Raw genomic sequence first — 144,179 nt, forward strand, 5'->3', positions numbered from 1 at the left:
ATTTGTTCTCATTTACCTTGGTCCTTAGGTCCCTAATACAGTGGCAGGCAGATGCTTTATGCTAATTTATTCAACTATTTAAGTAAATATAGTAGTTTAAGACTTTCTCATTTTGAAAAAAAATCGACAATAAACCAACAGTTTTCCTTTCACAGTCACTTATTCACAGTGATTCATCTAGAAGGTAACAGCTCCAGCCAATATGGATATTAAATTCTGTTCTAACAATGCTCCTCTTGCCTCCAATTAGAGCCAGGAAGCTATAAGAACAGAAAGAGGAAAATCGCAGGGGGTGCCCGGGAGACGAGGCAGAGCTTTGACAGCCAGCCTCTAGGTGTCTGCTTGCTATAGACTCTATTGTTTATCATCTGAAGGGGCTGACCTGTAAGTCAATTGGAAGGTGGTTTCCCCCCAATCTGGTTCAATGTTCGCAATTCAACTAATAGATGTCTTAGAAAATGGGAAGAAAGCAGGAAGACAATTACCTCACATATTATGCAGTTGATTGGGCAATTTTGCTCTCCTTGAGGAATGACCCCTCTTATTTCAGCATCGCTCTTTGAACAGGTAGTCAGTGCCTTGTGCTTGTTAGTGCATTCTCTGGAGGTGTTGGGAGTAAAGTTGTGACATTTCAAAATGAATTAATAAAGGATGTTCTTGTGTTGCATAGGTTTTTGAATTTCACTTAAATATTACTCACTAACGAATACAAGTTGGAATCAGGCTGGAATGCCCTGGACCCTGTCATTAAGTAGATTGTTCCAGAAGTTCAAAATGAGTCTGCATTGAGAAGGATTTATGATGATATTTCAGGGTAGTTGCCATTTGACAAGTTTTTTTTTTTTAACCTGTCAAAGAGAAACATGAGCTGTGACCCCAGAAATCTTCACCTTTGTGCATAAAATTGTATTGGTGTGTAGATGTACCACCTGGGTCATTTCAGCAGAGGCCAGGTGCCCCTCCTTCCTTTTGCATCAGGGCCCTGAATCTTGGAATATCTACGAAGGGGCAGAGGGAGGCCTGTTCTCCTTGTTTGGCAGGTGTTTGGAACAAAGGTGATCGCAGGGTCCTGCCTGGGTTGCTTCCTCCTCAAGCAGAGGTTATAAGAATGAAAGGACTGAACATGCTTTGAGTTCCTTCTGAGACGAGGTTAGGAGAATATAAACTATTAATGTAATTTATGGGCAGAAACACTTAGAATCTAAATGAAGCAACTGAAGTTATTTTGATTGGCATTTATATCTCCTTTTATAGAGATCACATATAGTAATGTTATAATTCTTGACATTTTGATTGTAAAATACATGGGACTTTAAGCTTTCTGGAATAAAGCAAAGATGATTAATATTAATAATGACAACTAAGTACACAACAGATATGAGTAGTATGTTTTGTATTTATATGGCTATATTTAACTCATTGGAAAACAGTGTATACTTTATTATTGGGAATGCAATAGTAATCAGATATTTTATTATCTAGGTCATACAAAAAAGACATTGAAGCTAATCCTACAATCCTATTAATATCTTTACTCATATTATGGAAAAAACAATAGCCATTTGAGTCTACTGTTCAAACAAATGCATTCAAAGCAATGTGTTTGATTATAGACATAGGTCAAAATTCAAATAAATTGACTTAAATGCATTCACTCCTAGAGTCACTTGGGACTGATGAGGAAGACTGGATTTCTAAAAAAATAAATAAGAAACCAGGCAAATCTAAGCATGTTTATATCACAGTGATAAGCTTGTTTTTTTATTATTATTATTTCCTTTTCTTTTCTTCTATATGCAGGATGCTGAGTGAAGCAACTCTGGGCTCTGTCAGCAAAAATACAGTTGCAATAAGAGTGTGGATCTTTATGGGGGAAACAATTTCAATAAAGAATGCCCATCTTTTAGATTATTATCTAACACATGGAAAATTGCAAAATATTTTACCACCTTTATTTCCTAGTTCCTCCTACCACCCCATGACTCTATCCTGTCCATATAGGAAAAGGTAGAGGAGAAAACAAAAAAGAATTGACATTGTGATCAGTTTAACTTAAGGTTTGCTTCTAAGGCAAAATAGAGCAAATCAATAAGATAAATGTTTCATATATCAAGTCTTAATTCAAAGGCATTTGGAATGCTTTAAGGACAACTGTAATAAGATATAAATATGTGGTGAGGTAGAAGAAAAACTGTGTATCTGTGGAATATGTGTCCCCCTCCAAATAAATAAGTGACCCATACAATGAATTTTTGAAAGTTCTAGTCATTTGTTAGAGTGGGACTTAAATTTGGATCTGACTCTTTAAAAAAACTATAAAAAAAAGCCACATAGCTACACACTTTGCATAAATATAGCTACTCAGAAAAAATACACCTGCTTCATCTTCTAAGATCTGAGAGAAGCTTTTGTTTTGATTTTATTTAGTATTTTTTGTTGTTTGTTTTGTCTACTTTCCCCTGTGGGCTTTTTACATAAGATTCAGATGATAGAGACAAAATAAATCACTTATCCTACTTCCTTTGCAGTTTGCTGTGGTTTACAAAGTCCATCTTATATGCGGAGATATGATTCCCCACCAGAGCGTTCACCTCTGATCTTCTATACTTTATTTTTAGTGATGCATGCATTAGCCTATGCTGCATAAACAAACTACTCCCAAATATGGTGATTTACACCAGCAGTCATCAGTTTGCTCATGATTTTGTGAGTTGGTAATCTGGGCTGGGCTGGACTGTGCCATCTTTCAGCTTATCTTGCCCAAGTTATGAATGCAGCAGTTGAACCTGGCAGCTTAGCTGGAACTGAATGGACAAGGATGACCTCACTCACATATCTGATGGTTGGTAGGTTGATGACTGGGGTGTCTAGATTGGGCTCCTTCAAACTGCTATGTCAGACTTGCCAGCAGAAAATGGACAAGCCTCAATGTGCAAGTATTTTTCAACCCTCTCTCTACTTTGCATTTGCTTATATTCCATTGTCCTAATCAAGTCAAGTGGACAAGTCAAGATTTGAGGGGTGGTGAGATAGACTTCACTGTTAAAGGCAGGTCCTGTAATCACGCTGTGGCTTCTTTGTTGTTGTTTTCTAGGACAAGTTCAGTTCTTACTATGCTCCTGTAGGGGAGAGATCACCTTCCCCTTACATGACAGTTGAAAGAAAAGAGCTGTAGCTTCTACTCCTGGAATTCAATCCTATAGGGCACCTGTGAGATGCTCTTTCAGAAAGAGAGGATTTCACCTTTCCAGTTGAGAAACCAGATGGTCTAAGAGGTGTGGGGAGAGTAAGGAGGTGATTGAAATGATGCAGGTGGAGATTTTGTGTGTGAATTTGAGGGCAACTGTACATTTGAGGGATGAATGAGCTTATATATAGTGTTAACCAGTTTTATTTATTTTTTTGAGGGTAAAAGAGAATTATTGAATAATTTTAGACTTTAATAAATCATTTCCCCTCGTCCACAACAGATTGCGGGCTAAGATAGAGCCCAGGGCCTTCTTTTCTCTGGCAGGATCTTTCAAGGTGCCTTTTATTTCAGGCAGCCCCCTGGAGTTCTCTCAATGTTTTCACAGTCACAGTCCCCTTAGCTACCATGTGGTGTCTACCATTTTTCTGGCTTCAGTTCCCTGCAGGGATGTCAGCTGCCTTGGCCGCTGATGCTGGCAAATGCCCTTTGAAGATTCTGGAGACACATAAGTGCTGACATAGGCTTTGTCTTCCACTGAAGATGAAAATGCTTGCACCAGTATAGTTGGTGCAGGCACTCCCTGTGATCCTAAAACCTTTTTAAAGGTTTTTCTATAATTGTCCCCTGTACTGGCTGTTCTATTGGGTTTCTTGATTCAATTGGATGAGTTCTCCTATAGAAATTTCTTATTTTTTCATGCTGTGATAACCCTGCTTCATATAAACCTTGCATCAATTACCTATAACCATGAGATGCTGTGAAGCAAACAATTGCAAAACCTCCCAAGTCTATGGGCCACTTGAAAGACTCTCAGATCTAACTGTGGTCAACTGTGGGAGTCAGGTGGCTTTGCAGATGCTGGCTGCACTCTCCAACATGTCTGGGAAGCTTGGCTTGAGAAATGTGGCTCCACTTCATGTAACCTCTAATACCCAGCAGCAAGCCCAGGTTTATAATCACAGCAATGACAGGGTTCTGAGAGAGTGAGAGATACAACAAATACTCAAAGCCGCTTGAGGCCAACACTCAGAATCTCCGCAAAGTCACTGTTCAAAGCAAGTCCCCAGGCCAGTCCAGAATCAGGAGGGAAATAGTCTTTATATCTTGATGGAAGGAGTTGCAAAATCACATCCCAAGGGACATGGAGACAGGGAATGGCAGAAAATTAGAGACATCTTTGCAATCTATTTAACTATCTCACCACGAAACACCTGTGAGTCCTGAGGCAAACACAGGTTGGCAACCCATACAATGTTAAATGCATTTAAAAAGATTAATTTTTTAATCCTTCTAAAAAGGTAGAAGATAAATTGATTTGGGTAGTGGAAGAGAAGGTTGGTGTAACTAGCAAAATGGCTTTTGCCTTAATACAAGTGATAAATCAGGAGGGTCTAGAACAGGGATAGCAAATAGGTTGTGCACTATGTGATTGATTTGGAGTAAGTGCCTTGAGTGGGGTGTTGAGGAGAATTATGTGGCCACTTGCCTGGGTGAGCTGAATACAGAGCCTTGATGGATTGACTGCATTTGCCATGGTCATTGAAGAGAGGAGCGATAGCACAGTGCCAGGTATTTGCCATTTTTGTTCTCTCATGGCAGTGGCAGTAGGTTAACGAGTCCTTTGGAATTAATTAGGAGGTAGAATTACAAAGTACTGTGGTAAGTGCAAATGAAGGAAAATTGTCATTGTAATCCTTGATTCTGGATTTGGGTACCAGGTGGATGATCATGTCTTTTTCTGAAGTGGGTCGTGTTATATAAGGAGTAGATCTGAGTCAGTGTTATATAGGTCAGTTTTGTATTATATTATATACAGGTTACTTTTCCTCTATCCTCTTTTGAAGCCTAACAAGCCACCCATAAGCTTGGAAGCTGTAACGGTTAATTTATCTGTAAATTTGACTGGGCCACATGGAGCCCTGATATGAGCTAAACACTATTCTGTGTATTTCTGAGGTGGTTTTCAGATGAGATTAATATCTGTGTCTTAGACTGAGTGATGCAGTGTGAGTGGACCTCATCCAGTTAGAGGACAGCCTGAGTAGGGCAGAAAGGATGATCGTCCCAGAGCCAAAGAGAATCCCTTCTGTTTGGTAGCCTTTAAACGAGGACATCAACTTTTTCCTGCTTTCAGATTTGAACTGTAACATCAGTTCCTTCTGGGTCTTGAATTTCCTGGCCTTTTGACTAGAACTACACTATCGGTTTTTCTGATTTTCAAGCTTTTGAACTCAGATTAGAACTATACAATCAGTTCTCCTGGGTCTCCACTTGCAAACCTTGGGACTCATCAGTCTGCATAATTTCAAATAAGTAAATAAATAAATCCACAAGCAGGTTATTATTGTTATTTATTGTAAGTATGGTATATTGGCTTCTCCAGAGAATAGTCACTAATATGAAGGTTAAAATAAAAACGATTCAGTCCTTAATGTTTTGTAGGTCAGACACTAGAAAAGGATAGCATGACATCCTCTGTGACATCTTGGTCCTCAAACCACCTTTTTTTGTCCCCTCATAACATGGTCCCAGATATAGGCTTCTTTAGAGTCTGGCAGATGCCCCGAGGAGCAAACTTTCTCAGAGATCAGCACTTCTGAAGCCTCTGCTTCCATCTGTTTGACACAGGCCCCCTGGCCAAACTAAGTGTAATGACTCAGCCCAGAGTTTGCATCAGAGGCAGCTACCCAAGGGCAAGGGTGCCTGGGAATCTAGTTCATTGGGGCCACTAAAGATAAAATCTGTCACGATGGGCAGTTTTAATGTTCCATCTTGGACATGTTGATTTTGAAGTGTCCATTTAAGGTCAAAGTAGGAAGAGTTAAGGGGCAATATCGATCTGAAGCAAAGAAAAGGGGATTTAGCTGGATAAAAGATTGGAAATCACCAGTATATAGACAGGGGTATATAAATATCTGTGCAAATAGATGCCAACCAATGAGAACAGATGTTGGTGATAACCAAGAAACAGGGTCTCAGAGGTTCTACCTGCTATGTCAGGCATTTTCCAGTTAGTTATTGGATTATTGAGTGTGGGGGGTGGGCATTAGAGCTCCAGGGAAGGACACAGGGCAGTCAGGGTAGTGGGAGGATACGTGAGGAGAGGATAATTTGCCAATTGGTAGGAAATACACAGCATTTTCACAAATGATCTGTCTGTTAGTCTCCTCTATACAGACAACAGCTGAAGCCCTAGGTAGTATGATTAGCATTGTACTGGGGTAAGGTGTAGGTTAAAGCATATGATCTGACAAATATTTACCCAAATTTTGGTCTACAAAGAGCATAATTTTGTATATTTCAACCTAATCCACAGTGAAACAGAAATAGGTCTAAAATGGATACCACAATTTAATTAACAGGCATGTGAATAAGAGGAGCTTCCAAAGGAAATTTCAAGGAATGACTTCATGGAAGGCAAAGGAGTAGTAGGAGAGCAAGGGAAACACAAGGTCATGAATACTATTAGTATTCAAGTTCAAGTAAGGTGAAGAGTGGACTTGTAGTTGGCAATTAGGAAGCCATCGGTGACCTTGGTGAATTCAGGTGCAGGGAAATGATCAGGAAAGGTCATGTTTTGACTCTTAAGAAGCACTGGGGAAGTGAGAACTCGACAAAAATTAGTTTAGAGTAATATATCCATAAATTTTAACTGATAGTGAGGGGAGATAGGGAAACTAGGGAAGTGGGGTAAGGGGATGAGAAACACTTTTTAAGATGAGAAACACTTGCCCATGTTTATTAGCAGAATGGGAAGATCATATTTAAGTCTTAACCCTCAGGATCTTTGAAAGTGACCTTATTTGGAAGTATCATCTTTTTTTTTTTAAAGATTTATTTTAGTATGCATACAAGAACTGGGGTGCAGGCCAGAGGTGTAGGCAGGGTGAGAGGATTTACCAGAGACAGAGTGGGGAACAGAACAGGCAGACTGACTGAAATACACCTCTGAGGGGAGCAGCGGGTGAGACAGGAGAGGTCTGCTGCACCATGTGGGTAGCTCCATGGCCAGGGATCAAACTTTGCTGCAGTGGCTGTGGATAGCTTCATATGTTGCGCTTTAACCTCTTGCACCACCAGGGAAGCCCTGGAAGTATCATCTTTAAAGAGGTAATCAAATTAAATTGAAGTCATTAAGGAGGCCCCTAATCTAAAATGGATATTGTCCTTATGAAGAGGGGGAATTTGAATATAAAAAAGACATACACAGAGGACAGATTATGTGAGGAGACATAAAGAGAATGTCCTTTTAAGATTCCATTGTTTTCTTGCTGTTAAAAGACAAGGAGTGTCTGGGGCTACTAGAACATGGAAGAGGCAAAGAGGAACATGGCTGTCACCTAATTTTTAGACTTCTAGTCTTTGCAGTTATGAAACAATACATTTCTGTTGTTTTAAGCCAATGTAGTCTTATAGCAACCCTAGAATATTAACAGACATGGATTTGGATATTGGTAGTTTTAAAAATAGCTCAGGTGAGACTAATGTGCCCAGATTGATTTTCATAACTATTAAGGGAAATAAATGTATAGCAGATGTAACCTTAGTAGAAAATAATGTCAAAATCAGTCTAGGAGTCATGCAAATATAATTATCATAATATGATATTTAAAATTTAGTAACATGCTGAGTAATTTTAATACTTGTTACATATTTCTTCTTAACTTGGGGCTTTGCATTGTAAAAGAGGCATTTGCTATCTTGCTCTTCTGCAATTTCTTGCCTGGTTGTTCATTTTTAGTATAATTTCTCACCTTGAGCGATGAGATTCTGGATTTTCACATCGTGTGTGCTTTACAGGTCTCCTCATGTTGTTTCCTTTATTTTTCATGCCTAAGGGCACTGTCTTGCACCTATCCCTGTTGGACTTTGTCCTGTTCATTTATAATGTAACATTTCTCCAATTTGTCAAAGTTACTTAGAATTCTGATCCTGCAGTCCAACATTCTAATTCCTATTACTCAAGGAGAGTCCCCAGGACAATTGAATTAAGAATTATATGAACTCCAGGAGGAATCAATTTGAAGAAGATCAGATAATGGAAGGTTTATTATATTATGTACTGCATTAAAGTGTAAAGATGTATAAAAGATAAATGATCAATGCAGGAATTATAGAAAGAGTTCTTTTAACTAGACTATGGCATCAGTACTCACTCAAGCATAGTGTGAGATGTGAATCTTGAAACTGTCACTCAAATTGTGGTCCATAGAGGAAATCTGGACACCGATATGTATGTGCAGAGAGGAGATCATCTGAAGACAGTGGGAGAAGACAGCCATCTACACATCAAGGTGAAAGGTCTCAGAAGAAATCAGTGCCCTTTTGACAACTTCGTCTTGCACCTTAAGCCTCTAGAACTATGAAACAATTAGACTCCAGTCGGCGGTGCTTTGCTGCAGCCACCCTAGCAGATTAATATACCTATGAAGTTAGAATATTCATTTTAAACAACATCCATAAGTAATCTTGTATATAGGGAACATTTGAGAAGAACAAGTCTAGTGGTTCTTAATCTTTGGGGTTCATCAGAATTATCTTGAGAACTTGTAAAAATACAGATACCTGGACCCTACTCAGAGATTCTGATTCAGTATGCCTGGGTAGCACCAGAAAAATATGCATTTCTAACAGATTCCAGGTGATGCCAATGCTGTTGGTCTCCAAGTTAAGAATGGGACTAGCAGCATCAGCTTCATCTGGTAATTATCAGAAAACCAAATTTAGAGTCCCATCCCAGACTTACTAAGCTAGAGGTATGAAGGGCCGAGGCCAGCAAGGTGATTCTGAAGGTTGAGAACTGGTCATTGGGAGCTCAACTAAATCTGAGCAAAGGGGCCATGAGTAGTTTGAAAGATCTCTCCCCCAGATGATCATTTTGATATTTTTTTTCCAGAGGTATGCTCTCATTCTTCCACCTGGGGCAATAGGCAAGGTGGTTTCTTAACTTGAATGAGTGTCAATCACCTGATTATTAGACCCCACCCCCAGTTTATGATTAGTTTAGGGAAGTGTCCCAGAACTTGCATTTCTTACAATCCAAGTTGATGCTTATGGTGCTTGTTCAGGGACTACTTTTTAACAACCTTTGAAATAAGTAAGGACTTGAAAATATTATGATGTGGTTGATTTAATGAACATAGCAGGCACTACTAGTTGGACAAAATACTCATTTGTATCCATTTTCGCCATGTGTTTATTTAATACAGAACTGAAGAAAAGGCTACTATGCAGCTAGGAGTGAACATGGGATACTCTGAGACAATTCTAGTCCAGGAGAGCTAAGTATAAATCTGTACTGGTGAGAGACAGTTCTAGGGTTATTGCTTAGTCTAGTAGAACACTTGCATATTTTCCTCTTTTGTGGCTTGGAACACAGAGATGATGTCTGGAACTGAAGTAGTCTTGTTGGGATCACAAGCACATACATAAAGGCAAAGAACAAACAAAATTTAAGTAACAAACACTAACCAATTGCACTGCTGGAGTTCCTGAAAACATCAAAATAAAGACCGTGGAGTAGCCTGTTAGATCACAGAACCAAGCCAAGAACCCTCTACCTCCAGATGCTGTATAGTGTGGTACAGTAATTCTTATTGCTTAGACCCCAGTGGATTGAGATTTTGGTTAATTATAGCTAAGCTATTCCTAAATGATGAAAAACCATCTGTGTAATTTTAAAAACAACTACCAACCTAAGCTTAGTAGACTTCATTCTCTTAAGTTAGAACAGAAAAAAATCAAACCAAACCCCAATAACATAATAAACTGTAAAGCTATCATCAATCATCATTATGGCATATAATAAAGCCATTTTAACCTACACATAAAAAAGAAGCAAACAATTTCATTAAGGAAATGCAGTTTTTGAAAACAATATTAATTCTGATGGCTATAAGTTGAAATTTGTCAGAGAGCTAAAGAACAATATTTGGAAGAGCTAGGAGACCCTTGACCATTTATATTATCCTCTTAATGAGTTATAGTAGAGGCAAACAAAGATACTCATTTACTGAATAGTTTATTTAGTTTTTTTCAGTAATCATTAATAAATGAAGCTCATTTGGCATTTTATAAGTATGTTAGAACTTGACTATATCTTTCTGGCTCACATTAGGCCTCTGCATTTAATCAACACCTTCCTATAGAAGTTCCTTTGATCAGTTCATAAATTGTTCTAGCCTGCTGTGTCCTGACACATGTGTCTACATGAGCACACATATGCAGTGAAATCATTAAGCAAAGGTAAAATCACAGAAAGACTCAAAAAGTGGTATGCTATCTTGCAATATCTTTTGCAGATGTGCTCATTGTTGAAAAGCTGCTTTGCTCAAACCCAAATCCAGTCTGGTTATTATTATTATTTTTTTGGTTACAAAATAATTAGTCTCTGAGTCAGCTTTTAATCTTATGTTAATGAGGACCCCCTACAGTCTTGGCTCATACCTCCAAATTAGAGATTGATCTATAATTAATAAGGTTTATAATGCCAGTACCTGAGACAAAAGAGATCTTTGGGCGGCTGGAAGAGAGAGCAGGGAAGTGCAGCCTCTGCATTACAATTGCATTGCTACCACATGCCAACTTGGCTCCTGGTGACAGAGGCAGGTGTCACTGGGTATCAAGTCCGTGGGCTCAAGCTCCTCTGACAAGGAAAGCAGCTGAACTGCCACTTGGAAGTCTTAGAAGGGTAGGTGGGTCTTGCAACCAGTTTCCATCGTTAGCAAAAAGCATTCCTGCTACTGCCACCCAAGTCAGCCCTGCATAAGGTTCATATCCTACCTTGAGAATTTTGCTTTGAACTGCCTTGAAATTGTAAAAAAAAAAAAAATCACTAGACGTAGAAATCATTTTTTCCCCCCAGTTATTTTTGAAGTCATGTGATTTTTCTACACTGTCGTTTAACTGCCTCAAGATTCCCAGTGATTGGAGCAGAGGAGCACTTGCTGATTAATTAAAATCTAATTTTCTATTCTATCATAATTGCAGCAGTAGAGAAAAAAATAGTAAGTCTTATTATTCCAAAAATGAAAATGATCCCTGGACTGTTTGGGCTTATTATGAGCTCTGTGTTACAATTTGCTTTAAATTGAATCAATAGAATAAACATGGAAATGAGTTCTGTGAAATCATTTATTTTTAAAGGATCTAAATGAAAGCCTGCATCACTGTGTTTAAAATTTTTTAGATTCTTCCTGGACAGACTTCTTGATAAAGACAAAGGGAAAAATAAGGGCTCTATATTTTGTGTTATATCAGGGAAATACTATGGGCCTGCCTGTGTGTGATATTTTATAACCTTGATTTCTAGCTCTGTTTAGGGCACCATAGTAGATCCCCTGTTAATTCAAGAGATGATAAAAAAAGAAAAGCAAAGCAAAATTTTAAGACAAAATTCATTTCAATGCATTTTGAATTTTTTAGACTAAATAGTACTGGAGAGTTGGGATGACAGAACTAAAACACACAGGAAAATATTAGAGAGACTGGCTGGGCAGACTGTGTCCAGATTTGGTTCTGAGCATGTGGGCTGGGGTGTGAAGGGCGTCTACATGAGAGTAGGTGACCTGGCACTTTGGGATTAGAGCTGGCTCTCCCGATGCAATTACCTGGTTCACTGGTTCTAATGGGAAGGAAGAGTTGATTTTACTTCTTCCCTTTGCGCTGAGTCTTCATGAAATCTGCAAAGGTTTATAGCCTCTAATTGGAGGACGGGAGCACAGGATGTGGTCAGTGGCAGACACCTGGAGAATTTTGATTTTGCACTTTGTGAGTGGCCTGTTTAAGTGGATGAACTATATAGCAGTGCTAAGTGTAAAACAGTAAGTTCCAAAATTTTATGTTTATACTTAAAGAATATTTTTGTGTTTATTTTTCATATATATTCATACATCAATATATTTGTTATGTATTTATATATATTATATGTGCATATTTTATGTAAACATATAATTTATATACAATAGATGGACATAGCTTTATAAGCAATGTTATATGTATAATATATACATATATTTATATTTTAAGTCTTTTATTTATTTTAAAGATTTATTTATTTATACAAGAGCTGGGGTACAGGCCAGAGGTGTGGGAGGGTGAGAGGATTCACCAGAGACAGAGTAGGAAGCAGAAAAGGCAGACAGGTCGAAAGCACTGCTGAGGGGAGCAGCGGACGAGACAGGAGAGGCCTACTGTGCCATGTGGGAATCTCCCTGGCCGGCGGGAATCGAACCCACACTGCAGAGGCTGCAGACAGCTTCACAGCACTGCGCTCAACCCGCTGTGCCACCGGAGAGGCCCTATTTTAAGTCTTTTAATATATGTAAAATTACGGGCATAAGCATATATAGTATCTATATATAGTCATTTTTTAAATTATTTTTTACATCATTGTTCATTTTTAAAACAATATTTGCTTCCCCCCACCCCCTCAGGTGTAGTCCCCATAGAGTTTCCTTCACCAATGCACCTGTGCACCATCACCTCAGTCACCTGTGCTCCTCCCTCCCTCCCTCTGATCCCTCTCCCTCCTCCTCCCCTGCAGGATGTCTCTGGTTTATAATTGTCTGTTTTTGCTTTGTTGTGTTTTGTACTGTTATTTTTTTACACTGATATACATGCATATTTTATAAAATAAATGTGAATATATCTTTACATTTTATATATAGCTTGTAAAAATACATGTGTGCGTATATATTTACAAAAGTGTTCATCTATATATATCAATAGTTGCGTGTTTGGATGTGTGTGTGTGTATGTATCTGATATAGAATATAGGATATACACCAACATATCAAATGGCTAAACTGATCATATCTGGGAAGTGACATTGTAGATAATTTATTTTATTGTGTCTTGCTAATTTTCTAAACTTTCTGTGAATGAAAAGTATCCCTTTGGTAACCATAGAGAAGTCATTGAAGCCAGGGGCCTTCCTGGCCTGCATGTCCTGCACATCTTTCCTCAGGACAACTTTTGCTACCGTGATGAGTGAGGTCTCTTGCTTGCCCCCAAACCCCCCTCATCAGCCTAGACATGGTCTGTGTCTTCTCCATCCTGGATCATAGTCCTGACTGAGTTTGGATGCTCTGGGCTTGGGTCTCACCCTGACTTGCATAAACTCACACTGATAGGATGACAGAGAATCCCCTGGTCCCTTCATGTGTTCCCGCTGTTTGTGTTCACTGATATTTTCTCCCTTCTGTCAACCTTTCATGCAGAGAAGGAGGACATGAAACTGATTCTAATGTACATACAAATTCTAGACCAGGATTTTCATGGGCCTGAGAACTGGGAGTGTGGTGGTTAAAACATACATTCTGGGGTCCCACTGCGGGATTCTGATTCATGACGGGAGCCTGAGAAACTGCTTTTTTTTTTACAAGCACCTGGGTGATGCTCCTGTTTCCTGTTCCTAGAGTACCCTCTAAGGATCTAGGTCTAATGGTTCTCAAAGTGTGCCCCCACACCAGCAGCATCAGCCACACCAGTGAATTTGTTAGAACCAAGGACTTTAAGTCACCTTTTCAGAGGCGTTGGGTCAGAATTTGCATTGTAGTAAGATTCCCAGGATATTCACATGCACATGAAGGACATAGAAGCCCTGCCCCTGGAGAGGCTCTACCAAGAAAGGCAACAGAGGTTCCCAGAGCTGCCAGCCTGCTGCCCTCCTCCCCAGGGCACTTGGCCCGAACCACAGCGTCCTAAGTCTGACGTAGACTGGAAAGGAAGGCTGCATTTCTCAGGGGTGGAGAAGCAAGTTGGAAGGTCTAAGGCAGTATATTAATTCACAGGAAAACAAAAAACACTAAACCAAAACAGCCAAGGATTATGCAGCAGCCTGAGTGGTCTCCCTGAGGAGGCAGGTCAGGGAAAGTCAGACTCAGCAAGTGCCCAGGTGAGCTGAAAGCAAGCCCAGCAGCTAGGGGCTGGGCAAGGGCTTCAGGCTCCAGCAGTGAGGGCCTTTTGCAGCTGCTCTGGGCATTCTTGCCTGCAGCCTACTGGGATGGGAACAGGCAGGGTTTGCTCTGTAACTCTGCTCCTCTTGTTTCCAGGACTGAACAAATTAACTTCCAATCAAAGGGTTCTTTAGAGAGGGGAAGATGCCAATCAGGTCATGCATTATGCCTTTAAAATAATGATTTGGGGGCCTCCCTGGTGGCATAGGGGTTTAGTCTCAGTGCTATCAAGCTGTTGGCAGCCACTGTGGTTTGAGTTTGATCCCTGGTCAGGGCACTAACCCACATGGCACAGCAGACCGCTCCTGTCTCGCCCACTGCTCCCCTCAGTGGTGTACTTCACTCAGTCTGCCTATTCTGCTCCCACTCTGTCTCTGGTGAATCCTCTTACCTTGGCCCCTGCACCTCTGGCTTGTATCCCAGTTCTTGCATGCATAAATAAATAAAAACAAATCTTAAAAAAATCATTTTGTATATTTCTGCTCTGAGTCTTTGTTTCAAAGTTTAACTTTCAGGGGCCAATGCTGTTTCTCTTATTTCAAGCTCATTGGCTTTAGCACAGAGCAGGTCTCCATGATTCTTTCAGATTGCACAGTGATGCTTTATGTGATCCAGATTTTCTTGTCCCTCACTTAAAACAAACCTATAGGCTATAAATTATTGGGCTTGAAGCAATTTATGTTCCCTAAAATGGTAATATTGACATTTAACATCCCAAGTATCTATGAATGTGAGCTTGTATGGGAATAAGTTCTTTGAGACTGTGAATAAAATAGGATTAAGGTGTAAGCCCTTAATCTAGTATGACTTGTGTCCTCATAAGAAAAGGAAAATGTCATGTGAAGTCAGGGACACATGGGGGAACCCCAGGTGAAGGACAGAGGCAGATCTGGAGAGATGCAGCTGCAAGTCAGGGAAGCCAATGACTGGTGACCACAGCCAGAGTAGGATGAGCCAAGGAAGGACCTACCAGAAGCTCAAGAGAAACCATGGCTCTGCTGATACCTTGATTGGAACACCTGACCCCATAACTATGAAACAATAAATTTCTGTTGTTTTAAGCCATCTGGTTTGTGGTGCTTAGTTAGGGCAGCACTGGGAAGCTAATACAGAGTTTTTTTGTTTTTTTTTGTTTTGTTTTGTTTTTTTTGTATAGAAAGTTATCCAGGTTGATGATGGAGGCAGACACATGGGGCCCCCCTCCTGATCCCCCTCAGCTCTCACGATTTCCACATGTGCCAGTGATGTCAGCCTGCAGACACCTGCTCCTCTCCACCTGAGTACCTTTTCATGGCCATCAAGTGAGCACATTGAAGTCTGAGGGATTAACACCTCCTGGAACTTCCTTCAGACGGATGGATGAGAACTGGAGGCTGAGTTCACAGCTTTGGCTCCAAGTGGAACCACACGAGGTGTGCCCCACACTGTCCTCCAGACACCCTACAGTGGTGACCTGTTCAACAATTCACCATGGGTGGACTTCCTCCCCTTGCCAGTCTCTCCCATTCCTGATGGCACTTCCTAGAGCTACCTGCAAGTAAACACCCATGGTCTTGCCTCTGGGAACCCTCCAGGGAAACCGAAAACAGACCTTAGACCAGCTCCTTCCTAAGTCTGTTTTCTTTCCACTCGATAACTTTTAGGGACTAGGGAATACCATTTTCCTTCTTTGGTTTTCCCTTAACTTGAGCATGTAATTTGCAACATACTTAGATCAAAGAATGCATTAGTTTGTGCTTTCTTAGATTTTCTTACAGATCCTGAAAAGGGTGAGAGATATGAGTTGGGGGATGCTTTGAAGTAAGGGTGAAGTTATATTGTGATGTCTCATGCATGTCAGGCCCGCACTGGGTGCCCTTTGTACTTCATATTATTAAATCTCCTGAATGGCTTTGTGTCAAGGTTATTCTTGCCCAGGTTGGTCTTTGACACAGAGCAAAACTGCTTTGATGTGAAGCATCATGTTAACTCACTCAAAAAGACTGAAAAATTCCCACTTACATGGTACTCTTCAGGGAAGAAATGAGGCAGGGCAGTGGCATTACTGCCAAGACGCTCTCCATTTCCCTTGCACTCTTGATGCTTTGGCTTTCTGAAACCCTCAGTGATCATGTGTTAGTAGTATTGAATAACCGGCACATGGAAAAGTCTAATCTTATAGTGTCTGAAGATGATAAATTTGGGAGACCCTTTTGTAAATTATAAAATATGCTAGTTTTATCCAGTTTTATTTTTTTTAAGTTTTTTTTATTGAAGTAAAATAACATTATAATATATACATTTCAGGTGTGTATCATGAAAAATTGATTTTTTAACCATTTATTGTGTAGGATTCATTGAATTGAATACATTGCCAATATTGTGTTAATATAACTATCTACCCTGACTCATTTTACATGTCAGCTTGACTAGCCTAAGGGATGTCCAGATAGGTGGTCACACATTAGATGGATCTGTATTGTTGTTTCTGAAAGAGATTATCATTTGATTGAGTACACTGAGTAATGAGATCCTCCCTCACCAATGTGGGAGCCATCATTCAATCCATTTAGGAAACTGAATGAAACAAAAAGGAAGAGGAAGGATAAGCTCTTTCTTTTTTGAGCTGAAACATAGGTCTTCTGCCTTTGAATGCCATAACTCCTGGCCTTTAGGCTCTGGCATGTTCTCAGACCTTTTCTTTCATCTGGGAGTTACACTATCTGCTCCCCTTGTTCTCAAGATTTTAGACTCAGACCAAAATATCCCACCTGCCTTCCTGGTTCTTCAGCTTGCAGACAGCAAATTGAGGGACTTTTTGGCCTCTATATCTCCATGAAGCAATTCTTATAATCTCCATATATATATATATATATATATATATATATATATATATATATATATTCACACATCCTATTTGTTCTGTTTCTCTGGAGAACTCTGACTAATGTGCTGTCTATTTCCAGAACTTTTCATCATCCCAGACAAAATTTCTGCAATCATTAAGTAATAACTCCTGCTTCCTGCCACTCCCAGCCGTTGATAGCCTCTACTCTAATTTCTGTCTCTATGAATTTACCTATTCTAGGTACCTCATAGAATTGTAATAACATATTTTTCCTTTTGTGTTTGACTTACTTAACTTAGTATAATGTTTTCAAAGTATTCCCACGTCATAGCAGGAACCAGGATTTCACTCTTTATAAAGGCAGAATAGCATTCCATTGTATTTGTATACCACATTTTGTTTATTCACTTGTCTATCAACAGACACTTGAGATGCTTCTGCCTTTTTGCTGTTGTGAATAATGCTGCTATGAATAATGATGTACAACTATATTTGAGCTCTTATTCTCAACTTTCTTGGGTATATATCTAAGAGTAGAGTTGCTGGATCACATAGTAATGCTATGTTCAAACTCTGGGAGCCTTTTTAAAGTTAAGGAATTTAAGAGTGAAAAAGCAATCCTAACTTTACACATTCTCATAGGAGAAACATTTTGCTGTTTTCAGTTTGTGGTTATATCTGTTCTCTTGTTCATAAGACGGTGGCATAGGTATCCTATGAACATCTTGCAGAAATTTCCTTAGAACCTGCATAAACTTCTAAAGCAGAAGTTTCATTAGCCTCATGATCAATCTTTCTCTGTGGATTCACATCTAATGGCAATTTGTTATTTACTAAAAATTGGCAGAGCTCTGATCTAACAAATAAAATGAAGTGAAAAATGGAAGGGTAATTTTTGGTGCTTCTGGAGATCAAATGTACTGACTGGGCCTTTGCATCTCAGTCCATGTCCTTGTGATGTTGGGGTTAACATCAACATGAATAGGTTCTTCTTTAGTACCAGCTTAGAACCAGCCAGGAGACGTCCCTGCTTTGAGCCACATGCTTTGAAGAGTCCATACTTGCTATGGTCTGAAGACTAAGACTTTTTATCTAGATGATTATTTAAGTACCCAGGAACCTAAAATTTCTTTCTAAATGGTCATGATTTGCTTTCAGGTTCCACATGATTTGCTTTTTTTTTTTTTTTAAGATTTATTTATTTTTATACAAGAGCTGGGGTACAGGCCAGAGGCATTGCAGGGTGAGAGGATGCACCAGAGACAGAGCAGGGAACAGAACAGGCAGACGACAGAAATACACTGCTGAGGGGAGCAGCGGGCGGGACAGGAGAGGTCTGCCGCACTATGTAGGATTCTCCCCAGCCAGCTGGGATAGAACCCGCACTGCCGAGGCTTGCAGACAGCTTCACAGCATGGCGCTCAACGCCCTGCGCCACCGGGAAGGCCCTCTACATGATTTGCTTTTCAGGGCCCTTTTGTTGACTTCTATTTTCCAAATATGTGCATACCCTGGGATGCAAGAGTGGCCAAAGTGGCTGTTTGGAATATGGGAGAATGCATCTAAAACTTGAAGTTGCAAGTTATATAAGACCTTTTCCTAAGACATCTTATAGGCAGGACAGAATTGGGGCATGGGAAGAAAAGAGGGTCAGCACTCTTCTGGGTCTAATGTAGGCTTTCCCTGTACCCCAATAGGATTCCTTGATGTTCCACAGGAGTCCAAACATTCAAATTTCAAATTGGTTTTTCAGATCATTATGATGGTGCAGTATTTTCAAAAGCATGTGGACAGAACATGCTTTATTTAGCAGTGTGAAGCTTGATTTTTAAGTTTTAAGTTTTTAGGCATATAGTATATGAGCTATTGTTACTATCCTGCTCTGGGTCCCACAGAATTAATAATGGTCCTCTTCTCTCTTCTCTCATCCAGTTTGCCAAAAACAGCCACATTACCTGAATAAATATGGGTTGAACTCATGAGGAGAGCTATTTATTAATATGAACCCTGTTACAAGGTAGTGTCAGTGTCATGTAAGTGGATACAGCATCAGAGCCCAGGCTCTGATGTGTCATCTCCAGAGTGAGGGTTGACTGTCCTCATGCTCACAAGATGGCTGCCTCAGAACCAAACACCACTCTATCTCATGATAGTGCCTAAGCACAAAGCAAGGGGGCTCCAAAGAGTTTTCTTTTCCTATTGTTCCCTATTCAGAGTGGAAAGTTTTACCCAAATGCCCCAGCAGAATCTTCTGATGATCGTATTGGACTGAACGTGTTATATTATCTATTTCTAGGCCAATTACAGGTAAAATGGAGAGGGTTCTTTGATTGGCTTAGGCCAATTAGGTTTTGTCCTCTGGGAGTTGGGTACACTCTGCCTGAAAAAAAAAAAAAAATAGAAAAAAGAAAAAAATGAGCCAAAAGAAAGGGAGATCTTGCTTTAGGCTGGGAAGCCATAGCAACAGATAGTGCAGTTACTTTCCTTAGAATTGTAAAGGAGGATTAGTAATTAGGAAGTAAAGAAGGAAAGGGGATTTGTCACAGGGTAAAAAAGGCCCTCACAGCTGAGCTTGTAATAAGCACATTGTGAGAAGAGAATGTTCCAATGAAGTTCTATGGGCCTTCATTATAAATGGCATATGATTAATGACATTGCATTTCATTAAATTTGTGACTTGTATTTGTTGCATAACACATCACTAATAAATAACATCTGACGGATTAATATTGCTGTTCTCCATCAATATTTTCATGATGTCGTTTCACCAGAATTAACTGTTGCCAGGAGAAAAATCAACCTTAAACCCTTCATTGCTCATGAAGTAAAATGGCTTAATCAGCTCATCCTAGAACAGATAAAAAGGAATCTGGAGTCACCATTTAAAATCCTGACGAAACATTCAACTTTTGACATTCTGAGAAGAAGAGGCAGCTGAGTTTGACTTCTTTTTGTCTTATTACAGGGATGGGTATAGAAGTATCGTAGGAAAAGACGCATGCCAACCAGGTATCCTCTGTATGAAGGCTGCTCTGACCTCAAGACATTTCTTACCCGACCGGTCTCTTGCCTGCCATTCAATGTTTATATCCCAGTGGTTTCAGGGTTATATGCTGTGAAGTATAATATACAAATACATAAATATTTATGGGCCATAAATATTTCGACCTATAGTACCATGTATATAACAAATGACCTGGAGGTAATAATTACATCTCAGTAGCTACATTTCTACTCTGTCCCAGCAAATGTCATTTCTGGTTAGGAAAGGGTTATAGTCCAATGATAGAAGTGATCTTTATTTTTGGAAGTGACATGTGGCAGAAGACTAGAGTGTGAACTGACCTCTATCAGGTCAAACATTGTGGGCTTCCTGGAATTTCACACAGCTTGGTGGCCCATTTCCAAGAACAAGCTTCCCCCCAGAGAAAGGAAATGGAAACAGCCAGTTTTTTAAGTCATAGACCTAGGCATTAGCACGGAGTCATTTCTGTTTCTTTCTTTCTTTATTTCTTTTTTAAATTTTATTTTATATATATTTTACACATTGTTCTTCCTTTTTGTACAATGCATGTTTTCTCCTTTCAAGTGTAGTCCTACAAAATTCCTATCACCAATTCACCCATGCACCATCGCCATAGTCCCTTGTATAAGAACACATTCTCTCCCCTGATTTGATCCCTCTCCCTCCCCCTCCCTTGCAGAGGGTCTCTGATTTATAGTTGCCTGTTAATTTTGTTTTTTGATTTATTATAATTATTTTTTTTCCTGGTCCCTTATTTGATTCCCCTACATTCCTCCTATAAGTGAAACCATCCAATATTTTTCTTTTTCCTTCTGGCTTATTTCACTGAGCATAATCCCTTCCAACTCCATCCATGTTGCTGCAAATGGTGTGAGTTTATCTTTTTTGATTGCTGAATAGTATTCCATTGTGTATATATATATATACCACTTTTGATCCAGTCATCTACTTTTGGGCATTTGGGTTTTTTCCATATCTTACTAGTGCTGCAATGAACATAGGGTGCAGGTATCCTTTTGAATTAATGTTTTTGTGTCTTTTGGGCAGATTCCTAGGAGTGGAATTGCTGGGTCTTAGGGTAGCTCCATTTTTAGTAGTTTGAGGACCCTCCAGACAGCTTTCCATAGTGGTTGGACCAGTTTGTATTCCCACAAACAGTATAGGAGAGTTCCTTTTCACCACATCCTCATTGACATTTGTTGTTTCCTGTTTTTTAAATATGTGCCATTCTCAGTGTTGTAAGGTGGTATCTCATTGTGGTTTTGGTTTTCATTTCCCTGATAAGTGATGTTGAAAATTTTTTCATATACCTCTGGCCATTTGCATTTCCTCTTTGAAGAAGTGTCTATTTAGTACTTCTGACCATTTTTGACTGGATTGTTTACTTTGCTTTTGTTGAGTTGTGGGAGCTCTTTGTAAATCTTTGCGATCAGTCCCTTATCAGTTGATTTGTGTGCAAAAATGTTTTCCCATTTGGTAGGTTGTCTCTTTGTTTTGGTTAATGTCTCCTTTGCTGTACAGAAACTTTTTAATTTGATGTAGTCCCAGCTGTTCATCTTTTCCTTCACTTTCTTTGCTTTGGGGGATGGTCTTTAAAGATGTTACTGAGATGTATGTCATATAGTGTTTTGCCTGTATTTTCTTCTATATATTTTATGGTTTTAGGTCTGTGTCCAAGTCTTTTATCCATTTTGAGTTGGTTTTTTGCATGGTGTCAGGTAGTAGTCTAGCTTCATATTTTTTTGCATTCAGCAGCCCAGTTTTCCCCCCAACACCATTTGTTGAACAAACTGTCCTTGTTCCATTGCATATTCTTTGCACCCTTGTCAAAGATTAGAAGATTAGTTGTCCGTAAATATTTGGGTCTGTTTCTGGGTTTTCTATTCAATTCCATTGGTGTGCGTGTCTGTTTTTGTTCTAGTACCACACAGTTTTAATTATTATGGCTTTGTAGTATTCCATTTATTTTGTTAAGCAATCAGAGAGCATACATTCAAAGGACCAGGGTCTGGGACATAGACTCTACTTCTTGATCTGTGGAATATCAGATAATTTAGAGGCCACATTTTAAAACCATCATGTCATCTTGAATGTCATCTCCGCAGAGAGGCTTGGCCTGGCAATGTCCTCTTAAGCAGTCCTGTCTGCACCCCAGAATCACTGTCTAGCACCAATACCTCTTTGATTTTCTTCAGAAAACCATTACCTATACTTTCTCTGTGGAAGCATATATTGAATCACATAATTTTAATCTCACTGACTGCCTAGTATGTCATTTCTAGCAGAGCAGGAATATTAGGGATCAAGTTCACAGCTCTATGCCAAAATAGCATGAGAGTTACTCACTAAACACAGGGTTGGTACACAATATGCATTTGTTGAATGGGTGATATTTTTGTTCATAACTCCTCTAATATCTCAAAACAGATGTATCTAATACTCACCACTAATACTTGTCCCTCAGCCTTATTTTATCGTCTGGGATTGTCATTAATAGGACCACTCCCAGACCTGAAAATCCAGCTAATTATCACAGACATGCCCCATGAAGCCGTTATTTATAACTACCTAGAATTAACAAGAATGTGGCTGATCTTTATGAAAATGCATCCAATACTCTGTCACACAAATTCCCAGTTCTGACAAGAAAAAATTGGATTAGGAAATAGCTAAAGAACAGATATTCATGAAGGCACAGTGTGCTGAGGTGCCGAGAAGAAAATGCCTCCATGTATTTGTTACTGTCCATGGTTATAGAGTTATTGGGAAGCAAACAGTAGCAGTGCAATGGTAATTTTGAGAAAATGGGCTGAGTGACTTATTGCCTGTTGGTTCAGAGCCTGCAAATCTGTTTTCCAAAGTGTAGCCAGGATAAAGCAACAGAATAATGTGCAGCTTTTTACCGGCTCCCAAGTCTTTTATTGGGTCCCAAGAGGGAGAAGCTGAGTGAGGAGAGGAAGAAGAGAAACCACACATCAGATTCTGTCTGGGTTGCAGGCTAGGATGCTGCAAGGTAGATATTTATTAGTCTTCAATTTTCATCTTAAATTAGTGATGCCTCGCCATTAATGAGGGCAGACCTCACTATGATTGTGCATCTCTATTTCTTTTTGGAGGAAAATAAAGTCAATTAAAATCGGTGCATTTCGGAGGGGAAGCAATTCACACAGTCTTTTATTAGCAACACAATGGTGTTGTTTTCCTTTGTTACCAAGACAGCAATTAACAGGTTTCTAATGGCATAAAGGTGGGTGACAAGTAAAACAGGCTATTAGGAAGGTGGCTGCTTTCAGGCCTCTAAACAGAGTAGGAGGCTTGAAGGATTTAAAAATAAAGTAAAATATATGCTCTGTGCCAGGGGTCTACTCACAGGAAGTTGTAGACCTGCTTTTAGTCACCAGTCTTATGTCGTTTGGTTGAAATATTTAAAGAATATTGTTTTCCTGGTGCATCTCAAGTATTAAAATGATATAAAACAAATCTTCGGTTCATTTCTAGAAAATAAGGACTGGTTATAGAAGATCAGATTGCTGTCAGATTTCAGTTGGGAGTTTTAGTGGTTATTTTTGTATGTTGCATATTTTAGTATTTAGAATTGATTCTATTTATGTATTATACACAATTGTTTTGTGTTTTGTTTCCAAGAGTAACACGTTTGGCTTCAGGAGAAAATGAAAAGACATGCTTGCTGACATTTTCCTCAAGAAGTCCCTGTGAAACTGAAGAAAGGGGAAATCAAAGAGATAACATTTGACCAAGATCAGTGAGAAAAGTAGGAAAGGACCCCAGGTCTTCCAATACACAGAAGTTGAGCAGGGAAAATGCCTAGTACAGAAACCTAATGATATCAAAACAGAACTCTTCATCTTTCCTTTCATCCTAAAATTGTTTTTTTCTTAACTCCACTAACCCTCTCCAAAAAATGTTACTTATCTGGTTTACCAGACTAGAATATTCTACTTCAGATTCTTTTTCCTTGTCTTTTGATTTCCTGTCTTCCCCTAAGATTAGACCTTTAAATATCATTTATTTCTATTTTTAATTCTTATACCCATCCTTTTTTATTGTTGCTCTTAATTTTTGCATTTCCGGCTAGTAGTTCAATTTTGGTTTAGTTCTGGATTTCCTGAATTCATATAGAAATCCAGAATGGAATTTACAGCAGATTGGCAGTAATGGGTTGAAATTCAGGAGAAATGTCAAGGTTTTCCGAAAATCCAAATTTGAAACCCACTTGTAAAAATTCACAGTAGTTTCATGACTGTGAACTGAATGGAGGTGATCAGAGGCACTAGGTTCAAGAGCCCTCCCTCCCCCTTTTTTTAAAGATCTGTAAGGTTTTTTTTTAAAGATTTATTTATTTATGCATACAAGAGCTGGGGTACAGGCCAGAGATGAGGGGGTGAGAAGATTCACCAGAGACAGTGGGAAACAGAACAGGCAGATTGACCAAAGTACACTGCTGCAGGGAGCAACGGGTGAGACAGGAGAGTCTGCTGCACCATGTGGGTAGCTCCCTGGCTGGGGATCAAACTCGTGCTGCAGTGGCTGCAGATAGATTCATAGGTTGCATCTTAACCCCATGTGCCACCACGGAGGCCCCTCAAGAGCCCTTTTTTGAAGCTAATTGGAGCAGGAAAAGAGCCTTGAGAGTTCTCGAAAGGGAGGGGAATAACACAGTAAGTGCCGCAAACTGGAAAGCAAGGAAGACCTGACCTTCAAGGTCTTGAAATGATCTCGATGAAGTCATCACTGTCAAATACTATAAAGATGTTCAAGAAGGATATAAAGTGACAGCATCTGATTGAATTTGACATCGACGTGGGGACTTTCCAGATTTAGTAGAGTCTTAGGAAACTCACTGGAATAGGTACAAAGAGTGAGCTGTGGGGAAGAAATTGGAAATTAAACAAATAGGAGATAATGTCTTTAAAGTGTACCCCAAAGCTTCTCAGATCACATGTACTTATTTTTTAAAGATATTTATTTATTTATTTATTTATTTATTTATTTATTTATTTATTTATTTATTTTTGTATAGAAGAATGGGGTGTAGGCCAGAGGTGCCAGGGGTAAGAGGATTCACCAGAGACAGAGTGGGGAGCAGAACAGGCAGATCTACTGAAATACTCTGCTGAGGGGAGCAGCAGGGGCAACTGGAGAGGTCTGCTGTGCCATGTGGGTTAGCTCCCTGGCTGGGGATCAAACTCAGGTCTTTGCAGAGATAGCACTGATACTTAACCCCTAGGCTATCAGGGAGCCCCCCAGATCATATGTACTTCTACTATTGTCTTAGTCTGGGTTTCTTCCCTCCCCTGACAAACAGAGCCCGAGGAAAGGACTTGAGTGTGTGTAGTTTATTGTGGAAAATGATCCCAAGGAATAGGAATAGGATCCAGGAGAAGTGAAATAGGGAAGATGAGAACACAGTAAAAGGGTGCATTATAGAGTCCATCAAGCTGAAGCTGTTTATGCTTCAGGGCCATAAGGTGGAGTAAATGTTAGCCTAGTTCCCCACTCTTGCTCCCTAAACCAACTTTTTCTGAAGCTCTTGCATCAGTGCTGTTGTGTCAATGTGACTCCATCAATGCTGTGGGCTAGAATACCCGCCTTACCCTCATAACCTTAGCTCCTCAATATTCCTGGAGCTGTTTGTCTCTCCACCCCCATTCTCCCCAAAGTTTAACGGATATTTTCACTTTGCTCATCAGGAAAGGAAACCTCTTTGCTTCTTCAGAACACTCTGTTATTTCTTCTAATCCCATCCCTGTCATTGCATTTAGATCTTTGGTAAACATAACCAGGATGTCGTTTAGGCCACATCTGCATATTTTTCATCTAAGCCAGGCAGCCACCCACACACACATACATGCGTGTAGAAAGTCAATGAGTTTGGATAAATACTCCCCTCTCTCTTTCTCCTGGGCCAGTCAGAGATGCTTCTACCCTGTTCTTCATGAGGTGGTGGCAGGATGGAGTCTGTCAACCTGATAGCATGCAATGGGCTTGCCTTTTCTCCCCATCTTACTCTGTGGGTAAGAGTGAGAGAAGGTATGGAGGTAAATAAACTGGAGAAGACCATAAGTGAATATGATCACATATTATATTCAACTCTTAATTTCTTCAAACGAATACTTGAATGGGAGAAAGGAAAAAGGAGGAAAAAACCCAATATTTCCAAATACCATCTAGCCCCCCAATTTTTATTTTTTTCCTCCTTAGTTTGACTGTAATGAACTATACATTCACTGACATAAGGCACTATATACTCCCAATATGTTATCCCCTTAGATTGCCTGATAAGATGCTGGGCATATGGTCATCACTGTAATATTTATACTGCTGTATCATTGACTCTGAAATATTGTTAAACCAGGGGCATAGAGAATCTGTCTCAGTTTTAAATATCTACTAGAGCCAGTGAGCACCTTAATGCCGAATATGTAAGGATTTGTTAGGTAATCTCCAGCCACAAAAACAAGTAGCAAATTGCCTGTGTGTGAGAAAATTGTCTGCTCTGCCACTGGGCTTAAACACTGTTCTCTTTTGGAACTCAGAGGAGAAAGTAAGAGTCACACATCAGTGTTGTGTTGTGTACTTGCCTTAGTTTTCCAGTCCCTCAAAGGGGTCTACCAACTTTAATGACTCCAACTTCTCAGCTCAGTCCAATCTACCTACTAACCCACTGATGGAAAACCTTGGCCTTGCTTTCCTTCGCAGGTTTTCCTTGGTAGGTTTTATTATCAGTTCTAGCAGTTCATACTATAAGTACTTTCTCACTGTCTTTATCAAAAAACTCCTGATTCATTTAGATACTAGGACACACTCATGCACACACACGCACCATTCTGGATGCCTTCTTTTTATTCTCCCAAAGTTATGATTGCTTGGAATGTCTTTCTCATTTAAACTGTGTTGTCCATCACTTCATAGATTTGTGTGAACAATATTGTTACATTATAACTGGGTCAGACTGAATGCTGTTGATTATTTCTACTTTGTCTTTATTTCCAGAGATCAATGTCACTGGCATGGGGACATTGAGTGATGATTTAGTCCAACTCTGTTTCCATTTGGACAATAAGGAAATCACTCAACAGTATATATTTTTAGTAATAAGGAAATATATTAGTGATTTTATTAATAAGTAGTGCATTTAAAAATATTTCCAACCAACCAAACTCTAGGTAGACATTTAGAAAGAATTCTATATGAAAGGGATCTTTCATACCATTTTTTTTGATAGAATCTCATAGTCCTAAATAAAGTTTCTATAGGCTCTTATAGGGAACCGATGAGGAGGAAAAGAAGGCAGTCAGTTTCCCTCTGTGTGATGTAGGAGACAAATAGGAGCAAAAATTAGATATTTTATTTCCTAAGGGCACTCTTATTTCCCTCTACATTATCTAGGGGCTTTGTATTAGGTTGTGATAATAAAATAAAGTTATAAAGCTAATGTTTCCTTGGTTCTTCTTTTACACATCCCCTGGGGCAAGGTAGTAGACCTACCTTTTTGGTATTTTTTCACCAAGGCCAAGGAGGTCTTGTTCTGGCTTCACTTCTGGGTATCTTATCAGGAAAGAGTTTCTGGTAAGGTGATACTCCAACTCTTTGAGGTGATAGGAATGGACTAGGCAAAAAGGACCTTTCCTTTGGGAATCTTATATTATCTAATATTATCATGTAATACATATAAGACATGTATCTTCTAATATAGCTTTGGATGTGGTCTCCTGCTAGTACCCCCAATTCTGTAGTCATGTTTGTAGGGTTTGTTTTGGTTTAGCTTTGTCAGTTCCTTTATCCTATTTCTTTATATTACACACATGAGTGAAATCATCTGGTATGTGTCTTTCTCCTGACTTATTTAACTTAGCATAATCCTCCAGTTCTATCCTGTTGTCACAAATGGCAAGAGTTCATCTTTTTTTTAAAAAATATTTATTTATTTATACAAGCACTGGGGTACAGCCCAGAGGTGCGGGAGGGTGAGAATTCACCAGAGACAGAGCAGGGAGCAGAACAGGCAGAAAGACCGAAGTACACTGCTGAGGAGAGCAGCGGATGAGACAGGAGAGGTCTGCCATGCAATGTGGGAATCTCCCTGGCCAGCCATGTGGGAATCTCCCTGGCCGGGGCAGCAGAGGCTGTGGACAGCTTCACAGTGCTGCACTCAACCTGCTGCACCACCGGGGAGGCCCCAAGAGTTCATCTTTTTAAAAAAATAAATGAATAGTATTCTACTCTCTGTGTATATACCCTAACTTAATCCACTCTTGATACCATATCTTCATCTACTCTTGAGACCTCTCTTTTCAAGTAATTTTAGTTTCTCATATCTTTCAACCCTCTGGAAGAACAGTACCTATATTCTGCATAGTTTAATTGTAAGACATGAGTCAATACCTAAAGTACTATTTAATTTTGTTTTGTTCCTCATGGGGTCCCTAAGGGAGGCATCAAGACTGCAGCAGCAAGAAGGAACATTTATCCACTGTGGTGGGAGTGCAGACTGGGCCAGCCCTGATGGAAAATAGCACAGATGTTCCTCAAAATATTAAAAAAAAACCTACCACATGATAATTCCACTTCTAGGCATCTACCTGAAGAATGCAAAAACCTACCAATATATGCCCTCCTATATTCATTGTAGCGATATTTCCAATAACCAACTTATGCAAACATAAAATTCCAAGGACAAAGGAGGGGACTGAGGGAGAATGAAGGGGTTAGTGGGTGGGCTGGGCTTGTCCTGAATATTAAATTGGAACTTGCTGCGGGGCCTTTGTATCCTGTTGGCATCCATTTCCTGCAGGCTGTCCCTAGATGGGCATCTTGACCTTGGTGATGATATTCTCAGGGAGGGACTCAGCTGTGCATCATTATCAGTTACAGGTCCCAAAGCATAGGAGAATGAGTGCTTTGTTCCTGGTGGTTTTTTGTGATGCACTTGGCACCCATTAAAACCTATGTTGCTGCAGACACAAAGTGCTCTTCCCTGACCCCCTTCCATAGGAAATCTACCCAAACAAAGTATGTGGTGAATATATTGAATAATTTAAGTGGGTTTTGGAGGTGGAAGAGGTCTAGCTGAGTTCCCTTTTACTGCACTTGCCCAGTTCTGTTCTTTACTTCCTCTCTCAGAGTATTGCGTCCTCACGCCTCCTATCTTGCAAAGCAGAATCTGGCTGTTTTTCACCCAGAAGCCAAACACCAAGCCTGAAGAGGGGCAGAGTTTGAAAGTTTGTCCTTTTTCCACAAACCAGTCTGCCAAATCCCTCCAACTTGCTGGGCACAACTGGGCTTTCCCTTCATCACAGTCCAACAAGACTCTTCTTTCAGGTACACTGAGGTGGTCTCTCCTCCTTTAGACCCGGCACGCAGACCCTTGAACTGCAACAGATGCTTCCCCTGGGACAAGGAGTCTGCAGGTCAAGGGCTGCATTACCCAGAACCCCCACACCCATTGTATTTGTTTGTTTGTTCCCAGTGCTCCTGTGACAGATTACCGAAAACATAGGGGCTTACAAGATACAGATTTTTATCTCACAGCTGTGGAGGTCTGAAATGGGTCTCTCTGGGCTAAACCAAGATGTCGGGGCTGTTTTCCTTTCTGGAGGATCTAGTGGTGTCCCGACCCGCGGGGTTCAGAGGCACGGGAAGAGAAGGGCTGAGGATTGAAATGAGGGGCTTGACGACTTGACGCTAGCGTTTGCTTCTTTATTTTTCCTTTATTTATCTTTTACATATCTTTCTTTTCCCTGACTTTCTTACTTCCCTGCTTTCTCTCTGCTCCTCTCACAATAATCCTCTCGCAAATGACCTCTCTCTCAATCACCCCTGACCTTCTCGTGGTTCTCTTCTTATATCCTGGTAGCTCCTCCCATCGTACCTCCCAGTCTCATTTGATTAATAGGAAACACCTGTGGTTTCTCAGCAGGCAAAACGGTAAAGCGAAAACTAATTAATGGCACGTGTGTTGCGCAACACGGCGCATGCTCCAGGCGGCTCCGGACATAGTGGAAGATCTGTTTTCTTGTTTTTCCAGCGTGGAGAGAGTGCTGCATGGACTGGCCCCTGGCTCTTACTTTTTTCCCCTTTCTTCCACATTTACAGTACCTATATCGGCCCAATTTGGATAATCCAGGCTAATCACTTTAGCTTAAGGTAGGTTGATTAGCAAACTTCATTTCATCTTCAACTTTAATTCCCCAGTTTTTCAAATAACATAACCTATTCACAGGAGGGGGGGCACTAGGGTCCTGTCATCTTTGAAAAGCCTTTCTTCCTTCCTGCTACACCAGGACTTAAGGATCTTCTTCCTTAACAGAGCCAAGTCTATTGGGTCCAGTGAGAACACTCTAGACCCGTGGAGAGGCTAAAGAACAGGTGCTGGGGGTGCTAAGTATCTGTTTGCACATGCAAGATAGGGTGTCTGCATGTTTGCACCAAAAATTCCAGATAGTGTGGGAGGGAAAACATAGACAGGAAGTGAGGGGGCAAGCTACTAGTCCCAGCTGGGAATCCACTGTCTGTACTGTTGCTCTGATGCTCACTTTAGGGACTGGTCTACACCCTAAAGGCAAAAGGGGATATTGTGTCTTAATTTTTTGGCTAAAAGAATGCTAATTGATATTTAAATCCGAATTCTATTAGTTCTTTGTGGAGATTAAATCTACAGATGTTTCTGATATTGCTGCATTTTATATTGTTTTATAAGGTTGAATTTATTTCTGGACAAGATTGGGAATAAATAAAATGAATAAACTCATCACTTTACTGGACCTTTTCTTTATACTTCAAGCTTAGATATCAAATAGAGTATTAATTTATAATTTTATTTATTCATATACAGGATGACCTATGTTGTTGAAAAAAGAGGAGTACATTGTGAATATCTAGTTATCCTGAAAATTTGAGTCCTAATGAAAAACAAAACCTACTAGACTCAGATTGATTCTGGTAGAATATTTCCAATGAGGACATGTCCATAGCAAGCCAGGGTATTTATTCTTTTGAGCTACAAATCCTGGCAACCTACGATTACCAAGATTTGTAGTGATTTCTAATCAGCGATTTCTAATCTTGCCAGCCTAAAAAGCCATGAAATGAATCTCTCAAAAGTAACAAGTATTCTGGTAGCCAAAGTGTAAACTACAGAGATTTTGGTGCTAAATGACCAGAAGAATCGGGGATGCCAGGTTTAAGCTTCTGTATCTCATGCCTCCAAGAATTAGATGTCTGTATTATTCTGAAAGTTAGAAGTTTGTTTCTCGGCACTTTCATGCTTTTGTTTTGTTTTGTTTTGTCTTTTCCCCTAGAGGCTGTATTGCTGTGCTCTTTGTAACTGCAGAGTCAAATGAGGTAGTTTGCAGTCGCCTCGAATGTTCACCTTCCTAAATCTTTGCTTCATTTCATTATCTTATTTGTCCTTATTGTTTTTGAGGAGGCTAAACCATTCTCAGAGTGAAATCTTAACCTTTTGGACCCTCATTCCTAATTTATGAACTGGTAAGGAAGTGCTTGTTTCTTCAGTTTTCCTGGGACACTTAAAATAAAACACTCCTGGCAACTGACTTTGTATGACGAATTGAGCTGTAGCGTTGGAGCATTTTCCTGGGAGTGGCCTTAAAGCAGGTCTCGGGCAACATCCAAGAGGCTAGCAGTTGGTTGATTAATTGAAAAAAAATCATTGAAAGCAGGGGGTCATAAAAAATGATTCATAGACACCTTACACATTTTTATTTTAACTTAAAACATATAAATTGACATTCATTTGCCAATCTGTGATGTAAAACTAAAGTCTTTTCTCTTAATTGGTATTATGTGTTGTCTCTCTTCATAAATCATACACTTAATGAATCCCCTAAGATTTCCAACTTCATTTTCTTTACATTCAAGCAGGAATTAAAGTGACTTTGTAAAGCAATCTGATTGAATAATCTTCCCCGATTTTTATATATAATTTCTCCCCAAGCCCTTCACAGTTTTTTCAACCACACCTACTTCAACAGTTTGTATAAATTTTTATTGGCTTCCTTTTATCAATTCATTCAGAAGAATTCAATTTATTTGTCCACGCACCTCTCATTAAACATTCATTTTTTATCAGTTGCCTACGTTGTATTTACATAAGATTATTTTGTTTACACAAATACAATATAATGATAACTTTAGCATATTCGGTAATAAGCTCATGGTCAGCACTGGTAAGGTATCCAGTCAAAGTAAATGTGCACTGGTTTATTAGAGAGAAGCCTTTGAATGAGAGACAAGGCAGATGTTTTCTGACCCCCACCTTAGGTTCCTTGGCTTACTGAGACATTGCTCATATCTTTGGTCTCTTCCTCCCTCTAGTGCCATGTCTCTTCATCTGAGGTGAGTCTGGAAGTGTCAGGGAGCTAACTTCCCTGGAGCCACCCTCAATGAATGAGATTCCTCAGGGATGGGAGCTGATGGATAAAAGTTCCTAGTTCTTATGCTAGCTAGTTCATTTATAGACTGTTCATTGCCTCCCTCTTTTTCTGGCTGCCCTTCTCCATTCCTTCCAGGGTCTTTCTGTTCATCTCCTTCCCAATCAACAACTTGCACCCAAATTATTGACTTTTGGTTCTCTTTTGAGGGAATCTAAAAACAAGGCAAGCCCGACTCAGAATGTGGTAAGGAGAGAAGTGAGGGAATTGATCTAATGAGTGGATTGAATGGAAGCTACATAAGAACCTTCCACTATTTTTTTGAAATCTAATTTGGTCTGTCCCTCCTTCAACTATTAAGCAATTTCCACCCTTATTTATTTATTGCTCATGTGGTGCTTCATTGCAACTAGCACTTGCCTCCCTTGTTGTAAGTTCCAGGAAGATATAACTTAGGGAATATATTACAAGCTTCTGGGTGGGGCAGGAGTTTAATTCATATTTTCTTTCTATCCTGTTCCTAGTTCACCTCTTTAATTCTCCATTTGCGTTGAACTGTATGCCAGATGGCATCCTGGGCATCTGGCATCATCTGCACCCCAATTTCTGTTTCCCATGATGAGTCCTACCTCTGCTTCAATTTACCTGTGTTTTTTTGCTCCTGATAGAACACCCCTTAGCTGAAATACTGCTTTGAACATATACCCTGAAACTTTTGGCCCCAATTCTAGCCCCTTTTTTACTGCCTCCTCTGTTCTTCCCTGTCCGATGGCCATGGCCTTACCCCTTCTCCCAACTCTGTGTTTCTAATGCATGTCTTCGTGGATGCTTTTCTGTAACACTTACCTTCCTACCACTTACAATCATCTAAATGTTTTTCTTCAAAGATACACAATATTGAATTAATGCTGTTTCAGAAACGGAACAAAACTATTGTACTCTCTCTCCCCCGTTCTTAAGAACAAGTGTTTGGATTGTAAAGTGATTGAACTACACTCCATTCTCTCTTATTAATGGAAAATTGGCCATAAATTGCCGAGGCGTGACTAGCTCATTTCCCAACACAGCTGCAAATGCTTTATGCTGGGATCACTTTCTATTTCTCAGAATGAAAAGAGAGAACTCTATAGAACTGACACCTCTCTGAGCAGTGCTGGGTGTCACTCCCTACAGAGAAGGACTGTTCTGAAGAGACAACTGATTGAAGGTAGCGCCGCCTTCCGCCAAGGCTGTTTCCTTGGAGTGCTTGTCTTTATTTTCCTATAACTACGTGAATTCAGCTTTAAACTTTGGAGAGGCAGGCATTAAGGATTTTTTTTCCTTTTTAAAAACAAATCTAAAATACATCTATACCTGGGAAATGCTCTGTATTTAATGCAAAATAATTCATAATAACAACTTATTTTAATTTTTGAAAGCACATTACATTTTACCAAGCATCTTCAACCATAGATTATCTATTTTAATGCTCAAATATTCTGGTAAAATGTTTATTAGTATTCCTATTTTGTAGATGAAGTTAAATCTGTTCCAAAAGATTTAACATAGTGTGTTCAAGGATACACTCTGTGAAAGAGGAAACTTGAGCTCTATCTTCTCACACCACTTCTGGCATCTCAGGGGATCACCATCTTTTCTTTCTCCTGAGACCAGCTCTCTTTTGGGGAAGCCATGTCTTCCCTGATTTCAAGTGAGGATCACAGAGTGATTGCTAAATAATGTGCTCTGTTGAGATCTCTGTCACAGGGTTGTCAATCCATGCTACAGAAGAGAGGCCTAGTCAGTTCTCAGGTGGTAAACTTCATAGTTCTCAATATCATGTTTCCAATCTCATGAGAAAGCCAGTCTGGTCCATGGGAATGAAGCTGATTTTGGAAGGGAGGAGAGTTGAGTCAAATTTGCCAGTGGCTGGTGTCAGCACATGGCCAATGGGTTCTGTGCTCCACACAGATTTCTTGTGGAGTTACTGTAGTCACTCCCCTAGGCCTATGGACATGACTGTCACTTGTATTCAAAAGACACAGATTTTCTTCCAATGTGTTAGCTCATTGGAGCCTCACAAAAACCCATGAGTTAGGCATTACAGTTATTACCATTGACATGTTGGAGTTGAATGGATTGAGATCCTTTTTTCTTGAGAACTACCTGCAGAAATACAAATTAGTAGGTTACCAAGCTTAGATTAGAATTCCCCTCACAGATTTACACAGTCCAATACTTTTCTTCTTTACCATAGAGTATATCTACTGCCAATGGACACAGAAAATAAAACAAGAGTCCTAGCACTTGGTTAAGTTAATTTTCCATTTCTCTTGAAATTAAAAAACTCAGATGTCCACCCTCTGAGATTAATAGCTATTTCTTCTTTCAGTTCACTTTACCCCAAATAGATTGCTTTTTAATTTAATCATTGATTACCTATCATTGAGTATCTGTTTTACCTCAGGACTGATTAATGTTGGAGATTTTAATCATATGTAAGATATAGTCCCTGGAGGACTCTGTAGCTTTTAAAAATTTCTGTGATGTTTCTTTTCATTTCAGCAGCAGGATGAGTGCCCATCCTGTATTTGGGAGTGGCCTGTTTGCTCCAGCAGCTGTGAGTGCTGCCCCTTTTCCTGAAAGATTTGCCTTAGGCTTTCAAAAATGCACCATCTAGAAGTGTCTGTAGGTTGTGCTCTTCCCTTAAAGCAACTCTCAGTCAGTGACAGACTGATCCTGGTGTCATTCACGTTAGACCTTCCTGTGAGGTCAAGCTGAAACTAGACCTCACATGAAACTATGTATTTACTTATCATCTTTCCCTGTTCTTGCCTGCATTTCTCACTTGCTGACAGGCTCCTCCTGAGAACACTCCATCACTTGCTGAGACTCCATCTCATGCTCTCCTAGGAAGCCCAACTCAAGACACTATGTTCCTGGGTTTTTTATTCCCTCATTTTCATTTTCACATCTATCTCAGATTTGTCTGTTCAGCTGGTTCCTGCACCTACCTACTCATGTATTTGCTCACTATGTTGCTAAACTGGTAGAGAAAGAAGAGTATGAGGACTTCTGGGTTTGGTATCAAATCTATATGCTTGGTATTCCATAGACCTACTCAGCTGGCTAAGCAATAGGTCTGAAGAGCGAGGGTGTCCAGCATTTCCCAAAGTAGCAGTGCAACAACTGTACTAATTTCAAATTAGGACACAAAATGCCTGAGGATGTAAAGTTTATTTTTTCCCTTACACAATCGAATTCTATGGAAGAGCAGTTTTCAGGATGTGTAGAATAAGGTTAAAAGCCATGATTTTAGTTTGCTGTGAAGTGAAGACAGGGGCTGGGGACTCGTAAGTGGACCCCTCCGATGCCCGTATGCCTGACTGACGGAGGGGTCTTGCACGAAGCAGTGGCAGAGGGTGGGGTTGCTCACACACACAGCCACCATGTGTGGAGTTAGAAGTGCATCCCAGAATCTATGTTCTGTGGAAAAGTACAGAGTAAATGGGACAAACATATCAAAAGTGGTAGCTTATTTAAGAGGTAAGGGTCACCAAGTGAGGACAGAGCCAGCCAGCCATAGGATAAGACGAGAGAAGGCATTGTAGGCCTGGGGAGAGCTCAGTAAGTGCCAAATGGGATGCTTACTGACATCTTTTATGTATTCCAGAAAGAGTTTAGTTGGCAAATGTGACCAAAGGGGACAGATATTTATTGAGAGCATATCTTTTTTTTCATAAGATTTATTTACTTATACAAGAACCGGGGTACAGGCCAGATGTGCGGGAGGGTGAGAGGATTCACCAGAAACAGAACGGGGAACAGAACAGGCAGACTGACAAAATACACTGCTGAGGGGAGCAGCGGGCGAGACAGGAGAGATCTGCTGCATCTTGTGGGATTCTCGCTGACCGGCCGGGATCGAACCCGCGCTGCAGAGGCTGCGGACAGCTTCACAGTGGGGTGCTCAACCACCTGCGCCACCAGGGAGGCCTGAGAGCATCTTTTTATGAGACAAGCACAAGTGACTAACATTCAACAATCCTATAGAGTATATACAAGTATTGTCTCCTGTTACAGTTGAGGAAAACAAAATCACTCAGGTGGCCTGTCTGAGTTCACACATCTAGCAAGGGTAGAGAGTTAGGGCTCAAACCCATTAGTCTGATTCTGAATCACTCATTATGTGTCTCCTTTTCCTGCTCTAAAACTTCACTATCCTCTGACAAGCAGATGTTTTCTCCACTTAACAGAACTGGAAACCTAAGACTCAATAATGTCACTGATATCATGAAGATAATTTTAGATCTATTTTTTCCCTCCAAATATAATGGTTGTTAAGGTAATGTCAGAAGTTCTGAACACCTGTTACATAAAGAGTTATTTCCTTAGCAGAGTGCAAAGCTGAGCTTCTTTTTGCTGGTTCTCCATTTCTCCCTTTTCTAGTATTTGAAAGATACTTTCTAGTGATTGTGTAGCAGGAACCAGTAACCATGCCCTTATTCATAGCTGAAATATAATTACCACATCAGCACCCCAACCGTTATGACTCCCAGCAAACCTCCCTTGACCATTGTCCTTGAAGATATATTCTTCATTACTACTCACAGCAGAAGATCAAGTAAAGATAACTTACTGGAAAAGCCACTTGCCAATCCATCCATATTTCACTGGGTATAATATTCTATCTCTTTGTGCATGCAGTGTATGCCAATGCATGTCAATATATCATCCACCCATACATACATGTAGGACATTATTTTGTCCTAGGAAAAGTTCCTTAGAAATCACTATGGGTTCATTCTTCTCATGTTATAGATGACGAAGTCACAACAAAGAGTTGTGACTTTGTCAAGTGGTAGAAAAATACAATTACATGGTAGAAAAATGGACCCGGAGCCCATTATCATCATCAATAGTTCTTCTCACAATGCTGCTGTCACTCAAAAATACCAGGACGAATCACAATATCTACCATGACATATTTTCAATTATTCAGGTTAGTGTGGAGGATGTGTTAGGGCTGCTTCCCTGGAGGCAGATTCTACAATAAGATGTGAGTGAAGGTGATTCCTTTAAAATAACCTCACAGGAGAAAACAGTGAGGGTATAAAAGGAGAAAGTCAAGGTAGAGGGAACCAAGCAAAGATGTGATTCCAGACAAAGTTTCCAGCCTAAGGCTGATCCCAAGGGGACCTCAGGAAATAAAATTGCACTGCTGAGACCATCCTTCCCGTCCCTCACCTCACCCGGCTTTTTGTGACCCTCTGTTCGTCAGTCACTAGTTTTGGCTCTCCTCAGGAAATAACCTATTTGCTTTTTGCCTAAGGTCTCTCCCATATCCTAAGAGAAGACCTCTGAAGGAAGCTGCAAGTACCAGATGCTAGAAGAAAAGAATGCAGGATGCTGGTGCTAAGCATCTGGCTGATCACCAAACAGTGCACACAACAGAGAATAAGTTCATGGGAACAGTAGAGTTTCTAGAGTCTGCTGCAGCCACCTGGGTCTTCTGTATCCTGTATGGCACTCCTTGCCCATATCGCCATGTGGTGCCTCATTCTCCCTTCATGTATTAGTACCACTTTCCATCTCCACCTGTCATTTTCTACCCCATTGCCTCATTTTATTTTCTTTGGTGTGCTTATTTCTACCTGAATTTATTTGTTTACAAGTTTAATATCTCTCTGCTCATCATAAACTCTACAAAGTCTGAGGTTTCATCTTTCTTTTTGCCATTTTATCTTCAACCCTAGAAGAGCAGCAGAGAGTAGGTATTTAGTGCCTATTTGTTGAATAGTAATGAACAGATAAATAAAAATAAATAACCATGAAGCGTCTGTAAACGCCTGTAGAGAAATGTGGAACCATTATAAAGTTCTGGCAGTGTGTGCTATGGCACACAAAATTTGTTGTCAGTCTTGTCTTATCAGTATGCAAGGGGAAATATATGACGTATTGAATTAAAGTTCAATCTATAGTCTTCCAAATTATTGTAGATAATATTAGTCTAAATGGGTATATTTTACAGTGGTGAAATGCTTCCAGAAAATTTTTGAAGAAAATTATGGCATTGAAAGGAGCCTTTTAGTTCTTTGATACATTATGTCTCTCAATGGAATATAATAGCTTCTCTTTTTCCCCCAGAAGACGTGTGCATTTCATTATATGTCATTATCTGATATATGTTTGGCATAAAAGGCACTTTTCCCTTTTTATTATTTTTTTCAAGGGACACGTATAGTAGAAAATTTCCGTGAGCTGATGGCATATTCTGCTCTACAATATATCTCATTGGGATTAGTCCCAACCTCTTTTGTTTTCTGTCAAGGTATGGGGAATATATTGATTTATTCCATAATTTGTGTTCTATTCTTCAGGTCACAAATTGACCTAGGCACTCGGATTGTACAAATCTCTCTCCCCCTGCACCAATATTTTTTTTTCCCGTTAGCCAAACACCATTTCCCTGAGCAGCAATTTAGTCATTATCCCATGATATAAAAGAAATGTGAAATCTGTCACAAGGAAGATGATGTTGTGACACAGAGGGATCCTCTGGGAGGTTTAACCAGGTTTTTCTCAAGATTGAAATGAATGTGACACTATCTTCAGATTCCTAATTAAATTTATTCTTTTTTTATGTATGTGTTCTTCTTTACTATGGAGAAAATGAGAATGAGAAAATGTATCTCTGAGTATAGATGAAGAATGAGCATCAGCAGCTTAAACATATGTATTTTAATTTCTAAGGTCTTCAGTATAAAGCATCAAAACATAGATGTGACCCAGGCTTGGCCTAATAGATGGCTAATCCCCAGGAGAATCTTAATTTCCTGTTAAATGTAATGTCCTTCTTCTGTATCAGACAAGACAGCAGCAGGCTTAGCTACTCTTTTCACTGCAGTGCGGGCATTTGTAGACACCTGGTAAATATTTGTTACAATTGATAATAGAAATAGATATGGCTCCAGGAGAGAAGATAGGGAAAAAAGGTAAAGGGGAGTGAGCTGGGAGGAGAGGGGAAGATGAGACGTGTGAAACATGCTTCAAGACTCGGTGCTATGAGGGCAATCCTACATTTAGTACCTAATGAGGAAGTGCAGAAAACAAAGCAAACTAAAGAGGCAAAAGTCTAAAGATGCTGTGTAATCAGGAAGAAATCAAATAGACTGGGAATGTGGAAGATGTGGAAGATTGTATAACCATATCCATGTTCATCTTTCCATATGTCCATCCCTTTTGTCATATGACTTTTCAGTGTTGTCTAGATCTTGGTGAGTGACAGGTTCCACCCTTGGACCTAGGCTCAAGGATGTGCTTTTCTTTGGCTAATGAAGTCGTGGTTCTGAGTTTTGTGCAGGGTGTAGGGGACCCTTGTCCATGTAGTCAATTTGGTTTTAAGATATGTTACAAAATTCATGAGTCCATGTGATATGTGTATAGAGATATATCGTAAAAAAAGAAAAAGAAATGCTGTTATTACTCAGGGTGTTATGGTTCTTTGGAATCTGTATAATAATTTGGAAACAATATAGACCCTTTGGAATATAGACCCTTCTTTGGAATCTGTATAATAATTTGGAAACAATATAGACCCTTGTTGACCCTGCAGTTCTTTAATATCACTGATTTACTAGCGGTTACTTCATTACTCATGATGTTTCATCATCAATTGTGTCATCTTAAATACAGGCTTCCAATAATTCTGTCAAAGGTTGTTGCCATGCTTCATTGAAGACAACCACAATTGTAAGTCTGACACATGATTTTTTCTAGTGAAGTTAATTTTATGATTTGGAATTTTATAGAATAAAAAAAGAACAACATGTCTTGCAAATATTTTTTCTCTTGAACTCTTTTGGCTATGATCACTGTTTTCCTAGAATGTGGTCTCCTACTTTCCACTCATTGATATCAGCAGGAAAGAAGTGATGAGCTCCTCAGGGGAACAAGTAGAGTGGCTGCATAGGAGTAAGGCATGTCTGTACCTTATGAGGCTGGGCTTAACATTTATTCTGGAAAGTATTATTCTCCCTATCACATGGATAAAAGGGTCCACTGATATTGGAGACAACTGTCAGCAAATTTTTTGGAGAAGATAGCCATGACCAACTGTAGAGAGCTAACTCACATGGAGGGGCAAGGAGTTTGAGGACAAGAGTGGTATGACTATCCTGGGGACCAGCTGCAGGGAGTTCATGGAGTGAAAGATGGCTCTGCCAAACCCATTGACATCAGATGCTGTAAATCAACTCAGGCTCCATAATCAGAATGCAAATGGTGCAGCACAGACAATGTTCAACAGTGGACTGTCGATTGTTGGTAGCCAGGAGCTTTGATCTTATCCTATATCTGATGTGAATGAGCTTCAGCCCAATGTAGCAAGTCAACTGCTCTGGTGACCCAATTTTAAATACTTTCCCGAAAGAAATGCTCTGCATCCAGTCAGATGTCTCCAAGACACCCGCTGGAGCCTCTTGGGCCCCATGACAAGAGTCTTAGTTATCTGAGGGCCATGTGGTCTAACTCAGTGCATGGAGTGGAGAATTAGTAAGCTCTCTGAAGGACTGAACAGTGACTGTGGCTCACATGGATCCTGCTCTGGGCCTTCCATGCCCTGCCTAGAAGGCACAGGCAGGTCTATCTGTTCCCAGCCACCAGAGAGGGAGTAAGAAAAGTCAAGGTAATAAGTCAGAAAGAAAAAGAAAAATACCAGATGGTCTCACTCATAGCAGGAATTTAGAAACCCTAATTAAGAGACCAGGAAAAATACTAAGCAATACAAAGTAAAAATCAAAATCAACAAGCAACTATAAACCAGAGACACACTAATGGGGGGGGGTGAGGGGTAGGGAAAGGAAGGAAGAACTAGAGTCAAAATAAGGTGGGGTGCACTTGTAAGGGGAATATAACCAAAATGAAAATGCATACATTGTGCAAAGATGAAAAAGATGTAAGAATTACATAAAATAAAATATTAAAAAAAAGAAAAAAAAAAAAAGAAAAGTCAAGGTATATACTTTGAAAACTCAGGGCCCACATACAAACAATTTCAGTTTTAAATGTGTGTCCTGTCATGAGTTTCATGATGACCAACTACTGACCCTAGTTGGTCTTAGGTACTGGAGAGATCTTGAAAAAATTTGATAAAGATATGTCAAAGCATGACCAAGTCTTTGGGAAGTACATTGTGATTATGTGCCAATTCTGAGTGTCGACCTCAAGGACTTCAATGTCTCAGCTTATTCTATTATTTCTGCCATTTTTACAACTACATGGTGGACTAGCCTGTTGTTGGAAGAGACACATAAAACAAGCCATGTCATCTCAGCCTCCAGGCATGTGAGTAATCACAGCAAAGGTCCACAGCCATTTTGATTTCACATATGAAGGCACTGAATATATTACTGTATGCCATTAAAGTTTTCTTTAATTTACAAGAAAGTGTATTGTAACACTAGATAACTAATCCACCTGACTAGCTGAGGGTTTAGTAGCTAAGTAGAAAATCACTTCTTCACAGCATACTTCAGAAATCCTAGCTAGGCTTTTGCATTTTCAAAAGTAGCTGAAATAATATGTTTATATGTGGACACAGATATGTTTGATTATTCAGATAAAAAAATGACCAAGAACATGGAAGTGCTGCAGATTGAAGGTTTTTTTTTCTGGTTCAGTGCCATAGTCATTTGTTTTCTCAGTGATCTTTTAGGTATAGTCTCTGAGTGTACAGTTTGTAGCTATATTCAAGGAATAATACTAGAGCAACACAGGATGGTATGGGCCAGAAAGTAAGTTCTGTTACTATGCAGGATGGGAAAAAATCCTCTTAGTCCATTTTGGAATCCTTAGGTATCCTTGAGGACAGAAAAGGATCTGAGGTGGGTAGGCTTTGTGTAAATTGGATAAGAGAAGAGTTGTGGTGGCAAATTATATTTGGCAAAAAGAAAGCTCCTAATAAAACGAATGTAATGGTAATTGGTGCCAAGCCTTCTGAACTTTAGAAAAGATCCTAGTTTAAAGTAGAAATGGGGCCTCCCTGGTGGCGCAGTGGGTTGAGTGCTGCGCTATGAAGCTGTCCGCAGCCTCTGCAGTGCGGGGTTTGATTCCCGGCTGTCCAAGGAGAAACCGACATGGAGCAGCAGACCTCTCCTGTTTCACCTGCTGCTACCCTCAACAGTGTATTTTGGTCGTCTGCCTGTTCTGCTCCCCACCCTGTCTCTGGTGAATCCTCTCACTGCCCCCAATTCTGGCCTGTACCCCAGCTCTTGTATAAAAAAAAATAAGTAAATCTAAAAAAAAAAAAGTAGAAATGAACATCCAGATTACAGATAGATTTACAAGGTAGATTCTCTGCATCTAAAATAATGATTCAGGGCCTCCCCGGTGGCGCAGCAGTTGAGCGCTGGGTTGTGAAGCTGCCCTCAGCCTCTGCAGTTCCGGTTCGATGATCCCCAGCCACCTGCGAGGGTCCCACATGGTGTGCAGATGTCTCCTGCCTCCCGTTGCTCCCCTCAGCAGTGTATTTCGTCAGTGTGCCTGTTCTGTTCCCTGCTCTGGTCTGGTGAATTTTCTCACCCTCCCGCGCTTCTGACTGTACCCAGTGCTTGTATAAATAAATAAATAAATCATTTAAAAAAAATAAATAAAATAATGATTCAGGGCCTCCCCTATGGCGCAGTGGGTTGAGCACAGTGCTGTGAAGCTGTCCGCAGCCTCTGCAGCACCGGTTCGATTCCCAGCTGGCCAGGGAGAATCCCACATGGTGAGGCAGACCTCTCCTGTCTCACCTGCTATTCCCCTCAGCAGTGGTTTCAGTCCGTCTGCCTGTTCTGCTCCCCACTCTGTCTCTGGTGAATCCTCTTACCCTCCTGCACCTCTGGCCTGTACGCCAGCTCTTGTAAAAATAAAAAATAAATCTTAAAAAAAAATAAAATATTCATTTTTTTTATTTTTAAAGATTTATTTATTTATGCATACAAGAGCTGGGGTGTAGTCCAGAGGTGCAAGGATTCGCCAGAGACAGAGTGGGGAGCAAAACAGGTGGATTGACTGAAATACCCTGCTGAAGGGAGCAGTGGGCTAGACAGGAGAGGTCTCCTGTGCCATGTGGCCCTAGCTGGAGATTGAACTCATGCTGCAGTGGCTGCCGATAGCTTCATAGTACTGAGACTTAGCCCCTTGCACCATCTGGGAGGCCCAAATAATGATTCATTTATTAAAGATCAAGAGGGTTGATAACAGATCTTAAGTGATCTTAGAGTGGGTTCTCGTCCTTGCTTGTTTCCATCTTCATCATAATTAATTTATTACTTCCACAGACATAGCATTGTTGATTATTTATGGGCTGCATGCTGGATATGAGTAGCGCTGACCTCAAGGGGCTCACAGATATGTAAAGGGAACAAAGATGTCAACGTGATTATTGTATCGTGTGACAAGCAGTATAATAGAGCTGCGCACAAGGTCTGAGTTGTGGAGAGAAGACATGTTCAGTTTGGCCTTGCTGTGATCGAAGAGCTTATTGTTGATTCTGGTCTTTAGGGATAAGTTGGAGGTCAGCCGGTAGGCAGAGGGAATAGCAATTATTTCTCCTGCTGGACCTAACATGATGTTTTAAGGCTTAAGCCAATCCTTATCAGTTTATTTCATGTGCTTTCTGATGACTTCAGCATTTTCTTACTGTCTGATTTGTTCAGTTAGTCTCAAGAAGGCAGTCTCTGCAACTTTTATTAGTGCTCTTATAATATTTGGCTGAATTTGATGCTCTTGTTTTGGACCATTAAGTGTTCATCTATTTGAAGGGTTATATGCACTCCTATGTTCATTGCAGCAATATTTACAATAGTCAAACTACAGAACAATTTAAGTTTCCAATAACAGATGATTAGATAAAAAAGATGAGCTATATGCATACATACATACAATACGATTTGGTTATAAAATATTATGAAATCTTGTCATTTGCTACACTTGTATATAACTGGAGGGGATTTTGCTAGGTGAATAAGTCAGAAGGAGAAAGAAAAATACAGGATGATTTTAGTAACATATGGAATATAAAACAAAACTAACCTAAACTAAACAAACCCTTGAAATCTGACTGCAAAAATGAGACTATTAGAATTGGGGGTGAGAGCAAAGGGGGTGTGGTCCCCAGTGGACTATTGGTAGAGGATTATTGATGCTTTAGTGGTAGATGTGATATGATAACATACTTTTGTAAAGGTGTGGCTCTATATATTTAAAATATATACAGTATTGTAAATCATTGTTACCATAATAAACTTAATTTTGATAAAAAGTTTTCATCTAATTCTTGCAGCGAGAGGTATAAATGCAGGTACCACATTCTGATGCCTTGACTTGTTCAGGTGAGATGTCTTAAGTTAGAGCTAAAGGAAGTAAAGCCAAAGGGACATTGAGCATAAGTTAAGCAAGTAAAAGGTGAAGCTGTATGTGATGATGGGCATAAATACTGAAAGAGAAAAGGTCAAAGTAAAGTTCCTTAGAAGCAGAGTCAAGACTGGGTTTGTATGCAAGAATTTGATTAGGAAATGCTCTCAGGAGAAGGAGACTGAGAGAAACAAGATGTATAGAGGAGGGAGTCAAGCAAAGTTTGAGTTTCACAAAATCCAGCCTCAGTCTGATTCAACAGAGAGCTCTGAAGCATAAACCGTACCAAGCACCAGTCAAGTGACAGGCCTTTGTACTTCTCTTTCTATCTGTCTTGAGCTACACACTCTTGTTAAATCATGCTTGGGTAAAAAACAAACAAACAGTGCAAATGGATGGATGCCCAAAACATCGTGAAAATATGCTCATATTCACTAGTAACTATGGAGATAAAATTAAAACTACAGTAAATTATGGTTTTGCAACCATCTTACTAAGAAAGCCATTTAAGTCTGTCAATATCAAGTGTTAGGAGGATGTGGGAAACCATTGTGGTGGGAGTGTAAATTGGTTAAACTGCTTTGGGAAAATACTTAGCAGTTTCAAGTATATCAGCTATGTTTTACTACAATTATTCCATGTAAAAAACCACTCAGAACTTAATGTCCTAAAACAAGGATCTTTTAGACTGATTACAAAAATCTACAAAGAGCTGATGAGACTCAACAAAAACAAAGAAAATAATCCAGTTGAAAAATGGGCAGAAGAGCTAAAAAGAAACTTCTCTGAAGAAGAAATGCAAATGGCCAACAGGCATATGAAAAAATGTTCAACATCACTTGTAATCAAGGAAATGCAAATCAAAACTACAAAGAGATACCATCTTGCACCAGTGAGAATGGCACATATTAAAAAAACTAGCAACAACAAATGTTGGCGAGGTTGTGGAGAAAAAGGAACTCTTCTGCACTGTTGGTGGGAGTGCAAACTGGTCCAATCACTATGGAGAGCTGTGTGGAGATTTCTGGACCTACTAAACATAGAGATTCCATATGATCCAGCAATTCTACTCCTAGGTATTTACCCAAAGGACACAGAAACATCAATTCCAAAGGGCACCTGCACCCCTATGTTTATAGCAGCACTATTTACAATAGGTAAGCTCTGGAAACAACCCAAATGCCCAAAAATAGATGACTGGATCAAGAAGATGTGGTACATATACACCATGGAATATTACTCAACATTCAAAAAAGATAAACACATGCGATATGCAGCAACATGGAAAGAGCTGGAAGGGATCATGCTCAGCGAAATAAGCCAGAAAGAAAAAGAAAAATACCAGATGGTCTCACTCATAACAGGAATCTAGAAAACTTAAATAAAGGACCAGGAAAAAGAATAACTATAAGAAAGAAAATACCAAAATCGACAAACAACTATGAACCAGAGACACACTATGGGGAATGAGGGGCGGGGAAAGGAGGGCTTGGGGTCAAAATAAGGGGGTTGTAATTGTATGGGGAATATAAAAATAAAATTTAAATTAAAAAAAGTGAAAAAAAAAGGGCCTTTTATTGCTGCTGCTGAGTTTGTGCATGCATCTGTGATCACCTTTAGGTCAGCTAGACAAGTCTATGTCTAAACAAGTCACGTTGTTAATTTTGGGCTCATTGAAGGTCTACAATGCCCACAGACAGAGATGACTAGGCTCTCATCCACCTGTCCCCTATATGTGTCTGTTATACCCTCTAGCAGGCTGAGCACATACTCTTGACAATCTCAGAAAATTAAGAGTGAGCAAGTTTATAGTGCTAGGGAGCAAACAGAAATCTTTCAAATCTCTGCATTACATTTGCTACCATGCTTTTGGCCAAAGCAAATCACATAACCAAGCTTAGAAGCAGAGGGGGTGGGTTACACTTTTATAGGAAATGATGTGGATATTCAGAGGTCATTAATCAGAGCCATTCATTCAATCTATGACTCATCAAGAAGCATGGAAGATTCACAGACCCTATAAGCCCACAGATCCATCCATAAAATTTCTGACTCATTTGTACAAGGAGATATGCATTTGTGTATAGATTGTGATGTTATCTGTAATTATGGAAAGAAAACTGGAAAATCCTCAAATGTCCAACAAGAGTTAAAAATGTGATGCTATGAAAGTGGGTAAATTAGAGTTTAAGCTACCATAAGAAATGAATCTTTGAAACCAAGTGTTTAGTAAAAGAAAGCAAGTTGAGGAAAGTAAATGAAGAATGACATAATGAAAACTAAAGAAAAACACACATATAAAGAATTACATGGTGACAGGCAGTAAAATGTTAACTGTGGTTAACTGTGGGAAGGTGGGAGAAGAAGAAGGGATGAGGAATGAGGGAGGAAAGGGAATAGAAGAAGGCTGGATTCATTTGTGTCTGCATTATGACTATAAGGAATTACAAGTAGGAATACAGTTCTGGTAGAATTTGCTCTATTTTTAAATAATTCCCAATATTAACAATTTTTAAAGAGAAGTATTCTGTACACATGAAACACCCAGAGTTCTTCTTGGAAAGTTTGGAGAAAGAACTCTTTCAAGCATCTGAGAAAGAAGTGTACATGTGTGAGTTACTAAGTTAACTAATGCAAATAAACTGGCTTTTTCTTGGAATGACACCAGAAAAGAGTTGGTAATGTAAACAAGTTTCTTAATGAATTGAACGGTTCAGCATTCAAACAAATTGTCAAAGTAGACCAGTGTCTATTAATCAAAACTCAGAGAGGGCCCACTGATAGTGAGCAAAAGAAAATATCCCTATGGAAGTGTTATCACCCCCACAACAGTGGCAATACGTACTGTTACATGCATAGCCTGCAACATACTGTTATATGCATAGCCTTCACTCAGTCTTACTTTGGATTTCCTGAGAATTGGGAGTATTTCTAATCAAATAGTCAAGGAGACTCTGATGAGGTGACTCTGAAGGAGGTGAGGTAGTGAACATGGGGAAATAGGAAAAAATGGTGAGAATTGAATGTGCAAAGGCCCTGTGGCAGGTAGGAGCATGCTGGTATTTAGAGAAATAGCAATTAGACCAGTTTGCAGCAGTGGAGTGGTTCTGAAACGGACTGGGGGTAGAAGAAATAAGTGGCACTCTTAGAGCCCAACTGACTAGTGTTACTCCAAGGATGGTCCATGAACCAGGAGCATTGGCATCACCTGGGATCTTGAAAGAAATGTAAATCTGTAGCCTCTGCCTCAGACATTCTGAATTAAGAAACCTGGGTGTGGAGCACAGCAATCTGATTAGCCACACTCTAACTGATTCCAGTGCACACCCAATTTTGAGAAACACTACCATGAATTCTTTTCAAATAATTAACTGTGAATTTTATCTAAGCAATCCCCACATCCACAGAACAGCAGTGTCTTGTGATTACTCTGTTCTCACTGAGAAATGCTTGTAGGAGGCTTCTTTGGGATTGTGATAAGGAACTGGGCATCTAAAGCAGAGGGCATCCAAAGAATCACAGTTCTTAATATAATATCAAAGTTGGGAAGTGATGAAGTGAAAATGGAACTGAAAACTATTCACCCTTTTTATTTTCTACATTTTGAATCTTTTATATCTTATATTCTGCTTTTTGATATTTCAAAAAATATGGCTTTTTTGATATATAATATACACATCACTATTTCAGAGACATTTCTAACAGAAGGACGAGGAATTGTTTAACTTCAAAACATTTTTGACTTGCCTTAATGAAATGAAATGTTTGTGGAATTTAATGGAATGCTGCACAAAGCTAATTTAACTTTTATTCTAGTAGCCACATTTATAAAAGAGCAATTTTTTAATGAAGTTTGAAATTCAGTAAATTTTGATCACTGTCCAGAAAGGTCTATGTTATATGAAAACATAGTTTTCATTTTTGTGCCCATTTGTATCTTAGTCCTTTAGCTTTTTCAGATATGTGTATTATTTGTTGAAACACTTTTCGTTCTCTTAAGTTGCTGTTGATGTTCATCTATTCTTTTTAAAGTACATATTGAGCTCTAGGTATGTGCAGTCACATTCTAGGTTTTAAGGATCAATTAGCAACCAAATCAGATATAACTGCTGATCTCATTTTGCTTACAACCTGGATTGGAGTTGGGGTACAGGCAAAAAGTAAACAAACAATTTGATAATAAGTTACAGGGTGACAAATGCTGTAAATAAAATTGAAACAAGGTAAGAGTATAGGGAATTGGGAGGATCTTTTTCTAAATTTTTTTAAATTTTATTTTTATATTCCCCATACAATTGCAACCCCCTTCTTTTGACCCCAAACCTTCCTTTCCCCGCCTCCACCCCCCATAGTGTGTCTCTGGTTCATAGTTGTTTGTTGATTTTGATTTTTACTTTCTTAGGGTTATTCTTTTTCCTGGTCCCTATTTAGGTTTTCGAGATTCCTGCTATGAGTGAGACCATCTGGTATTTTTCTTTTTCTTTCTGGCTTATTTTGCTGAGCATGATCCCTTCCAGCGCCATCCATGTTGCTGCAAATTGCATGTGTTTATCTTTTTTGAATGCTGAGTAATATTCCATGGTGTATATGTACCACATCTTCTTGATCCAGTCATCTACTTTTGGGCATTTGGGTTGTTTCCAAAGCTTACCTATTGTAAATAGTGCTGCTATAAACATAGAGGTGCAGGTGCTCTTTGGAATTGATGTTTCTGTGTCCTTTGGGTAAATACTTAGGAGTGGAATTGCTGGATCATATGGAATCTCTATGTTTAGTAGGTCCAGAAATCTCCACACAGCTCTCCATAGTGGTTGGACCAGTTTGCATTCCCACCAACAGTGCAGGAGAGTTCCTTTTTCTCCACAACCTCGCCAACATTTGTTGTTGCTAGTTTTTTTAATATGTGCCATTCTCACTGGTGTAAGATGGTATCTTATTGTAGTTTTGATTTGCATTTCATTGGGAGGATCTTTTAAAAACTATTTTTTTTTAGTTGCATAGGAGAACTGTTGTAGGCTAGAGGTGCTGGGGGTTTGAGGGGTAGGAAGGGGAGAGGATTCAGACAGAGTAAGGGGCAGAACAGGTGGATTTACTGAAATACACTGCTAAGGGAAGAAATAGGCAAGACAGGAGAGGACTACTGTGCCATATGTGGGTTAGCTTCCTGGCTAGGGATTGAACTCAGGGCGTAGCAGTGATTGCACTGAGACTTAACCCCTAGGCCACCAGTGAGTTTCCCAAGACATGGGAGTATTTTTAATCAAATAGTCAAGGAGACTCTGATGAGGTGACTCTGAAGAAGGTGAGGAAGTGAACATGGGGAAATAGGGGAAAAATGGCAACAATGGAATGTGCAAAAGCCCTGAGGCAGGTAGGAGCATGCTGGCATTTAGAGAAATAGCAATTAGGCCATTTGCAGCAGCTGAGTAAAAGAGGAGAGTGGCTGAAATAAGTTGCATGGACCTATATAATTTGGTAATTTGAGAACATTCAGCACTTTTCATGACAAAAGAGATTTTAGAGCTTTCTCACAAATCAACCAATGTCATTTACTATGCTATGTACATATGCAATTGATACCAAAATGCCATTGAGAGGACAATTTGCACTCCTGTCAGTATCAGCGAACTCTATATAATGTCTGGAATAATGTAGACTACACAGTTGGCAAATCTAAAAAAAAAAGTAAAGATAATACAAGTGTGGTTAAATGGTGCCCTCTTCTTCTCTTTTAGAAGAGTTCTCTTGGCTCTGTCCCATCTTGGAATTTAGAAACATGTTTCTCTCTGGGCCAAGGCTCAGGACAGGACAGGGAGAGAGTTACAAAAATGAATTATAAGCTCCTTTATTTTTTAGCCTTAGATGATCCTTCAAATTTTGATGAAATCTCTCTTACTTCACACGTTGAATTCCCAGAGAGTACTTTTCAACACAAGGCAAAATGTTTAGAAATACTTTGGATAATAATGTCTCAGAGAGGGCAAGATGTTGTGACAATATAGTGGTAATATGTAGCTATTGAAAGTGTTAAGAGGGTCATGACTTCTTTCTGTCCAGCCTCCTTTTTTCAGTTCCCAGACTGTCAAATTCCCTCCCACCACTAGATCTTTGCATATGCTATTTTTTCTGATGTAATGTGAAAACTGGGAGATGCCCACCCATATCACACTGGAAACATTAAATTGGGGTTTCAGAGGTGGCATACAGGTTCCAGGCTTGAGTACTTTCAAAAGCCCACCAGGGGTTTCAAATTTGCAACTGAGCCTGTTTAATAAGCATTCTGTTTCACAGTCCACCTCCAGCCCCTCTTCAAGCCTCTTTGGCTTCCTTGCTGAGTGATATTTCCTGAGACACACTCCCTGACACACCTCCAACCCCAGGTCAGATCTTTCTGTACCACACACCCTTTCCCTCAAAAACTCTAGTCACAGTAGTTGTTTTACATTTCTTTGTGACACTGTTTGTTTAATGTCTATCCTTTCAAACTCATTTTAAAGGGGCCTTTAAAAACCTTATTTAATGTGACATCCAACACTTACAATCTCTGTGCCAAGACTGATGACTGAGTGTGTGCTGAATTCTTATCCTTTTTTTTTTGTTTGTTTCCTGAATTAGTGGATTGACCTCTGTAAGCATACCAAAATACTGCTGATTAGGGTTATTTCAGGCAAATTTATCTTCTCTAACAGGGCTTTGTAGTTCAAATGAAAGTAATTGATAGGACACCCTGAAATATGTGATGGAATGCAAGGCTCTAAGTATTAAAAAAGTCTTTTTCTGCCAGACAATTTTTGTGAAATTGAACCTTGGCTTATATGTAGAAAAACATATGGTGTTTAAAAAAAAAAGTGTTATCTCCCCATCTTGACTATCAGCTCCATGATGGAAGTAGCTCTGTCTGATTTTGTTTAGCATTAAATAAATCCCCAGGGCCTCACAGCCAGTAAACATTCAATAACTATTTGTTGAATGGGTGAAATGGAAAAAAGAAAACTGCTATTCTAGGGGTTTATTTTATTTTCAGCTTATTAAAATTCTGTTAAGGAGAAAAAGCAGTGATTCTCATTTCTAACTGAAAATTAGCATCACCTGGGAGGTATTGAAACCTACCAATGTTTGAATACCAACTCAGACTAACCAAAAAAAAAAAAATCTAGAATCTTGGAGATTGGAGCCTTGATGTATTAGCTTTCTATTATGGCTTAATAAATGACCCGCTTATTTATGAGATTAGTTTAGCAGCTTAAAACAACACAGATTTATTATCCCACAGTTTCTGTAGGTCAGAAATTTGGCCTGTAGTGACTAGACTCTCTGCTCACATTGAGAACTGCTGGATTAAATGCATTAAATATTTCAAAGGGCAACAAATTAAGTGACTTTTAAACAATAATTTAAAAAACAAATACATCGTGTAGTCATCAAAACATTTCACCAGGGAACATCAGTACTATTTGTTAATATGGAATAGCAGAGATTTAGAAATCCCATCTGAGAGAAGCACTGTCAATGGAATGGAAACTGTATTATCTGAAATATGGCGATCTGCCAGGGTTCCAACAGGAAAGAGCTCACCCAGATAGCCTGACAGAAGAGACACTGGTGGAAAGACTAATTACAGAGACTTGGGCAGTGCCAAGGGCCCAATCCAGGGATGAAGATGCACATGGAGACCAGCAGGAGTGAGAGGAACTGGTGTCACTGGAGGCCGGATATGGTCGGAGGTCTGGTGTGGTTGGAGGCCTGGTAGAGTTGGAGGCCGGGTATGGAAGCCAGAAGGAAGGGGATATCTATGACACTTTCCCTCTCCCATTCTCTGATCTCCTGTCAGTACTTGCTAGTGGTCAGACAAGGTGGAAACCATCTGGCAAGGGGATCTAGGAGGAGCTGTCCAGAGGGCAGAGAACTCCTGGGGTATAAATCAGGGCAGAGAATGGGAGAAGGAAAGTGGAGTAGGCAAAATGAGAATAACTCACATTGTTACAGAGCAAGGTGAGGGGCCACCCCAGGAATCCCTAAACCTGCACCCTCTAAATGAGTTGTCATCTGCCACACCAAAACAAAACATACTCTAGTGTGTAAGACCTCAATAGAAAATAACTTTAATACATTTAGTGTGAAATAAGAGAGGGAATATAGTTAAAATAGTTTTCAATTAAACACCCAAAGCAACCCATCCCCTTGTGGGTAATACTCAGCCAAACAGTGTTGACCTGAAGCAGGGGTATTGAGGCCCACAAATTTGACACAAGTCTAAGGCACCTTCTGGTGGGGACCCATAGGAAAGGGACAGAAGGGCAAGTCTGAGACAAAAGGAGCAAAATCAAAGTACAAGTCAAGATAAATTTGTCATTGTCAGCCTACCCATTGGTCTCTCACCCATATCTCTGTTGTTTTCCATGTCCTGCAAGCCCATGGTACAAGTCCAAGGCTGAAAAGCAAGCACAGCTTCTTCACATCTCTCTGCTCCATGTGCCTCCTCCTGCTTCTTGATCCCCTTCCACCCTTCTCCCAGTCTTCTCCAGCTTCTTCCTGCTCAGTCCCACCCTCCCTCGGATGGGGTAGGGGACCTGAAAACTTGCTTTTCCCCTGGGGATTATCCTGTTACAACATTTTCAAAGTCTATCTATCTGTCTATCTATCTGTCTGTCTGTCTGTCTGTCTATCTCTCTCTCTAGCCATCTATCTATCTATCATGTCTATTCATATTAAAGAAATATATTTAAAAACTTAAAAATTGATGTAATAGAGAATTCTTTGTACCCTTTAACATAATTTGCCATAATGGTTTCCTACATTGATGGGCATTGCCAATTACTCACTCACTTAGGGGCTTAAGATTGCCATTGATTGGCAATATATAGATTCACTGGGCAATAAGGTTGGTATTTGGATAGGAGACAGGGAAAAGGAAGTTAAAAATGTATGTTTTTTATTTTCAAGATCAAAAATCTACAAGCCTTTAAAATACTATCAGCACATAGTTATGTTAATAGGGTGAGTAATTTTATTGAAAAATTGCAGCATTCCTAGGGGATATATTTCATGCAAAAATATGCATAATCTATTTGCTATGTTTAAGTAAAATGAAGATGAAATAGTGTTTTTAGCAGACATGGATCTTTAAAATGTTTGTTAATTTCTAATTTATGCAAAGATTTATAGTATAGGCATATTTTAAATCTTCCTGTGTATTTCTAATTCTTCTTTACTAAAAAACAAAACAAAAAACAAAAAAAAAAAAAACTACCTATGCAGTTGCTGAGGTATTTTCCTAAATTTCATACTGTTTCTCTTCTTTTTTTTTTGTCGTTTTAAGTCAATTTTTAAAATTTTGTTTTATATAATTCTTACATCATTTTTCATTTTTGCACAATGTATGCATTTTCATTTTGGTTATATTCCCCGTACAATTCCCACCTCTCTTATTTTGACACTAATCCCTTTCCCCACCAAGTAGTGTGTCTCTGGTTTACAGTTGCTTGTTGATTTTGAATTTTTCTTTATTATAATTAGTCTTCTGTTTCTCTTCTTTGTCTCTACCTAACATGTGTGTTTGTATCTCTCAGGTGTCACAAAAATAACCTTAAACTTATACTCTAGCACCACCTTACATTGTCTAGTTGCACATTATTGATGTAACATTAATAGGTAATAAAAACATGCTAATTATTGAAATATTTAAATTCAAGAACCTGCTTGAGTAAGCATTACTCCTATGTATTTCTTAAAAAAATCTTATGTAAAAATTTAAAAAAACAAGCAAAACAAAAATAGAACACTGAAATGACAAAGAATTATACCAGTTGAAGGGAACATCAGCAGAATGAAGATGCTGACAAATTTCTAGAAAGAAAAGGTAGTTGTAATCTTGCCAATGAGCTCAGGAGAAGCTGATAATTGAGTGTGGAGTTCTTCATGCTGTGGCTGGTGATGTGGGCTGATAGGGACAGCGGAGCTCAGAGAAGGGACAGAAACTTGGGGCTGGCTGATTTCTTTGCAAAATGGCTTATAGAACAGCCCTTCCAGCCTGCCTTCATCATCCCTTGAATGAAACCATACAACTCATTCCCAGAATCAAGTCAGGAATACTCTCTGAAGGGACAGGAATTCTAGGCAGGCTTTGAACATCCAGATAGGAGTTAGGGCCCATCTTTTCCTTTCTTTCTTTTTTTTTTTTTTTTAAGATTTATTTATTTATACAAGAACGGGGTACAGGCCAAATGTGTGGTAGGGTGAGAGCATTCACCAGAGACAGAGCAGGGAACAGAACAGGCAGACTGGCTGAAATACACTGCTGAGGGGAGCAGCGGGTGAGACAGGAAAAGTCTGCCGTGTTGTGTGGGAATCTACCTGGCCGGCGGGGAATTGAACCCACACTGCAGAGGCTGCGGACAGCTTCACAGCGCTACACTCAACCCGCTGCACCACCAGGGAGGCCCAGGACCCATCTTCTTAAGGCATTTAGTGGAAGACCAGCTTTCTGGGTGCTCTGTTATCAGGAGTGAAAGAGAAGCCTGCGTTCACATTCTCTCACACTCAGAATTCAATGTGCATTCCTTCCATTCATATAGAAATTGGTAAAAACAACAACAAAACACTGGTAAGGACAGAGCAACACCAAGCCAGCTGTGATGTGACAGACCTCGTCCTTCAATAATAAATTACTGGATAACCAAGCATTTCCAAGTATTTGAAGAAAACTGACAATGTAAAATAAAAAGAGTAATAGACTCAAGGGGATACTTAAAAAAGTTAGAGGAAGAGATGCAGACTTAAGCTTAAGCTCCTCAGGGGTATATGACATGCTATTGCACCTAAAGAAATATCCTTGGGCCTCCTTGGTGGCGCAAGGGGTTAAGATGCAACCTATGAAGCTATCTGCAGCCTCTGCAGCATGAGCTTGATCCCATGCCAGGGAGCTACACACATGGTGCAGCAGATCTCTCCTGTCTTACCCACTGCTCCCCTCAGCAGTGTATTTTAGTCAATCTGCCAGTTCTGTTTCTCCACTCTGTCTCTGGTGAATCCTCTTACCCCCACCTCTGGCCTATACCCCAGTTATTGTATGCATAAATAAATAAATCTTTAAAAAAAAAAGAAAGGGCCTCCCCGGTGGCACAGCAGTTGAGTGCCGGGTTGCCAAGCTGCCCGTAGCCTCTGCAGTGCCAGTTTGATCCCCGGCCACAGGGGTGAGGGCCCCACATGGCGCGCAGACCTCTCCTGCTGTGCCCGCTGCTCCCCTCAGCAGTGTACTTCCTCAGTCTGCCTGCTCTGCTCTCCGCTCTGGCTCTGGTGAATTTTCTCACCCTCCTCGCTTCTGACTGTACCCAGTGCTTGTATAAATAAATAAATCTTAAAAAAATAAAAAAAGAAAGAAATATCCTTAAATTGAATCCATAATTGAATATAGCAAATATGTTAGTAAACTATTTATAGACTGGAAAAAAACCTTTAGAATACTCTTTAGTATACACACACACACACACACACACACATACATACATATAAAAGAAAGAATGCATAATTTCACACAGATACTTTTTTTTTTTAAAGATTTATTTATTTATTTATATAAGAACCGGGTACAGGCCAGATGCGCGGGAGGGTGAGAGGATTCACCAGAAACAGAGCAGGGAGCAGAACAGGCAGACTGATGAAATACACCGAGGGGAGCAGCGGGGAGAGACAGGAGGGGTCTGCTGCACCATGTGGGACCTGCCACCGGGCTGGGATGGAACCGGTGCTGCAGAGGCTGGGGAGAGCTTCACAGCGTGGCTCTCAACAGCCTGTGCCACCAGGGGAGGCCCCACAGAGTCTTTCAAGTCTAAGGAAATTCTGCAACTCCTTAGACCATCATGAGTTTGAAAACAAAACCTGGCAGTCATAGACTAAGCAAAGAAAAATGCCACATCAATATCTCACACATAAATCGATGAAAAAAATCAGCAAATTATGTGTATCAGTATATAAAAAAGATCATGATCAAGTTTATTCCAGAATAAAGTTGTTTAAACACTAAAAAAATATTTTATTAACAGAATATAGGATAACAATTAAATAATCACATTCTAGATGCATAAAAGCAGTTTATAAAATTCATCTCATCATTTATGGTAAGGAAAATCCCTAGTTAACTTGGAATGAATGGAAACTTTCTTACTCTCAACCTTGTGTGTCTTTATGTTTTTAATTTATTTTATTACTGAGATACCATTGTTTTATTTTTTTTTAAATAATAAATTTTATTTTTATATTCCCCATACAATTGCAGCCCCCCCCACTCTGACCCCAATCCCTCCCCTCCCGCCCCCGCCCCCCTAAAAGTGTCTCTGGTTCATAGTTTTTTGTTGATTTTGATTTTTACTTTCTTATAGTTATTCATTTTCCTGGTCCCTTATTTAAGTTTTCTAGATTCCTGCTATGAGTGAGACCATCCGGTATTTTTCTTTTTCTTTTTGGCTTATTTCGCTGAGCATGATCCCTTCCAGCGCCATCCATGTTGCTGCAAATTGCATGTGTTTATCTTTTTTGAATGCTGAGTAATATTCCATGGTATATGTGGACCACATCTTCTTGATCCAGTCATCTATTTTTGGGCATTTGGGTTGTTTCCAAAGCTTAGCTATTGTAAACAGTGCTGCTATAAACATAGGGGTGCAGGTGCTCTTTGGAATTGATGTTTCTGTGTCCTTTGGGTAAATACCTAGGAGTGGAATTGCTGGATCATATGGAAGCTCTATGTTTAGTAGGTCCAGAAATCTCCACACAGCTCTCCATAGTGGTTGGACCAGTTTGCACTCCCACAAACAGTGCAGAAGAGTTCCTTTTTCTCCACACCCTCGCCAACATTTGTTGTTGCTAGTTTTTTTAATATGTGCCATTCTCACTGGTGTAAGATGGGAGATACCATTGTTTTATACCCTTGTTAATATATTGACTATAGGATTTCTCCCCTCAGATGTGGTCAACATATCTCTCTCATCACCAAGCACCCATAATCCTCCACCATAGTCCATTGTGTCTTTTAAAAAACAAAAAAACAAAAACAAGAACAGGAGTGAGACAAAATTATCCGTGATCATAAAATGTGTTTGGCAGTTTATCCTCTTCCTCGTTTTTGAAAGAACACAAGAAGGTTATGTATCAGTTCATTTTCAAAAGTTTGGTAAAATTCAATAGTAAAATCATCTGTTCCTGGGGTTTTGATTTTGGGGGAACTTTGATTATTATTTCAATGTCCTTGCCTGTATACTTAGTCTGTTCAGCTTTTTTATTTCTTTGCGATTCAGTCTTGGAAGGTTGTATACTTCTAAAAATTTGTCCAATTCTTCTTGGTTGTTCAATTTCAGTTTATTTGCATGAAGTTGTTTACAGTCATTTCTCAATGATCCTCTGTTTTTATGACATGTCTGCTGTAACTTCTCTTTCATTTCTGATTCTATTTCTCCCTTTTTTCTCTAGGTGAGTCTAGCTAGAGATTAGTTTAACTTTGCGAAGAACCAGGTTTTGTTTTCTTTGCTCTTTTGCATTGACTGTTAGATTCTATTTTGTTTATTTCCATTCTAATCTTTATTATTTCCTTCCTTATAGTGGTTTTTCATTTCACTTGTTCTTTTTTAGCTCCTTAAGACGTAGTATCATAAGTGTCAAATTCCTACACTAAGTCTGACAAATACATAGGACCTCTACATAGAAAATAAGGTATTATTGCTAGAAAATAAGAAAATCAAAGTATGTAATACTATATATAATTTTCACAAACAAGAAGAACATCAATTTTCCTTAGATGTGTCTATATATGCAATAAGATTTCGATCAAAATCATAGCAGGTTATTTTGTAGAAATTGGCAAATTGATTTTAAAGTTTGAAGATATGAAGGGTCAATAATAGTAAAATCTCTAAAAATATTGATTTGGGGACATATAATACCAAATATGACTAGTCTTCTTTAAAGTTACCATAAATCAAAGATAGGTGTTCTGGTGCCAGGATTCACTGACAAGCCCATGCAACAATACAGTCTTGAAATAGACCCAAGTGATAATAATTACCTGATTGATGACAAAGGTGTCATTGTAACCCAAAGGCAAAAGACGATTTTCCCTTTAATAATTACTATTGAGTCAACTGGAAGTTGATATAGAAAATGTGAATCATGATCCCTATTTCTCACCATACACAAAAATCAATTCCAGGTGATTTTAGATCAGCATGTGAAGGAACAAAAGTTTTAGAAAACAACAAAATTGAATGTCTTCAGGGTCTAAGTGTAAGGAACTTAGAGAATCAAAAAAACATAAACCATGAAGGAAAACATTGATAAAATCAAATATTTGTGTTTTAAAATAAATCATTAAACAAGTAGAAAAAGAAAATTAAAACTGGGAGAAGATAAATGTGACACATGTAACCCGATGTCTCCTATCTAGAGTATGTAAATGTAACAAGTAAATTAAAAATATGTAATCAATCCAATGGAAAAATGGCAAATGACTTGATCAGCCATATAACAAATGGCCAGCACTCACATCAAAAAGACACTCAAAAATCTGAAAAACAAATGTCATCACACACCAGTCAAAATAGCTACGATGAAATAGACTGACAATACCAAGTGGTAGTGAAGTTTTAGAGGAAGTAGAACTCTCATACATTGTGGTAATTGTGATATTGTTACAAATGCTTTGGAAAATTTGTTGGATAAAATCTTCTAAAATTTAAAGTAACCATAATATATGATGGTAGATAAAGTAAAATAAGACATATTAGAAATGTGAATATATATATACTCTAAACAAAATGTTGTTAACTTTATAATAGCCAAAGATTGGGGGGAAAAAAACCCACAAATGGTTATAAACATTAGAAAGGAAAATTGTTTATATATTCATAAAAAAAATGGGCTGTTGGAAAATCAAGGTGCATTTTTTTGTGGCAAAAACATAAAAAAACAGAAAAAAAGTGTTGTTTCTTTTCCAACAACCCAATAAAATGCTAATGAGAAATTGCAATGAATAGATAATTTCTATAGGCAACAATATGGATAAATCTCACACACCTAATTTTGAGAGACAGGAGACAGTCATAAATGAATATATCATATTTAGTTTCTATTTATGTGAATTTCAAAACCAGGCAAAACTATTAGGGTACTAGAAATCCAGGATAATGATGCCTTATGGGACAAAGGAGAAAGTAATTGAGAATGGGGACAAAAGGGGCTTCTGAGGCAAGGATAGTGTTTTATTTCTTGACTAATGTGGTGATTATACTTATGTGATCATTTTAAGATAATTCACCAAGCTATAATTTGTCCACTTTTCTGTATGCATATTACACCTAATTTAAAAATTTTAAATAAACACAACTGCATTGCATACTAAAAATTCTCACATCAGCAACCTTGTATCCTAAGAGATGGATAATTATACCTTCAAAATTCTGAGGAGAAAAAAAATAGGACCTAGAATTCTAGGAAATAAAAAGATATATTCATTCATGTAAGGACTCATTAAATTCACCTCTTTACACCATTTTAAAAAGAATATAGAAGAAATTCAGAGGCCTTAGGTAACAATAGAACTAACCCAGGAGAACAATAAAAATAAATAAGAAGACAGCTGTGCTTATGGCCTGGAAGCATTTTATATCATCCAACAAGTAGTGTGATAAGGAAAGTGGATGCTTTAAGGAATGTGATAAAATACAAATACTTTTTTTCTGACAATAAGAAAAAAAGAAATGCAATAAAATTTTCCAGAAGATTTATAAAGTGTATAAGAAAATCATATTACAAATTTGAAACAACCTGAAACATCGTCATATTGAACAAATGATGGAAAATAATAGAATACATTTGATCTTGATGTTTGAAGTATTCTCCAGTTGACTCAGGCTCAGAGACATAGTGTGACCTATTTGTGAGTTCAATCACACTTTATTTCTGCATAATCATCATATTTTAAATATTTTATAGATTAATGATTTTTAGAACCAAATTATGGATGCAAAGCTTAATTGTAGTAAAGGTCAGAATATAAATGTTTACACAACTTGACCTAGTCAAAGCAATTTGAAGTTTGGTAGGTTCTGATGCATGATGGAGGTGGGTGGGGGCTCGGAAAGCCAAGTGGAAGGATGCTCGTAAACTTAATAGCTCATTTTATTGATATATGGTGAGGAATCAAGAACTGAAACATAAAGCTGATGGGTCTAAAGCAGAAATCTCAGTATATGGTTTAAATTTTTAAACTGTAATCACCAAACATAGGAGGAAGATAAAATAGATGGGAGAGATATAGAGAAAATGAATTAAATATTTCTTATTCCAAGGTTAAGTCTGAATAGCCACTGCTCAGTGTTGGTAAATCTACACATAAAGGTATCAACATTTTATAATACTTAGTATTATTTCTGAAAACCTAAAAGTAAAAGTGACAAAAGTTGTCTAGGAGGAGAGGGTGTGGAAGGGTGAGGGAATAGGAAAACAATGACAAAGACTTTCTTTTCATTTTGAATCACTTTCCTTCTGTTTTCTCTAAGTGCTTGTATTTTAAAATAATAACCAGTAAGAGTTCTCAATTAAGACAAAAATGAATATTGAAGGAATTATCTAGAAGAGGCAGTAAACTTTAGTTTTACTAAAGTTTTGTAGTCCATATACTGAACTCATGATTGGAATTCTCATGTGAAAAGATCTTATTTTGGCACCCCTCTGAAATGGCTCTTGTTTTGCTCTTTTGTGGTAGTTTAAAAAATCCATATATATTCTAGGTATTTCCATCTAAAGATAGATTTTTTTCCCCCATTTTCTGAAGACTAACTGGTCCTGTGACCTGCTCTGGCAAATGGAATAGTAGCAAATGTGGCACAGACGTTTGGGCTTGAGAAGTGCTTATAAGTTGAGACTTACTCTTTCTGGCTTATTTCGCTGAGCATGATCCCTTCCAGCTCCATCCATGTTGCTGCAAATTGCATGTGTTTATCTTTTTTGAATGCTGAGTAATATTCCATTGTGCATATTTTCCACATCTTCTTGATCCAGTCATCTATTTTTGGGCATTTGGGTTGTTTCCATAGCTTAGTTATTGTAAACAGTGCTGCTATAAACATAGGGGTGCAGGTGTCCTTTTGAACTAATGCTTCTGTGTCCTTTGGGTAAATACCTAGGAGTGGAATTGCTGGATCATATGGAAGCTCCATCTTTAGCAGGTTGAGGAATCTCCACACAGCTTTCCATAGTGGTTGGACCAGTTTGCACTCCCACCAGCAGTGCAGGAGAGTTCCTTCATGCAATTTGCAGCAACATGGATGGAGCTGGAAGGGATCATGCTCAGCGAAGTAAGCCAGAAAGAAAAAAAAATACCAGATGGTCTCACTCATAGCAGGAATTTAGAAAACCTGACTAAGGGCCAGGAAAAAGACTAATTATAATAAAGTAAAAATCAAAATCAACAAGCAACTATAAACCAGAGACACACTATGGGGCGGGGGGAGAGGTGGGGAGGATGGAGTAGGATCAAAACAGGGGTGGGGGGTGGGAATTGTATGAGGACTATAACCAAAATGAAAATGCACACATTGTGCAAAAATGAAAAATAATGTAAAAATATATAAAATTAAAATAATAATAATAATAATAATAATAAAAAAAGTTGAGACTTAAATTCTTGCTCTTCTTGAATCCTGAAACTTCCATGTGGACACATCTGGTTAGACTGCTTTGTTCCCAAGATTTGACCAACCTCCAAGATGTGAGTGAGGCTATATGCTAGATTACCTAACTAATCCATTAACTTACCATATGTTCCTCAGTGAGTATAGCCAGTACCAAACAATCCCAAATCAAATGAACCATCCTGCTGACCCACAGAATTGTGAACCAAGTAAGGTGGTCATTGTTTTTCATATTTTGGAGTGTTATGAGTAACAAAACTGATACACTTTTTACTACTATCATCTCAGAAGAAGTTTATGAATACTAGCAAGTTGTAATAGGTAAGCTCCTTGAGATATGACTAGAAAAGCAAATTTAGTATGTCTTTTGAATAATAGTGTATATTTAATAAATACACCTTTACAGTGAAAACGGGTTTCTCACTACACAAAATTTATTTGATTCTCTCAAATAAATTGTTTGATATTCCGTGCTTGTAATAAAAATATACCTGCTAAAAATACCTACACCTTTTTACATCCATATAATTCTGCCCAGTTAATACTACACATCACATCTGCCTTGAGATACCAAGAGAACAAAAAGAGGCTGGGTAATTGCACTGGGATTAAAGATTATGTTTTATCAATTGTAAAATTCATGTGGAAGCAAGGATTTGCTGAGCAGTAATCTAGAAAGTCAATGACTATTTCTAAGAACTTTCATATTTTCAGAGATAGTAAGATTTCTTTGGGATATAATCCGAAAATCCCTTTTGAAGTTTAGATTGAGGCATTATCTATGTTTTTTAAAGGATGATCAAATTAAATAAATCTCTAAAAGAAAAATTTAGATTCACTGTAACTCAAACATCTAGATTAGGTTACTGAGTCTTTTCAGAACCAGTTCAAAGATTAAAAATTACATGAAGGTGCTGAGATCATTCAATGTGGAAAAGTTAGTCTTTTTAATAAATGGAACTAGGACAAGTGGATATCACATGCAAAAGATAGAGTTTGTATCCCTTCATACCATACACAGAAAAGTTAATTCAAAATGGATTATATATCTAAATGTAATAGCTGTAACTATTAAATTCTTAGAAGAAAATATAGTAGTGAATCTTTGTGATCCTGGATTAGGCAAAATCTACTCAGCTATGAGATACCTCCAAAAGAGAGATAAGTTAGACTTCATCAAAAATTTTGTGCTTCAAAGGATACATCAAGAAAGTGAAAAAGGCAACCTACAAAATAGGGGAGAAATTGCAAACCGGGTATCTAATAAGGTTGTAGTATTCAGAATATATAAACAATTCTTACAACTCAACAACAAAAGAGCCTAATTGAAAATGGGCAAAGGATTGCAATAGACATTCCTCAAATTATGACACAAATGATCAGTAAGCACATGAAAAGATGCTCAACATCATTAGCCAGTCGGGAAATGCCCATCAAAACCACAATGAGATAATGCTTTATATTCACTGGGATGGTTATAATCAAAGAGACAGATAATGATGTATATTGGTAAGGATATGAAGAAATTGGAAATCCTTGTAAATTGCCACTAGAAATGTATAATGTCACAGTTGTTTTGAAGAACAATCTGACAGATTTCAACTGCTTAAACAAAGAGTGATTATATGACCCAGCAGTTCTACTCCTAGGTATATAACCAAGAGAAACAAAAACAAAAACATGTCCACATAAAAACTTTATTGGTATACCTGTTCAGAGCAGCATTATTAAAAATGACAAAGGTAGGGCCTCCCCTGGTGGCACAGAGCTTGAGCGCTGGGCTGCGAGCCTGCCCGCAGCCTCTGCAGACCAAAAAAAAAAAAAAAAAAAAAAAAGCCAAAGGTAGAAACAATCTACATGGCCATTAACTGATGAATGATTAAATAAAATGTCTCATATATTTAAATTAACTGGCATATATTTAAATCTACTGAATTTACTCTAAATGTGAATTGTATGCTTTAGAAATTATAATACTCCCCTCTATCTTAGCTGTGGAGGATACTTTTCAAGACTCCTAGTGGAATCCTGAAACTATGGATGCTAAAAAAATGCAATCATGTGTTTTCTTCTATATACATACCTATGATAAGGTCTAATTTCCATATAAGGCACAGTTAGGGATTTATAGTAATAAGTAATAAATATTGTCACAGTAGTCTGCAACAGAAGTTATGTGAGTGTGATCTCTCTCTCTCAAGTATCTTACTGTGTGTAATATTTTTGGACCCTGAATTAACCTAGGTAAGTGAAGCAGTAGAAAACAAAACCTCAGAAAAAGATATGTTAGATGATTTGCCTGACTTCATGTAGATAAATTACCTAAACCTTAAAATTCCTTACCAAATGAAAGTGGATTAGAAGGGTTTCAATATTTAAGACACATAGAAGGAATACATAATTTGGAGTCTATGTTTTTTTAGATAGCTAGATATTAAATTCAAATCTGTTAACTCAATACATACTTCCTGAATACTGAGAGAAGAAAGTATTTGGCAATTTTTCCTTGGTCAAAAAAATTGTTATGCTATTCTAAGTATGACTTATTAAATATTCAATATCTTAGTTGTTCAAGCTATTATTTAAGGGAAGCATCAAGATGAATTTTGCAGATTTAAAAAAATCAGATATATGTGAAAAATAGAGAATTTTTTGAAGTTCGTTTTTCTATGAACATATTCATGTGAAAAACACATGCTAATATTTCATCTTTGTATTTTCATTTAGATTGCCAAAGAAACAGGAAAGGTGTGATATTTTAATCATCTGTGTTGTTTTAATATTCTACTGACATATTTTTTTCTCCTTTAAGTTCTGCATGGAGTCGTTTCTCAAGCAGACGCTATGAGAACAAATGAGAGAAACTTTTATCTTGTTTTTCATAAGAAACTCATCAAATGAATTGATAAATACTTCATAAAAATAGTTTATGGGAAGGGGGTAGGGACTGAGGGCAGAAAATAGAAATCCAAATACTCGTTTTTAGAGTAAAATAAGGCTGATTTAAACATATGATCAGTTATCAGATTAGGTTGAAATTGTTTTTATGTAGTTAGATTAACTCCCAATTATGTTTGCTAATTTCCCCCCTCCTACATTGTAAACTTCTCAACTGGAAGTAAGAAATAACTAGTTTCTCATCCAAATTATCACCAAAATGACAGAGTACTTAATAATAGTAATAATGGCCACTTGAATCCTGAATTAGGTGAAACACTCTTATTCGGTCTTCAAAGCATTGCCAGTACAGGGACATATTATTTTTCACTACATATGATAAAATAGAGTCCCACACATACCCAATTAGTTGATAGATCTCTGATGCGAGAACTCACATCAGAGTAATCCACTGAGTCTCTTATTTAACAAGTATGTGGTAGGCCTAGGCTACTGACTGACCCATACAATGCTTGACTGATGTTTCCACGTTAATACTCTTTAGTTCACTCAGAACCCTGGAAAGAGTTGTATGAGCAGGTAAGTTTCCTGGGGGTAATTAAATGTCTCCAGTGATTCTAAACACATCTAGTCAGGTGTACTAGTGCCAGCTGACATCCTGTTCACAACCCTGGAGATTGCTTCATGAAAATAACTGAACATTTTCTTTACACTTCCATTCTCCTGGGTTCTGTTCCACCCATACCTCTGCCCTATGGCCAGTCTCATTTTTTGAAGAAAATTCCTTGCTCTTTAAAAATGAAAATCTATCTGTTCTACTAACTAACCCACAGAACTGAGAAAACCAAGTCCATTTTGCTTTATTCTTAAATTTTTATTGTCTATAGAGAAAGAACAAAAATTTTATATAATGTTTTAATTAAGATAGCATTGGCTTACAACCTGTATATGATTCAGAAATATTTTATATATACAGATATTTAATATATCTTTTTTATTGCTCAGAGATTTTTATTTTAATTTTTTTAAAGATTTATATAATTTATTTATGCATATAAGAACTAGGGTGCAGGCTAGAGATGTGGGGTGAAATACACTGCTGAGGTGAAATACACTGCTGAGGGGAGCAGCGGGTGAGTCAGGAGAGGTCTGCTGTGCCCTGTGTGTTAGCTCCCAGGCTGGGAATTGAACTTGTGCTGCAGTGACTGGTGATAGCTTCATAGTGCTGAGACTTTAACTCCTGTACCACCAGGGAAGCCCAATTTTTATTTTTAACATTTCCTTCCTGAACTATTTAATCCTAACTACAACCCATATTCTGAAATAAGAAATTTAATAAACTTGAAGGACAGATTTTCTCAGATAAGGAAAGACACCTTATATAAAAGTTTCTTTCTTTCTCTATAGATAATGGAAGAAACCACCCTGTAGGCCCCCACAGTCATTTACTGTGTGGTAATATGCCTTTGATCTCATGTGAGTCTATAGATTTCTCAGGTCCATTTAGAAAATGCATGATGAAACAATGCCACCAGTTCCCTTTTTAGAATGACTGATATATTTGGGATTTCTGGTTCTGAACCACTTTAAGAAAATAGCATTAGGCAAGTCTTAACCTTCTTCTTAAAATCTTTGAAGACTTGTCATCTGCAGGGCCCATCAGAAATCAATTGATAACTCAGATAGAGAAGCACAGCCCTGAACCTCATCAGTTCAGCAATGCATATCAGTGAAGTTTCTGGCAGCAAGTTGAGTCTGGACATGAAGGCAATGGGAAGAGAGTGCTAGAAACATTGTATGGGAGAGAAAAGAAAGACAATGGACCACAAACACAACATTCTAATTTTTGGAGAATAGTGGTATTTGGGCTGTTGCATTATCTGAGTTATCAAATCAAGACTTCTAAATAACAGACTATAATACAACAAAACAAATAAAAAATGGCTTCATTTGACTGGTAGTCAGTACTTGGACAAGTATATAATAAAATCAATGCAATAAGATACAATATATGTGAATCAGGAAGGAAATTAATTTAGGCCCAAATGTATTTGTTTCCTAAGCCTCCACAACAAAATAAAACAACTAGTTTCCTTAAGACAATAAATATATATTATCCCACACTTCTGGGAATGGAAGCACCAAATCAAGGTATTGATAGAGTTGGTTCCTTTTTGGTGATTCTGAGGAAGATCTCTTCCTAACTTCTAGTACTTTGCTATAGTCATCTATTGTATTGTTGCATAATAAATAACTCTAAAACTTTGTGTCTGAAAACAATAAACATTTATTATCCTTGTACTTCCTATGGAATCAAGAATTTGGCAGCAGATTAGCTGGATGGCTCTGCTTGAGTGTCTCTCCTGATGTTACAGCCCAGATATTGGCCCCGGGCTGCTGTCATCTGAAGACTTGGCTGGGATCGAGGAACTACTTCCAAGTTCATTGATGTGACTGTTGGCGGGATGCCTCAGTTCTTCATTGACTGTTGGATGGATACTTCAGTTTCTTATCTGTGGGCCTCTTGTCATAACATGAAAACTAGCTGCTCCTAGTGCAAATGTTGAAACAGAGAGAGAGAGAGAGAGAAAGAGAGAGAGAGAGAGAGAGAGAGAGAGAGAGAGAGAGAGAGAGAGAGAGAGAGAGGAGTGTGGGAGGGAAGAGGAGAGAGAAGAAAAGAGAAGAAAAAGAAGAGACAAAGAGAGAAAGAACAGGAGAGAGAGAGGACTAGGGGAGAGAAAGGGCACTGTGGTAGAATCCATAGTACTTTTCATGACCTAATTTCCCAAGTCAAATACTTCCCTTCTGCTTGCATACTCCATTTAACAGAGATGGTTACAAATTCCAGCTCATATTCAATGAAGTAGGATTAAGCTTATTAAAGAGTATCAGCAAATTTATGGATATATATTTTTTTAAGTCCACATAAAAACTTTTATCAAGGATCTCCCTGGTGGCTCAAAAGGTTAAGATGCAACCTATGAAGCAATCTGCAGCCACTGTAGCACGAGTTGGATCCCTGTCCAGGGAACTATCCGCATGGCACAGCAGCTCTTTCCTATCTCACCCGCTGCTCCCCTCAGCAGTGTATTTCAGTACACTGCCTGTTCTGTTCCCCACTCTGTCTCTGGTGAATATTCTCACTACCCCCCACACCTTTGGTCTGCACACCAGTTCTTGTATGCATAAATAAATCTTTTTAAAAAACTTTAATCAATTATAGAGTATCAAAAGATAAGCTAATTTCAATTATTTCAAAAAGTAGCATAGCAGCAAGTATTTTATTTTAATATATGAATGCAATTACCATTAAAAACAGATAAGACAGGAAAGGGAAGAAAATGAAGAGGTAGGAAATGGAGCAATAGAGTACTTTACATTATTTTTACTGCCCTTTCATATTTTTTCTATTGCAGCTTAAAAAATTAAAGGCACCAATTACAAGCAGCGAAATTGAAATGGTAATCAAAAACCTCCCCAAAAACAAAAGCCCAGGACCTGATGGATTTACAAATGAATTCTACCAAACGTTCAGAAACAAATTAGTTCCTATTCTTCACAAACTCTTCCAAATAATTGAGAAGGAAGGGATAATACCAAACACATTCTATGAAGCCAACATTACACTAATGCCAAAACCAAACAAAGACAACACACAAAAAAGAAAACTACAGGCCAATCTTGCTAATGAAAACTGATGCAAAAATCCACAATAAAATTTTAGCTATCAGAATCCAACAATGTATCCATAAGATAATTCACCATGACCAAGTAGGATTCATTCCAGGAACACAAGGATGGTTCAACATCCAAAAATCAATCAATGTTATCCAACACATCAACAAAAAGAAACATAAAAACCATATGATAATATCAATAGATGCCGAGAAAGCTTTCGACAAAGTGCAACACCCATTCATATAAAAGCCCTTGAAATTCTTGGGATACAAGGAACATACCTCAACATCATAAAGGCCATCTATGACAAGCCAACAGCCAGTATCATTCAAGTCCTAGCCAGAGCAATAAGACAAGAGAAAGACATCCAAGGAATCCAAATAGGAAAAGAAGAAGTCAAACTATCCCTATTTGCAGATGATATGATAATATACATAGAGAACCCCAAAAACTCCACAGAAAAACTAATTCAACTCATCAATCAGTTCAGTAAAGTGGCAGGATAGAGAGGGGGCAGAGCAACATGGCGGCGAGGAGACGCTGTGAGTAAGATCTCCCATTAAAAAAAGTTAATAGGGAGGAAAAGCGGCAGGTCCCAGTGAGAACTGGGACACGGAAGATAAACGGGTGACTCCAGCAAACTTCCCGAAGAAGAAAGTTGCCATAAAAGAGGACCAGAAGGGAGGAAAGTGAAGAACCCTGCTCCCCTCCCCCGCCCACAGAGTCGGCACTCTCCGACCAGCAGAGAGGAGGGGAAAAAAAAAAAAAAACAAACTAAAACCACCAACAAGAACAAACTACGCAGCAAGCGGGACTGTGAGTGGAAAGGAACTGTTGCAGCCACCACACCCCGTGAACGGGAGCTGTGGGGAATCCTGCAGGATTCGCCTGGGAGGTGAGCTCCAGGCGCCATTAAAGAGAGCCCTCCCCCAGGAGGAGACCAGCACCAGCACACAGCCCTGGGCCACCCGGTAAGCTTGCGGAAAAGCTGTGCGCGCTGGAAAAGAAGACGCGGATCGGGATCGGGATTGCGCGGGAAAAGCGGTGCGCTGGAAAAGCAGACGCGGATAGGGATCGGGATTGCGCGGAAAAGCGGTGCCCTGGAAAAGCAATTGCGGATTGGAATCAGGATCGCGTGGAAAAGCAATGCGGTTGAAAAGCAAACGCGGATCCGGATCGCAGCTGCCCAGGTACCGCGCCTGCGACCTAGGCTTGCGGGAAGACGCGCGGAGGCCCTCACTGAGTGAGCAGGAACCAGGCTCCCAGGCACGGGAGCGGGATTCAAAAGGCGCCATTCCCGAGCCACTGAACTGGGCTACAGCCCGCGTCCTGGAACTGAGGGCTTTGGAACTGAGACCCAGGGCACGAAATTAGGGGCGTGGGTTCCCCACGACAGTGGGGCACAAGGCAGACACAGCACCCCAAAGCCATTGAGGTTTACCCTACCATTCCCGCTCTGGTCCCTGTCCCACGGGGTGGAAAATCAGCTCCCCAAGGGCTCTAGGAGAGATCTCTGGCGCCACCTAGAGACTTGAAACCAGCAGAGGCTCCTGGAGGAGCCAGTGGCCAGCTGGGGAGTTAGCCCACGCCGGGCCCCTTCCGACCAGTAGTCTGAGCCCACAGGGGGAGCGAGCACCCACAGCAGGGGCAGACCAGGCGCGCAGAAGAGTGTGCCTGAGACCGGACGCTCAGGAAGTGTGTCCCACATCACCATTTTAGAACAGGGACATTACTTCAGTAAAGACTACCTGCAGAAGGCTTCCTCAGGAGCCAGATGTGAGCGGGGGAAGTTCGCCCATGCCAGACCCCCTCTGGCCTGCAGTCCAAGCCCAGAGGGGGAGCAGGAACCCACCGCCGGGGCAGACCAGGCGCACAGGGGAGTGTGTCCCCACATCGGCATTTTAGAACAGGGACCTTTCTCCAGTAAAGACTGCTTGAAACTGACATATGGCTCCTGGGGGAACCAGAGGGGAGCAGAGAAGCTCACCCAAGATGCCGGCCAGTCCCAACAACACAGTGTCCCAACGCATACGGCAAATTAGAAAACAGACAGTAGGGAGTGGAAGAACCACACGCAACCTAGCAACTCCCCAGGGAAAAAGCACACCACAAAAAGAAAACCAGCCCCCAGATTGCAACAACAGTAACTTGGAAGAACTTCTGAGCCTTCCAGAAAGAGAATTTAAAATTGCGGTGATTAAAAAACTGACAGAAGTCATAAAGGAAAACAATGATAAGGGAAAAATAATCAACGATCAGAAGAATGAAATTGAGTCCCTAAAGAGGGAAAACAATGGTCAGAAGAATGAAATTGAGTCCCTAAGGAGAGAAGTAAAAGAAATGCAGGAGATCAGAGAATTAATGGAAGAACTTAAGAATTCTGGGAAAAGCAATGAAAGCAGAATAGATGAAATGGAAGAACGAATAAGTACTCTTGAAGAAACAGAAATAAAAAGAACCAAAACAGAAAAGGAAAGAGAAGTACGAAGGAAAAAGAATGAAGAAAGACTTCGGGAACTATCTGACTCCATGAGGAAAGGAAATATAAGAGTTATAGGAATACCAGAAGGAGAGGAGAGAGATGTAGGAACAGAGAAAATATTCAAAGAGATAATTGAAGAGAACTTCCCAAATGTGAAGAAGGAGCTGAAAATTGATATACAAGAAGCAAGAAGAACACCAAACTTCCATGACGAAAGGAAAAATACAGCAAGAGACATAATAGTAAAGCTCCCAAGAATCCAGGACAAGAAAAAAATAATGAAGCTGGCAAGAGGGAAGAAACAGATAACATTCAAAGGAAAGCCAATCAGGCTGACATCAGACTTCTCTGAAGAAACACTACGGGCAAGGAGAGAGTGGAGGGACATAGTCAACAGACTCCAAGAAAACAGATGCCAACCAAGAATACTCTATCCCGCAAAGCTCTCCTTCCTCTTTGAAGAAAGAATATGGACCTTCCCAGACAAACAGAAACTCCAGAATTTCATTACAACTAAACCCCCACTCCAAAAAATACTACAAGGAGTCCTAAAGCCAGAACCTCAGAGGGACAAATAACAACGAAAGAAGACCAAAAACAAAAAAGTTATTAAAAGAATAAATAAATAAAATCAAAGGAAAGACAAACACAATGGCAAATACAGATGCTAACATATCAATATTAACTCTAAATGTAAATGGACTAAACTCTTCAATAAAAAGACACAGAGTTGCAGCCTGGATTAAGAAACAAAACCCAACCTTTTGCTGTCTCCAGGAAACACATTTAGCTACAAAAGATAAAAATAGGCTTAAAGTTAAAGGATGGAAAACAATCCTACAAGCAAATGGACCAAAAAAGAAAGCAGGAACAGCTATACTTATATCAGATAAAACAGACTTCAAACTCAAAAAAATAAAAAGAGACCCCAGTGGTCACTACATTATGATCAAGGGGACAATACTTCAAGAAGAAATAACACTCATTAACATATACTTACCAAACGAAGGAGCACCAAAATATATCAGACAACTGTTGTCCTCTCTGAAAACAGACATCAGAGAAAACACATATGTAGTGGGAGACTTCAACACACCATTATCAACAATGGATAGATCAACAAAACACAAAATAAGTAAAGAAACTAAAGCTCTAAATAAGGACCTAGAGCATTTGGGCTTAACAGACATCTATAGAACACTAAACCCCCAAAAAACGGAGTACACATTTTTCTCAAGCGCACATGGATCATTCTCCAGGATCGATCACATACTGGGGCACAAGACAAACATCAACAAAGTGCAACACCCATTCATGATATAAGCCCTTGAAATTCTTGGGATACAAGGAACATACCTCAACATCATAAAGGCCATCTATGACAAGCCAACAGCCAGTATCATCCTCAATGGTGAAAAGCTGAAAGCAATTCCATTAAGATCCGGAACAAGACAAGGATGTCCACTCTCACCACTGCTTTTCAATATAATACTGGAAGTCCTAGCCAGAGCAATAAGACAAGAGAAAGACATCCAAGGAATCCAAATAGGAAAAGAAGAAGTCAAACTATCACTATTTGCAGATGATATGATAATATAGAGAACCCCAAAAACTCCACAGAAAAACTAATTCAACTCATCAATCAGTTCAGTAAAGTGGCAGGATACAAAATCAACACGCAAATGTCAGTAGCCTTCCTATACACAAACAATAAATCTGAAGAAGAAGAAATCAAAAAAACCATCCCTTTTTTTATTGAAACAAAAAAATCAAATATTTGGGAATAAATCTAACAAAAGAGGTAATAATCATCAAAACTGCATGGTATTGGAACAAGAACAGACATACAGACCAATGGAATCAAATAGAAAATCCAGAAATAAACCCACAGATTTATGGTCAACTAATCTTTGACAAAGGAGCAAAGACTATGCATTGGAGCAAAGAAAGTTTGTTCAATAAATGGTGCTAGGAAAACTGGGTCGCTACATGCAAAAGAATGAAGCTTGACCACTACCTCACACCATACACAAAAATCAACTCAAAATGGATTAAAGAACTAGGCATAATACCTGAAACCACAAAATATATAGAAGGAAACATAGGCGAAACACTACGTGATTTGCACATCAAAGACATCTTACAGACACATCACCCAAAGCAGTGATAGTGAAGGCAAAGATAAACAGCTGGGACTACATCAAATTAAAGAGCTTCTGCACAGCAAAAGAGACAATATCAAAAACAAAGAGAAACCCCACCAACTGGGAGAACATTTTTGCACCCAACACTAATGATAAATGACTGATCACAAAAATCTGCAAAGAGCTGATGAGACTCAACAACAACAAAGAAAATAACCCAGTCAAAAAATGGGCAGAAGAGCTAAAAAGAAACTTCTCTGAAGAGGAAATGCAAATGGCCAACAGGCATATGAAAAAATGGTCAACATCACTTGTCATCAGGGAAATGCAAATCAAAACTACCATGAGATACCATCTCACACCAGTGAGAATGGCACATATTAAAAAAACTAGCAACAACAAATGTTGGCGAGGGTGTGGAGAAAAAGGAACTCTTCTGCACTGTTGGTGGGAGTGCAAAGTGGTCCAACCACTGTGGAGAGCTGTGTGGAGATTTCTGGACCTACTAAACATAGAGCTTCCATATGATCCAGCAATTCCACTCCTAGGTATTTACCCAAAGGACACAGAAACATCAATTCCAAAGAGCACCTGCACCCCTATGTTTATAGCAGCACTGTATACAATAGCTAAGCTTTGGAAACAACCCAAATGCCCAAAAATAGATGACTGGATGAAGAAGATGTGGTCCATATATACCATGGAATATTACTCAGCATTCAAAAAAGATAAACACATGCAATTTGCAGCAACATGGATGGCGCTGGAAGGGATCATGCTCAGCGAAATAAGCCAAAAAGAAAAAGAAAAATACCGGATGGTCTCACTCATAGCAGGAATCTAGAAAACTTAAATAAAGGACCAGGAAAATGAATAACTATAAGAAAGTGAAAATCAAAATCAACAAAAAACTATGAACCAGAGACACTTTTAGGGGGGCGGGGGCGGGAGGGGAGGGATTGGGCCCAGAATGGGGGGGCTGCAATTGTATGGGAATATAAAAATAAAATTTATTATTTAAAAAAAAAAGTGGCAGGATACAAAATCAACACGCAAATGTCAGTAGCCTTCCTATACACAAACAATAAATCTGAAGAAGAAGAAATCAATAAAACCACCCATTTTATTATCAAAACAGAAAAATCAAACACTTGGGAATAAATCTAACAAAAGAGGTAAAGGACCTATACAAAGAAACTATAAAACACTGTTAAAAGAAATAGAAGAAGACACAAAGAAATGGAAAGACATCCCCTGCTCATGGATTAGAAGAATAAACATCATCAAAATGGCCATCCTACCAAAAGCAATATACAAATTCAATGCTATTTCAATCAAAATTTCAATGTCATTCTTCAAAGAAATAGAACAATTATTGATGAAATTCATATGGAATCACCAAAAACCCTGAATAGCCAAAGCTCTCCTGAAAAAACAAAGAAGGCAATGGAGGCATCACACTCCCAGACTTCAAATTATACTACAAAGCCATAATAATCAAAACTGCATGGTGTTGGAACCAGAACAGACACATGGAGCAATGGAACCAAATAGAAAACCCAGAAATAAACCCACAGATCTATGGTCAACTAGTCTTTGACAAAGGAGCAAAGAAATGCACTGGAGTAAAGAAAGTTTGTTCAATAAATGGTGCTGGGAAAACTGGGTCGCTACATGCAAAAGAATGAAGCTTGACTACTACCTCACACCTTGCACAAAAACCAACTCAAAATGGATTAAAGAACTAGACATAAGACCTGAAACCATAAAATACATAGAAGGAAATATAGGCGAAACACTGTGATATCCACATCAAAGACATCTTTACAGACACATCACCCAAAGCAGTGATAGTGAAGGCAAAGATCAACAGCTGGGACTACATCAAATTAAAGAGCTTCTGCACTGCAAAAGAGACAATAACAAAAACAAAGAGAAACCCCACCAACTGGGAGAACATTTTTGCACACAACACTAATGATAAAGGACTTAGCACAAAAATCTAGAAAGAGCTGATGCGACTCAACAAAAACAAAGAAAATAATCCAGTCAAAAAATGGGCAGAAGAACTAAAAAGAAACTTCTCTGAAGAGGAAATGCAAATGGCCAACAGGCATATGAAAAAATGTTCAACATCACTTGTAATCAGGGAAATGCAAATCAAAACTACAATGAGATACCATCTCACACCAGTGAGAATGGCACATATTAAAAAAACTAGCAATAATAAATGTTGGCGAGGTTTTGGAGTAAAAGGAACTCTCCTACACTGTTGGTGGGAGTACAAACTGGCCCAACCACTATGGAGAGCTGTGTGGAGATTTCTGGACCTACTAAAGATAGAGCTCCCATATGATCCAGCAATTCCACTCCTAGGTATTTACCCAAAGGACACAGAAACATCAATTCCAAAGAGCACCTGCACCCCTATGTTTATAGCAGCACTGTTTACAATAGCTGAGCTTTGGAAACAACCCAAATGCCCAAAAGTAGATGACTGGATCAAGAAGATGTGGTCCATATACACCATGGAATATTACTCAGCATTCAAAAAAGATAAACACATGCAATTTGCAGCAACATGGATGGAGTTGGAAGGGAGCATGCTTAATGAAATTAAGACAGAAAGAAAAAGAAAAATACCAGATGGTCGCACTCATAGCAGGAATCTAGAAAACTTAAAAAAGGGACCAGGAAAAAGAATAACTATAAGAAAAAAATATCAAAATCAACAAACGTCTATGAACCAGAGACACTCTATGGGGGGTGTGGGGCCGGGAAAGGAGGGCTTGGGGTCAAAATAAGGGGGTTGTAATTGTATGGGGAATATAAAAATAAAAGTTAAATAAAAATAAAAAAAGAAGAGAAAAGCTTAATTTTAATGGGATATCAAATCTTATCTTTTTATAGCTTCATGTGATACCTGACAATTAAAAACTGATACAATCTCAAAAAAAATATTAAAGGCAAATAAATAAAGAGAAAATGGAAAACGGAAAATTCCTCATGGTGTATTTCAGCATTAATGTATTATCTATTTTCCATCAAAAACTTCCTCCTACAATGCCATTGCTACTTGTTCCACACTTTGAGTATCACAAACCTAAAGAAAAATGTCAATAATATTCTTAACTCCTAATTATTTTCCTGAAAGGAAAGAAAAAGTAATAGAAGAATAAGAAAGTCATAGAAGATGAGGAGAAGAGAAAAAGAGGGGGAGGAGAGGGTTGGAAAGTAGATAGTTAGCTTCTCCTTCAAATTCACCATATCTGATAGTTCTCTTAGTTTCTAGTGAAATTAGGAATCATTAATTAAATTTAAAAAGAGTTATAAACCAATTATTCAGGAGTTTGATTAATATTTGTTGAATGAATTAATGAATTTCCAAAAATACATGTAAAAACTGTCAGTTTTCCAATATTATTGATTTTCCACAAGGGTAGTAGGTGAAAGCATTCTCAAATTCCTAGGCAATATCTTCCACCCTTCTTATTTTTATTTCTATTGTGTGTAGATTTTTATCTTTATCTCCATGGCATTAAATATTGTTTCCGATATATAATTTTTGAGACGGTAGCTGCGCTCTGGAACAGGCAACTATTATTCTTGCTCCAGGATGGATCCAGGAGTGTATGGCTTGCCCACCTTGTGTCCTTGTTCCATTTAATGCTGTCTCTTCTCTCAGACACCTATCGTAATCTAACTGACCTATGGTAAAAACCTGGAAATGTGGGGTTTGGGATTTCTTTTTTTGTTATCTCCTGTTTGGTTGTACTATTTAAAATATGTTAATTGTGCTTCCCAGACCCCACTACAATACACCGTACTTTTTTTGTTGTTTGGTTTTTAATCAGTGAGGATGTACATTTAGCCCTGAGTGGCAGAAACAAACATGAGTGTGCTAAGCTGTAAGGTATTTTATTTTTCTCATGTAAAACATGGTCAATAAGTAAGTTTTATCCCTCTCCTCTTTTCTCTCCATTTAGTCATCTTAGGAATTGACTTCCAAGCTCCTCACAGTTACCTTAGAGCTTCAAGATGGCTGCTCCATTTCTGGCCTTGTTTTCACAGAATGACAGAAATAGAAGATTTGAGGTCAGTTGTGAAAGTCATCCAAGTCTTTCCACCATTAAGTAGCTTTCTCAGAAGACCCACCCTGTGACTTTTAATTAGCTCTGTTATCCAAATCTTTGTTATCTGACCACTCCTCAGTGTATGGAAGACTGGAAATTTTTTTTTTTTTTGATTATTTGTTTGTTTTTAATGTGGACACATTGTTGCCATGGCAAGTGTTTGCAAAAATGACAGCAATTAGCTCCCTTCTTTTCCCCATCTTCTTTACAATATGTCTTTGAAGTGGAGTCTATTTTCCTACTCCTTAAGTCTGGGCTTGCCTTATTACTTGTTTTGGCCAGTAGAATAAAAGTGAAAGGGATATTGTGCCAGTTCTTAATCTACGTCTCAAAGAGACACACATGCTTTGTCTTGCTCTCTCTGAACTTTACTGATCCTCTGTGTGAACAAGCCTGGCTACTCTGATGGAAAGTCAGAGACACATGATTCATCACGCCTGTCACCCAGTCAGTAGGTAGCCAACCCCCAGACACAGAGTACCTAAGGACTGCACATGACCTCACACATATATGAGAGAATAGTCCAGGCCAAAAGAACCAACAGCTGAACCAAGTCCACATTTCTGACTTAGAGAACCATGAGTGGTGATTGTTTTAAGACATTGAGATGGAGTAAAATGCATCAAAAACTACCTGATCCAGTTGCCCTAAATAAAATTAGAGTTCTATCAGTAAGAGAAAAGGTCAAAAAGAACATAATTAAGAATATAGCTGTGTCTGTTGCTGGGTGGGCTAATATTTCACCACTCTATTGTATTCTGGGGATTCAAAGAAACTGATATTTTTCAATGGATTTTTTGTATGGTGATTTGGGCCATCATCAATTTGGGTTTTCATCTTGAGATATATGTTGTTTTATTCATGCCCAGGTGGGACTGATGGCTTAGATGGGAAGGTAAAGAAATGTTCATTCTGAAGGCATGTTAAGAGCATAAAAATCCCATTAAGACCATCTTTGCTAGATCTGTGGGCTATCATCATATTATCTATTTTTCAGATAGCATGGAAACTTTCCATGGCATTTCTGCAGTCAACGCTGAAAAGCAAGGATGTAGTAATGATTATTATATCCAATTTGGCATATTATTAATTGAAATAAGGATTAACAATACTTAGTGTAGTTTGGAAAGAAATATTTCTACATATGAGTCAGTAACCTTCTCTCATGTCTAATAATTTGAAACACAACAGGAACATGGTAAAAATAAACCACTTTTTATGCAAAATAAGAAAATCCTAAATATCAGGTTAAAAAATTAAATTAGTATTTTGTTGTGCCTACACTGAATGATGTGATATGAAATTATATTTCAAGCTATAGTTTTATATAACATCATTGCCAAAACCAATTCTATTTAATTGATAATTAAAGTAAGTCAATATGTCTCTTAATATATGAAGACATTTCAAAATGTAACTCAATATATCATGACCTATAATCACTGAATACTTTAAATGAAATATATATGTATATGCATATGCATGTAGTCCTTATATTCTCATTAGTATTAATTATTTTATTTACATTTTACCTAATATTGCTTTATTAACACAAATTCTGACAGTAAATAGTGTCCCCATGGATAAAGCAGGTATTACAAATAGGACAGCAGAAATGTAACTAATGACAGGAATTCTGCCCTGGCGATGTGTTTCTTCAGGGGTGTGGATGCGTTCTCAGACTTTCATTAATTATCTCATTCATAAGTTTGATTCATGCCCTTTGCTATTGACAGAGGATGAGGCATTTGTCAACTTAGCCGCAGTGACAAAATCCATACTGGCTGTCAGGCCACAGGTCACAATTTCCTCAGTCTTGGAATCTCTTTCCTCCCCATTTTTCATAACTATGTGTTACTTCTTTGTTTCCAAAGTCACCTTTCCTTAGACAATCATTTTCTTACTCTGAACTCTTTGGGCGTTTAGCAGGCATGATTCTTATTAGAATTTATTTCCAATAAGTCAGCATCTGATATGGAGGGGCCAATCCAATGAAGAAGTGCTGAAATTTTCAGAGGTTACAAACAGAACAAAAGTAATGAAGGCTTCTTCTTGGATTTTGCCAGAAGAGTTACAGAGTCTGGAGTGTCAGTCTGTCTTGATGTTCTCAGCCAAAGGACCATTAACTAACGTGAACCAATGATGATGCTTTGACAGATGGAGCAGAACCTTCAAATATGGAACTCCACATGCTTAATAACTAAGTGCTATCCTACTTCATGTCTCTGTTTTGTGAATTTCCCAATCCGTAGCCGACCTAGTACTAGATTGGAGAGAACTCATCTGAGTTCTTACTTCCCACAAAATTGTAAAGAATAATTAATGAAGGGCTAATATTGCAACCTATTTTCAACTCACTTTACATAACTGTGTATGCTGGATGCACAGCCTAGATTTAACAATAAATCTACAACCTTCAGGCTCTTACTTTGACTCACTGAACTACCAGGAGTGAGTCCAGGTAAGATTCCTTTTAGAGAGGTCACACTTGAACATATAAGAACATCAAAAAGTTCTCGGGAACTATCTGACTCCATGAGGAAAGGAAATATAAGAGTTATAGGAATTCCAGAAGGAGAGGAGAGAGATGTAGGAACAGAGAAAATATTCCAGGAGATAATTGAAGAGAACTTCCCAAATGCAAAGAAGGAGCTGAAAATTGATATACAAGAAGCAAGAAGAACACCAAACTTCCACGACGAAAGGAAAAACACAGCAAGACACATAATAGTAAAGCTCCCAAGAATCCAGGACAAGGAAAAAATAATGAAGCTGACAAGAGGGAAGAAACAGATAACATTCAAAGGAAAACCAATCAGGCTGACATCAGACTTCTCTGAAGAAACACTACGGGCAAGGAGAGAGTGGAGGGACATAGTCAACAGACTCTAAGAAAACAGATGCCAACCAAGAATACTCTATCCCGCAAAGCTCTCCTTCCTCTTTGAAGAAAGAATATGGACCTTCCCAGACAAAGAGAAACTCCGGAATTTCATTACGACTAAACCCCCACTCCAAAAAATACTACAAGGAATCCTAAAGCCAGAACCTCAGAGGGACAAATAACAACGAAAGAAGACCAAAAAAAAAAAAAAAACCAAAAAAGTTATTAAAAGAATAAATAAATAAAATCAAAGGAAAGACAAACACAATGGCAAATACAGATGCTAACATATCAATATTAACTTTAAATGTAAATGGACTAAACTCTTCAATAAAAAGACACAGAGTTGCAGCCTGGATTAAGAAACAAAACCCAACCTTTTGCTGTCTCCAGGAAACACATTTAGCTACAAAAGATAAAAATAGGCTTAAAGTTAAAGGATGGAAAACAATCCTACAAGCAAATGGACCAAAAAAGAAAGCAGGAACAGCTATACTTATATCAGATAAAACAGACTTCAAACTCAAAAAAATAAAAAGAGACCCCAGTGGTCACTACATTATGATCAAGGGGACAATACTTCAAGAAGAAATAACACTCATTAACATATACTCACCAAACGAAGGAGCACCAAAATATATCAGACAACTGTTGTCCTCTCTGAAAACAGACATCTGAGAAAACACATACGTAGCGGGAGACTTCAACACACCATTATCAACAATGGATAGATCAACAAAACACAAAATAAGTAAAGAAACTAAAGCTCTAAATAAGGACCTAGAGCATTTGGGCTTAACAGACATCTATAGAACACTAAACCCCAAAAAAACGGAGTACACATTTTTCTCAAGCGCACATGGATCATTCTCCAGGATCGATCACATACTGGGGCACAAGACAAACATCAACATATACACCAAGATTGAAATAATACCAACCATTTTTTCTGACCATGAAGGCATCAAACTAGAAATAAACCATAAAAAGAAGGCAAGGAACTATTGTGCCTCATGGAGATTAAAAACCAAACTACTGGAAGACCACTGGACTAATGAGGATATCAAAGAAGAAATTAAAAAATTCTTTGAATTGAATGACAAGGAGGACACTAAAATCCTAAATGTATGGGATGCAGCAAAAGCAGTAATAAGAGGAAAATATATAGCAATAGAAGCTCACATCAAAAAACAAGAAAGAACTCAAAGAAACAACCTAATCTCGAAGCGCAGAGATCTAGAAAAAGAACAACAAAAAAACCCAAAACCAGTAGAAGAAAAGAAATAATAAAAACCAAAGCAGAAATAAATGAAATTGAAACTAAAAAAACAATCCAAAAGATCAATGAAACCAAGAGCTGGTTCTTTGAAAAAATCAATAAAATAGACAAACCCCTAACCAGGCTCACAAAGGAAAAAAGGGAGAAAGCACGAATAAACAGGATCATAAATGAAAGAGGAGAAATCGCAATGGACACAGCAGAAATCAAAAGAATAATCAGTAACTACTATGAACAGTTATATGGAAACAAGTTCAACAATCTAGAGGAGATGGACAAATTCCTACCACTCTACAATCACCCAAAGCTAGATAAAGAAGAAATAGAACACCTAAACAGACCAATTACAAGCAGCGAAATTGAAATGGTAATCAAAAACCTTCCCAAAAACAAAAGCCCAGGAACTGATGGATTTACAAATGAATTCTACCAAATATTCAGAGATGAATTAGTGCCTATCCTTCACAAACTCTTCCAAAAAATTGAGAAGGAAGGGACAATACCAAACACGTTCTATGAAGCCAACATTACACTAATACCAAAACCGAATAAGGACAACACAAAAAGGAAAACTACAGGCCAATCTCCCTAATGAACACTGATGCAAAAATCCTCAATAAAATTTTAGCTATCAGAATCCAACAATGTATCCATAAGATAATTCACCACGACCAAGTAGGATTCATTCCAGGGACACAAGGATGGTTTAACATCCGAAAATCAATCAACGTTATCCAACACATCAACAAAAAGAAATATAAAAACCATATGATAATATCAATAGATGCTGAGAAAGCTTTCGACAAAGTGCAACACCCATTCATGATATAAGCCCTTGAAATTCTTGGGATACAAGGAACATACCTCAACATCATAAAGGCCATCTATGACAAGCCAACAGCCAGTATCATCCTCAATGGTGAAAAGCTGAAAGCAATTCCATTAAGATCCGGAACAAGACAAGGATGTCCACTCTCACCACTGCTTTTCAATATAATACTGGAAGTCCTAGCCAGAGCAATAAGACAAGAGAAAGACATCCAAGGAATCCAAATAGGAAAAGAAGAAGTCAAACTATCACTATTTGCAGATGATATGATAATATAGAGAACCCCAAAAACTCCACAGAAAAACTAATTCAACTTATCAATCAATTCAGTAAAGTGGCAGGATACAAAATCAACACGCAAAAGTCAGTAGCCTTCCTATACACAAACAATAAATCTGAAGAAGAAGAAATCAAAAAAACCATCCCTTTTTTATTGAAACAAAAAAAATCAAATATTTGGGAATAAATCTAACAAAAGAGGTAAAGGACCTATACAAAGAAAACTATAAAACACTGTTAAAAGAAATAGAAGAAGACACAAAGAAATGGAAAGACATCCCCTGCTCATGGATTGGAAGAATAAACATTATTAAAATGGCCATCCTACCAAAAGCAATATACCGATTCAATGCTATTCCAATCAAAATTTCAATGTCATTCTTCAAAGAAATAGAACAATTATTGATGAAATTCATATGGAATCACCAAAAACCCCGAATAGCCAAAGCTCTACTGAAAAAAAAGAAGGAAATGGAGGCATCACACTCCCAGACTTCAAACTATACTACAAAGCCATAATCATCAAAACTGCATGGTATTGGAACAAGAACAGACATACAGACCAATGAAATCAAATAGAAAATCCAGAAATAAACCCACAGATTTATGGTCAACTAATCTTTGACAAAGGAGCAAAGACCATGCATTGGAGCAAAGAAAGTTTGTTCAATAAATGGTGCTGGGAAAACTGGGTTGCTACATGCAAAAGAATGAAGCTTGATCACTACCTCACACCGTACACAAAAATCAACTCAAAATGGATTAAGGAACTAGACATAAGACCTGAAACCATAAAATACATAGAAGGAAATATAGGTGAAACACTATGTGATTTGCATATCAAAGACATCTTTACAGACACATCACCCAAAGCAGTGATAGTGAAGGCAAAGATAAACAGCTGGGACTACATCAAATTAAAGAGCTTCTGCACTGCAAAAGAGATAATAACAAAAACAAAGAGAAACCCCACCAACTGGGAGAACATTTTTGCACACAACAATAATGATAAAGGACTGATCACAAAAATCTGCAAAGAGCTGATGAGACTCAACAACAACAAAGAAAATAACCCAGTCAAAAAATGGGCGGAAGAGCTAAAAAGAAACTTCTCTGAAGAGGAAATGCAAATGGCCAACAGACATATGAAAAAATGTTCAACATCACTTGTCATCAGGGAAATGCAAATCAAAACTACCATGAGATACCATCTCACACCAGTGAGAATGGCACATATTAAAAAAACTAGCAACTACAACTGTTGGCGAGGGTGTGGAGAAAAAGGAACTCTCCTGCACTGTTGGTGGGAATGCAAACTGGTCCAACCACTATGGAGAGCTGTGTGGAGATTTCTGGACCTACTAAACATAGAGCTTCCATATGATCCAGCAATTCCACTCCTAGGTATTTACCCAAAGGACACAGAAACATCAATTCTAAAGAACACCTGCACCCCTATGTTTATAGCAGCACTATTTACAATAGCTAAGCTTTGGAAACAGCCCAAATGCCCAAAAATAGATGACTGGATCAAGAAGATGTGGTCCATATATACCATGGAATATTACTCAGCATTCAAAAAAGATAAACACATGCAATTTGCAGCAACATGGATGACGCTGGAAGGGATCATGCTCAGCGAAATAAGCCAAAAAGAAAAAGAAAAATACCGGATGGTCTCACTCATAGCATGAATCTAGAAAACTTAAATAAGGGATCAGGAAAATGAATAACTATAAGAAAGTGAAAATCAAAATCAACATAAACTATGAACCAGAGACACTTTTTGGGGGGTGTGGGCCGGGAGGGGAGGGATTGGGGTCAGAATGGGGCATGTGCAGTTGTATGGGGGAATATAAAAATAAAATTTATTATTTAATAAAAAAAAATCAAAAAAATTATTTAATAAAATTTTCATGAAATAAAAAAAAAAGAACATCATAAAGTTCTTAATGAGTGATACATCTGTAAGAGGACATAGATTACATTTTTTTTAAAATGACTTATTTATTTATGCATACAAGAACTGGGGTATAGGCCAGAGGTGTGGGAGTGAGAGGATTCACCAGAGACAGAGAGGGGAACAGAACAGGCAGATTGACTGAAATACACTGCTGAGGGGCACAGCGGGCGAGTCAGGAGAGGTCTGCTGCACCGTGTGGGTAGCTCCCTGGCTGGGGATCGAACTCTGTGGATGGCTTCATAGGATGTCTTCATAGGATGGCTTCATAGGTTGCATCTTAACCCCTTGCGCCACCAGGGAGGCCCCATATACTGCATTTTATTTTTCATTCTGAACCTTGATCTTAAATCTATATTGGGAGTATATATATTTACAAAAATTATTGATAGAAATAAGTTGACATGTTAGCAATTAGAGGAAATCTCTTCCAATACTTGTACATTGGAGGCATCTGGTAAGTTCCAGCAGAATTCAGGGTATTGGTACAAGGGTATAAATAGGTGTGTAGCTAAGAGCAGTTTAGTTAAAGTCACAATAGAAGCAGGCATTTGGGGGGTGGGTCAAGATTAGAATGTGAGAAAAGGTGGGGGTGATGAGGAGCAGGAGGTAGGATGGGAATATTTCTTAGCACAAGTTCTAGGTGAGGTCAGACACCTCCCTTGCGATGGCACTATTTGGGACCTTGCATGATATCATTTGTGTCTAATGCACAGAAACTTCCTGGGGAAATATTTGTTGAGTGTCTCCTATGGGGCAGGCACTCTACTCCATGCTTTTAATGGAACATTTAATTTTCAGAACAACTCTCAAGAGAGATGCTGTTATTACCATCATCATATTACAGATGCAGCAACTAAAACCTGAGAGGGTAAGTTACTTGCCCAAGGTCACAGAACCACTAGTCAAAGTCTCTTGTATAAATGCCTCTTTGTTAACTGTCATCATAGGTTAATGCTAATTGGCTGTGATTATTAGCTATTATTATTTGTTACTAATACTTTATACTAATGATGCTCCGCATTATTATACGGTACCACCTCCAAATGCTCACTGTTTTTATTATTAGTGGAGTATTAGTATCATTGAAGTTTTTAAGGGTTCAGGACCTAGAATTCAAGCTGCCAGAGTTCAGATTTTTTTTTCCCTCTTCTATTTCCTAGCTGTGAATATAAGCCAGTTATTAAACCATTCCCAACTGGTAATCACATCTGAAAGATGGGTATTACATATTTATTGTGATCATTAGGGCATATTTTAAACATTTATCTTGTCCTTTCATACATGTGAGAGCATTGCATATCATGCATGAGAAGTATATATGTATAATGGAGTTTCGTGAATTGGAGTTAACAAGGGGGACAGAATTCCATTCTTTCTGAAGGTAAAGTTGGCCATGCGACTCACATTTAACCAGTGAAATGTGAGTGGAAGTGATTAGTGTAACTTCCAGGCAGACATTTTAAGAGCCGGTCAACAATTCTCCATACCCGAACCCTGCACTGACACTGGCTGTTTGTCATCTGAATGCCTGAGTGTCTATGTTGTGCAGACTCCTCAGACAATCATGATGAGCATGTAGCATGAGTGACATGTGGTTCTTAGTTGGTTTAAGTGCTTGATTTAATTTTGAATTCTTGCAGCATAATTTAGCCTCGCCTGATCTAGCTACAGAAGGACTCAGTCAGGATTGGTTAAATAACACTGCAGTAATGGTTAAGTAACTCTGCACAATTCAATAATGACATTATGTAGCTTATGCTACATGGGCATCTTGTGTTGACTGGGTGCTCTTCTCCATGTCATCCTTTTTCAGAGACCCAAACTGACTGTAGCCATCTTGAAATTTCCTAGTTGCCAAGGCAAAAGGAAAAGTGACAAGCCATGCATTGAATCATAAAGCTTCTGCCTACATATAATGCACATCATTTTTACTCACATCTTAAAGTCCACCTAAATACAAGAGTGCAGGGGACAGTAATCCTACCTGTAGCTTAGAGAACTATAAATACTTGGTAAATAGCACTATTGTACTATTTACAAATTATAAATCTTTTCTCTATATCTACAATAGTAACATGAAAATTAGTTATTTAAAATTTTGTGTTCATATGTAAATATCTTCAGTATAGAAAGTGAGTTGTCAGCAATTGACATATTTGTTACAGAATTTAAAAAGCATATTTCATCAAATCTCTCCAGATTGAATTTTCTTTGAGATCTGAACAACCACTCAACTTGTATAGAAAGTGCTCCTTTGCAAAGAAGAGGGTTGTGGACTCTACCTTTTGAAACACTTAGTTTTCAGTGCTTTTGGAAAATATCGAGACTAACCATCTTTTACTTTAGGTTTCCTTAAAAGAACATCAAAACAACTTCTCTTTCTGTAATATTTACTTTCCTTCATTCTGGTTTATTCAAGGGCTGCTCATTGTGGTTATGCTGCAATGTAAGTTATAATAATTTGTGTTGCCTACCATGTATGGCTCATTACTATCCTGAAAAAGGATGACTGTATAAATTACTGAATTTGCAAAATCAGCTTAATCAAATTTTGACTTGATTTCAAATAAAAACTTTATTTCTCTATGTTCAAACTTATTGGTTGTACATGTCATATTGACTACTAATTTGCTTTAACACAAAGTTGAACAAAAATAGAGGGAATACTGTCCCTGATACCATTGCCCTAATTTTTCTTGTTTTGATTGTGAAGCCATCCAGTGTTTGAAAGTAACCATTCATCTGGAACTTTCAATAACATGATTCTGATACCTATACACAACTCTGAACCAGCTGAAGTCCAACCAGCTTGCCTGCATAGAAAATTGCATTCAACTCCCTAGAAAACAGCAGGGACAAGCAGAATGTGAGGATCAATGAAGATTAATGGCATATTGCTTGATACAAATTAAAATAGACGGAGGAAATGTAGTCTCTTGGGGTTAATCACGGACTTATCAGGGTCTAGACTTTTGTTGTAAAATCCAACTCCACTACTGTTGTTCTGAGATTTAGATGCCACTTACATAGCCCTTGGCTGGCAGTGAGAGAGGTAAATGTTTGCTAGAATTTTGTGGCTTTGGAATTAAGAAAATGGAACAGAATCTGTCAGATCAGTATTTGTCACGGTCTCATAATGCTTGTCAGATGTTAGTGACAGTTAAACCTGTGCATATCTCCAAGAAAATTTTGTGGTCAAAATTTACAAAGATCTCTATGTCTTATCAATAAATGTTTCTTTCCTGACTTTACTTCTGGGAAGCTCAGAATTGAATCTGTGATAATAGTTTAAACATTTTTACATAGTTTTGAATATTTGGGTGATGCTGTTCAGGTTTTTCTTTGCTCATGCACTATCTTTTGTTAATTATTTTAACATTTTCTGTGATACCACTTAGGGAATGAATAGAGCATAAATTAATTAATTGATATTGTTATAAAAATTAATTTTTTATTTTTTGGTTTTGGTTTTACTTTTTTTTTTTTTAAAGATTTATTTTTATTTGTTTATACAAGCACTGGGTACAGTCAGAAGCGCAGGAGGGTGAGAGAGTTCACCAGAGCCAGAGCAGGGAGCAGAGCAGGCAGAAGGACCGAAGTACACTGCTGAGGGGAGCAGCGGGCGGCAGGAGAGGTCTGCGCGCCATGTGGGACCCTCTTCTGGTGGCCGAGGAGCAGCCAGGGATTGAACCAGCACTGCAGAGGCTGCGAGTAGCTTCGCAACCCAGTGCTCAACCGCTGCGCCACCGGGGAGGCCCTGGTTTTACTTTTTTTTCTTTTTAAATGGACTATTTTTAGAGCAGTTTTATGTTCATAGAAAAGTTGACGGGAAAGTATAGTTCTCTTACTATAGTGTTGCTACCTCTGTTAGCAAATTTGCTGGGGTGGAAGACAAAGTTTGTTCTTTGGGTTGTGAGAAGGGGGTGTCTATGATATATCCCAATAACACAGTGGAGAAGTAGGAAAAACAGGGTGTTGTCTATAAACCAAAGGGTGGTTGAGTTAAGCTCCTGCAACAAACATGCAGAACCTCCCCACCACCAACATTCCCTACCCCAACGGGACTCAGCCTACGCTGATAAATCATTATCGTCCAAAGCCATAGTTTACATTAAGGCTCTCACTCTTTGCATTGTGAGTTCTATAGTTTGAACAAATATACAATGACAGATATCCACCATTATGGTATGAGATACCATAATGGTATGATATAGAATCATTTCACTGCCTTAAATATCCCCTGTGCTCTACCTATTCATTCTGCTTCCTCCCCTTGAGCCCCTGTCTCTAGTTTTGCTTTCTCCAAAATATCGTATATTTGGAATTATATGGTTGGAAACTCTTCAGATTAGCTTCTTTCTTTAAAAAAATTTTTTTTAAAGTTAAACTTTAAATGTGTCTAAAATTGAGACAAAGGGCAAAATATTTTATAAACTAAGTGAATACCTAAATTCACAGCTATTGCTGAGGTCGTTGAATGGAATCTAGTTGGAAATTGACTGGTGTCAATCTAATGGCTATGTTGATCCAGAAATGCATTTCTTTTTCAAGGAAATAGTAGAACGTATGGCCAAGTTATAGAGAGAAATGAAAAAACCAATGAAATATTAAGCACTTTTTTAAGGGAAACAAAACAATTTGGAAAATAACTGAGGAAATTTCTTGCACATCAACTTTAAAATGCAAGCCGATGCTTCATTGTGAGGAGAAATGGAGAGCTCTTATTGATATGAATTAACTGTGCATGTTTTGAGTAACCCACAACCACTGGGGTCTTACTGTAGTGTTACTACCTGTGTTAGTGAATTTGCTGGGATGGAAGACAAAGTTTGTTCTTTGGGTTGTGAGAAGGGGGTGTCCATGATATATCCCAATAACACAGTGGAGAAGCAGGAAAAACAGGGTGTTGTTTATAACCCAAAGGGTGATCGAGTTAAGCTCCTGGGACTTAACTGCTTACTAGTCTGCTGATATTCTGACAGTGGATCCAAGGAGGGATCCAAAGGCACTTTGGAGAGGTACCTCAGACACAGGAAATAGGCCAGAGACTCTGACTGGGGATCAGTAAGTAGATGGATAGTTTGTAGAAAAGGAAAATATTTTTAATGTACTAAATGGCCATGAATGGAACAAATTGTACTTGCGTGCCTCTGTGTGTGTGTGTGTGTGTGTGTGTGTGTGGCTTCATGCAAAATTAGAGTGCCGATTATGGAAGGTGAAGGATCATTTCAGAATCACTGTGCTGACATCCATGCATGTTTGGGGAGATGGCATGGCAAGACCTTAGAAAAAATTTATATATAACAACTCAGTATTTTTAACTCTGTGTGTAGACAGTATTATTATATCCATTTGACACAATAAGAATTGAAACTTTAAAGAGTTAAATAACTTTTACCCAGTTTCTCAACTGCTAGGTGCAGTGGTTGCAAACTTGATCACAGGGCCTTTGGACTTAGTCAATACACCTCAGCTTTGCAGCTCTGAATCACTATGAGAACAGCTGCAGTGCTCTTTATGCTGGCTGTCAGGGTATACTAGTAGTGGAGGGGTCAGGAAGATACACGCACAGAAACCAAAGGCTATGCTTAAATCAGCCATCCACCACCCCCACTTTCACTTCACACCCAGATCCCATTTTTGAGCTGGTTCTCAAATGCAGAATAAAGTCCCTTTCTGAAAAATGAATTCATTGATGGACATTTTTCTCTTATTTAAGTTGATCCATTTCCTGTGCAATTACCATCTTGGCAAAGATATTGTGTCTTTTGTCAAGCTCCTAAAATAGAGTAAGTTCCCTTTCATACCTGTTTTGGGAAAATGGATTCCATACTGGCATCCTAGAAATGTGTAACGCAGGGAATAATCTCAAGTGATGCCCTATAAGACAAAGTAAGCCTGTCTTTCTTAGTTAAAACAAAATTCAACAAAAAGCTGTACCCACTTCACAGTTAAGATCTCAGAAATTGGACTCATTAGAGGCCCTAAGTACTGACACCAACAGCAATTATCACTTGACTTGTAGAACCTTGCTTTTGTCATGGGAAATTATGACCAGACAATGGCCTCCTTGGCAGGGGGCATCCTCTGCAGTAACTGGCCATAAAGACCATTAGCAGTGACATTCCTTCTGCCTCTGATCTGCAGTACACTCCAATTACCATTGACAAGATATCAGAAGATAATCTACTACCAGGCAGGAATATTGAAGCCTCCAGCACTGCTGCTTGAAAAGGGTAGAGAACAGAATATGTTAATGTTACCCAATAAGATATCTTACTCTAAAGTAAACAAGTAGGGTGTGTGGAAAGAAAGTAACTAGGAAGGAAATGAAATGGTAATGCCCCTAATTGCTCTTTAAATATGCCCCCCCCAAAAAAAACAAAACCACAGCAGAAATGCAACTCGATGTTTACTTGAAATTATCTTTATCATTCTTAAGATTCAAGATAGCAATTAACACCTAAAACAAAAAATGTAAGGGGTGTCCTTTACCTAGGAATTTTAATAGCAATTAAAATTGTTACCAAGAAAAATTTGAATTCTAACTTAAGAAAAAGAAAAACAATATGACTAAAAAATCTGCAGTGACATTTTCATGCTGGAAGCAAAACACTTCCCAGATCTCGTGGGTAATTCTTTGTGCATGCAGAGGCCTTTTCAAATAAATGTCGCATAGGACAGGAAGATTCTCCCTGCTCAGAGCAGAAGAATGGGCTCTCAGAAGAGTGAGAATTACACATAGTCCACACTTTCAGAACTGTATAGTCAGGGTTCCCCCAGGAAAAGAGAGTTATTATGAGTAATAGGAAATGAGGGCTCTTTTGGGCAATTAGACCTTATGCAAATATGGTGAGAATTTGGTAACAGCAGATCTGAGTGAGGAATCAAAGAATCAGTCACTACCTCCTCTGACAGCAGTTCTGGTGTTGGGTGACATCAGAACTTGCAAGAACATTCTGCAGCCAAGGGCATCAGGCTACCAGGGTAAAATCCTATACAAGGAGGAGCCCAGGGAGCAATCTATGGGTAACATTTGCTTTTGTGTGGATCCCACCCCACTGGGTCTGCAGCCAAGCATCTGGGGGTGGGCTTGGGTATACAAAGAGGTTGAAGACCAGGACAAAGAACAGAGAAGCTGGGCCTGGGAGACACAGCTGCTCGTTCACTGTTGCACCTCACCATCATCACCTTTGGAGATAAATGACTTCTGTTTCACTTTTTCCTTCTAAGTCTCATCCAGGTTCTTCCTTTGGCAACTCAATCTGGGATCAAACAGAGAAGGGATGCTCAGAAGCAATTTCCAGAGTTAGCTTGGTTAACAAAACCTATCCTATCACTCTGACTGCATAATAACTCATTTACCTCATTATTTAGCTATTTATTATTTCAATAAGCACTGACTGAATACTCATCACTGTTTTAAGTGTTAACATGTCATAAAAAAGCATATTTTTGAACTTTAAAGAACTTAGTCTAGTTATCAGAGAGATATGTGAATAAAAACAAAAATTCAATGAAGTCAATGTGATATATGCAACATTTAAGATATGAATAAAATTATTTAGGAATACCAGGGAAGAGATCCATTGAAGGGAGTCAGCGAAGGCTTTCATTGGATATAAAATGGTAGTTAATACATCCAGAAATTCAGCTTTTACACATCTACCTAAGAGAAATTAAAACATGTTCAAGCAAAGATATATAGCTAGATAGATGTATATCTATTTTGATGCACCATTAAAAACAATATATATGGCAACCTCAAAAATTATACATACGTGTGTGTAGATATCAACATTAAAAATAATAATCCAAACTGAAAGCAATTCAAATGTTCATGCACTGGTGAATAAATATCACTTAATATATTTTCACTATGAAACATTATGCAACACTCAAAAAGAACAAACGACAGATATATATGTACCTATTTGGATAAACCTCAAAAACATTATACTAAGTGATAGTCAGAAATACTAAAAACAGATTTGTATTTGCCTAGGGGTTAAGAACATGGATTGATTGCATGAAGGAATGAGAGAAATTGAAGGTTGATAGAAGAATTCTCTATAATTGGTTAACACCAATGGTAATACCCATAATTCTAAAAACATCAACAGCATACTTAAAAGGAGTGAATTATATGCTGCATAAATTAAACCTCAACAAAGTTTTAAAAAATATTACAGTTTTCTTACTTGTTGGGCTCTAGCAGTAACCCTAAAGAGAGGAAGATTCTCCAAACATACTTGTGTGTATGAATTCTTGGAAAATCTGGTTCTATTAGTCCAGGACCCATTATGTTATCTAGAGCAATGCTAGTGAATTTATTAGATAAATTTCAATATGTCAGAGCTTGGAAATAATGTAAATTTATTTCTCATTACTGTATATCTGATGTTATATCTGGCATGCATACCTTAAGTTAGGGTATCTAAGTTACTCTTCAGGCATGCTCTGCATAGTAGGCATTTCTCTTTGAGATGTATTTTTAAGGACTCATACCCCTCTCATTTTGTGAATCTTCTGTTTCCAACATAGATCCTAAGATTGTGCTGCCCATTGGCATCAAGCGCAGGGAAGGAAAATTCACCATGGTGTAACAAGTGTGGTGGTGGTGACATGGTTTACAGGTCAGGCCTGGAAGTGACAAGCTTCCCTTCCACTCACACCCCATTGGCTAAATATCCATCCTATAGCCAAGCCTAAAGGCCAGGGACACTAGAAGGACAGATAGCAGTGTTCCTAGATTAAAGAGGAAACAGATTTGATGAAATACTAGCTGTGGTCAAGCCCATCAACCCACTGTACCTCTCTTTTCATCTCTTTTTACTTGATCATTTGAGGTTTGCTTTTTTTAAAAAAATATTTATTTATGCATACAAGAACCGGGGTACAGGCCAGAGGTGTGGGGGTGAGAGGATTCACCATAGACAGAGTGGAGAGCAGAACAGGTGAATTGACTGACATACACTGCTGAGGGGAGCAGCAGGTGAGACAGGAGAGGTCTGCTGCACCATGTGGGTCACCTCCCTGGCTGGGGATCGAACTCATGCTGCAGTGGCTATGGATAGCTTCGTAGTGCTGTGTCTTAACACCTTGTACCACCAGGGAGGCCCTGAAGTTTGCTTTTAATATACAGAGACACACTGGGCAAACTCTAATCACTATCCTCAGTGATTTATGCTAAAGAGTGAGTCCTTCCTGATACTACCGACCAGGAGCATGGCAATGCTGATCACACAATACCATTTTGGCTGCAACATTATGCACAGCCTTAACTTCATCTGGAATGGACAGCAAAACTCAAGAAGCAGGACTGCACTGGTGCTTGAACTTCTCTGTATTATAAACTAGACTGTGTCAGCAACTCCAAGCATCACACCTCTATGATACTGATACTTCTTTTTACTTTGGGGACTTGGAAGTTAGTGTGTTATGCTGCTACCTTTTAGCAACTGTGGGGGAATAAATGAGCTTAGCATTCAAAGAAACTTTTTCCAGTGATGTAGGAGGCTTGCTGGTGGGAGAACAGAATAAAGTCCTTCTAAGCAAAGAGGTGACTGATATTTAGAGCAATCAATGCAAGCACATATGATATCAATATTGCAAGTAATTAGTTTTCTACCTGGGGACTGTTGGTAAAAGTCATAAAAACAATGGTGCCCCCTTTGTTGTCAGACCCTAACTTTTATCAAGCTCAGATCTACTAATTTCCTGTCTCGTAAAGAAATTATCTAAGGGGTTTATTAAAGCTTTCAGCAATCTCATAAAACAGGGCTGGTGTACTGAGAAAAGATATTGATGCATTGTCCATTATCAGCTGTGTGTGAGATCTCGAATAAAGGTTGACGCTTGTTGCATCTTCATGGTGGAAGAGCAAAGATGCTTAATTACACGGAAGCACTGTTATCACAGCAGCACTTCTGTTACTACTATAAACACTTGAAATCTTTGAATTGTTCTGATTTTGATAGTGGTCATTGATTGGAAAGGAAAATTTGAAACTGACCCTGCTTGTACATTTGCATTTGATTTAGGACTTCAAGTATTCCTGCCTGAAACCTTCCAAAGCCATGCCTCTGCACTTGAACATCTAGCGATAGCCCTTAGGGATCTGATACCACCTAATTCCCCAGGATCCCCCTCGCCTTCCCTTCACTCTCCATGTCCCCCTGCCCTGATCATTTCTGTGTTTTGCAAACAAAACCCAGGGTATCTTGCCAGAATCTGTTGTACTTGCTGTTCATTGAACCTGGAGTCTCTTCCCTCAGCAATTCACAAATCTGGCTTCTTTTACTTAAGTTTTCAGTTGAATTGTCTCCTCCAGGAGACCTTTTTCCACTATCCAATATAACATTAGCTCCACTGCCTCAATTACATTATCCTATTGTATTTCCTTTGTAATAGTTTATCTTCATCATGCTGACTTAATTTCTTTCCTAACTTATTGTCTGTCTCTGCCAAAAAAAATGTTAGTCCCATAAAGGCAGAGATCTTTTCCTGACTCGTTCATCATTGTTCCTGGCACCCGGAATACTGCTGTGTGCAAGACATATGGAAATACACAAAGGCCATCCAAATGAGTATAAGCAAAGGCTCTTTATTCAGAGCTTTTTGTAGCAAGATTCAGTCTCCATCACTTGCATTAGGCAGACTCAAAGGCAAGGAGTGGATTGGGAAAACTTTATAGTGGAAAAAACAGGAAGGCTTCAGGTGTGCCTTCATTATGGATTTCTTGGAACCACTTTCCAGCAGGGCTATGGGTAGTCTTCTCCCATTAACATGTACTTTTCAGACACCAGAGGGTGTCTGATAATTCAACTGGATTCTGCCTCTACCTGGACCCAGTCTCCCAAGAACCCCCTCTACTTCCGATGTCAATCACAAGCCCCCAGGGAATCATCTTCTTAGATTTCAGGTATCCATAACAAGTCCAGATTACTATTTGTACTTTTGAACAACAGGTTCTAAACCAGAGGTTCCCAAGACATATAGAATGTAGAAAACCCATTGACTGACTGGATCACTGACTTATTACAAATGATACAAGTCAACAGCCAGACGTAAGAGATGTGAAAGACAAGATGTGGGGGAAATGCATGAAACTGCTATGTCTTCTCAGGTGAACCATTCTCCCCCAAATCTTTACATGTTCACCAATCTAGATGCCCTCTGGCCCCCCATCCTCTTGGATTTTATGGAGGCTACGTTACATAGGCATGATTGATTCACTTATTGGCTAGTCCCTCTACCTGGAAGTTCCAATCCCCTAATCATCTCCTTAGTTCCTCTGGAAACCAGCCCCAAACTAAAAAGTCACCTTATTAGCATAATAACAGACATTTATTACTGTAGCACTCAGGGATTTCTAAAGCTTTGGGAACTATGAGTTGGGAGCTGTCGAATAAGACCAAATATATATGAGAAATGTATCTTGGTTGTCTGAATAATCATATGTATGTCCCTTAATAAGCAGAGTATTGCAGCCCTGATAGGAGGCAGTTGGCTTAGAGAAGCAAGAGGTGGCTTGTGAGACATCCAATGTGATCAGTTATCAAGACATATTTAATTTTCTCTACTTGGTACCAATTTGGAAGGAGGGACAAAAAATAAGGAAGTTGTCCATTATATCAAGTCCTTGATTTTTTGGATCAATTGCTATGAAGATTATAGTTTTATTCCTGGGCTGGTTCTTTCAGGTTTTTAAGTCTGATTTGGTCCTTGTTCCTTTATATATTCAGTCTTTCAGAAGCAACTCAGTGAGTGTTTATTACTGTATCATCTCTCCTGCATTGTCTAAAGTTTTGATTTTTCACCTGGCATTCATTTACTTACTTATTCTCATACCTTCCTTCTCTTTTCCAGAAAGACCTCTCCCTTTTCTATGGCCTCATCTCAATATTAAACTGGTCATTTAAGCCAAATGACTATTTTTTTCTTTTGATTTTCACTACTGTTATGCTTGCATATCCTGCCAGGGTCATTCCAATGTTCTGCATATGGGGAGTGTGCCCAAGATCTTGTCTATCTCCAAACTCTCAATCTCTAGTCCTTCTTATTGAACACCAAGGATTTACTTTTCAACATTTACCCTCTTTCAGTCCTTCATTTTGTACTATCCTGTAGCCAAATTCCTTTGCTACCAAGCATGGGACTTCATGTTTTTTCTTTGTTAGGATGATACTAACCTCTGGGTCTTTCTGGAATGTTCTGACCACACTGCTACACTTGGTATCCTCTATAACACAGTATCTTCCATCTCTTCCAATATCTTCCTGAAAATCTATGGATTAGCAGTAATTCCAAGGGTCAAAATATTTTCTTCCTTGGTTGTTTCTTGCCACCAAAAATAAAACTTTTTTAAAAGATTTTTTTAAATTTATTTATACAAAAATGAAACTTTTTTTTGTAAAAGACTTAAACAGAAGTCAGCTACTCTTCCCATTATATTCTTTTAATTCCTGATATTCTATGATTCTCCATGAGACATTAGCGCAGTAGTGGTCTTATCACTCATGAGAGAGACTACTTCCTCAGAGATCCTGCCTTTCACAGCTAAGTTAAAGCAGAACTGAGTAAAAGAATCTCTACACTGTTAGGCAAAAACTTCAAAAAAGAAAGGAATATAATAAAAAGCTGTGCAAGGAGGGTTCAGTGTTCCTTGCAGCATTCCTTGTTTAAATGGTTTCTTGCCATGTTGGCTGATTAGCTAAGCACCACTTACTTCATAATTGTCTTGATGAAAACTCCATGTGTGCTCCCTTCACCTCCTCTAGTGTATGAGAACTTGGAGGACAGGAATAAGGTCGGACATAGTTTATTTATAGAGCCAAGTCAGGGCTGGTTCACTGTAGGCACTTAAATGCTATTGATAAATAATGCACACAATAGGGCTATGGTTTGGAATTGCATTAAACCTTGAGTTCAGACACGTTCTCCCTCTGGTTGTATCTGCTTTATATCTTAGCAAAACACATCAATGAAGTTGGATATAAATGACTAGAGGAGTGAGAAACAACCCCTTGAGAAATAAAGTTTGTGCATTCTGAGCTATTGAGAATCTTTGCCCTAGAAACATAAATTTTCAACTTGACACCAGGTTTTTGTGGAAAGCAGAACATTTTCCTTCTTTCAACTGATGGAAGACAGCTTCACAGAAAAGGCTGATTGTTGTATTCTAGGACTGTGTGCTCAGTTTTATAGCCAGTAATTCAGGTAGAGTGATGAGTGAGTTACACTATAGAGAGGACACAGTAATCCCTACCCTCAGTGAGCTTATAGTTTATTAAAAATGATAAGAAATAGACATGTGGTCATATTAAAGAATGCTGAAAGGAAGTTATCAAATAGACAGAGATGTGGTCCCATAGGCATAGGACACTGATATCTGGGCATTATGAAGGTGATACCATTTGTTACAAATATGAGAAAACAGGAAGAAAGCTATAGGTAATATTAGGCATGGCCTTTTAAAAAATATTTTTAAAAAAGATTTATTTATTTATACAAGAACTGGGGTACAGGCCAGAGTCATGGGAGGGTGAGAGAATTTACCAGAGACAGAGTGCGGAGCAGAACAGGCAGATGGACCAAAAACACTGCTGAGGGGGAGCAGTGGGCAAGACAGGTGAGGTCTGTGGCGCCATGTGGGCATCTCCCTGGCCAGCTGGGAATCGAACCTGTGCTGCAGAGGCTGCGGACAACTTCAGAGTGCTATGCCACCGGGGAGGCAGTAGGGATGGCCTTTTAAATAGAACAAGGAAAAGTAAGGCACAGAGGGTGAACATGTGTGAATTTTGAAGCTAACAAAGTCAATCAGTTTGTGGTCCACAGATAGGCAGTGTCAGCATCACCTGGGAGCTGCTAGAAGCACCAAATCTTGGGCAGGACCTCAACCTTCTAAATGAGAATCTCTGGGTTTGGGGTCATATATCTGTTTAAGTACTCTGAGTAATGCTGATACATTCTAAACTTTGCAAAGTTCTAATCTAGAACAGGTAGCTATTCAACCAGATCTGTGTTGTGTTCTCTCCTGCTCCCTCTGAGAACTTGCTCCACCAGTCTCCCTCTGTGTTGTACCTTTGACCGCTTCCTCCTATTAGATCCTTATAATAGTGTATAAATTGTCTAAGCCCCTCCATTTGGAAAACACTCTTTCTTAACCCCATATTTCCTGTAATCCATAATTCTAACCAAATTATTCCCCTTTGTAAATTAACTTAAGTCACTGAGTTTGGGCTGCTTTCCATGCCTCTTCAGAAACACTTCTTGTTTAATGTCACTTACATTTATGATCTAGCATATTCATCACATATAAATTACTACTTCTTGCCTCACTGCCTTTGCTATATTGTCACTTCTACCTGGTATGTGCTGTCCCTTTTCCCTCTTTCTCTATGTGACCCCTGTTTAACTTTGGTATGGTATCCTTGAGGAAAACTTAGACGGAGTCTGTGCATCTCTTTAGGCTGTGAATGGGGCCAACAGGGTCCTTAGCTCACTGTACTGTACTAGTGTTATTTTCTTTTTTTTTTTAAAGATTTATTTATTTATGCATACAAAAACTGGGGTGTTGGCCAGAGGTGTGGTGGTGAGAGGATTCGCCAGAGATGGAGTAGAGAACAGAACAGGCGGATATACTGAAATACACTGCTGAGGGGTGCAGTGGGCAAGACAGGTGAGGTCTGCTGCATCATGTGGATTGCTCCCTGGTGGGCCTTGGATGGAACTCGTGCTGCAGTGGCTGGCGATAGCTTGATAGTACTGTGTCTTTAACCCCTGCAACACCAGGGAGGCCCTGATAATGTTATTTTCTATGCTATCTTTTCTATGTTCTGGTGAAAGAGATACCATCATTATCACCATTTTTGAATAAAGAATCTGAGGATCAGGGAGGTTAAGCAACTTGTCTGATTTCAAACAGCTTTGTTAAGTGACAGAGTCAGAATTCACACCTAGAATTTGGGGATAGTTCCACTACATCTCGGATTTGTAAGGCTCCTTACATTTTTCACACACATATACCTAGCTGTGCAATGATCCATTGTTTCTGGAATGTGTTTATTATTACCTTTCTGATTTTAAATCTGCTAATGCTCTTTTAAGGTCTGTTTTTTTTTCTTCTGCTTTTCTTCACATTTTCTTATTTTGTTAATCAGTTCACTTATTTTTAGTCTTGCTCCTTTAATACCAAAACCAATAAAGGACTTGACTGTATAACTGAGTGCAAGTTTATAATATTACATATATTTGCTTATGAATAATTCTCATGTTTGCTAATCTAAATACTGCTTGCTTGAAATTTATTTTCTCTGTGGCACAATCTTTTTTTTAAATTTTTTTAAAGGATTTATTTATTTATTTATTTATTTATTTATTTATTTATTTATTTATTTATACAAGAACTGGGGTACAGGCCAGATTGGTGGGAGGGTGAGAGAATTCACCAGAGACAGAGCAGGGAACAGAACAGGTAGACTGACGAAGTACACTGCAGAGGGGAGCAGTGGGTGAGACAGGAGAGGTCTGCCGTGCCATGTGGGACCCTTGCCGGCCGGCCAGGATCGAACTGGTGCTGCAGAGGCTGCAGACAGCTTCACACAGCGCAGCCCTCAACCACCTGCACCACCAAGGGAGGCCCACACAATCGCTATTTAGCAGCATATAAAGCATTGCTAATTTTCATGTTGTGTTATTTTGCTTCTTTAACAATTGCTGACTTTATTGAATTCCAGAGAATGTCCAATGAGTTTGATTTTTTATTGTATTTCATTTGTTTATTTAAATATCTGTCGTGGCTTGATAGGGGACTAGGGAGGAAGGGGCAGGGCACAAAACCTAGTAAAAAGTCTGCACAGCCTAGCATAGGCTGCACTATACACTATAATAATCTATTTCTTTAAAATGAGTGAGATTCCTCCATCATTTTATTGTCCTACAAAGGACATAGACTATGTTCAATTTAAACAGGGAAATCATACATTGTACAAAAATGAAGGATGATGTAATTAATATATATATATATAAATAACAAAAAGACAAAAAAATGAAATTCAGAATATCCAACCAAAAAAATAAACATATTCATGGTTAGCTTAAAAATAAAACTGTAATTTTAAATTATGCTTGTGGATAACTTTTGCCTTATCAAATTTTTTCTATTTAGGAAGACTGACTTTCTTTTATCTCCATATGGAGAAAAGAATATGGTACATAGTTCATTTTTCTCACCTCTACCCAGCATGCTGCCTTTAAAAATTGTTGCAGTCCAAGACTATTACTAAAAAATTACTTTTTTGACAAAAAAAAACAAACAAACCCAAACCCTTCTTCAGAAACTGTTTGACTTGTATGTTCATTGGGGACACTTAATTTATTGGTTTTCCTTAATGAATACATTTAAAATATTTCTATTTATATTACAATTTGTATCCTGAAGTTTGATTAATGAGGTTTTTGTTAGCTCTTACCTGCTCTATTTTCTGAGTCATATGTAGCTGAGAATGTCTCCCTGACAATTTCAAGCATTAGTGATGTAACTTTGCTGAGCATGGAATGTAGAAGCCATAAACTTTTGTCTTTCAAAACATATAGAAAATGTTTAGCTAATCTTTCATTCAATATTGTGGAGATGTTTAATACCAATCTGGTTGAACTGATTTATTGACTTTGCATTGCCTGAATGCTACTGTATTTTTTTTATTCTAGAAAATAAATGCCTTTTTTCCCTACATGTCTCCACTTTTCATGCTTTATCTCTATTTTCTTTTTCCCTCTTTATTCTGAAACAGACTTGATTCATTAAACAATACTTTGATTTTTGTTTTGCAGTGACTATAATGCTTTTTACTGTTTTCCATTTTAATTGTGTGAACTGAATTTTTCATCTCCATTTATATAAGATTTTCTTTCAGGGACCTCCCTGGTGGCACAAGGAGTTAAGTCTCAGCACTATGAATCTGTGTGCAGCCACTGAAGCACAAGTTCAATCCCCAGCCAGGGAGCTAACCCACATGACGCAGCAGACCTCTCCTGTCTTGCCTGCGGCTCCCCTTAGCAGTGTATTTGAGTAGATCTGCCTGTTCTGCTCCCAACCCTGTCTCTGGTGAATCCTCTCGTCCTCCACACCTGTGGCCTGCACCCCAGCTCTTGCATGCATAAATAAATAAATCTTTTAAAAAAAGATTTTATTTCAGCTACTTATTCCTAAATTTGTTTTGATCCCTCTATTTTGTGATTATAGTTATTTATCTAGTTCTAGTTTATTGAGTTATTATATATTATATAGATATATTATATATCTAACTTTTATTGTAGATTGTATGTTTTTCATATATCTACTTGTCTGACCCACTTAATAGTCTCATATTAAACACAAAAACCTATATAGGTGCTTTCAAATTAATTGTCCCTGAATGAAGAGTTCATGTTTACTTATGTGATGGTGTGTTTATGATCTGAGCTCCTCTTTCTGTAAATGATGGTCAGAGATTGATTTGGGAACTCTTCTCTCTCCCAACTCATTTTTTTCCTATCCCATGACCAACCTGGCTTATTCTGAATTTCCTACTGTTTCTACCCTGTTGCGCAAGGTTCATTTTATATTTATGTGATTTATATTTGTGTAATTAAAATGTATATTTATGTAATTTCTGGAGTCTGCCATCGCTATACCTCCCACTTCACCTTCTATCACAGTGCATGCTGGGAGCTCTAGTCCACTAAGGTTGCAGAAAAGAAGCTGACAGCACCAAAGAAGGAAGAAGCATCTTCAGGATGGTGCAGGAAATAGTTTCTTAGTTTTTGGGTCATGACTGTCCATCTTTCTGAATAATGCAGATCACCCACTCAGGAAGTAGAGCAGAGTAAAAGAAAATCAGACTTTTTCTATTTTCTTGGGACATGTTTTCAGTTTGATCTGAATATAGAGTAAGTATTGTATAATCTAAGAATAAAATCCTTATCCCAACCCCGTCACTGTAGTTAGGAAAAATTCCTCTCACACTTGGTGTCTTGTCTTCTATTAATTTTCACTTGCATTTTATTGTCAACATCTCTCTTTCCTTTTAACTTGTTTATATCCTTGGATGTGTTTATAAAGATAGTGAGAATGTGTGACATGCTCAGTTACTTTGCTACCATTTATCCTAGAAATTATTTGCTTATATTCCAAGAAAAAACTTCATAAAGAACATTTTTAATTAAATGCAAACCATAGCAATTTGATGAGTCCCTCTTTGAACTTCATCATCACTAAACATTGAGGAAGTGAAACCACATGTGTTTAACCTCTAGTCAAAGAACTATTTTCAAATCTCCCCTTCAAAGGATCAAAGACACTTTAAAATTGAGCCTTGAGAGCTGACCACAGATCTGAGGTGTCTAGAAGAGAAGCAGAAGAGTGAAGGAGACGGGAGGGGACTATAGAGGGGCTGGGGGCGGGGAGAGAAGTGCATTGGCCTAGAATGGAGAACTGTGGGTGCTTTGGTGGTGGGAAAACTGAACTGTGGTGACCACACTTAAGGGGAGAAAGCTTATATTGTGAACAAACAAGGAAGTAAAATAATAGTATGTCATTTAAAAAAAAATTCAGTTACGGGCAAGGTATCATTTGGCTCATAGATTATTTATCCTGTGACCATCTGGAGATTTTGGTACCAGGCTTGGTGAACAGAAATTGTTTTACTGGCACCAAGGAAAGGCAGTGCAGGTGATGCTTAGGAATATAAGTTCTAGAACCAGGTGGTGTGGGTTCAAACCCTAGCTTCTTCATATTCTGAAATGTTCCTTCTCGAGTTTTCCAACCGTTTCTGTGCAGAATCTCCCAAATTATAAAATGGGGAGAATAAATAAAGTCCCTTCAACATATGGATAGTGTGATGATTTAATGCAGTTATTATAAGTAATAAATATAGTGAAATGCTGAGAGATACATCTGACATATTGTAAACACAGCATATGTTCCTTGTTCTCATTGAAAAAATCAGGATTTTACCTCAAATATTTAAAACATCATATATAACTTAAAAAAATTAAACACCCTATTAGAAGATTTTGGTCTGGAATGTTTTCTCTAGTGTTATTCTGACTTCTTTGCAGATTCCCAATAAAGTTGTTGCAAAAGGAACTTACTAGTCCTCCTTACAATTTGATATTTGTCAGGGTTGCATTTCCTTCAAGCTCAAATGACAGTGAGGAGCTGTTCTATTTTCCTTTCTTCCCCACCCTGCCGTGGCGTGGGAGCAATGTTACTGACTATAAAGTTTTCGTAAAATCGTTCACTGTCATTCCTGAGACACCCACGACAATGATTAACCCAGCATGAGGGTGCATTGCCAAATACCCTGATGAGATGTATGCAAAACTTTTCAAATAACTCCCTTCCTCTTCTCTAACCAATGTTCCCAGTAGGTACAGAAGAGCCTAGAAGTTGCTGAGGAATGGGTATTATGGGAGCACTTGGAAGCTGTTCTGCTATCTTAAAGATTTTATCGTTCTCTCCACAGGTTTGTATTTCAAAGCATGGCCATTCAGCCATGTGGCACTATAATATAATACACACAGCTGCTGGAGACTGGTGAGGTGATAAGGGTGCTGACTCTTTTTAAATCTCTAGGACATAGGTCACTCACAATGACTTATCACATGTCCCCAAGAAAGAACAAACCTGAGTCCTGCACTAGCTGTCATTTGGTGGCAGGATGAGTAGACATTGTAATAACGGGACCTGGGATTTGAGTTAATCAAATGACGTGGTTTGATTGGAATGGTCCTCATTTTAGCACTGAAAGTTCTACTTCCTGAGAATCCCATAAGTCCTGTGCAAACCAGTACAGGTGGTCACCTTGCCTGGAATTAATTTGCTTTGTCATTTAGAACAAGCTATGTGAACTTGGACAGGTCATGTGGCCTCCCAAGCCCTGATTCCTCCTTTATAAGGTGAAAATAAAAATATTTGCAAAGCAATATTGCAAGGATCAAGCGCAATATTGCCCATTAGCATGTTTGTGTCTATGCCAATGTCAGCAAGTGCAGTTATTGAAGATATTGTTTATCTGGGTCACAAGGGATTACTTGGAGAATTCCAGAATGAAGCTTGTGATACAAGACTGGAAGGCTGTGTCCTACAAACTTTTTCATTGCAGTAGTGAACATAACTCCAAAGTCAATTGTCTCAGAATGCAAGCAGAGAGATTTGAAAGAGTTGTGTGTGGGGGCGTGGGGCTGGGGGTGGGGCTGGTACTGATGTGTCTCATTCATAGCATGAGAACTTAATGACTACAGTTTCTGCTCGGTATTTGCTGTGGGCTGTAGGCATAAGTGCCCATAAAAACCTTTTCATGAAGCTCAATCTGTTTTTTTACTAGAACATGCTATTTTTATATGTAAAACGAAGGATCATTTTATGTAGAGTCAATGGGCTCTTGACTCTCTTAACTAAAAAGTCCCATCATACTACTGTGGCTCAGGTATTAGGACCTGGGGGTAGTCTACTGACCTCAGTTACTCTTAGGATTTTTGCAGTTATCCTATTCTGCTTCATTGTCTACTTATTTCATTTTCTTACTGCATTTTCTAATTATCTCCTTCGTAATTTCATTTACTCTCCTTTTTGTTTGCTGCTGGGATATTCATTTCCATCAGGGATGTAGAATTGGCCTATTTCTTGGCCAATATGTGTTAACAAATGAGTGGACTAGATGTTCAAGCTTCTACCGATCATGCCACACCAGTTTTATGTTTTTTGAATGAATAGATGAATGATGGAAAAAGTTAAATGACCCAAGTATAACTAGAATTACCACAGACTTTGTGTTAGGAATATTTTAATTTCTTTGCTGGAAAGGAGGTCCATATTATCAACAAACTTCTCTGTTTCTTCTCTGCCACCTGAGGGGTGTTGATGGAACTAATTACCAAAATTGATAGTTCTGTTTTTCTATAAATCCCTTACATGAAATGAGTAAGTTCAACTTATTCAGTCCTAGCAATAAACGTTATTTTCCTTTGTAAAATTAAAAATATCTATCTTAATTTGGAGTTAATTATCAAGAAGAGCCGAAGATCTGAATTATAGAGTTCTCAGGTACCATTTAGATAAAGTTACAGACTTTTAGTAGATTACAATTTAAGTAACAGACTGAGTATTGGAAATTTACGGTAGTCTGAACTACTTCTTGAACATTTATTTCAACTATTAGATAGAACTTAACCCCCAAATCTTCTTTCTCAGCATATCACATATTTTTTAATAGGGCCCAAAGTAAAAGATGAAAATTAAGTCAGTCTATGAACATGGTGGATTCTAGTTCTTCCCTGCCATAAATTGCCTTCTGCGACTGACCTCCTCTCTGTCCTAATTAGGCCACAGGGTGTTGACTGGTATTAAAGCTGGAGGAGCCAGAGGGCAGCCACTGGCAGGGTAAGGAAGAGAAGGGAGGGTGTATTTAACTCCCACTGTATGATTTGCAGCAGATGTTATCTGCTAAATTCAAACAGCTGATCTTTGATTTAAAGATAATTTGTTTGTTATTATACTAAGTGGAGACCATAAATCTCTATTATAGACTGATGAGAACTGAAGAAAATAGTTTGTCGAAAGCACCAACAGTTCACATTTTCTTCGCTTCATTCTTCCCCATAATTTGCAACCTTCATAAGAAATATCGACATTTTCAAAGAGACTTATAAGCAATAAACAATCCAAGTTTTGTTGTACGTGAAATGTGTCTTGAGTTATGGTTCCAAGTGGAATCAGGCTCAACTTTGGTAATCTACTAAAGTCAGCTGAGTCTCGTCCTGAAGATCTGTGTTCTTTCAGATTTCTTGTATGCATCCAACTCCACCAAGTTCACATTCTCAGAGAGGAAATTGGATGCACAAGGAACTGAGATTGCATAAGATCACTGTAAGCCGGGGTATGGCTATTTACACAGCTGTAATCATTACAAATAAATTACTTCATAAATTTCAACAAATGAAATCATGTTATTTTATTTTGTCTGCTTTGTCTCTTCCTCGTGCCGCCAAGTTGCCAGCATGTCATTTATTTTGGCTGATTTTTGTCTAAATGAAATTTAAAGAAGAGCTCAATTATATCATCTGAGTGCACTACTCTCCCTTCTCCCCCAATCCTTTTCTTTTCCTATAAAAAACTATCTACAAATAAGTATACTGAATTGACTGATAGAAGAGCATGTATGTATTAAGTTTCTGGAAAAGATTTATTTTGTCAGACATATTGAGGTACAATTTAATAGAATTAATAAAACATTTAATAGACATTTAATAGAATTCAGATTTTAGATGATTACAATGCTTAAAGTTTTAAAAATGAAAAGTCATATGATCCCCATTCCATATAGAATATTTCCATCACTGCAGAGTTCTATACTTCTTTGTAATCAACCCCAGAGCTTATTATTGTTTTATTTTCTTCCCCTATAGTTTTGCTTTTTCTAAAATATCATATAAATGAATCATCTAGGTGTGTAGCCTTTTGAGTCTGGCTTCTTTTTCTTAGCTTGATTTTATTTTTTTATTTATTTTGGGAGATTTAACCATTTCAATGCATGTATCAGTGATTTATTTCTTTTTAATGCTAACCAGTATTCCATTGCATGAAAGGATCAGTTTTTCATCCATTTCAAATGAGGGGCATAGGGTTAAAAAAAAGCTGCTTTAAATATTCTTTATATGCTTTGTGTCAACATGTTTTCAATTAGGTAAACAAATAGAAGTGGAATTTCTGGCTCATATGGCCAGTATTTGTTAACTTTATAAGACATATCAAATTACTTCCAAGCGTCTTTTCCCAAGTATTTCACATTTCTACCAGCTATATTTGAGAGATTTAGTTGTCTCTGCCCTTTTCCCAGAACTTCATGTTGTCAGATTTCTTATTTAAATGTCATTTATTTGGAGTGAAGTGGTGTCTCACCGAGGTTTTAGCTTGCATTTTCCTGCTGAGTAATAGTACTGAGCACTTTTTTGTGCTCTTCACCATTTGTATATCTTCTTTGGAGAAATATCAATTCAAATTCCTTTTCAGTTTCCTCAGTGTTCATAGTAACATTATTCACAACAGCCAAAAAGAGAAACAACCCAAATGTCCACTGACAGAGGAATGAATAACCAAAATATGGACTATAAATACAATGAAATATTGAGACTTAAAAAGGAATACAATTCTGATACATGCTAAACATAGGCAAAGCTTGAAAACATTGTTAAACTAAATAAGTCAGATATGAGAGTACAAATATTGTGTATCCACTAATATGAGGTACCTAAAAAGGCCAAATTCTTAGAGAAAGAAAGTAAAATAGAAGTTACTAGATGTTGAGGAAATTATTGTTTAATAGGTTAGAGTTTCTGTCTGGGTGATGAATTATTATTTAATGGGTTAGAGTTTCTGTTTGGATGATGAAAACATTTAGGAAATGGATAGTGGTGAAGACTGTACAAAATTATGAACATACTTATTGCCACTGAATTGTGCATTTAAAAAAAGGTTAAAATGGTAAATTTCATGTTATGTGTATTTTTCCACTATAAAAAATTACTTTTCCATTTTATGAGTTGCCTTTATATTTGTAAGTTGTAGGAGTTCTTTATGTAGTCCAGATAATAGATCTTCATCAGATATATTATTCTCAAATATTTGCTGCCATTCCATAAGAATGTCTTTTGGTGTAGTTCACTTTGTTTATTTTTCTTTGATTGATTGTGCTTTGGATTTCATGTTGTAAAACCACTACCTAATCCAGGTCATGAAGATTTACACCTACATTTTCTTCTAAGAGTAAGTTTAGTTCTGACATTTAGGGTTTTTTTGATCAACTTTGAGTTTCATTTGGTATATGGTACATGGTATGTGGCCAATTTTATATTTTGCATGTGACTATCAAGTTATTCTAGTATCATATTTTAGAAAGGCTATTTTTTTCCTATTGAATTGCCTTGGCTCTTGTTTAAATTCAACTGACCATAAGTATATAAAATTCATTTTGGACTCTTTAGTTTATTCAGCTATATGTCACCATTTATGCCAGTATCACCATTTTGATTACTTAGCTTTGTGGTACATTTTTAAATTGAAAAGAGTGAAAATTTTGTTCTTTGTTTTGGCTGTTCTGGACCCTTTTCTTTTCTTTTCTTTTCTTTTCTTTTCTTTTCTTTTCTTTTCAGATCTATCTATCTATCTATCTATCTATCTATCTATCTATCTATCTATCTATCTATCTATTCAAGCACTGGGTACAGTCAGAAGCGCAGGAGGGTGAGAGAATTCACCAGAGCCAGAGCGGGGAGCAGAGCAGGCAGAAGGACTGAAGTACACTGCTGAGGGGAGCAGCGGGCGGCAGGAGAGGTCTGTGCGCCATGCTGGACCTTCCTCCGGTGGCCGGGGAGCAGCCGGGGATCGAACCGGTGCTGCAGAGGGTGCGGGCAGCTTTGCAACCCAGTGCTCAACCACTGTGCCACCGGGGAGGCCCACCCTTTGCTTTTCATATGAGTTTTAGGATCAGCTTACTGATTTCTGTAAAAATGAAAAATGGGATTAAGCTATAGGTTGATTTTTTAGATCAATATAGGGAATAGTGTAATATTAATTATTCTAATTTGTCAACATAGGCTATTGTACCATTTAGTTAGGAGTTTATTTCTTTGTTGGATATAGAGGAGGTAATATGAAAGCTTGCTTTTAATCATATCTGTATGTGCATGTTTTTCTGTAAAGCCCTGGCAATTTGGAGAAGGAAAATGCTGTCCTCACTTCCATCTACATAACTTGGAATTTATTCCTAATTCAGACTGTCTTAGCAAGGATGACTTATTTCTTGATGTTCAACTAACACAAAAATCATGCAGAGCATTGGAGGCTCTACTCCAGGGAGAAGCAGGAATAAGCATAAAGTACATGTGCTAATAGCTCTGCAACTGACTTGGCCCACTTTTATGAAATGATGACTCTTCATATCTGGTCCATCAATTGACTGAGTTTAAACTCTGATTAACCCAGACATGGATAAATTACATCCATCTTGAATCCAGATGGCAAATGTGCTTATGACTTCTGGTACTTGACTGCATTGCCATTCTAGTAAAGTTGTATACAGCTGTTAACTGCCTAATGTTGTATTGCATATGTGGGAGAGATGCAAATATCTGGAATGTGAAGAATTTATTTGGAGTGTAAGTTCTTTGTATGCTATTGTCTAGCTGGAGGACACTATAGCAATGATATATTTGGACCAGTGATTGTACCCATTTAAAAAACTAATTCACATTAATGCATATTTTATAAGAATTACTGTTTCACTGTTGGTTACTTGCATTGCAAAATGGTCTGAACTAGGAGCTAGGTCAAATCATAAGACAGAGGGCAGACCTAGCCCATCTGGTCCAGTCATTCATTTATTTTTTTAATGAACACTTACTAAAAGCCTACTGTGTGCCAAAACCCTGCCAATATTAAAAGATAGCAGCAGGGATAATGCACTGTGAAGAAACAAAGCTTTGCCTTGTATTTGGATCAGAAGCTGTTAGAGGAACCATCATTATAAATTTAGTAAAAGCAGTTGCTTGAAACAAACTGAACTACTTTCTCTCTCACAAGAATTTTTATATATTATATAGAGCTGTTTTGTCCAATATGGGAGATACTAGCCACATGTTGTACTTTAAAGTTAAATGAAATAACATTTAAAGTTCAGTTTGTCAGTAATCCTATCCTCATTTTAAACACTCAATAGACACATGTATTTAGTGGCCACTGTATTGACTAGCCCAAATCCAGAACATTTCTGTCATCACAGAAATATGTACCAAACAGCCCTGCAATGGAATGGAGGAAAAAAAAACATAAGACAACCAGTGACTTTATTTATAATTCAATGATAGATATCACGCACAATTTATGAGTTAACACTATTTTCTACAACAGGCATTTCTAAGGACAAGAAATTTTCTAAAATAAGTTTTATAAGCTTTGAAGTTACAGTCAGACTTTGCAGTTAATTAAAAAATTTGTTACTCACATCCTCATTTTCTTTATATTGAATGTTGGAAAAGATACTGAGCCAATGCAAACCTAATAATAATTATGCAGAGATAGCTGATTCTTCATCAAAACCATTTCCTTTTTTCTGTGATAATAAAATGCTACTTGGCTGACCGGTTACACTGCACCACCTCTGTTATAACTGCACGTGGTGACATGGTTCTCAACAAAGAATGGGAACCAAAGTGACATTACTTCTGGAAAGAGACTTTACGTGGACTGATGTGGATCCTTCATACATTAATTTACTTTTCTGCAGGTCAGCTTCTGGACCATGGCTTACAACATACAGAAAAGAACACCACCCTAAATAAGGCATGGGGGAAAGCCTGAGAAAAAGCTCCAACGCCAGCACATAAAAATTAAATCAACCTTCATCATATTTGAACCATTGTATTTGTGGTCCATTTGCTATAATAGCGAACATAATTTAAGATACATCAGAGCAGACACAGAGTTCATTTTGCTTGGAAATCTTTTTTTCAGTCTTGGAGGTTAGACGTAACAACACTGTCATGAAAAATTACATGTACAGGGCCTCCCCTGGTGGCGCAGCAGTTGAGCGCTGGGCTGCGAAGCTGCCCGCAGCCTCTGCAGCATCAGTTCAATCCCCAGCTGCCAGGCGAGGGTCCCACATGGTGCGATAGACCTCTCCTGCCGTGCCTGCTGCTCCTATCAGCAGTGTATTTTGTCAAGTCTGCCTGTTCTGTTCCCCACTCTGGCCCTGGTGAATTCTGTCACCCTCCTGCACTTCTAACTGTACCCAGTGCTTGTATAAATAAATAAATAAATCTTATAAAAAAAACTTAAAAAAAAATTACATGTACAGCACTTTCTTTGAATAAATACCACTATATCCACAATGAGAATGCTTATTTATATAAAGCTTTTGTATTAAGTAGGATTTCCTAGAAGCAGAGCCTAAGTTGAGGATCCTCTTGCATTTACTGAGTGAGGACTCTCAAAAGAAACATGTAAGGCAGTGAGGGGAACAGGACAGAGAAAGAGAAGAGCCGAGAAAACATGTGGATTCAGCTGGATACTGACCTCAACTTGATTCGATGGAGGAGGGGACAGTACTTTGAGCCTCCACATTAGTCAGGGAGGGCTCTTATAGGATGAAGGGTAACCTTCCAGGGAAGAGGATGGCTATGAAGTAGATAGCACACCTGTACCTGGGCAAGGTACCCCAGCCCTGTAAGTGCACCTGTGTAGTATGCCTGCAGCATCAACTGCACTCTTTATCCTTGCATATAGGCATGTGCAATCTACAAGACTGATGGGAAGATTCTTTCTCAAAGGAAAACATATTCTTTATGATTCCAAATACAGTCTGTAGTACAGCAGGGCAATTTCTTTCATGAAAAGATAGACAGAAAATTAAGCTTGGGCACATAAACAACAGCTTGGACTGTGGTCTCCATAAGGTGTGGGAGAACAAGGGCAGGAACAACAGTCTCCCTGGGGATGACCGTCCCTGTTGTGAGCGGGTGACATGAGAGACAGTAGTACATGGAGTTACAGGCCCTTAATTCAGAGTCAGATGTTCTTAACTTCAATCAAGGTTCTATGTTATGTGCCTATTAGTGTGCAAGTAACTTGACCTTTCTGTGCCTCAGCTTCTTTCTCAATAAAATATAAAACTATACAACAATAATTAATACTTGATTATGCAAAGTTTTTCAAAGCTGTCTGGAATACTTAAGTGTGGCTCTGGTAGGGAAGCTGGGTCTTGAGATGAAAAGTGAAATATGGCAAAAGCAACTCTAACTGTGTGATAGCCATAGAAAGGGGAGGATGAAGCTAAAAAAAAAAGACTGGGAAAAGGGCTTAGGAAGAAAGCAGAAGACTTGGAGGAGCATGTGGAGCAAAGACATGTGAAGAAGAAGCTGTACTTGCTTCTTAGTCTTGGATTTGTACCAAGGACCTTGGGGTGGTGGCGGGCATGCAAGGAGACACTTAGAAGAGACCCATGGGGAGACTGACAATAGCAGCCTTTATCTTAATTTTGATTTTGCTCTTTCCTTTCAGACTTGTCTGGGCCCTACTACCCCTTTCCTATGGGTCTGCCCCTTTCTAGACTTATGGCAAGCTTCCAGGCCTCAGTGGCCCTCCTTTGGGCCAATCCTGTTTGACAAGGCTTTTACCCACAAGGGGATAGGTAACTCTGGGTGCTTCATTTAGAAACTGTTCTTTCTCAGGCCTCTCTGCTGATCAAGGGGTTAAGTATCAGCACTATCAAGCTATTGGCAGCCACTGCAACATGAGTTCAATCCCTGGCCAGGGAGCTAACCCACATGGCACAGCAGACCTCTCCTGTCTCCCCCACTGCTCCCCTCAGTGGTGTATTTCAGTAGATTCACCTGTTCTCCTCCCCACTCCATCTCTGGTGAATCCTCTCACACTCCCCCAACCCCAGCTCTTTTATGCATAAATAAATAAAATAAATCTTTTTTAAAAAAACAAACTATTCTTTCTCTTCTCTCTACTGCACATAATTCTATTAAAGTTGTTTTCTATTGAAGGTCTTACACACCAAGAGTATGCTTGTCTTTATATGGCAGATGGCAGAACCAATTTAGAGCTGCAGGTTTGGGTGTTCTGGTGTGCTCCTCACCCTGCCTGCCCAATAATACCATGACCTGGAAGGGTAGTATGCTGTTATTACACCCCTGCTTTACTGCTGCATGGCCTTGGACAAATTACTTATATTCTTTTTTTATTATAAATTTTATTTTTATATTCCCCATACAATTGCGACCCCCTTATTTTGACCCCAATCCCTCCCCTTCCCGCCCCCCACCCCCCATAGAATGTCTCTGGTTCATAGTTGTTTGTTGATTTTGATTTTCTGTATTTTTTTTTAAGATTTATTTATTTATGCATATAAGAGCTGGGGTATAGGTCAGAGGTGCGGGGGTGAGAGGATTCACCAGAGACAGGGTGGGGAACAGAACAGATAGATTGACTGAAATACACTGCTGAGGGGAGCAGCGGGCGAGTCAGGAGAGGTCTGCTGTGCCATGTGGGCAGCTCCCTGGCTGGCTGGGGATCAAATTTGTGCTGCAGTGGCTACAGACAGCTTCATAGGTTGCTTCTTAACCCCTTGCACCACCAGAGAGGCCCAAATTACTTATATTCTTTATCCCTCAGCTTTCTCATTAATCTTAAAATAATGATAGCACTTTTCTCAAAGAGGTAAGTTGAAAATTAAATAAAATATCATTGTGGAATTCTTAAAACAGTTCCATATATAGCATACATTAGATACTATTGTTATTGTTATTATTATTTCATGAAGAAATTCAGGGAGACATATTCAGGGATTAGAGAAAAGTTCATTGGATCAGTTTCATTGCTTTTACACAGTGGTTTAGGAGATAATTGTGAGGTGTAAAGATAAGTAAAAGCTGAAGAGGAAATTCATACCATGAAATTAAGTTGTATTGATTTGGTCCTGCTGGCGCCATAAACCTATGGAACTTTAAATATGTTTTCCCAAGTTTCTTCAGGGTAAGGAAGTGGTACTAGTTAGCTATTGCTGCATTGAAAAAAAAGATCTCAAAATTTAATGTCTAAAGACAACTTAGTGTCTAAAGATTGTGTAGGTTTTCTCTTTACATTGGGATCAGCTGAGAGATTCTTAGGTTTCAAGTAGGTTCCTTCATGTGTCGCTATTTGTTCCTGGCCATAGTCCACTCTGGTTGAGGCAATTGCTTGGCGGTTGATTTGGAGCACTCTGGGTTTCCCCATGTGGTGTCTCATTCTCTAGTAGGCTAGTCCGAGCTTACTCTTTCGGCAGAGGGGCGGGGTTCCAGAAGAAGATGCTCAATGGCTATTGAAGCCTCGGCTCCAAGCTTCTGATATGTTTTATTGGCTAAAGTGAGTCACAAGATGGAGTCAGAGAGGGTAGGGATTACAAACTTATAGGGAATGATCGTAGATACAAGAAAGCCACTAATCAGGGCCATCAGTGAAAGTCATCTAGCAAATTCTCCAGGGATCATCTCTTTATCTCATGAGAATGGGCAGAGGCAGTAACCACAGCTATTTTAGCCACTTTAAAGTGGTCAACTGTTTTTATTAATTGTTTTGCATCCTCGTTAATATTTTGGCAGTATAGGATTTCTCCCCTCAGTTATGGTTACCGTGGCTCTCCCACCTCCAAAACACTCATCGTCCTTCTCCCCCGTTCATTTTACTCTCCCTCTCACACTTTTTCTACCTTCTCCACCCCTCCCTGATGCCTTAGATCTACAGTCTACTTTGGAGGATTTTTTTTTAAGATTTATTTATTTATGCATACAAGAGTTGGGGTAAGGCCAGAGTGGGGAACTGAACGGCAGACTGACTGAAATACACTGCTGAAGGGAGCAGTGGGCAAGACAGGAGACATCTGCTGCGCCAAGTGGGTTTCTCTCTGGCCAGCTGGGGATTGAACTTGTGCTGCAGAGGCCGTGGATTGCTTCATCATGTGGTGCTTAACCCCTTGCACCACCAGGGAGGCCCTGGAGGATTGGTTTTAAAGTTAGTCTTTGTCTGAAGTGGTCAACTTTTATAAAGTCACAAGAGTGGTTTCCAAAGGGGTGAGGTACCCTGTCCTCCCTATTATTCTTGTGTCCCCAGCCTCTCTCTTCTGTACACTTCAGAGACTGGTTATTGGTGCCAGGAGATGTGGTTGGGGAGAAGCTTGTATCATGAAGGGTGGAGCGGGCTTATAATTCCACACACTATTAAGCAACAGGCATGTGACTGTGATGCCAGGAAGATCCAAGTTGAAAAGGGAAGGAAATAATATATAAAGGCAGAACTTTTTCAAAATATATTTAGTTCCTTCTCTACCTTTATCTCTTTATTCAGAAAGGTGGAGAAGTAATGTCATTTCCCCATTTACAGAACTAAAGTCACACCGCATGTTGACTAAATGTCATGTTTGATGAAGTAAAAGTAATAATATATGAAATTATATATTTGATAAAATTTATAGAAATTGTCACCTTTCATATAACCATTTGAACCTATTATTGGGCATACATAAGAAAAGAACAATAGCTGTGTTATCCTTAGATGTTGAATTGGGGAGTCAAAATTAGGTTTTGAATCCAAGTTTTGCCTAGTTTCCCTGAGCTACTCACCTACCCATTTTGAACAATTTACTCACTTGTTACATAGAAGTGTTTCTCTCACTGGATTGTTGCTTTTAGCACATTGCCTAGAATTTCCAAAGCCCTAGAAAGAAGTTATTCTTTCATCATTCTGTCATTAAAAATAAATTAGTTATCATTACCAGAAAGGAAGGGGGAACTGGGGTGAGTACTTTAGATGGAAAGTGTCAATTGTATGGTAAAGGATACAATTGGCCTCTTAGCCTTGAACTTAGCATAGTATATACTAATAATGACCCACACCAGAAACTCATATAATATTGTATTGCAATGTTATTTCAATAAAATAAAAATAACTTATTTTTATCTTTATAGAGAAAGAAACATGTACAATTTAGGGAAAAAGTACTTTTTTTTCCTTTGAATATCCAGTGTTGTTCTGTGAATTGAACAGAATTGGGCCATGTCTTGGTTTGGGTTGCCCCAGAACCCAGGGAACATTGCTAGAGAAATGTAGCCGGGAAGGGAGAGCAGTTATAGGGTGTGCATGATAAAGCTGGTTGAGCACCTCAGGCTGAATCCAGCCGGGGAAGGCCTGAGAGGGAGAGTAGACCCTGTGTGTTAGAGATGTCTCATCTGGGAGGTGAGTGAGCTGGGGTATTTACACAACCACTGCCATCAGTCTGTGGCTAAGGACTGCCCCAGGTGTTACTTTTTTTTTTTAAGAGTTCTAATTTTGCCACTTACTGAGTTGTTTTTTTTTTTAAGATTTATTTATTTATACAAGCACTGGGGTACTGGCCAGAGGTGCAGGAGTGTGAGAGAATTCACCAGAGACAGAACAGGGAGCAGAACAGGCAGAAGGACCCAACTACACTGCTGAGGGGCGCAGGAGAGGTCTGCCGCGTGGGAATCTCCCTGGCGGGCCAGGAATCCAACTGGTGCTGCAGAGGCTGCAGAGAGCTTCATAGCGCTGCAGTCAACCTGCTGCACCACCGGGGAGGCCCCTGATTTTTTTTAATTTATTTTTTACATCATTGTTCAGTTTTAAACAATATTTGCTCCTCCTACCCCCCTCCTCAGGTGTAGACCCCACAGAATTTCCTTCACCCATGCACCTGTGCACCATCATCACAGTCCGCCGTGCTCTTCCCTCCCTCTCTCTGACCTCTCTCCCTCCTCCTCCCCTGAAGGATGTTTCTGACTTATAATTGTCTGTTTTTGCTTTGTTGTGTTTTGTACTGTTATTATTTTTTTATACTGATGTCTTATTTAGTTCCCCTATATTCCTCCCAGGTGTTACTTGCTTGGCAAGTCCAGTCAACCCATGTGACAGAAGAGCTTCCTGCAACAGAGAAAGACTTTAAAAAAAATGCAGGTGATTATCAGGGGAATGATAAGTGCTGAGGGAATATGCCTATTGCATAGTGACAATGCAGTGTCTTTTCTAGACTAAATTCTGTTTTTTCAAGCCTTTATTTTTATATGACTTGTGTATTTATATATATTTTACATCATTGTTGTTCACTTTTGTACAATGTTTGCTTTCTCTCAGATATAGTTGTATAGACTTCTCACCACCAATTTACCTGTGCACCACTGCCATAGTCCCTTGTGCTCTTCCCTCTCCTGTTTTGATCCCTCTCCCTCCCCATCCCCTGCAGATTGTCTCTGATTTATAGTTGCCTGTTAATTTGTCAAAGCTTTGGTTTTAATTGGCTGTTCAAATCCTCTTATGGAACACTAAGCAAAACATAAAGGACCCCTGGGCCCCACTGGTGGTACAGAGGTTAAAGTTCTCAGCACTATGAAGCTAGCTCCAGCCATTGCAACATGAGTTCTATTCCAGGCCAGGAAGTTAACCCACATGTCACAGCAGACCTCACCTGTCTCCCCCACTGCTCTCCTCAGCAGTGTATTTCAGTAGATCTGCCTGTTCTGCTCCCCTCTCTGTCTCAGGTGAATCCTCTCACCCCCCACACCTCTGACCTACACCCCAGTTCTTGTATGCATAAATAAATAAATCTTTTAAAAAATGGAGCTATTGTGATTTCTGATGGTGATCGTGTTCTTGTGCTCAGAGCTCTCTCTTTCCCTATCTGAAAACCAATCCAGAGGTATCTTTGAAGCATGCAAAGGCTCCTCAGAAGATAGCATGAAAACACTTGATTTAGATCTTCAAAGATATAACCTGTTCTAGCTCTCAGGCTGACATCTTGCACTAAGCTGCCCTCTGCTAACACCTTCTCTGCTTCCTAGTCTCCAAAAACACAAAAGCAACACAACAAATCATTCAAAGCCTTAGGGAAAATTTGCAAATTGGATTTCATGGAGACAACAGAAAAAAGACTTGGGGAGGAGGGGGTACAACCAAATGTAACAAAATAACTAATTGGAAGGCTGTTTAAAACTCAGAGCCTATCCAGAATAGGGTAGCCATAGTAACATATCCTTGGTATGATAACAAACTGGAGGAGGAGGGTTGGGATGCAGAGGGCAGAAGTTGGTGGGCAGAGGCTCCCTGGCACAGATACCACTCAGATTGGAAAGGAGCAACCCTAGCAGAAGCTGCGAATCTCCTCAATGAACATAGTTTTATCTATATTTTTGGCAACTCCCTTTTGGAATCAAGAGTTGGCTTCTTTAGAGATACTTAAATGGAAACATATTTTTTTTTTTAAATCTTTGATAAAACTCACACTATGGGGAAAAAAACAGACGACCAAATGGAAACTGTGGGTGGTAGCTGTGATTGTGCCTTTTCAAGCAGTTTCTCAGACACCGCTCTGGGTTTGGGTTCTTATTGTGTTGACAGTCACTTGAAGAGATTGAAACTGCAAGGGTGCTTGGGAGGTATTGTAGTAAAAGTTATTGGCATCTGAGCTGTACCCCTCTGTTGCACCCCTCTCCCATCTGCTGTGAATGTTGAAAGCCAATGATTCACAGCTGCTTCTTATCCAGAGACCTGCCCTTGACCAACAGCAGCTGCCTCTCCAGGAAATGCCTGGGAAACTATGCCTTCCCCAGTCCCAAACCAGAGACTGGTTGATACAGGGATGTAAAATATTGACCCCTTACCTCAAGTTAGGATATAGCCTTGTTACCTTACATCTTTCCCATGGGATTGGCCTTAAGTCAAATATCAGAGATGATTTCCTTGTTTAGAGTCTTCCTCCCTCTACCTTTTGCCTTCAGATAAATAGAACTTTATTCTGAGATCACACTTTCTATAAAACACTTTGCCAAACAATCTCTTTCCTTGCTCAGCTTCTAGAGAATCTGTTAGCAGAGATCATGAGAATAGCCTTGGACTGAACCTAAGACCACCTGCTTTCAAGCCCTGGTCCACTGATGAGAAACTAGGAGTCATCAGCAAGGATAAAACTACAGGGGGTAAAGTTTGATTCCATCACTGTTTTTTTTTTTTTTTTTCATGAACCCACTTTCTTGCCTTGTTCCTTCTGTGACCTTTCCTGCTTCCCTCCCTCTTTTACAGATTTCTCCTGAGACCACACCTTCTGAGACCACATTACTTTCAAGGACCCTGAAGGTGAGGTTCTGCTTCTGAAATATCTTACCTAAACCATAGGACAAACCGCAGGGGGAATCTACCCTTGTAGCCTAATGGGAGCAACATACGTCTATGAGGAGGTTATAGCCACCTCCTCCCTGCAGCCAGCACAAGTCTCTTCATTGGCTCTATGTAGGGGCAGGGATGACACAGGGCAGGTTTTCTGATCCAGCAGACTGGCTAAAGGATGAGTCAGAGTCCTCAGTGGGTTTTACAGGCCTTTTATTGGGATTGACCAGGCATACGGCAGGCAGGGGTGCTGGGGGGCCGGGGGACTGGCAGGTCTCCCAACCCCCAGCAAGTCTTCACTCTATCTGGGCTCTCTGGCGTTCTCTCTGCTTCTCTTCTTCTTCTCTTGGCTTCTGTTCGTTCTTGGCTTCTGCTGGTGTCCCCATGATGCTGCCCTTATAAACTCAGTCTCTCAGCCCAGGTGTACCCACTTCAGGTGCCCGCCATCAGGCATGCATCCAGTACACAGGGTTCCCTCATCTATCCTAATGGTGGGAGGGCAGAAAAGCCTGATACTTTTTCCTTACCGTACACTCTACATATTAAATTTCCACATATAAATATCCACCAATGTCTGAACACTTGTATCGGAAGATCTCTAAATTTGGGTCTATTTCAATGGTTCTGAAACCAGAGACACACCTCCCCTCCCGGACTGTTCCTCCAGGGCTCTGGAGCTTGGTCTCAGAGAATTGCTTGTGGGCAGTGCAAGTAGAAGCAGGTGGTGGGCATTTTACTGCCCTCTGCCAGTGGCACAACTGAGGCTTAGGCTGCCAGCAGATAATAGTAATAATAGCTGGCAGCAGTGGTTCCCCTACCACGCTGCCTCAAGTCAAGCCTCTGCAGTGGCAAACTTCCCCTGTGCCAGAGCAAGCTCTGGCATTAAGACCCAGGCCTGCATGGGGGTGCATGGGGCCTCACAGGCCAGCTCCCACATCGCGGCTGCCTCCAGAGCAGGAAATAGAGAGGCCCTCAGATTTGGGACCAGGATCGTAGAAAGGACCAATCAGTAGCGAGCTTTGAGCTGGTTGCTGCTGCGGTCCAATCGGCCATGGGATTGAAAACTGTCCAATCACTTACAAGTGGGGGACTCTGGAAGAGGAGCTAAAGCAGGGCAGGAGCCAGCATGGGACCTGCGCTGTTTCGGGCCTCAGAAGAAGGAGGATCCAGCGGCCAACCTTCTAAAAAAGGAGAGGAGCTGAAAAGCTTTGTAGAGAAGCCAAAGAGTTTCGCAGAGGCCAGGCCGGGCCGGCTGCACCTGCCTCGGCCTACTTCTGACACAGCCTGTAAAGAGCACCAAAGACCAGGGGCCTGGTGTCTCAAAGAGCTGCATGTTCTTGGTGTGGGCCAACAACTCACAAAGAACTGTTAGAATAGTATTTCTGACACAGCCACCTCCTGGTGACCTGTGCTGATAGGCAGTACTGGCCAGCGCTACCCAGAGCTGTCAATGGGTGACTGGGACTCTGTCTGAGTCTCCTTTGAGAGCTGATAATTGGCACCACCTCCTGGTGCTGCTGCTTCTGGTGCTGTCCATCCTGACCTTCAGACTGTTGCTGGGGCTGCTGGGGTGTCATCTCGGTGGCCCCACCTGCAAGAATCTCCAGCTGTGATGATTTGAATCCTGGTCTGCTTCTTGCTCCAGGCCCTGCTTGGCATGATGGCACCATCTTGGATGAGTGGCCTTTTGTTTGGGAGTCTGGACACTCTGGACAGCGTCTGGGGTGAGATAGCTAGCCACTTGTGGCCTTAAAACTCGTTTCCCCTGTCTGTTAAATTAACCCCACTGTTATTTCCTGAACCTGAGTGCAATTGTAGGTGCTGGTGAAGAATCCACAGACAGTGACCTGTCTTCTATTGGGCACTGACCTTTGAAGCTCTAGCCCCTTTTAGCCCCAGTTACAGCTCTGTTTCAGTTCTGGGAGTGCTTCACTAGATAATAGTGCTCCAGACTGATTGGGATTTAGAGTGACTAAAGACAGGCCAGGTGTTGAAAAATTTGGTTGGTTGGGGGAGGCCTTGAACATCACAAAGAAATCTCTAGGTCATTTCTCTTGGAGAAAGGATAGTTTCATCTGTTAGCTTTTCAAAGTCTGCCACTTTGTGGCTGCTTCGCTAAAAAACTCATAAGTTTCATGTCAGAGTAGATGGCAGGTGTTGCCTTGTCTAGATCTCCATATTAATTGGGCATTTATATCCAGGTGCCTTTAGTTAGTGGAAGTCTTGGAGGTGCCTGGGAGTTTACACCCACTCTGGTTACTCTAGCATAGGTCAGATGTAACTCTGACCAACGGTAGAATGATGTTGGAATTTTAAAGCCTATCCCTTTGCTTCCAAGTAAGACCACTCTGTGGTGTAATTCACACTCCAGAGCTCCTCATAGTGGCAGGTTGAAGCTAGACTCCAGCTGAGAACACTTGGTTGCCCACCTCCTTTCCCTGCTTCATCCTGTTTTCCCCACACTTGGCAGCACTCCCTCAATAAAACATTTGCAAAAGAATTCTCAGGTAATGCTTTGCTGCCACAGAACCTGATATTCTAATAATTCAGATGGCTGAAGGCCAGATGGAGTAAGATTTGGCTTGGGGCCGAAAAATTGATAAAAATTCAAGTCTACCATAAAAAATTGGGAAGAGGGGCTTGACTTAGAAATGCTTATATTTCATTCACTTTTCAGGTTTCACCGATCTTTTCAATGTGAGAAAAGAGAAAGTGAGGTCTGTAGTGTCTTTTGTTACTCAAGAAGTTGATGATTTTTTCCATAGTTGTATACTCAGTATTTGTAACAAGGGTTACTCAATTTGTTCAATGGAATTGAACAAATATTCCAAAATATCTCATTGGTGGCCTTTTATGTTAATATTTCTCAGTGCTTTTGGAATACAATAAAGACATAAAAAATGGCAGGCTTAAGGGATGAGATAGAAGATTAACCTACTTTTAGGTTTATTAACTTTCTTTTCACTGAAGTGGAACAAGTCTTATTAAATACTAATTATCTTTCTCTTTTTTTGCATCCCGATTATTTTGTTCATTTAGAGAGTATGCTTCTTCTAGAGAAACTAGCTGTTTTCAGAATTGTGTGTTCAAATATCCATCATATTGGGGATAAAAGATATAATTTCCATGGACTGCACTATTACTCAATTTTAAATGCCATTTTAAAAGTCAGTTTTGACATTTATTCAAGCCATCTGAGGTCTCTAGTCCTCTGGGAAGACTGGGTAGTGCTGAATCACTTACAGGATTTGCTCTAGTCGTAAATGGTGTTTGGAGCAGGATGTGATAATAGGGTCTTTGAACTATTCTAGGGGTTCAATTTGGCAATATCTTTGTTGGTATCTTTATCAAGGACGAAGTACACACTGTTCTTGATAAAGAGAAATGGAAGGAATTTGGAAAAATTTGGCCACTCTTGTCTCTGGAATATATTTAATTACACTCTACTTCATTTACAACCCTTGACAGGTAGGGGAATGTAGAGCTGGAGCTGGTGTGAGATACTCAACTAAAGTGCTTTTTTAAGGGGGTGCCTTAGTAATAAGGATAAATAATATCTTGAAGCCGTCGTTTTTATTGTGGTAAAAGACATGACATGAATTTTACCATCTTAACTGTTTTTAACTATCAATACTGTTAAGTATTTCGCATTGCTATTAAAGCGCTCCAGGATTTTTTCATCTTGCAAATCTGAAACTCTATGCCCACTTAACGTCCCCCAACATCCCACTTTTTCCCCTGCCCACAACCCCTGGTGACCAGTTTCTACTTGGCATTTCTATGAATCTCACTACTTTAGACATCTTGTAAGTGGAATCATGCAATATTTTTCCTTTTATAACTATCTTATTTCACTTAGAATAATGTCTTCACAGTTATCCATGTTGTAGTATTTAAAAGGACATCCTTTTTAAGGTTAAATCACATTCCATTGATATGCATATAGCATTTTCCTTGTTTTTACATCCATGCAATGTTGGGTTGCTTCTACCTCTTGGCTATTGTGAATAGCACGCTAGGGTGAATGTAGGTGTGTAGAGATCTCTTTGAAAACTTATCTTTGTTCTTTTGGATATATATTTAGAAGTGATATTTCTGGATCATATGTTAATTCTTTATTTTTTTTCATTTCCAAAGATGCTGTACCACTTTACAATTCCATCAAAAATACACAAGGGATCCAATTTCTTCAATTTTTGCCAATATTTGTTATATTTTTAATAGTAGCCATTCTAATAGGAGTGAGGGAATATAACATTATGGTTTAAAGCACAAAAGTCTTGAGATTTTTTGCTTTTATTTTTTCTTTGCTGTTTTTGCTTTTATTGCCTGTCATTTTGGTACCTTATCTAAGAAATCATTACTAAGTCCAATATTACAACACCTTTTTTGTTTTCTTTCAGGAATGTTACAGCTTTTGGCCTTGTATTTTTGAGTCTTTTATCCCTTTTAACTTAATTTTTGTACATGCTGAAAGGTTTCAATTTCATTCTTTTACAAATGGACATTGTTTTTCTAATAGCATTTGAAGAGGGCATCCTTTCTAAACATCATTTGACTATACACGTGAGGGTTTATTTTAGTGCTATTTATTGAATTGGTCAATTTGTGACAGTACTACACCATTTTGATTACTGCAGCATTGTAACATGTTTTGAAGTAAGATTGTGTGTATTCTCCACTTTGTTATTTTGGTTTTTTTTTTTTTTGGTAAAATTGTATTGAGTCTATAGATTGTTTTGGGTAGTATGGACATCTTAACTATATTAACTGTTCTAATTCTTGAAGAAAAGTTGTGTTTCCATTTGTCTTTAATTTCTTTCAGTGATGCTTTGTAGTTTTCGGTGTACAAATCTTTCATCTTCTTGGTTATGTTCATTCCTAAGTATTTTATTCTTTCTGATACCATATTAAATGGAATTGTTTCCTTAATTATTTTTTCAGATTGCTTCCTTTGTGACTTTTTCTTCTACCCAATAATCCTTTGAGTGTTTTATAATTGCCACACATTTGTGGATTTTCTAGGTATAATTAGTGTATAATGTTGTCCAAAGTTCTCTATTTCCTTATGAATCTTCTATCTCAATATGTTGTAGATCATTGAAAGTGGGATATTCAAAATCCCATACTATTATCTTGTTGTTGCCTATTTTTTCCTGCAATTGTTCATATGTTTGCTTCATATGTTTAGATGCTCTGGAATTTGGTGGATAAATATTTGTAGTTATATCTTATTGGTGTATTGATCCATTTATCATTATATGGTATTCTTTGTTTCTCTTAACTGTTCTTTATTTAAAGTCTTTAATTACTGTAAACACCCCTGCTTTGTTTTGTTTACCATTTGCATGGAGTATCTATTCTCTCACTTTCAGTCTGTGTGTGTGTCCTTAGATTCCAGTCTCCTGTAGGCATCATATAATTTGGTTCTTTGTTTTAAAATCAGTCCAGGCTAATCTGTGTTTTGAATGGAAGTTTAATCCATTCACACTTAAAGTAATTATTACTAGTGAATCATTTACTATTGTCATTTTATTGTTTTTCTTAATGTTGCAGCTTTGTTTTTATCCTTTTCCTCTCTTCCTGCCTTCCTTTAAGATTTATTGATGTTTTGTAGTAATAACCCTTTAATTCCCTCCCACTTTGGATAAATTCTATAGCTATCATAGTCACCACTGGAATTACATGAAACACCTATAGCTTATAGCATTCTATTTAAAACTGATCATAACCTAAATCACATTAGAAATTTTATTCCTTTATAACTCCAGCCCCACCCTTGTTATTGATGTTACATTTTAAATATTGTACACATTAACATTTATGATATCACAAATTACTTTATGTATTATATACCTATATATTCACATTGATTGGAGAACCTGTATGTTTACATGCTTTTGTATGCTTTTGCGTTGCTATCTACTGCCCTTTTATTTAGCTTGAAAAACTCTCCACAGCATTTCTTATAGATATGGTGTTAGTGATACATTTTCTCAGCTTTTCTTTATCTGGAATATTCTTAACTTTTCCTTTACTCTTAAAGTACAGTTTTACTTTGATTGAATTTTTCTTGGTTAAGTTATTTTTTCTTTTTGCATTTTGTTGATATATCAACTCCCTCCCATCTGGGCTGCAAAGTTTCTTTTAAAACATTCACTGATAATCTTATGGGATTCCCTTTTATGTGACAAATGGTTTTTCTTTTACTGCTTTCAAGATTCTTTGTTTGACTTTAGGGAGTTTGATTATGGTGTGTTGACATAATTCTCTTTGGATTGATCTTCACTGGAGTTGTTTTAGATTCTTAAATTTCTGTATTCATCTATTTTCTCGGTTTCGGTAAATATTTAGTGACTCTTTTCTTCAAATAAGCTTTCTTGTCATTCCTCTTCTCTTTCTATTCCTCCCATTATCAGGCATTTTTCACTATTTTTTAATCTGAATTTCAAATGACTGGTTTTCAAGTTCAATGATTTGATCAAATCTGTTGAACCCTTTAATGCATTTTTTTCAGTTTATTGTATTTTTCAGCTCCAGAATTTCTGTTTGGTTTCTTTGTATAGTTTCTGTTTCACTGTTAATATTCTCATTTTATTCATTAAAATGGTTTTCCTGAACTTCTTGTTATTTAGCTCATTAGAATTTTGATAAGTAATTTTAAATTAATTTTCAGGCAACTATACATATTTGTTTCTTTAGGGCCAGTTTCTAGAGATTTATTTTGTTCCTTTGATTGGGCCATGTTTCTGTTTGTTAGTATTCCTTGTTATTTGGGGAGGGGGGATGGGGCATTTGAAGAAACAGCTCTTCTCCCTGTCTTACCTTACTGGTTCACACCTTAAGCAGTCATCCCAGCTGAAGTTTTTTAGGCCTCTCAAAGCTTTTCTGATTTCCTGCTTCACTTGACATCTACCTGTAAACTGAAGTTCTAACAAGCTGCTTACCTCTGTTTTTAGTAATTTCAAATCCCATTAACACTGTGAGTCAACCAGGGCAGAAACCAGTCCCTCAAGTTGTCCCAGACAAACCAAGTTTGTCCCAGACAAACCAAGTTGTTGGATACATGGCTTACTTGTTTTCCTCCTAAGGGAGGAGCCCCAGTATAAGGGGCTACCTCTCAGTTGTTATGTTTTATACTTATGGCCCCTGGGGTGGGGGGGGGTGACTTAAATAAACAATAAATACTATGAATTTTATTACCCATTCTAGTGTAATCTTATCTTTTTGTTACATGGATCTGGGTGCTGTAGCCACAAGAGTGCTTTCATGTGTTGTGGTTAATTTCACATAGTTGTGGAAGAAGTCCTGTAGCTTCCTTGTTAAACCATTCTATTGATTCTAGGCCCCCTTTAATATAATATTTAAAAAAATCAAAATGTGGAAAATCCTTAATAAAATGTTATATATTGTCAGAATGTTTGTTATATTTCAGGGTCAAATTCTAATAGACCACTCACTTGTGGGGAATGAGTCTTCAATGCAAGTGAGGTGGGGGAGGGTGGGAGTTAAGTGTGATTTAGTGAGTTGTCGGTATTTGAGGCTCACAGGCTAAGATTGTTACAACTCCTTTTAATCTAAAAGAAAGTAAACACCATTTTCACATATAATCAACATGTAGTTGCACCAACAAGTGTCATGGCAAGCTAGAGTACGAAGATAGCAAAGGTAGAAGAAAAAATGCATTTATTGAAATACCAGCGGTATACTTTGTCTTGCTAAATATAGGTAAATAGCCTATGATATAATATAATAATGAATGAAGAAAATATCAGATCAAAAATGTGAGCGATCCAAACTGTAGGTTATGTAATGGAGATTTTTATGGAGTTTTTTTGGTCTTTGTACTTTTTTACTCAAAAGTGAGAATGTGAATTTTGAAACTAAAAACATCATTTCCTTCACAAAAAGCATCTTCATTTTGCAGGGCAGTTTGGAGACAGGTGGTAATTAAAGATTTAAAAACCAAAATTTCAACTTTGTATACAAACTATTGTATGTTTCTACGGGTAGATAAGGATGCAATTTCTGTCTCTCTCATCCTTCTTGGGCCCCGAGGCCTCCTGGACTCTTTGACTTCAGATGTCATTGTGTGCATCTGCTCATTTTCATCTTACTCAAATTTACTTTCAGAAAAATTCCACCTTAGTAAGGATCCAAGTTATTGCTCTTCCCTGCTTGGGCTCTTGCATTCAAACCTTGGTTTTTTTTTTGAGAGTGAAAGATGAAAGTTTTTCCTTTGTCAAACGTATTTAAAATTTCTTTGATGAGGCTGAGACTATGGAGTGGACGGTCCTGCAAGAAGATAGGTTAGAGATCTTATATTAAGAACTTTGTTTCTGTAAAGGTTGCATTTAGTAGCATTGATCATGCAGAAAGGACTACTATATATGAGATAATATTTCACATTGAAGTGATACTTTATAAACTCACTTTAGCAGTTTATACATTTCTGTATATTTTCTGAGGTTTGTTTTTTAAACATTTTGAGGAAAATGAGCAATAGGTATTTTCTAGTAACCCCTGGATTGTTCAATAGAAGTGGAAGCTTACAAAACTGGCAGCCTCCTAGGTGAAATTAATGAGTCTTACTTAAATAAGAAGGATGCCTTGAAAAATATTTTATGAATATATTTATTCCTTTATTCAGCACATATTTAATGAACTTATAATGGGTGTCTGGCATTGTTTTAGGCTGTCTGCAGAGAAAATTTACAACTTTGTAGCTATCTGTGTTACCTGAGGATATCATAAGAGAAAGACATGTAGCTTTAGGAAAGTGATCTTTTAAACTGTAGAGAATATGAGAGAGATCTGAAAAGAATTAAGCTTGGTACATTTGGTTCTAACAACTGTTTTATCTGCATGTATCAATTGGAAATCCTGCTTAGCTGGCAACTGGTTTTGCTAATAATGATGATTAAGTAACACAAGAGTAAAAGTGCCCTCTGAATCATCAAAGAAAATTAGATTCTGTTTCACACACAACTGGTGTTAGATGCATTTCTTAATTCTTTGAAAATCTGTGTGTCTCAATCAAGCAACGTGATTAACTAGAAACGATGTTTCTGTGGCCTTGTGGGATAACAATAAGTTTACTGTAATGTGATTGCTCAAAGCCAGGAAGTTGATAAAAATGTCCAGGAGGAAGCAAGAGGGAAATACACTTTAACTACGCACAGATTGATGTAAAAGTCAATGTTTGGGAAAATATCAATAAACAAAACAAAATACCAGGCAGCCTGGTTTGCAGTATGTTAAGCACGTATGTTATGCAGTACAAGAGAACAAAATTACCCTTGTCAAAGAATTAGTGATCTTCTACCACACATCACCTTTACCTGGTTTTATGTCTTTATCTGATAAAATAACAGAACTTTTTCAAAAAAGAGTCTCATCTAAGAAGAAAGGGATTTAGAGGAAGAGAACAGATTGACTTGCTCCAGATTATCCAGAAATAACCAAATGGAACATCTAGCTCATTTGGTGGCAAATCCAATCAATGTATTTTCTAGTTCAGTCCTAAAAAGTAGAAAACAGAAACTTCTCTGAGACATGGGTCCACTGGGGACATACAAACAGCAGGTATTTAGGTTCAAATGGCCATGGCAATTTTCCCACTTTTTTGTGCCCGATAATTGCAACAAGAACCTCATAAATCATTCAAATGATACTTTGTGGTGTATCATTGAATAAGGGGAGGGTTCCTAATGACTGAGTCACTGTAACAGGTTTCTTTATAAGTAGGATAAAGAAAACACTTGAGATGTAATAATGAGTTTTAGGCTCAATGGACTAGGGGTAGAGGAAGTTAATAACCATAACCACAGGGAAGAAAACATTAGCAAAGGGGTCACATTTAATTCAGAACAATAAAGAAGGCTTCAGCTCAGAAAGTCCAGACAGAGTGAGAAAAGAAAAAGAAAGGAGCATGAGAGGAAAAAGGGACAGTCCATCTACTTCCCAAAAGAAACATGCAACTCATTTAAAAAAAAAAAAGAAATTAAGGTACATTCTTAGTTTCTGGTCCAGCATGTAAGGACTTGGAAGATCAGTAATCATTTCATGTTAAAAACATGTTAAAAGCTAACCAATCTGAAAATCAACAACTCTTCTTAGATCTACCAAAAAAATTGAGGTCACAGGGCAAACCACTGCCATCCCTCCATACTGAAGAGACAAATAGGCAGATACAAAGAATTAAAAACACTCAGATCATTAGTCTAGCAAGCTCTGCAAGGAACAGTGCTGGGGGGAGGAAAACCAAGTCATAATTGATGAATTGCTAGAGGCTCAGTGTAGAAAGTCTGATAATGAGAAACTCCAGAGGGGCACAGTCTTTGGTTCAGGTGAGGGATATGTGCAGGTAGGGCACACTGTTGTGAGTTTTATATCTAGGAGCCTTCACCAGATTCTCAGTGATGATCAGAGAAAAATACCAGTGTACTTCAGACAGGGAGAGAAGGAAAAGTAGCCATTTTTGAAATACACCTGAACATTTTGTTCTTAATAAGGTCTGCTCTCAGCAGAAACATTTTTCCCAGATTCCTATTCTATGGAGGTTGCCTGTTTCATACACAGAAGATAACTGTACTACAGCTTGACCTGACCCACATCAAAATTCATCCAAGCAGGTCAATGATTTTCAAGTTTGTTTATTTATTTTGCTCTAGCATCATTTATCATCACCCTGGCTAATATATGTGCCAATTCAAACTGTTTGTAAGTTACTGTCTGGAGTTTCATTTTCTTAAAAAAATTTTTTAAAGATATTTTTATTTATTTATACAAGAGCTGAGGTACAGGCCAGAGGCACAGGAGGGTGAGAGTATTCACCAGAGATACAGTGGGGAACAGAACAGGTAAACTGACAGAAATACACTGCTGAGGAGAGCAGCGGGCGAGACAGGAGAGTGGTCTGCTGCGCCATGTGGGTATCTCCCTGTCCGGCAGGGAATTGAACCCGCGCTGCAGAGGCTGCAGACAGCTTCACAGCGATGTGCCCAACCCACTACACCACCAAGGAAGCCCTGGAGTTGTTTTTTTTTTTCTTTTTTCTTTTTTTTATAGAAAGACTATGAAAGATAAAGATAAGCTCAAAGGAAGGAGTGGCATGATCAGTTAGCCTGTCTACATGAACAGGAGGGAGGGGTGAGCTCTATATATTACTGTCCATGAGTTCCTAGCCCAGTCCTACCTAATAGAGCTTTTAGGAATGATGGACATGTATTATGTCTGCAGTGTCCAATATGCTAGCTACTAGCCATTGTAGCTATTCTGTACTTAAAATGTGGCTAGTGCAACTAAAACTGAATTTTTAATTCTATGTAATCTTAATATAGCCTTGTGTGGGTAGTGGCCTACATATTGGACAGCACAATTGTAGCCCATTCTCTATTTGAATGCATATTATGGACTAATTGGTAGTGAAAAAGAGTCCTATTCTAGAGTCTTAGCCAGTGTTTCCATCCTTTAAAAATTATTTAAATTAAATATTGATGACTTGGTTCTTCTGTAGACGTGACTGATTTCTGGAATTATTACACCTCAAATGTTCTTTTTATGCTGCTTGCGACTAGAGGATGAGAAAAGTTTGGTTATTGGAATTTTAGGCTTCAAAGTATAATTTAGTAAAAATCATGCCTATTGACATCCCCTTTACAAAGTGTCTGAATTTGAAGCCTTCCAAAAGGGAAACACCAAAGTGGTGGGATGTGCCTGCTTTGTTGGTGCCACTGGCCCCCGTCATGTTACAGCTGGAGGGCTGGCCAGTGGAGGTGGCTTTTTTGGCCGGCGGTAGTAGTGGCAATTTCCCAACCTGCTGCTTCAGCGGCCAGCACGAGCTTCTGTAAAAGCGGCAGCTGTGGTGGAAGTCCCTGCTAGCCTCCTGAGCATGCTGCCTGTGGGCAAACCCTCCTGTGGCCAAAGCCAGATTTGAGTGACCCAGCCTCTCTGGCTCCCAAGGCAACAGCGGGAGTCTCCTGCTGGCTGCCCAAAAGTGCTGCCTCTGGGCAGCATCCAGGGTGATTATACAAAGGCCCACCACAGTGAGCCAGGCTTGATGGCTGGCCTGTGCTAGCAGGATTTGAGTGCCAAGGCCTCCCCCACTTCTGGGTTCCTGTCCCTGGCCCCAGAACACTACTTGCAGGTAGTGCTAAGGGCAGTGGGAGACAGTGGGTGGCGGGCATTTATCACCCGCCAATTGTGGCTTCACTGGGGCTCAGGCTGGCAGAGGCTGGCAGTGAGGGCAGTGACAATGGTTCCCATGCCACGTTCTCCCAGCACGTGTGTGGCTCTGCCGGGCTGCGGTAGCAAGGCTGCCCTGTGCCAGAGCAAGCTCCTGCAGAGGTGGTAACAGCAAGTTCGCCCCACTCCACCCTCTTGAGGACTGCAGGGAGAATTGGGACCCCGCTGGGCCAGCTCCAGTGCTGTGGCTCCCTGGAGCTGTGGGCAGTAGAGAGGCAAAATAGGCCAACATGGCAGGGTCCAGGGGATCCCACTTTGCAGTAGCTGGTACCCGCATTCCAGTGCTGCTCAAGGTGCCCTCTCCCACCTTTTCTGTTGTTAGACCTGGCCCTACTGAAGGGGCACCAAGTGAAGAGACAGGTTTCAGCCAATGAGCCCACCCTGAGGTAAGGCAGGTCAGGTCTGTGCAGGTGCAGAAATGGAAGCCTGGCAGGCAGCACAAGCTGCCGGACAAGACAGGCTTTTTCCTGCTGCCTAACCTGTGGGAGCCGTTGGAAAAGTAGTGGTGGTTCCCCAGCTGCCTCTGGAGTTGCTGCTTGTGGGCACTCTGTGTCGGGGTCACCTTTGAGTGCTGTCTGCCACTTCTGATCATCCAGCATGGTGCTGTTGCCTGTGTTGCTATCTGCTCTGGTGTCCAGTGCTGTCCATCTAGACCTTCAGATTGTTGCTGAGACTGCTGTGAGCGACCCCATCTGTGAGCACCTCCAGCTGCGGTGGCTAGATCCTGGCCTGCGGCTTGCTCATGTGCCACAAGCTCCAGGACCTCATTAGCAGGACAGAGCCATCTTGGACAAGTGGCCTTTTGCTTGGGACTTTTGGACACTGTGGACAGTGTCTGGGGGGCGATAGCTGGTCATCTGGGGTCTAGAGAACACTTTGTTTCTCCCATTTGTTATTAAACCCCATTGTTAGGCCTAAGAGGTCTTGCAGTTGAGCACATGGGTGAGAACCGTGACCTGTCCTCTACCTGGGCACTGACCTTTGACCCACTATGGCACTGCTGTAGCACTGTTTCAGTAGAACAGTCATTTTGACTATATTGATTTCCCCCATCCATTAGCATGGAGTGTTTTTTTTCATCTCCTTGTATCATGATCTATGTCCTTTAATGTCTCAGTTTTCATTGTATAAGTTTTTCACTTCCTTGTTTAGGTTAATTGCTAGGTGTTTGGATTCTTTATGAAGCAATTATAAAGGAGTCATTTTCTTATTTTCTCATTCGTTTGTATATAGAAATGCAACAGATTTTTGTATTTTGATTTTACAACCTGGTATTTTGCTGTATTCATTTATTGTTCCCACTGGCTTTTTTTTTTTTTTTTGGTAGAACCATTAGGTCTTGTTGTATAAAGTATCATATTGTCTGCAAATAATACTTTAATTTCTTCCTTTCTAACCTGGATACGTTTTATTTCTTATTGCTCTCTGATTGTTGGAGTTAAAACTTCTAATAATAAATTACATAGCAGTGGTGACAGTGGGCATTCATTTCTTATTCTTTATCTTAAAGGGGAAGTTTTTACTTTCTCAACATTCAGTATTAGCTACAAGTTTATAATATATGGTCTTTTTTAAAAAAAAAAAAAACGGTTTTTGCCCTATACAGTTTTTTTAAGATTTATTTATTTATACAAGCACTGGGTACAGTCAGAAGCACGGGAGGGTGAGAGAATTCACCAGAGCCAGCGTGGGGAACAAAATAGGCAGACTGATGAAATACACTGCTGAGGGGAGCAGCAGGCGGCAGGAGAGGTTTGAGTGCCATGTGGGACCCTCGCCGGTGGCCTGGGATCAACTGGTGCTGCAGAAGCTGCAGGCAGCTTCGCAGCCCAGCGCTCAACCGCTGTGCCACCAGGGGAGGCCCTCTATGGTCTTTATTATATTGAGTTAGGTTTCTTCTATTTACACCTTGTTTACAGATTTTATCATAAATGGGTGGTGAATCTTATCAAATGATTTCTCTGCATCTATTGATAATCATGATTTTTATCTTTTGTTGATGTATTGCATTGATTGATTTACATTTAATAAAACATTCTTACATCCCTGGGATATATTTCACTTGCTCATGATGTGAAATCCTTGTAATGTGTTATTGAATTTCATTTGCTATTATTTTGTTGAAGATTTTTGCATAAATTTTTATTAGAAATATTGAACTGTAGTTTTTCTAGGGCTGTTTTTATCTGGTTTTGGTATTGGGGTAATGTTGGCATCATGAAATATATTAGGGAGAATTTCCTCTTTTTGGGTTTTTAGAAATAATTTGAGCAAAATGGGCACAAGCTCATCTTTAAAGGTTTGATAGACTTTTTAAAGTCATTTGGCTGCAGGCTTTTGCTTTGGAGGACATTTTTGATTATCTTTTTGTGATTGGTTTATTCAAAGCTTTTGCTTTTCTTGATTTAGTCATGACAAACTATTACATATGTGTTCATTTCTTTAAGGTTATTGAATTTATTGTTGCATTATTGTCCATACTAATTTCTCATGATCCTTTATATTTCTGTGCCATCTGTGGTAATTTTTCCTGTTTCATTTCTAATTTTGTTTATTAGTGTTTTTGCTCTTTGTTTAGCTAGAGATTTATCAATTTTAGTTCACAGAACTCTTAGATTCATTGATCTTTTGTATGGTATTTTTGATATATTTGCTTATACTCTTATTTTTGTAATGTCCTTTTTTTAACTAACTTTGGATCATTCTTTCCTCTTTATCAAATTGCTTAAGTATAATATTGAGCTCTTTGATTATACTTGCTTCTTAATGTGGTCCTGTATTGCAGCTTTCCCCCTTCTTAGAACCACTTTTTGCTGCATCACATAAATTCTTATAGCTTGTATCCTCATTTTCACTAGTCTCAGGATATTTTGGATTTCTGTTTTAACTTCCTATTTAATACAGTTAAGAAGCATGTGGCTTGTAATTGATTTCTACCTTTATGACATTATGGTCAGAGAGAGTACCTGGTATGATTTTAATCATCAAGGTTTGATCAACTTGTGTGCCAACATAGGGTCTATTCTTAAATGGTCCATATACACTTGACAAAATGTGTATACAGGGCCTCCCTGGTGGTGCAGCCATTGAGCGCTGGGCTGCGAAGCTGCCTGAAGCCTCTGCAGCACCGTTTTGAGCGCCGTTTGGATCCCCGGCTGCCGGCGAGGGTCCCACGGTGCGCAGACCTCTCCTGCCACGCCCGCTGCTCCCCTCAGCAGTGTACTTCGTCAGTCTGCCTGTTCTGCTCCCCGCTCTGGCTCTGGTGAATTCTCTCACCCTCCTGAATTTCTGACTGTACCCAGTGCTTGTATAAATAAACAAACAAACAAATAAGTAAATCTTTAAAAAAAAATGAATGTGTATACAGTCATCTTTTGGGTGGAGTTTTCTATATATATCAATTGAACTTATTTGATCTAGTTCTTCATTTGAGGACATTGTTTCCTTATTCTGTCTTGTTGATCTGTGCACAGTTGTTAGTGGACTATTAAAATCCATGAGTATTATTGTGTTCTTGATGGTATTTCTATTAATAATTGCCTTATATATCTTGGTCCTGGATCATTTGGTTCATATATATTTACAAGTGTTATTTATTTTTGTTTTATTAGGCTCATAGGTAATGTGGGTCTCTATTTCTTATTACCTTGTTTAAGATTGGAAATCTGTTTTATCTATTATGAGTATAGATGTTCTTGAAATTTTGATTTCCCTTTGCTGGTAATGTTGTCTTTGAGCCTTAAAGTGTTTACTTGTCTTTTGGTAGAATGGGTTTATTGTAACAGAAGGTTGGTCTTTGTTTTGAAATCCATAGTCCTGCCATACCCTTTTTTTTTAAAGATTTATTTATTCATGCCTACAAGAACCTGGGTACAGGCCAGATGCGCAGGAGGGTGAGAGGTTTCACCAGAGACAGAGTGGGGAGCAGAACAGGCAGATCAACTGAAATACACTGCTGAGGGGAGCAGTGGGCTAGAAAGGTGAGGACTGCTGGGCCATGTGGGTATCTCCCTGGCTGGGATGGAAATGGCATTGCAGAGGCTGCGGACAGCTTCACAGCACTGCGCTCAATCACCTCTGCCACCAGGGGAGGCCCCTGCCATACCTTTTTTAATTGGTGAGTTAACATACAGGCTGTTTCCATTTAAGGTAATTATTAAGATATAAGTGCTTTTGTTTTTTGTGACATTTTGTTTTGCCTTTTGATTTTTTAAATCAATTTTATTTTATATAATTCTCACATCATTGTGCATTTTTGCATAATGTATGCATTTTCATTTTTGTTATATTCCCCATACAATTCCCACCCCCTTTTTCTGACCCTAATCCCTCTTCTCCACCCCCCGCCCCACCCACTGTAGTGTGTCTCTGGTCTATAGTTGTTTGTTGATTTTGATTTTTACTTTATTGCAATTAGTCTTTTTCCTGGTCCCTTACTTAGGTTTTCTAAATTCCTGGTCTTTTGATTTTTTTGATGTTTTTGTTTTGTTTGGCTTCCATTTCTGATGTCTTACGTGTTACTTCTATTGATTTGTTTGAAGTTTGTGGAGTTTAGTATATGAGAGACTATTATTTTTGTGACCTGTAGTAGCCAATCTTATCCCAAACTTGTTCTGATTTGCCATATATTTACTGTCCCCTCCTTCACATTGTATAGCTTAGGTGCTTATTAGTCTATATTTGTTTTGTTGTTATGCTTTATAATAGCTCCTTTAGTACAGTTATGTCCAATTTTTGTTGTCATAATCTTTCAATTTTTGTTTTTCACTAGAGCTTCTTACCATTCTTTCTGTATTGAATGAATGATAGCCTGACAGCATAAAGACTGAGAGCCTATTTATTTAAATATCTTCTGGATTTCATTCCTTTCCACAGGAAAGTTTGTAAACATTCTAATAGGTGCCTCCTTATAGTCTGTTCTTACCATTGACTTTCAGCAGTTGAATTATGTTGTGTGTTGGTCTGGTATTTTATTTGGAACTCAGTGGGCCTCTTGGATCAGAACATTGGGTTTTCTTTCTGGGTTTCCCAGTTAAGACTGTTCTTAGCAATTATTTTCTTAAATTAATTTTGTATGACTTTTTTATTCTCTTCTCCTTGTAAGCCCTCAAGATATGGATGTTATTTATTTTTTGGTTATCCCAAAGAGCTCTTACACTATTTTCATTCTATTTTCTGTGTTGTTCTGTTTGGATGTTCTCCACCACTGTGATTTCAAGCTCATAAATTTTCTCCATTACTTGTTTTTGCCCACTGTTAAGACATCCTAATGTATTTTTAAATATACAAATCCTTAAATTTGTTTTAGTATTTTTTGATCCATTATTTTTAGTTGTAATGATCTCATATTTTCTTGGTCTTTATTGTGTTCCTGATTTTACATTATTTGTTGGTTCTCTTAATTAAGCAAGCATGCTTATAACTGTTGCCTTAAACTCCTGTTATATTCTGTAGTCCTGCTGAATTGACACTTTTTTCATGTCGTTTTTTGCTCAGCTTTAGTGATATATTCTTCTATCTTTTCACTTATTTTTGATGGGTTGAAAATCAGAGTTTCCTTTTATTAATAAATTTGCCTTTATACCCTTTCTACAAAGTGATTATAGTCCTAGGGTTCTTACCCAGGATCTTAGGTGCCTATTATTTCCAAGACTGGTGCCTTTGCAACTACTCAAATGGCTGAGACACTGTTGTCCATAAAGGCTCATAGGTAGGAAGGAACTGGGGCATTAGGTCACCAAAAGTTTTCCTCCAGTGAGCATTCAGTTTTCAAGCTTCCTGCAATGTTGTGGGTACCTGGGTTGTGTGGTTGTGGGGATCCACTATCGCCTTCTCCCCTAGGCCAACACCTCCGTCAAAATGTCTCAGGCTGCCTTAATCTATAGGCTGTGGTTGAGTAATAATGCAATGTAGCAGTAGGTGAGAACTGTAGTTGAGAAGGGGTCACAAGCCAGAGACTATTCTCTGCTTTTTGAGTACACAGCCTAACCCTCAGGTGCTTGCTCCTATTATTAAGATGCAGGTTTGTAAGTTCCAGTTAGCGAGAACATTCAGTTCTTGTATTATTTTGGCCCTGGGGGTGTGGGGGATATGGCAGGTATTTTACATGTCACAGCCACAGGCTTCAAATAACAGCCTCTTTTTGAGAAGACGCAAGTGATCCTATTTGCCTCTTCCTGCTGGTTTGAGCTCCAGCTGTTCTAGTTTAGGAGTTTCAGTCTCAAAGCAGTAATCATCATTCTGCACCTATTCTCTAGCAATGCTCCTTGTGTCCTGCAAGCCAACTCTGTGCACTCCCTTTTCCAGTGTAGTGTCTGGTTTCTAAAGTCCCCAGTGTGGGTGTGACCCTTAAATCCACAGAAGGGTTCAATATAGCTCCCTCTCCTTCTCAATGGTTCTAAATACAGTATGGTTCTAACACAGTTTGAGTTCAGTTTTTCCTAACCCTTTTGACTGTGCTGTTGCTCCTGATGTATGCAGTGGTGTCTGTCGGTCTTTCAGGAGTTGGAAACTTTATTTTGTTCTAATCTGATCATGAATACATAGAGAGGCAAGCCCAGTGTCTTCACTATGCTGCTATCTCCTCGGACTCCTCTCAGCATTTGCCTTCACCCAATGTGTAAAAACAATGTGCTGTGCTAGTATTTGACCAGTCCTGAGAATTTGTAGTAGGCTTTGTTGCTGTCCTGTTCCAATCTCATTTATAGGACAATTGCATCCATTCTCTAGCTGCTGCAAACAGTTATAGCTACCTCCTTCTTCAGAAAATTTCTCTCAACTTGATGTCACCTCACTCAGAAATGCCTAGGAAATTCTATATCCTGCCCCAAGGGGCAGCTCACACTAATGACTGTCTGAAAATGGGGACAGAATGTCTTGCCCTTTTGCCTCATGGTGGACCAAATCCAGGATACAAGGCAAGCTCCAAAGCTTCTTATAAACTTTGAGACCAGACTCCCACTACGTCTACCTTATTGCAGGCTTCTTCTCCTGCCTTGTCCTCCTTTTCTCATTTCCTTTCTCCAGAAAGTCCTCATTTATTAAGTCACTTGCACACAAAAAACATATCTCAGGTTCTGCTTTTAAGGAAACTGATTTAACATAGATTTAAAAGGAAATTAATATTGGTTTAGTCTTTTTTAATCTATGGAGAATGGTTACAATTGCAGTCTCGTCAATGATACTACATCAGTGTTTTCAATAATATCTCCAAATAACTGCCAGTCTTTAAGCAAATTGGTAAGAATGGTATTTTCTATTGGAGAGTTCGGTAAGCTAATTTTCTGTGGGAGGGGGTTAAAGTAAGATGTGTGCTGAATCCTACATAATCTTGAGTTTCTCTGAATTTACTTTTCACTTTTAAGCATTCAAACCACCTAGAAGAAGAAGACTCAGACTAAGTAAAATGTCTGCCTCCACACTAATCTTACTGCTACTCCTATGAATAGAATCAAAGAACCACAGTTGGAAAAGTGGTTTGGGATTGTCATAAAATTGATTATAAGCTCGACAGGGGCATGGACTAGTAGGAAAGTTCTTTGTAATATAAGCCAGGTGCCCAGAGGAAATTAATATGTAGATATTGAAAGCATAACTGTTCTCCAAATACAGAGTCCGACACAGAATTCAGGTGGTGGAGTGACTGGATAATAGATTCTAATTAGAAAATGAGAAGAAAGGAAATGACTGTGCTCCCCTAAGTGAAATTTCCATTCATTTGTGTTGGGAGCCAAAGTTGGTTTTGTTCCATGGGTCAGGGGAGAACTATGAATGTAATTTGTGTTAAAATGTGTTTTGTGTGGTGCTACCTGTGCTTTCTCTTCCTCACATTATCTGATTTCATGGGTATTTAAGTATGTGGAGAAATTGATTATAAGGTATATGTTCCTTGGAAAAAGAAATTTCATTTATCTGGAGTAGTGCAGCTTAAATGGTTTGGGTCTTTATTATTATCAATATTAAACATGATCACTATAATAACATATTATAACATACATCATTTAAATCATATCATTAATATAATATGACTATATTATCTTGTTACCGTGGAGGAAGTATTTACCAGGGTATTTTATTGATTTATTTTTACACCTTCTGCCCATTTTCATTTATTTAGCAAATATTCATAGCTCTTACTGTGTACAAGACTCAGTGGTAGATTTTGGTGAGAGCCTATGATCTAATAAGGGCACATGGCATAAGTAGAAATCTAAATCAAGTTGGAAAGGGATGTATATTAGAAGACATTTCACATAGTATGTGAAAATCTATGGAAGTTAAGAAGAGAAAAAAGTTACCTTTAGCTATAGCTACCACTAGAGAAAATGGTGACAGATATCTGAAATTTTTATCAACATCATTGTAGCTATTTCATAATTCTACATATAAAGCAGACAAAATGGACTATGACTTCATGAACTAGTCTCTGTGTACTAAGATCACTTTTCTATAATTTCAAGTACTGGAAACTTTTCACAAAGACATTGAAAGTTGTTTTTCTGAAAGCCTTCCAAGAATTTTACAAAATGACTTATCAGTCCAAATAGAAAATTCTCTTCAAATATCTCTGAACCATAGTCCTGGAGAATTATTCTTGTCCCAGGGTGACAATGTGGCCCAACTATACCATTCACTAATTTAGAATGCTTTTTATAGAATCTCTTTAAATATATACTCTAATTTTAAGGATTTTTAGAGTCACATGTTTCCAAAAGTCATCAGAATTGAAAAGTGAGATGGAGGGAAAAATAAATCACCTATCATCTCCACGTCACTGAAACATGAATGGAGGTGAGGAAAAAAGGAGGAATGCAGATTTACTAGTGAATTTGACAATTTGTGCTCATGTGTATTTGACTATCTTTTCAAATAGAAAAAAGGAAAACTTAAAATAACTTGAGGGTGAAAACAAGGTAGATACTGGAGAGGATAAAAACATAGAGCAAATGCCACAATATTTACTTTCACTTTCTGCTGTTTGAGTTTTGAAATGGATTTCCAGAGTCTGTTTCTTGGTTGCAGAAGAACTATATACTAAAACAGAAAAGTAGAAACTCATCTTCACACTCTGACTACATATCATTTACTTATTTGTCAACTATTTGTTGGATATCTGCCATGGCAGGCACTGTGCTAGACCCCAGGAAGACAGAAATAAAAAGATAAGGTATTCGCAATTTTGAAATGTAGCCAGGTAGCAGAGAAACAAAAGTATTTATTTCATCAGTATCAAAACTGACACATAATATTTTCCAAGTACTATTAAACCATGTACATACATTTTATGAAGAAGTGTGGGATCTTACCAACTTTTTTTAATTTAATTTAATTTTATATATTTTTACATTATTTTTCATTTTTGCACAATGTATGCATTTTCATCTTGATTATATTCCCCATATAATTCCCACCCCCCCTTATTTTGGCCCTACTCCCTCCTTCCCTCCCCCCACATAGTGTATCTTTGGTTTATAGTTGCTTGTTGATTTTGATTTTTACTTTATTATAATTAGTCTTTTTCCTGGTCCCTTATTTAGGTTTTCTAAATTCCTGCTATGAATGAGACCATCCGGTATTTTTCTTTTTCTTTCTGGCTTATTTCACTGAGCATGATCCCTTCCAGCTCCATCCATGTTGCTACAAATTGCATGAGTTTATCTTTTTTGATTGCTGAGTAATATTCCATTGAGGAAAGGCATATGAAAAAATGTTGAGCATCACTTGTAATCAGGGAAATGCAAATCAAAACTACAATGAGATACCATCTTACACCAGTGAGAATGGTACATATTAAAAAAAACAACAACTTTTTAACTGCTCTCCTGAATGTGAATAAACACTGGCACTCATAGAATTTAAACAACTTGCCCATGAGTCTCTCTTCTGAGGCCAAGCTCCTAATTATCATACAATTTGTGCATTCAAAAATATTTATTTATTTATACAAGAACTGGGGTATAGGCCAGATGCGCAGAGGGTGAGAGGATTCACCAGAGACAGAGCAGGGAACAGAACAGGCAGACTTACAAAATACACTGCTGAGGGGAGCAGCGGACAAGACAGAAGAAGTCTGCCATGCCATGTGGGACCCTCGCCATTTGGCCGGGATTGAACAGGCACTACAGAGGCTGAGGACAGCTTCACAGCGCTGCGCTCAACTGCCTGTGCCACCAGGGAAGGCCCAATTTGTGCATTTTTAAGAGTTATGCCAGAGTGGTTTTAGTTTTACAAGAGAAATGAGAATTTCTGTCAAGAGCTGGGGATAAAAGAAAATATTTCAAGACTTTCAAACATTGATAATATTTTAGAAGTCTTAAAGGATGAGCAGATGAGAACAATGGGAAGAAATACGAGGAAGTGTGGCAACATGAATGAGGGCTTTAAAATCTGCTTGCATCTGACTTGCTATTCATTAAAGAAAACACATCACATAGTCAGACCCAGAGTCAGTAAGAGAAGGGTACTTAATTTTTTTAAATTTAATTTCCTTCCTTCCTGGATAGAAGAAATTGTGAGAAATTGGGGTTTTCAATGCCAATTATATACATAGTTGGTGTATACTGTCAAAGGTATGAAACTAGAGCTACCTACATTCAGATGCCTTCTCTAAAATTTCCCCAGCTGCGTGATCTTGGTATTTCTCCTTCTGTGCCTTAGTTTCCTCATATAAAAATTGGGATAAAAATATCTCTCTTACATCACAGGGTTGTTTGAGGATTCAATAAGTTAATTTATGTCATGTTTAGAGAAGAGTTGGCACATGTTAAGTTTCCCACATATAAATGTTGTTATTGTCAGAACAATTTTAGAGATTTGGTGAAATGTTTCTATATGTGTAACCAAGTAGATAGGGAGTACCTTAATGAGATGTTCCCTGCCCCACTGTTCCCCCCTGCAAAAAAAAAAAAAAAGTATCCTTCCCTAAGTACACTATTTTGTCTTGAATTGTCCTTGATTGCAATTACAGCTCCTTTAGCAATCAGGGGCATCCTTATAAACTGTCAAAGCAAAAATTGCCTTGGACAAAGTCAAAACATTATTCAAGACTGTTGCAATAAGAAAGAAGCCAGAACTTAGTTTAAAATCAATGCTGTTGAAACAAAAAGACAGCAGGAATTTTAAGACTTAGGATGAGGGGGAAATCATAGGCCACCGGTGGTTGCTAATTTACTTTATCCAAAAAAGTCAACTTTCTCATGTCTTTATGATTGAAGGTAGTTTTTAAACTTAGAAGTTAGCCTTATATTCTCACACAGAAAGTGGGAGATAGTGGGAGATGGGGTGCTACCTTCCTTGAGGACTACATTTCAAAAGGTTATTCCCAGATCCTTGACAAAGACCTTGCTGGGTTGAGAGGTCAAGAGGCTTCTGAAGGTCTGTGACCCTATATCTCTGAATCAAATGCAATGTTGCAAACCAATGTTATAGCAATTAAACAAATTTGCATATCAATGCTCTAAGGAGAGGGAGGTCAGTGGGTGGACTAGAGTCTGGAAGAATTGGATCTTGTGAAAGTTTAATCAGGCTGAGGGGAAAGCTGAGGACTTCTTGGTCAATTCTTCCGAGTTTCTATGAATTTGAGCATTTTTGCTGTAAGCATAGGAATCAAAACCCCAATTCAGTAGTTGGTCAGTCAGTAACTTTTTATTGAACAGTATTTCTGGTGGGGTTTTAAGTCTGTGGTGAGTTACTACTTTAGACACTAACAGGGCTCTTGTGACTATTTAAAAGCCTGCTTCCTGGCCATAGATACTTAAAAGTTTTCATAAAATAGAGAAGGCATGAATGGCATGAATCAGAACATTTCTCAGAATAACATGTTTCTTGGAGCATATTTTTATTTGAATCTGGTGGGATGGATGTGTTACAGGGAAGAATGAGGGGTAACCTGGGATCCCACAAGCCTGTCTGCTCTAAATTGGTTCTGACATCTGCCACATCAAGACAAAACATACTCTAGTGCATGAGACCTTGAACGGAAAGAACGTTTGATGTAATTTGTGTGTGATACAGAGAAGAGAAAGAGAAAAATAATATAGTTTCCAAATCAAACACCCAACATTACCCATCTCCTCATGGGTAAATGTCCAGCCAAACAGGATTGGCCCAATGTAGGACCTGAGGTACTACTTTTTGAGGG

The sequence above is a fragment of the Talpa europaea genome, assembly GCF_964194135.1.
Source record: "Talpa europaea genome assembly, chromosome: 11".
In the NCBI taxonomy this organism is placed as follows: Eukaryota; Metazoa; Chordata; class Mammalia; order Eulipotyphla; family Talpidae; genus Talpa; species Talpa europaea.